This window comes from Saccostrea cucullata, unplaced genomic scaffold, assembly GCF_032062105.1.
Source record: "Saccostrea cucullata isolate Sc308-1 unplaced genomic scaffold, CSIRO_AGI_Scuc_v1 ctg269, whole genome shotgun sequence".
In the NCBI taxonomy this organism is placed as follows: Eukaryota; Metazoa; Mollusca; class Bivalvia; order Ostreida; family Ostreidae; genus Saccostrea; species Saccostrea cuccullata.
In genome coordinates this window covers 361,192-505,370 of record NW_026935187.1, presented here as the reverse complement: position 1 = coordinate 505,370, position 144,179 = coordinate 361,192, and the positions used below count along the sequence as shown (strand labels likewise).

The 144,179-nt window shown below is 33.4% G+C and overlaps 6 protein-coding genes across 15 annotated transcripts; all 6 read left to right on the top strand.

Annotated features, from left to right (window-relative positions):
* The first annotated feature begins 1,445 nt into the window (after positions 1 to 1,445).
* On the top strand, positions 1,446 to 3,069 carry LOC134242134 (uncharacterized). The gene is made up of 2 exons (XM_062724167.1): positions 1,446 to 2,050; positions 2,211 to 3,069. Exons 1-2 carry the CDS (start codon positions 1,446 to 1,448, stop codon positions 3,067 to 3,069), a joined length of 1,464 nt encoding a protein of 487 aa, XP_062580151.1.
* A 26,186-nt stretch (positions 3,070 to 29,255) lies between these two features.
* Positions 29,256 to 30,564, top strand: LOC134242128 (E3 ubiquitin-protein ligase TRIM45-like). Its single transcript, XM_062724160.1, has one exon. The coding sequence runs from the start codon at positions 29,294 to 29,296 to the stop codon at positions 30,386 to 30,388; it is 1,095 nt and encodes a 364-aa protein (XP_062580144.1). The 5' UTR covers positions 29,256 to 29,293; the 3' UTR covers positions 30,389 to 30,564.
* Positions 30,565 to 32,670: 2,106 nt separating this feature from the next.
* Positions 32,671 to 34,332, top strand: LOC134242133 (uncharacterized). The gene has a single exon (XM_062724166.1). The coding sequence runs from the start codon at positions 32,671 to 32,673 to the stop codon at positions 34,330 to 34,332; it is 1,662 nt and encodes a 553-aa protein (XP_062580150.1).
* Positions 34,333 to 39,347: 5,015 nt separating this feature from the next.
* Positions 39,348 to 46,308, top strand: LOC134242115 (uncharacterized). Its single transcript, XM_062724149.1, has 2 exons — positions 39,348 to 39,438; positions 44,138 to 46,308. Exon 2 carries the CDS (start codon positions 44,160 to 44,162, stop codon positions 45,030 to 45,032), a length of 873 nt encoding a protein of 290 aa, XP_062580133.1. The 5' UTR covers positions 39,348 to 39,438; positions 44,138 to 44,159; the 3' UTR covers positions 45,033 to 46,308.
* A 6,209-nt stretch (positions 46,309 to 52,517) lies between these two features.
* LOC134242113 (IQ motif and SEC7 domain-containing protein 2-like) lies at positions 52,518 to 116,294 on the top strand. 10 transcript variants are annotated; one of them, XM_062724146.1, is made up of 13 exons: positions 52,518 to 52,971; positions 95,301 to 96,809; positions 100,434 to 100,595; positions 104,496 to 104,577; positions 106,021 to 106,053; positions 106,648 to 106,822; positions 109,609 to 109,748; positions 110,162 to 110,287; positions 110,516 to 110,615; positions 112,030 to 112,151; positions 112,946 to 113,049; positions 114,222 to 114,271; positions 114,603 to 114,743. In XM_062724146.1, the coding sequence occupies exons 1-12, from the start codon at positions 52,775 to 52,777 to the stop codon at positions 114,241 to 114,243; spliced, it is 2,772 nt and encodes a 923-aa protein (XP_062580130.1). In that variant the 5' UTR covers positions 52,518 to 52,774; the 3' UTR covers positions 114,244 to 114,271; positions 114,603 to 114,743. The 10 variants fall into 10 exon arrangements, with proteins under 10 accessions (XP_062580130.1, XP_062580122.1, XP_062580129.1 ...); XM_062724138.1 differs by having other exon boundaries at positions 52,519 to 52,971; positions 112,946 to 113,159; positions 114,603 to 116,294; XM_062724145.1 differs by lacking the exon at positions 52,518 to 52,971 and adding an exon at positions 65,892 to 66,027 and having other exon boundaries at positions 112,946 to 113,159; positions 114,603 to 116,294.
* A 19,150-nt stretch (positions 116,295 to 135,444) lies between these two features.
* Positions 135,445 to 138,755, top strand: LOC134242112 (uncharacterized). Its single transcript, XM_062724137.1, has 7 exons — positions 135,445 to 135,541; positions 135,814 to 136,369; positions 136,478 to 136,840; positions 137,122 to 137,525; positions 138,162 to 138,261; positions 138,351 to 138,436; positions 138,541 to 138,755. The coding sequence occupies exons 2-7, from the start codon at positions 135,817 to 135,819 to the stop codon at positions 138,601 to 138,603; spliced, it is 1,569 nt and encodes a 522-aa protein (XP_062580121.1). The 5' UTR covers positions 135,445 to 135,541; positions 135,814 to 135,816; the 3' UTR covers positions 138,604 to 138,755.
* The last annotated feature ends 5,424 nt before the right edge of the window (positions 138,756 to 144,179 follow it).

Genomic DNA, 144,179 nt, shown 5'->3' with positions numbered 1-144,179 from the left:
CTCAATGTTGAATTTAATGAATAATGTTGCTGAGCTCTCTATGATGAGATATCTGAGTCACTGCGCTCATTGTTCTCAAGCTGAAAACGTGCAAAAATAGAGCAGAGGGCTATTGAAACCGGTTACAGTCGCCTATGTGGTGCAGTGGTTAGAGCGTCTGCTCTAGAGTACGAAGTAAGGGGCTAATCCTTACGTCGGAGGTCCGAATCCCACTATGGGACGTGGAGACCGGTCCTTCGGATGAGACCGTTTAAACCGAGGTCCCGTGTCGCAGTAGGTGTTGGCACGAAAAAGATCCCTCACTGCTGATTCGTTTTCAAATGTCATAAAGCCAGATTCACCTTTTGTACTACATGTACTTTCAAAACCTACAATATGCGCACATTCCATCTTAAAGACGAGTCATTTCTGTTTACAAAAGCGTTTTTTCTGACTGGTTTAAGTCCCTGATCGAGAACACATGAAAAAATAGTTTGCTAGCCCAACTTTCAAATATCGACTTAATTCAAGAGCTTGGATAGAGAAATATTATCACAAAAACTTGATATTGTGATAAAAAAGAGACTTTTCTATTATCCTCAAATAACCTAGAACTCATTAAAATTGTCATTTTTTACTGTCTGAAATGACTACCTTACATATTATCATGTATTTTAATGAAATGAAATGAAATGCAAATGAATATAAATCCACACCACCATTAAAACGAACTGCATTACAGACATATAGCCACCTAAATTATTTTTAGCCGGGCTTTGCTGAAAGCAAAGTCCTGGCTTTAGGCATCATGATCGACTGTCTTACCATACATAGCACTGTAAACAAGGAACCAAACAGCGCCAAAGCAGACACTACTGATAAACAAAAAAGTCCCATTGCGAGACGATATTCAGAAAAATATTTTTAACATCCCAAACGTTGCAAAAGTTAATGATCAATATTTTTGCTTGAGAATTAAACTTAGATATTTGAGAAACTTGAAAAATTAGATGTTTGCTCTATTGGGATAATCGCGATATAACAATTTGTGCACATACGCTGCTAAATGCATATTGTAAGCGAACTATTTTCAATGGCGAGGGCTTTTCGAAAAGTTGAAATTGATGAAGAGTATCATGTTTCATATCGTTTTCGTCGATGTTATGATAGTGGTTATATTCTGATTTGTTTTTTAGCAAATGAGTAGTATTTATTTATTAAATTCTAAAATCATACCATGTCTTGGGGTCTGGACTGTTAATTTTAATTACTGGTATATGAGATATTGTTTTACATCATAATCATAAAAACTCTACCTGTTTTAAAAAAATCAATGGCCAAAAGGAAAAACATAAATGTGTACTAATTTTGGATGAGACAATATACTCGAGCAATTAAAGCCCGGCTTTCAGTTCTTTCAATACTTTGATTATATATGTTTTTTTTCTTACTTGTAGTCTACTAAGATGGATTGCGAAGTTTGTGACAGTCCGGCTGAGTTCACATGCAAGAATTGTTCAGTTAAGCTTTGCACATTATGTGTAGGACTACACATGCTTTCCGAATCAGAAAATGGTCACGATGTAGTGAAATTTTCCGAACAAAATGAATCCGAGGAAAATAAATGCCAGGACCACCCCCAGCAAGAGAGCAGCGCATTTTGCAAGACTTGCCACATATCTATCTGTGTCTTATGTCTATCGGAGAAGCAAAATGCGCATGAAATTGGCGAGTTATCGGAGAAAGTTGACACATTATCCGACATTATCGCCAAAGAAAATGAACAGCTTCAGTCCTTACAATCTGATATGGAAAAAATTCTGGTCCATATCAACAGAAGATCTGCAGAACTTCCACTTGCCTACAAACAGACAAAAAATAATGTTACCTCCCATATCAGGGAAAGGCATCAGGTGATTGATAGAGCAGAAACGGCATTGCACAAAGATCTAGACAAAATGGAAGAAAAGCATCAGGGAAAACTACTGAAGCAAAAGAGAGAATTTGAAGAAATATTGAAGAAATTAAAAAGCTTAGATCAAGAATCTTTAGCTTGGCAAAATCCAAAGACGTTTCGAAATTAATGAAATTTAAGCTTGAACTTGAAAATTTACAAGTGCCAACTTTCATAGAAGAAACAAAACCAGCATTCTTTCAACCTTCCGAGACCAATGAAAGTCAAATATCATCGTATTTCGGTTACATATAGAGACACTGCAATCGTTCAAAAGACCCACAGACAACCTTACACAAGAAGCTGAAGATGAAATCTCCTTATTTCCGAAAGCTCTATATGTACCTTCAGTTCTTACCACCCTTGATGCACAGTTTCCAACTTCTAAAGAAAACAACAACAGGTTGTATTCCATTGTTCCCCTCGGTGACGGCAGGGTGTGGGTAGGTGGACACAGTGATATCCTGAGGCTTTTTTATCAGGAACGTCTTATAGCCACTGTCAATAAAAAGAGTATTGGTTTGTTCCTGACTCTGCATGAGGGACATATAGTTTATCCCGATACTGACAAAACCCTGAAGAAGGTTATAAACGGTAAAATAGATACATTGTTCAGTACTGGCGAGTGGATCCCTGACGGTATCACCTGTACCGCGGCACGTGACTTCCTTGTCTGTCTCCGATCAACAGATGATTCACAGTCAAAGGTCGTAAGATATAGCAGTTCTGGTGACGTCCTGCAGGAAATCCAGTACGACTCCCTGCACCAACCTCTGTTTAAGTGGGCAATTTACGTGGTGGAGGATTGTAACGGCGACATTTGTGTAGTTGATTGGAATAAAAATGCCGTCACAGTCGTTGACAAGTTCGGAATATTCAGGTACTCTTACACAGGGAACAAAGCATCCAAATTCAAACCATGCTCTCTTACCAAAGACAGCATGCATCGTATCATCACCACTGACTTTCTTTACCACAAGATTCACATGCTGGACAGGGACGGTCGATTCCTGAGGTACATCATTCCTGATCAGGGGATACAGAGACCCCGGGCCGTGTGTGTGGTTAGGGAGGGGGAGTTAATGGTGGGGGAGTGTATAACGGGAATGATTAAGAGAATAAAGTACCTAGCCTAAGAATGAAAATTAAAGGCAAAATAGGTTTTATGATTCGATTTTGATATGCCAATACCGTGAATTAATTTTGTTTGTAATGATTTAATAATACATATTTGTATATAGGCTTACATAATAAATACCACATGGACTACTGTAAACCAGCTTTTATTCGCGGCGACTTCATTTCGCGGGGATAAACTACTTCCCGGCGATTACTTTTCGCTATCAAGCCTTTTTGGATCTGTTGTTTTAAAATAGAAAGAGATATTAAGAACCAATTCGCGACGAGAAATATTCGCGATGATGATGCTCTAGCTCGCGAACCTCGCGAAAATTTCTCGCATTCGAATAAAAGCTGGTTTACAGTATTAAGTATTAAGAAATCTTTACTTATGAAAAGAAATAAAATTTGCACTTGCATTGGATTAGGAAACAAAATTTACCTGATTCTAGATAAATGATGTTTCATAGATGTAGATCAGTAAGTCTAATTGTATGTATGTTCAATGTGATTTATAGATTCTGAAATGCATATATCGACCTGATGTTTCTAAAAATGAAAAAAATCTTCCATAAAACATCAATAGTAATGACATCACAATAGCTAATATGACTTGATGGTTCTGAAAAAGTATAATTTACTTCTCTTGTAATAACTGGTAAGATGTAAAAATATCTTGCATAAGGATCTACTTTAAGGCCCTTTCACAATTGGCGCACGAGCAGAAGCGACAAAATATTCGTGCGACCGAATAATTCTGATTAGGATTGTAAACTGTTGCCGAAATAATCGCATATGAAAATGTATTCGTACGACTGTTGTGTATTGAATATTGCAATATATCTTGCGTCTATTCGCGACTGTTGTACAATGAAAACGAGTGTCTTAAGATAATGCGATAAGATCGCGTGAGTAATCAGGTAATCAGACGATTGAACGTGCGCCAATGCAATTGGACATGCGGTGCTCGTGCGCTTATGCATTCCATAGTACATATACGAATGTTCTTGCGAGTCAGAGGGCTGGGTAATTATACCGCCCGTTTCCGACGGTCTTCAGTTGGCATAGACTAAGTGTATGCGAGAGAAGACGCTTATAAATTATACAGGGTATATATCACCCATTCTCAATATAAGGGCTCAAATAATGTCGCCTCATTTTCATTTAGAAGAAATACCACTGATGTAATTTTTAAATCAACATTATAAATAGTCATAAAACAATGAATAAGAATTCATATAATTATCGATTTGAAAGGGTATTTAAGGAGTTCCAAATTCAAATATAGTGCCTATTTGAAATGTACGTTACTGTCGCCGAGGCAAATATGATGCTGAATTCCCTCTGTGTAATGTATAGTTTTGATTCTCAAGGAAAAATTTTCTGATAAGTTAAACCTTGTATCATATATATTTCTTTTCATAACAATAAATACATTTTCTTTGTGATAATAAATAATCTTTATTGTGCAATGTCCCTGTCGCTTAATTCTATTTCAACCACATCACAAGCAAACACATAGATTATACACCTGAAAGTTTTGTTCTCCTTTATTTATTGATGGGCTAAATTTGAAATTTCAAAGTATTAATTACTCCTACTTAGATAATGTAACATGAAATTGAACAATTTGAGCAACTTTTATAAATATGTTTACGGAATGAAAAACATTTTCAATCGTAGAGATAAGAAAGAAATGTACGTTACCTATATTCTTCCATTAAGAATATATATTAAGTAGAAAATATGAGACGACTCTGAATAAGCAACCCCTTGTATCCTGTAAACTGGCAAAGACGTTTTGCTTAACACAATTAAAAATTATTTTTTACATGAAAAGTGATCATTTGAAATGTACGTTACTGAAATGTACGTTACCATGAAATTCGAATTAAGTGAATCTCGCACGAATTTTCACGTATTCTCATACTTTCACACACTCGAATGTGTACACAAAGGAAAGTTTCAAAGGTTGGAGGTCGGCTAAATCCCAAAATTAATGAAAAGAAACGTTTCTGCTGAGGAAAAAAATATATTAAGGTCAATTATATGTAACATAATTTTGATACCTGGTATATATTTCTGAATACGAAACCTGTATGATGCATTTCTTATGATATGCAAGTTCAAATAGTATCAATAAATTGCGTGTCTAACGTACGCTTGTGGAAGAGAATTGATTCTTATATTTGAAATGTACGTTATGTATGGTAACGTACATTTTGCGTATTTCTAACTGACATTTTTTTTTATTGTAGTCAATGAATTGCGTTTACACGAGCGCAACAAAATTATCGTTACAACCCATTTGACAACTGACCACATAAATCCATCTAAATGCACCCCCAATCCTCGTAAATGTGGTAGACTGTTACCACATGCTAGAAAATTTATTTCTAAGTGTCTTAAATTCATCTTTGGCAACCTTTTTGCAGTTTGTTTACTTTTACTTTTCGTCAATATTAATTTAATTGTTGTTGATAATTTAAAACAAGGTATGCATAGGCTTATAATTGGTTAAAAAAACAAACAAACAAAACAAAACAAAACAAAAAAGAAAAAGAAACAAAACAAATAAACCCAGAACACAAGACGGTCACGTACATATCAAATACTGAAAGGCACACAATACTCCGTTTTGTTTGAATCATTGCATTTTGGGTTATATTTTTCCAGATCTGCTGAAAAGCAAGTATGTTTGTGATTTGAAAAACGATGTTGCAACATACTAAATGAAATTGTTAACAAGACTGTCGATGGATATATTCGGAATATAGATTTATGTTAAGTTTCAATGGCCAAACACGAGCATTTGTTAGATCATATAGCAAAATACGTCTGACTCTTATTTTTTTTTGTCTGTACCCTTGCACACACTGACAGGTAGAAGTAACTAGGCTACGACCGGTGTCAATTTCAGCGAAACAGCACAAAAGAACGGTTGAACTGAGGTGGAGGGGACTCCCCAATAATATGTGAAATGAACGTTACCGAAGTGACGTGACATTCATGTAGTTGATGACAAATAACCTCGTTTGTTCCATTATGATTTCTTATATTACTGCCTTAAAGATGTTTATACTAATATTCGTGCTTTGAATTGCGATAATTTGGATCGCATTTGGTCGTGTCTGAATAGAGCTCGTGCGAAGCTAAAATTTTCCGATTGCAAAGTGTTGTAAAGTGCTCGTGCGCCTATTGTGAAAGGGCCTTTATAATATTACATATAAGATGTTTTTCATAAATTAATAAAATGTAATACATGTACTAGGAATGTTGCCTTTTAGATAGTCCTTTTACTAATCACGTCATCAGTATAAAGGAAACGCAACATTAATCAATAATTTGATGTCTGAAAGGACAAGAGAGAAAACCTGTGGCTTCTTTCTATTAATATTTTCAAATTTTGCTTTGTCCATCTCTTTAAAAAAAAATTAACAAGCTAATTCAGTGAATTTTGTCCACCGCTTAGAGAAAAGGTAAACCATGCGCAGTTCGGGGGGAAGGGGGGGGGGGGAGTCGGATCCCCCTGACTGAATTTGTAGAATTATTAAATGTATACATGTATACTGAAACAAGTAAAAATATGCCAATATTATGGATATAAAGATTTGATTGCTTATTCTTTATTGTGTGTATAGAAGATTCTTTTTATATGGAATATTTATCAAACTGTAGTGATGATTTTATGAGTTTGTACAAGCCAGCCCTCATAAATTTTTCCTTTCACATACTGAACACTATCATTTAGTAAAAAAAAAGTATTTTGAAAAAAAAATGAAGCGTCCGGGATTCGAACCGGGGTCCTCTCACATGTTAAGCGAGAGACATATCACTACACCATGGGACCTCTTTAAACTGGCAAAAATTATATGCAAAGATGAAGTCACATACATGTATATATTCACGTTCAATATCATCAAAATTTTTACACAATGCATGGTGTCTAATTTAACCTTTATTAAACAGTGTTGCCGGATGATTAGGCGTCTAACTCCATTCTACCAGAATATGCAATAAAACAAAAGTCAAAAGGTTTCGAATGTATATTCCGTTATAAAAGTGACAACAATTCACTGGACTCGTAGTGTTCCTTGTTCCACACACTCCCTCTCTCGGGATGGGACCTACTCATAAAGAAACAATACACAATATTAAGTTGCAAGTTATTACACGAATTATTACACAAATGGTTAACCATACATGACACATAGCATAGATCTTTTAGCATATAGCTTTTAGTATACATGTATAGCTTCTAGCATTTAGCTTTTAGCATACAGCAGTACTGCGTTTTTACACACACCTGCACTTAATTACTCGTTACACTTATTTATGCAACACTACACATATACAAGTAGAGCTATACTCATTTATACACTAGATAATTTTATGAAACGTTACACAAACGGAACACCATACTAGAAAACCAGCGAACGTTTACTACAAACACAACTATTTATAGAAACGAAAACTATACAGACACGATTAACATAATGAACAATTTCAACATTCACAAAATATTAAACACAATTAAAAGCATGCCATTTTAACAAAGTTATCCAAGACCTTGAAATTTACAAAAACTGAATAAAACTTAAAAGAATAAATAAAACTCGTACTCACCTCAGAAGCTGAGTGTTTGTATCAAATGTAGTTGTACTTATAAACTATTGTAGAAATGAACTCAAATTTAACTGGCTATGGATGAAATTCACATAATTATGCGTGCATGTTTTAGCGTAGCACGGCAGGAAAAGAGAGTGATTTACTCAACCGTGCCCATTAAATAGCCTTGCAGAACTGAGGCTCCATAAAGGATAAAATAAAAGAGGTCCCCTACAGGATAACTGAATATAATACAAAAGTATATAGATAAAAACATACGTACAGAGTAAATCTGACAAACAGTTCTAATAGATGTAATAAAAATATAAAGTCCGCCGGGAACCTGTTTTATACGTAATAACTCTCCTCATGCCCCTGTGCTAAAAATTACGACATGTAATACAAATAAATACTAATAAAACAAACGGGGCGGGACACTTTGAGAGGGGTGAGAGAGGTCCTAGGGAGTTTTGTTATTAGATTACATTGCAAAACTCAAAATCCTCTTGAAATATCGCCAGGAAAGGATAGTGTTACACACAGGGAGTATGTATAAATTTACGACCTTGAACTTTGACCTTTTGAGGTCTATAGGGGTCTTTCTTAGGCCACAGGGATGTGTTATGTAAAATTTCATTGCAAAAGCTCAAAGGGTTCTTGAGATATCGCGCGGAAACGAAAGTGTTATAAAAGACAGAATTTGCTAATTTTATTACCTTGACCTTTGACCTTTTGACCTCAAATTTGATAGGGTTCTTCCTTAGTCCATAGGGAGTAGCTATGCAAAATTTCAGTGCGACAGCTCTAAGGGTTCTTGAGATATCAATATGCTTTTCTGTGAAGTCGGAATATCTAAAGATTTACTTCATGAAAAGGGCTATATTTGTAAAATTTTTATAATGGACGAAACATATTTCATAGCTACGAGGTCATTAAAAACGTTGACAATATCGCTCATCATCATTTATTTGTATAGCACATTTTCAAATGGAAAAAAAATGTCATCTTGTAAGGTTCCCTTCCATTTGATTGAAGAATCAATACTTTGCACGATTCAGAACATTGTAATATCAAAAGCAACCTTTCTCAAGCGGTCTATAGCACCTTGACCACTCAGTTAATATAATCTCTAACGGAATATACTCACAATCAATAGAAACGCAACACCCAAGTTTAGGATGAAAATAATATACGAGTTATGACTATGTACCAAAACAGTTAGGACATCTTTTACTTTGCCAATTCAGTTATTAAACGGTTAAATGCTTTTCATTCCATTACCGGAAGTTGATTTTAAGGCTTCTTAACAGATAACAGATAACTTTTAAAACACCCCCTTCAGACCATTAATTAAAACGTGCTAGTCCGCCAGGTACAACATACGCAGTCCGATTTCTACCATGCATTAGGTTTATCAATGTCTTTATCTGAGCAAAATAAATATTGTTGGGCACTTTAATGCCTGTTTTTCAGGTACAGAGTCGAATTTTCTCTAACTTGGCGCAGTGTAGTACGTAACCCTTGGACTTCCGGTCAAGGAACTGTCATTCATGCTTTTGAAACACAAAAGTCGTTATGCAGTGTATATTTGCATCTGTAGCTCTCCTTTTTCTTTATTTTGAGAATTTTCAGCATTAGCATTGAAAATGCGTGCCTTCAGTCATTTTGAGGAAATACAGGTATCACATCCGGAAGAGCAAAAAATGATATTTTTTCCGGGATTTTATTACAATACTTATGATTAATAGGTACAAAACCTTGAAAACATAAAATATAGTCAATAATTTTATTGAAAATGGTAATTTCTGATTTCTGTTAAGAGGGCTAAAAATCAACTGCTGGTAATGGAATGAAAATCATTCAACCGTTAAATAACTGATTTGGCAAAGTAAAAGATGTCCTAACTCTTTTGATACATAGTTATATCCCGTATTTAATTTTCACCCTAACATTGGGGTGTTGTGTTTTTATTGATTTTGAGTATATTTTCTCGCATAATCTCCGGTGTTAGATAGATCTGTCCAGTGTGAGACTGCAGTGTGAGATATTTTCCCGCGCTTTCACTGAAAGTGGGATATTAATTTGAGTCTGTCCATCCGTCCGTCCATCTTTCTGTCTGTCTGTAACGCTTTCGTTTCCGCACGATATCTCGACAAACCTTTAAGCTTTCGCAATGAAACTTTGCAAAGCAACTCCCTGTGGCCTAAGGAAGAATTTTATTGATTTTGAGGTCAAAAGGTCAAAGTTTAAGGTCAGAAATTCATAAAGTCTGTCTGTTTAAACACTTTCGTTTCCACACGATATCTCGAGAATCCGTTGAGCTTTTGCAATGAAATTTTACATAACAACTCCCTGTGGCCTAAGGAAGACCCCTATTGATTTTGAGATCAAAAGGTCAAAGTTCAAGGTAGTAAATTTATACATTCCGTCTGTGTATAACACTTTCAATTCCGGGCGATATCTCGAGAAGATTTTGACCTTGTGCAATAAAATTTTATACCAAAACTTACTAAAGTGTCCCGCCCCGTTTGTTTTTTTAGTGTTTATTGTATTACAGGTTGTCGGTGGACTTTTTATTCTTCTTAGAACCATTTTACACAGAGTTTGGACTTTCAGTAAGGCGTGGCATTCTCGACGTTACATAATAAGCTTCTGAAATTTACACAGCTTTCCTTTACAGTTGAAATATACATGGGATAGACATCTGGGCAAATGCCAATGAGTGTATCGAATAACCAATTACTAGTACATTGTCTCATCCTGCACAGAGGTGGAGCTTAAGTCGGTGGAGCTTAAGTCGTCTCATCATTGTGAACAACAATTTAAAGTTCCTGATGTTATTAATTTCTTAACCAATGAATACAAATTCGCCCTTTGGCAGGCAGTAAACATGTAGCGCCGAGAATGCCACGCCTTACTGAAAGTCCAAACTCTGTGTGAAATGGTCCTACATCTATTAAAATTATTATACCTCTACTGATTTTTCACTATATAAAAGTAAATCGATATTTTTTGCTGATTTCCTGGAAATCACCGTGAATAAACCGATTCCCTGCAAAACAGACGGATTCCCTGCAAAAAAAGTACGTTTTTTATGAACTGATACACATCTATTCGGAACACTTTTCATTTTCTTTCAACTTACGACAAACTTAGAAATGTTCCCAAAAAAACTCAAGAATATTCATTTATGAATCATCGCGAGTCAACTGGTCCCATATCAATAAAAAAGAACCAGTTTACTGGTAGCAAACGGCAACAGAAATGGCGATCTCAAGATTTGCGTAATGTTACTTTCCATTTTACTATGTAAAAACTCGGACAATGAACTGATTTATTGATGAAATGGAATTCTATTCATGTCTGCATTCTGTTTTGTTGTTATTTTTTGTTTATTCCTGTTGGAAATAAACATTGTTACAGAAAAAAGTATTGAATATAACTTTTTCAAATGTCTTGTTTGTATCGGTATAACAAAACAGTTAAAGTATATCATCAAGGGAGTCAACAAGATTCCAGTTCCCCTCGAGCAAGCCTATTTCCCTCGGCGCAAGCGCCTCGGGAAATAGACTTGCTCTTGGGGAACTGGAATCTTGCTGACTCCCTTGATGATATACTTTAACTGTATACTGTTTAATAAAGGCTGAATTAGACACCGTGCATTGTGTAAAATTTTGACAATATCGAAAGTGAATATATTACATGTATGTGACCTACTGTTTGCATATAAATTTAGAAAAGAAAGAAGAAAGCGGCTCCGTGGGGTAGGGGTATCTAAACATTAAAAACTGTCTTTTCCATTTTTTTACTATATGTAAATGAATGGATCATTTTTTTTTTTATGCATTTCATTTTGCTCCTGCATTTTCAGAGTTTACTGTACACGTTTCATGAGTGAAAAACAATTATTTTTCATGTGACTCTTTTTTCAAATAAAAATTCGATTTTTTTAATTGAAGCAATATTTTAAATAATAATTATATAAGAGTACTCATGTTTACATTTCAGCTTTATTTTGTTTAACAAAAGACACAATAAAGTGTTATAGTGAAGCGTTCAATTTTGACAATGCCTCGTGACCCATTTTTGCAGTTTTGAATTTGAGACAATATTCATAAATATCTGATATATTTGATTTTTTTTAAATTCAAATTATGAGGACGAATTGTTAAAGTATGTCTGGTTCGTTCGGATATAATATAACGTTAAATTAATGTGTTATGATAAAATTCTACGTAGTTTTAATGACATTCACAGTACATTTAAAGCTAACATGAACTCTTAAAAAGGCATCAGTTTTCATCTTTGTACGACTTACTACATTCCTGTACGCCCTTGTCCGCCATATTTCTTCGATTCCGCCATATTTAATCGAAGATTTTTGGCCACCTGTACCTGTTATATATATATAGCGTTGTAGAATTGTTTTACTTGAGTGATTTTCTAGCCTGGCTGTCGACATGTACACATCTCCGATAGCATAGTTTTTAGAAGTACATAAACTGAATAAACTGACCAAATACATGTTTGAAAAGTAAGAATTTAACAAAAAAATAGAACTATACCGAGAATTAAATTATTTTTGAATGCATTTGCTGCAATATAGAAAATACACTATTACGGAATATATTCATGTACAGCAAAAATCCATGCAGGTCGAGAAAACGCGTCAAACGCAGTGATAAAACATTTACCTGAATATACTGCTATCGTTACAGGGATGTGCACATGTCGAAAGAATAATCCTATTTTACTTTTATTGAAAAATGCATCTCAGAAGTCATGTAATCCATTGCTAACTCAACAGTAAAAGATGCTTGGACACACGTGGCCCATGCCGATAATTTTATTTGGTCAGGGAAAATATCAAAAATTGAAAGCTCAGTGGGGTTGATTGAAAAAAAATGAAAGTAATTTATTCAAAACTAAACATTACTCTTGTCTGTAAATGTTGCAAATAGAATTTATGATTACATGGTTTAAATTCATTAAATTTATAATAAAGCATGCATTATTACGAATCATTCACCTTTTGAAGATATTTTCCTGTGATAGGAAGGGGGGAGTGTAATAAAACATGCATATTAACACTGTCATAAAAATAATTTAAGAAAAACGTCGGAAACAGATTGGATTTCTTTATGATCAATTATTATCAAATAAATACTGTGTATTGGCTTTATTAGACCTAATATACATTAATTTGATTTAAAGTTATTTATAATTTTATGCACAATGAATGAAAACATACCCCACGCTCCCCCAAAAGTTGAACTGCTGAAATTCCCAGAAAAAAATAAAGGAATCGTAATTTCCTTGTTACAAGCACATCTATGCACATTGTGTCCTAAATATCTGCAAAGTTTGACGAAATTGTGTGCAGCGGTTTATGAAGAACTGCGCTGACAAACTGCTCATCTTTATATTCAAGATATTGCCAAAATCTAAATGTAAAGGTGCGGAAATTCCCGAAAAAATAAAGAATTCGGAATTTCCTGGTGTTGTGCAAATCTAGACACACATTGACTCCTATAAATATCTCGAAAGTTCGACAAAACTCTGTGCATTGGTTTATAAGAAGTTGCGCTGACCAAAAAAAAGGGCTGACTGATGGGTCCAAAACATTATACCTCACGCAACTTGTTGCAAGGGGTATAATAAACGAGTTTGATTCTGTGGTACAATGATAATGAAAATAGAATTTAATGTGAATTAAATTTCTAGACATAAATAATTAATGATTACTAGAAAAAGCAGATAGAAAGAGAGAGGAAACCCCCCTTGAGGATTTCCGCATTCTACCTACAATTACCTTTATAAAAATTCAATTGTCTGTTGTCCAGGTCCAGGTTCGACTCGTACGTTTGAGCATAGGTGTCGGAATCGGGGGGGGGGGGGGGGTTTACAAATATATACTTAGTATAGACATTGAACATTGCTGCGTAGGTTTAGCCTCCCCCCCCCCACACACACACACTTTCCACAGACAAGTCGCAGTATAGGTTAGAAAAGAGGAAAGTGTTGGTGTTTGGAGAAAAATTTTGTTACTGAAGTTCGAACCTACCCCCCCCCCCCTTTCCCCCACACGAAATAGGATATTCGTGTTTTGGAAAAGGACATTTCCCCCTTTTTTAAGCTTGTCAGATTTTTTGAATGTATAAAAAAATTTCTTTGCACTTAGCATCCCCCTCCCCACTTTCACTTTGCTCCCGACGCCAATGCGTTTGAGAAGGTATTTGAGAAAGTTCCTAATGTACCCATTCCTGTGATGTATATTTCACGTTTATTATATCCCCCGCTTGAAAAGTGGGAGGGTATATAGTAATAGTTATGTCCGTCCGTCGGTCTGTTACGCTTTGGAGTACCCATCTCTTATCCGCAAATCCTCTTATACCACTTAGTGAAATTTAATAAAACTTTCACAGAATCTTAGGTTTATTACATATTACCATTGTGCACCTCCTATTTTACTTTTTGATCAGACACGTATTTTGGGTTTAGCGACAACAGCAAAATATGGACTTTGCCATTATAACCATATGGGAGGCGGGGATATCATTTAGTGAGCTCTTTCAATTTGGCCGTTTGGGTTAACTTCTCGTCCAAATTAAAATTATTATTCAATTTTTGAAGTTTCGACATCCCGCCTGAAAAAAAAAATCCTTGATCTGTCCTAAGACTTAATAAGTGGACAGCACAAAGTGCGTAGGATCTTATACCTATTATTGCCCTAAGGGATGGCTACAGAGTGAGAGAGAGAGGGAGAGAGAGAGAGAGTTAGTTCAATATACAAAAGAGTAAATAAAAATTATCCGTATTCAACCAGTGTCAAGAATCCCTACCCTAGCTTTTAAAATTATCTCCCAAATACTCCTACAGAAATTATTTTTTTTTTACAAAAAAAAAAATAGCTAGACTATCAGGCAGGGACACTGAAATCTCGAAAGACTCTCTATAACAACATAATTATAAAACATTTATACATTCCTCAAAATGCACATACTTTGTGGTCGGAGTGACACATTTAAAATTTTTTTTTTCAAAATTGAATTCGGCAGAGATGTCTGTCTTCCAAGAATATTTAGATAACGGTCAAGTCAATTATTTTTGCACCCCCCCCCCCCCGCCTAAAAAATCAAATGCCTAAATGTCAGTCTGAACAGGGGATGGCATTTCTTCGTGTGTTTGAGTGTTAAAGAACATATATCTATGTACACATAAAAAATTGTATTCTGGTTAATTGCTTTTAAGATTTGAAGTAAATAATTAGCGTACATCAAATTACTTGGTTAAGATTTGAGATTAGTACTAAAATAATCAGTTATTATTGACAATTGAATTTTGCGACGCAAACCAACTGCAGACTCTAAACATGACTTTATATAGAATGTATATTAGAACTACATGTAGATAGACAATTCACAATTATAGCTTATGAACAGCAGTTATAATACCCCCCCCCCTTCAGCCGCGCAAATACCAAATAACTTCTCTTTCCACTTGTGATATTTTCCCTGACCAAAATCTGATCAGCATGGACTAAGTGTATCGACGTGCTAGTCTGTACGGAGTAATGACAGTGTGTTTACTATTGAGCTTTTACGGAGTTTATTTCTTTTTTGTGATGCATATTTCAATAAATGGAATTCAGGGTGTATTTCACTTGACTTGTGCACATCTTCGAACCGATGCAGTAACCTTATTACCAGGTATGGGTACGTTTACAGCGTTCGAGGCGTTTTTAGCTCACCTGAGCCGAAGGCTCAAGTGAGCTTTTCTGATCACATTTTGTCCGTCGTCCGTCTGTCCGTCCGTCCGTCTGTAAACTTTTCACATTTTCGACTTCTTCTCAAGAACCAATGGACCAAATTTAACCAAATTTGGTACAAAGCATCCTTGGGTATAAGGGGGAGTTTAAATTGTTAAAATGAAGGGCCAGGTCCCCTTCAAAGGGGAGATAATCAAGAAAAGACAAAAATAGGGTGGGGTCATTAAAAAATCTTCTTCTCAAGAACCACTGGGCCAGGAAAGCTGAAACTTATGTGAAAGCATCCTTGGGTAGTGTAGATATTAAATTGTTAAAATCATGACCCCCAGGGATAGGGCGGGGCCACAGTAGGGAATGCAAGTTTTACATAGAAATATATAGAAGAAATCTTTAAAAATCTTCTTCTCAAGAACCACTGGGCAAGGAAAGCTGAAACTTACAGTGTATGCGGAAGCATCCTTGGGTAGTGTAGATATATAATTGTAAAAATTATGACCCCCGGGGGTAGGGCGGGGCCACAATAGGGAATGCAAGTTTTACATAGAAATGTATAGAAGAAATCTTTAAAAATCTTCTTCTCAAGAACCACTGGACCAGGAAAGCTGAAACTTATGTGGAAGCATCCTTGGGTAGTGTAGATATTAAATTGTTAAAATCATGACCCCCGGGGGTAGGGCGGGGCCACAGTAGGGAATGCAAGTTTTGCATAGAAATGTATAGAAGAAATCTTTAAAAATCTTCTTCTCAAGAACCACTGGGCCAGGAAAGCTGAAACTTATGTGGAAGCATCCTTGGGTAGTGTAGATATGAAATTGTTAAAATCATGACCCCCAGGGATAGGGCGGGGCCACAGTAGGGAATGCAAGTTTTACATAGAAATGTTTAGAAGAAATCTTTAAAAATCTTCTTCTCAAGAACCACTGGGCCAGGAAAGCTGAAACTTATGTGGAAGCATTCTTGGGTAGTGTAGATATTAAATTGTTAAAATCATGACCCCCGGGGGTAGGGCGGGGCCACAATAGGGAATGCAAGTTTTACATAGAAATATATAGAACAAATCTTTAAAAATCTTCTTCTCAAGAACCACTGGGCCAGGAAAGCTGAAACTTACAGTGTATGTGGAAGCATCCTTGGGTAGTGTAGATATATAATTGTAGAAATCATGACCCCCGGGGGTAGGGCGGGGCCACAATAGGGAATGCAAGTTTTACATAGAAATGTATAGAAGAAATCTTTAAAAATCTTCTTCTCAAGAACCACTGGGCCAGGAAAGCTGAAACTTATGTGGAAGCATCCTTGGGTAGTGTAGATGTTAAATTGTTAAAATCATGACCCCCAGGGGTAGGGCGGGGCCACAATAGGGACTGCAAGTTTTGCATAGAAATGTATAGAAGAAATCTTTAAAAATCTTCTTCTCAAGAACCACTGGGCCAGAAAAGCTGAAACTTATGTGGAAGCATCCTTGGGTAGTGTAGATATGAAATTGTTCAAATCATGACCCCCGGGGGTAGGGCGGGGCCATAATAGGGACTGCAAGTTTTACATAGAAATGTATAGAAGAAATTTTTAAAAATCTTCTTCTCAAGAACCACTGGGCCAGGAAAGCTGAAACTTATGTGGAAGCATCCTTGGGTAGTGTAGATTCTAAACTATTAAAATCATGTAAGGGGAGGGAGTGGGGGGGGGGGGGCACGATAGGTATAGCAAGAGGGGAAATCTGTTAAAGAACTGTATCACCCAAGTCACTCAGGTGAGCGATGTGGCCCATGGGCCTCTTGTCTCGATATGCACCAATTGCATAGGGGCTGCAAATCAAAGACGTTGGTTGTTTTGTTCAATTCAAATGATATAATTTCAAAATGTGTTTGCAGATTTTACTGTTTTTTATTTCAAGTTTATTCTGCATAAATTGGCGCACTGTAAAAATACGTACTCGTGCATCTAAATTTCTCACCAAACTTGCATTTTTTTCTTCGATTCAAATCAATAATTATTCAGAAATATGATTATTATGTTGTTTATTGTGGTTTTGAAATGTCTTGATCTCCTTATGTGTTCTCATATGCTTTACCATCGGAGATGTGCACAAGTCGATACCCAAACCAAAAATCATTCAACTGTAACGAGCGCATTGGGGTATATATCGTTACAATGAGACAAGGTATCTGAAAGAAATATTGCGGAATACGGCTATAGTTGGTATGAAACAAGTCGTACATGTACATAGATGAAAATGTTGCGTTTTTAAGAATTCATGTCAGCTTTAACTACTGTACCCGAATTTAGACAGAGGTCCTCTTTTTTAGTAGATATTATAGGTAGTTCTGAGGGGGGGGGGGGGGGGGATAGTATCATACTTTCGGTTCTGTAACCGCCGGTTTTTGTAACTCAACCTCTGCAAGTCTACTGACATTTATTTTGTCTTCTTTTTCTGGTTTATCAATGATTGTCACCAAGGAGAGAACAATTTCCCGGAAAAAGTGACATTTAAAAATTAATCTTTATTTGTTGTTTTCTACCGTATATATGTCTAATTTTTTCAAATTTGTATTTAATACCTAAAATTTATTATTTACAACTTTACAATAAACCTCCAAAGTTGGTCGAAACATCATTTTGTCCGTTAAAGCGTTGATTTTTGCATGTATTTTGGCCTAGAAGTCCTTCAGGGCAGGCCTGCCCCTAAATAAAACTGTGATATTTTGATAGGTTGGGATGAAAAGATTAATTTTAGATAGGATTTTTTTTAGGGGCACCCCTGCCCCAGGGTCGAAATTCACAAAAAACCTATAAAAAAATAAGGAAACCTCATTTTGATAATCTGCTTAAAATTTATGCAAATTTATTTCATAGTCAGACTAGCTCAGTTGATATGTGCGCAGACTTTGACAATGAAGAAACTCTTTTTTAAAGTCGCGGGTTCGAATCCACCTGGTACCACACGTTTTAAGTTTTAATTTTTCGCCTTTACAAAGACTATTTATTTCTTTTGATAGACTTGTGCATTTTCTTTCAATTATCTATCCTTTATGCATGTCCTTTCTTGATATAAGAAACACTAAAGAGAGATCAAATCGTAACAATCCAATGTACGTTGTCAGTCAGGCGGAACAATATAAGCACACTTTCTCCGAGGACAAGAATAACTCGCTCTGTGTTACTCAATACAGGAATTCTTGGCAGCATTGAGCTGCGAAAAATGTCAATTGTAATTTATTGTATATATTCCTTAGAATTTAATAGCATTGATTTTGGCTACATATATCAGTAACTGTACTTCCTGGGATTTGATTTAGGCCTATATAATTTGCACATATTAATGGCATGTTTTATTATATTCACGGATAAAATAGCCTAGAGATAAAGAATAAAATTTCAGAGGCAGTAAACATTACCATTATGCACATTGAGAAGTTAAAACAAATATCAATTATTACATTTTGAGATAACAAACTCAGAAAATCAATGAAAGAGTTCCTCCTACCTAAACTCGCTGAAAAAAAAATTAGGAAAAACAAATTTTTATATGTATTCAGCCTAATGCCATCAATCAGAACGGAAATCGACGAGGTTTTTGCAGAGAAAAAACCAAGCCCGGTCCTATAGGTCAAATCCTTATTTATAATGAAGTGATCCTTTCATCAAACATTTTTGAGATGAATTGAATACAGGCACGTAGCAACGGGGGGGGGGGGGGGGGGGGGGGGGCCTGCCCCCCCCCCCCCCCCCCCACTTTTTTCCCCAACATTACCTTTACTATAGAAAATGTCCATTGAGAAGATGGTTGGCCCCCCACTTTGTACCACAGTATATACATAGCAAGGAAATATAGGAAAAAAACTGGAAGTTGGCCTTGAAAAAAGTGGGCTACCACCCCCCCCCCCCCCCCCCCCCCCCCCCCCCCCCCCCCCCCCCCCCCCCCCCCCCCCCCCCCCCCCACCCCCACGAAATAGGATTTTCGAGTTTGGGCAATTAATTTTCGAGTTTTTTTTTTTTTTTTTTTTTTTTTTTTAAATTTCTCATCTTGGCCTCCCCACTTTCAAAAACGATGCAACGTGCCTGGAATAAATGATCTTTCTCACAAATTAAGTAGTTCAGTCTTTTATGGGGAAATGAGCTTTGACTCATCATCTGAATCATATGGGTTTGGTGGTTTTAAAATGGGGGAAAAATTAGGGTGACAAAATATATTGTAAATATAAACAATTAATTTTAGAAATTACCTTTGAAATGAGATATTATTGCTATAGTAAAATAACCATTGTGAATAACTATTAATAGTTATACCTAAATGCTGTCATAAGACAGTAACACCCGCACAAAAGTTTTTATCTCTTTTTATCCCTTCTACCTAGATAATGAACCTACAATATAAGACCATACCCAACATAAAATACATTCATGCATGAAATTGAGCAAAAAATACACAGGACGACATCTGGCTGATAGGCCTCTTGTGTAAGTATTTAAATAATGAATTTATTAAATTTACCAGTCTGAATTTTAAGAATTTTTGGGGAATAATTCTCTGTTTTAAAAATTGGTTTATGTTTAGAATTCGATAAATATAGACAGGTTGTTGCAAAACAAATACTCCAGTAATACTTATTAGTATGTTATAAATTTGATAAAATTGAAAATTTATGATGCTAATACACTTTTTTGACGATTTTAAAAATTCACTACTTCATATATTAAGGGAGGATGTTACTTTCTCAACCCACCTAGGTGACCAAAATTGACTTTGTCCAAACACACATTCCAGATTCCTTTGATTTGTGTCGTATTTGCCTTGACGACCTCTCTGGAAAATTTCTAGGTGGAATTTTTGCAACGTCCTGAAGTTACAAAAACCACCCTTTCCGAATAACAGCAGTGATACTTGTATCAGTAACGGATCCAGGCATCTTGAAAGGGGGCGACCAGTTTTGGGTCGGGGTAGGGGCCCACAGCCACATTAAAAAAAGATTCATTTTGAAAATCTTATGTATATTTTGGTCACAAAAGGGGGCCCAGCCCCCCCTTTCTCTCTCTCAGTGTGTATTATCATGCTCTTTGATTTCCATGCACGTTTTTTGTGATGGACTGATATATAGGCAAGCTATTTTGCGTTGTTAAGTAATAATTTTAATTATGTTTAAAGTGGATTTGAATGGAGTTATGAACTAAATAACAACAAAAAGCCATGCATGCGCCACAATCAGCTGTATGCCTGAAACAGAAATGAATAATAACTCTGCATGAGAGACTGAATACAGGCAAGTATCTCAAATGAAATCCCTATACCAGATTACATAGTCTTGTGTCATGACACATAAAGTGTTATGTAAATCATGAACCCTGGAGGTCATTCCCACCTGCTGAAACTGGAAATGGAAAAATATCTAAAAAAAAAAATTAAAGCTTTACTCTTAACCCATAAAGGCCAGTATTCTTGTTCTTTGTGTAATGACACATAATGCAGACTATGGCCCATGATGGTCAAAATGCAACCAATCCCCAACTGAAAATGGCCAAACAACTAAAAAAAAATATTTGAAAGCTTTACCCCGAAACAGTTAGAAATACAATATTATACATTTATGAGGAAATAACAAATTTATGGTTCCACGAGGGAGGAAATTATTTCCCGAGGCGGCGAAGGACTGATCATTGTAGACTTACTGCAATAAAAAACCATGTAGGGTTCTTATGTTTATTATGATTTTTGTCTAGATCAATTTTGTTGTAAGTAATGTATTGCCTTGAGGTCAGCCCCATCTTTTTTTTTTAATCATGATTTGGAAAATAATTCGTCTTTTGTATAATTCTTCTCCCATTATAATAATAATAATAATAATAATAATAAAATTTGTATAGCGCCCTATTTAAAATAATTTACTCTAAGGCGCTGAACAGACACTATTTCAGATATACAAGTAGTTAAATACAACACAATAATCATAAAAACAATAATCATAAAAACATAAAACCTATAATCATTCTAAGAGATCGTAACTAACATAAGAGTAAGCTAAAATTATATTTTGCTAGACTAAGATCAAATTGAGATCACATTAAAACTTTCAAACAATACAGGTTGTGCCCAAAATAAATAGTCTGAGGACAATGGAACTTGATAACTTGTTCAAAAAATAAAAAAATTATACGTCGTATGCTATCTTAAAAAGATGAGTCTTAAGATCTCGTTTAAAAGCTAAAAGTGACGTCTGGAAGCGGAGAGCATCAGGTAAACCATTCCACAAAGTTGCCGCTGCATGGTCAAAACGACGCGTTCTGTATGTCTCCGTGCGAACACGAGGTTTCACAAGATGTTTGGAGTCATACGAGCGTAGAGTTCTTGACGGTTGATAGACTGTTATGAGTTCCTTTAGGTATGATGGTGATGTCCCCTGGAGTACTTTGAACGTGTATAAAAGGATCTTATAATATGTTCTAAATTTAACTGGAAGCCAGTGAAGAGATATCAGGACTTCGGAGATATGATCATGCTTCCTAGTTCGGGTGACAATCCTTGCTGCCGTATTTTGTACTCTCTGTAGCCGTGATATATTTGTCTCTGTAATTCCATAGAGTAGTGCATTTCCATAATCAAGTCTTGATGTAACTAGAGCGACAACTAGAGTCTTACAAGCATCTTCTGTTATGAATGGACGAATTCGACTAATATTTCGCAGGTGGTAAAAACAGGATTTGGACACTGCGCTAATCTGAGTGTCCATGGTAAGTGATTTGTTGAAAAACACTCCCAGATTCTTCACACAATCTGATTCACAGATGACAGAACCATCAAAATCAAGTTGGTGTGTGAAAGATCTTTTAAGCTGACTCTTTGGTGAAAAGACGATAAACTCAGTTTTATCCTGGTTCAATTTTAGTAGTCGACATTTTAGATCTGGCCATGTTTCGTTCGGTTTTATAACAAGGTATATTTGTGTGTCATCTGCATAACAGTGGAACAGCATGCCATGATCACGACAAATTTTACCGATAGGTTTCGAGAAAAGGCAATACAAGACTGGTCCAAGCACTGAGCCTTGTGGTACTCCGAACCGCAAAACAAGATCTTCGGAAGCACTCCCACCAATGACTACTCTTTGTGTGCGCTGTGTCAAGTAGGATTCGATCCATTCCAGAGCTGCCCCAGAAATTCCAAAGGAGAACCTGAGACGTCTGAGTAAGATGGTATGGTCGATCACGTCAAACGCAGCAGACAAGTCCAGCATCACTAGGGCCATACAGGAATTTTTATCAAGCGCTGATACAATGTCATGATGGACTCGGAGGAGTGCCGTCTCTGTAGAGTGGCATGCTCGATATGCTGACTGCAGTGGTTCCTGTAGATTGTTCACTTCCAGATGATGCTTGAGTCTTTTTGATACTACCTTTTCGAGTATTTTTGAAATAAATGGTAAGTTGGAAACTGGTCTATAATTTTTCAGTTCATTAAAGTCAAATTCCGGTTTCTATAGAATAGGGCGAATTATAGCCTCTTTGAAGGTTGTCGGTACTGAAGATCCAGATAATGATTTGTTTATTATCACTGTTATTAAGGGAAGCAACTCTTCAATGCATGGTTTAAGTAAAGATGTCGGGATTGGGTCACTCTCACAAGACTTCGTTGGTGCTCCCATGATGATATCATAGATCTCCTTGTTTGTAGCCTTGACCCTACCTGGTCCAGACTTTACCCATGGGCAGGGGGTGATCAGGGACCTTGAACCAATATCCAAGCAAAGGTCAAGGTAAAAATAATCCTCTATGTAGAATCCTTGTTTGGGGCATATTTTCTCTCTCCATTGAGAAAAAAAATGAAATTATCTTCACTTTTCGGCACAGATCTGTATATGGCCAGTTGTAATAGGAAACTACAGCAAAGCATGGTATGTTGAATAAGAACTATCAATTCTAAATATAGCCAATGCTGCAATACTAGTACATGTATTTTATTCATCGAAATTGTCACTTCTCTTTAGTTTTGTTCGCTCTCCTTTGTTTTTAATAATTCCTTTTCTTTAAATATTTTTCTCATTTGTGCTGACTAGCACACGCGTATATGTTATCCAAAAGCGAAGAGTAATGTAAATGACAAGAAAGATGTCAGAAAGAAAACCTTTCAAGAAGTTTTAAAAGGTTTATTAAATGAATGAAAACAAATTTTAATTTCAATGTGAAATAAGTTCATAAAAAGCCGTGTGCTCTTAGTTTTCTTAGTGTGATGTCAAATATATAAATAAGCATATGAATACATGTAGAATATTTTTTATTTCCTTTTGTAAAATGGAATATTGTTTTATGTATATGCTTTTTTATTTACTTATAAGCATTTATTACTGTTTCCCAGGATGAAAGCTGTTACTTTTCTTATGGTTTTTGTTTGCCTTGCTGTTGTCACTTCTGGAGGTTTTCCGTTGCAGTTCATCACGTGTTTGAACGATTGTTCTGACGAACAAGGAACATGCGACAAGAATTGCGATACAGCTAGAAACATGCAGCGTTGTCTTACATATTGTCGTATTGAATTTGGAAGGTGCTATCAAAGATGTAAAACATCATACCAGTAGTCCAAAAAGTCCATGGCATGGAAATCCATTGATTTCAGTATTGTATGCAAATGAATAATCTTGCATGAGTAAAAACGATTCAAACATAGTTTTTATAGTTTATTACAATACAATTCTCTTTATTACAAAAGAGAACATGTATATGTTTTTGAATGAATTACTAGATGCTGAACTATAACTCTCTGCTTGAGAAAATTCGGACAGATATAGCAGAGAGCTACATATCCAAGCGTTGTAAAAACTTTCGATTTACGCCGACAATTTTTTGGTCGCTAACTTCGGATATCATTTCTTTTATTTTATACTTTAAGAATGATATTTACTAATAAATCATGCATTTAACTCCAATTTCTGATAATTTACTTACCTTACAACGCTTAGAAAAGGCCGTTTGTGTTACGGACGTCGAAATGGGACTCTTTTAACAGACATTACGACACTATAGACAGGACTGTGTCGGACCTTTGAAAGGTAAATGAAGTATCCAAAATAAGAGCTAAAAATATGTTTTTATTAATAGATAGCATTCCAAAAGCCAGAAAAAGCATGAAATACAAGAAATAATACCTAAAGTAGCAACAAAAAGTTGGTGGCGAAAATCGAAGGTTTTTACAACGCTTGGATACGTAGCTATCTGTTTTAACTGTCCGAATTTTCTCAAGCTGAGAGCTACAGTTCTCCAGCTTTTTGAATTACTAGAAATAAACTTTTATTGTAACCTAAGAAACCTAAGAAAAAAATCATGATAAACTTGTACGTGATTACTATATCTTTTCTGGAGGTTTGTCACGAATGAGCTTATATAATTATGTTCTTGAATCGTGACATTGGTGCTTTCTATTCAGAAACTTTTTCAATATATAACTTTTGTAAAATTGTCCGGAGATACATCGACCTTGTTGGTTATTCATATTGTTTTTAATTGCTATTGTTAAACATCTAACTTCAATCCTTTTTGAAAAAATGAAGTCTTTTTTAATTCAATGTTTATTAGAACGTTATACACAAAATTTAATTTTGGTCTCAATCGTAAGTTCTTTTAAAAATGGACCCTTGTGCATCTAGAATTAAAGAAAAAAGCATACAAAAAATTTCTATGACAGGACGCTTTTTTTTTACTTTTTTAATACACGTCATATTGTTAATTATTTCCTATGTGCTTAAACAGGTCAGCAACTTTCTCCTGTAACAGATTTATAGATTTTAAAGTTTTCTGGCAAATTTTAAACGCGTTGACTTTTGTTCTGGTGTCAATTGTGCAAACGTAATTTACATAGGTTGAGGTGATTTGTCAACTTTTCGCGTACCTTTGCTGATAAGATCCCAGAAACACTAGAGTATATGTTTTAAAGTATATTTATCATCCCTCTCTAACATTTTCTTAACTGCAGTCACGTTTCAATCAGTAACAGCTGTCTTTGGTCGCCCTGGCCTTGAGCAATTTTTAACGTCTCAAGCGTCATTCTTAAGCTTTTTCAACCCACGACAATCTGTTCTTACGGAAGCAGCAGAATCTCTATACATCTGACTAATTTCATTCAAATTGACTTTTGTAGGTTTATCAAGAACGCCTTTTGCACGTTTATAATTATGCTAGGTTCTTATTTCAGCCTTCACTGTTCATGTAGATTTCATATCACTGGGAGAAAATGGCCAGTGTGTATGACTACCCCTACTTTTTGTATACACATATTGTTTATTGTATCTCCAGTACACATATTGTTTATTGCAGCTTTCCATTAAAAAAAAAAGATATTATGTCTTCATTTATTAACTGCATTAAATGGTTGTTGCACAGCATATCTGTTGATACATGAATGTGAACAGTTGTTTCATATTGCATTTTGTAGCAACTTTTGCCCATGTGATAATATAAATTAATCTGTATGGATGGACATAGAGCATCACACATCCCATGTCTTTAAATATGAAGATAAGTATTTAGAACTTAATTACAAATCAATTCATTTGCAGCAGACCCTCAAGTTTCTGAAGTAAAACAAATTCTAGGTTGAAACATATATATCGGCCTCATTCTTCGAGCCTCGTCCTTCTCTAATAATACATATTTGCTTCCTTGACCTTGAAAGTGATATTACAATAGGTTTTGAGCCAACATCAGTTTTCTGAATAAATTTTCCTCTTTTTGTCAACTTGTGAATAAATGTTGAAGATTTCTCGCAGAAATATATGTTTTTATCTTCATCACGAATGATACCCGTTGGGCACTTCATTTCCTTATTGTTGTATGTAAACCGACTCTTCCCATCTCCCATAGTACTAAAAACATTTTTATCCACATCTGTGAAAAAAATAAGATTGTTGTCGTATGCACATACGTATCGTGCATTCTTCTGAGTTAGTGTAATTGTTCTGTGTATTTGAAAATTAATGTCAAAAAGCGCCACGCGCTCGTTCCCAGCAACGATAATTCCTTTTGTCCAGTGACAAACACCGTAGCAATTAAAGGCAACATTGATGTCGTTATTTTTTTTAAGAGTGTCTAAATCATAAACTAAGATTTTTTTCTCCTTAGGGCATGTGACAGCGCACATTTTCTTTGAGCAAACAGTTATATCAAATGGTTGATAGTCTAAATGAACTTTGTTTGTAAGTGCTCCATTCTGCGTATTGTAAATTCTGAATTCCCTTTCTTCCAGATTTGCATCCACGACAACAATTTCGTTCTCTGATTTCCAGGCACATCCTGTGATGTGAGATTTTTCTGCTCCTTCTACTTCAATCGTTTTGGAAAGTGAAAATGTGTTAGATCCAAACTTAAATGATCTTACAATACATGGCAAAGGTTTGTGATTAACGCAACTGCCCTGACGTAAGGTGTTATAGCTTTGGGGGGAAAGTACATTAGAAGATCCTAAAGTGCCCATCACCTTATTGTCTCTAACATTTTCTTCTTCTTTCTTGAGCGTTTGTACCTTTCTGCATGATCCAAAACTATCAAGTTCAAGAACTTTTATTAGAGAGCTGTCTAGAGTAATAGCAGGATTTTTAAAATTTTCTTTGACGATGATTTCAGTATCTTTTTTGACGTCTTTGATAATATTCTCTACCTTTTTCTTTTCTAAAAAATATCTTACGTCCGACCCTGACCTTGAGGCTATGATAACATCCCGGGCATTCTCTAAAATAAGTTTCTTCTGTTTAAGGGTTGTTATCTTTGAATCTATTTCTGTCAATTTAAGGTTCGTGACTTTGTAAGATTCTGCAAGCAACTGGTCAACTTTTTCTAGAAACGTTTGTTTGAAATTCTCGCTAGTTTTACTTGATAGATGAAGCCAGTCTTTGAATGACTTTTCAGTGTTTACTTCAACTCTGCAAACGTCTTTTAAAAGAGTTGTTGTTTCGTCAATTAACACTTTAATCCCCATTTTTAAGACAGGTAGCTTTGTATCGACAAAACAAGAACTTTGTTCTGTACCCACATGATCGCCTTTACATTGGTTAATATGACTACTCAAAATGCACTTATCACAACAAGCACTTTCATCTGCCTTACAAACGAAAGATAGACGCAACCCATGTGTACAGCAGATTTCGCGTGCCATTGCAAATAGAAAGGGATCTTCTACTACTTCCTCTTTTTTATAAGTTTTGTGTTTTGCAAGAAAAGGTAGAGATTTATGAAAAAGAAAGCATTCATCACAAAGATAAGCAATGCAGACAAAACACCAATATGATGCATGGCTCGTTTTGTTTCGATTTCTGCAAGGCAAACACGTAGGATTGTCTTCCCTTTGGTAATCTTTCAGAGTTAATATAATTATATTTTTCAAAAGAGCTGAAGAATAATTGAGATCCAATTCTTTTCTTGAAGTAGGCTGGATTGGAGTTTCATATTCACAAGATGGGCATTCCACAAAAGGTTTTTCATGCTTTGGACTGTCCCTAAACTGTATCTTCAATTTTTGAAAACACTCTTTGCATACTGAATGCAAACATTCCAATGTTACAGGATCACTTAGGTTATCTTTACATTGCTTGCATGTTAAAATTCCACAAGTAGTCTTTCCATCAATGGTACCCTTGTCTTGTTTGGTGACCATCTTTGGCTGTGTTGACAAGTTTTTCATGGTTTCCATAGCTGTAAATAGAAAAAAGAATTTAAAATTTTAAAGTATAAAGAATATATTACTGTAGAATTGTATACTAACAATAAAAACATACATGTTTTAAATATGATGTTATTTGAAAAGACTTTTAGGGTCAAACAGTAGAAAAGTTTCCTACCTATCTCATCTGTGAAACAATTTAAACAGGTCTTTATTTTTTTCATGCGAAGATTAATGCAATTTTTAACAGAATATTTTCTGCTTTTCTGCTTTTCTGCAAGTTTCCTTCTCAAAAGATATGATGCTAAAATAAGGAGCAGAATTCTAGTATAGCAAGATCATTATTTTTGACATAGTTCTAATTTCGTAGAATTGAGAGCATCCATTGTTTTCTAAGGGACAAATAAATTATAATTTTAAAAACTTTATTATTTGAATGTCAATTTATATGAAAGAAATTTCTATTCGCTCTTTCAAGAAATAAGCTCAATTGATTAAATAACAAATCTGTATTTGTGTGCTTAATTGTTTTGTCTTTAAATTAATTCCTCTTGGCCATAAATTGAGAAAAAATGTTATTTATCATACCCCTTAAAACCTGTAAAACTATTAGTTTAATTTTCTATTGAACTTGATGCTTCATAGAAATCATGCAACCTTTGTAAACAAAGGGTGTTTATATGCCCATCTTTATAATTAGAGATAACCTGAATACTAATGGCGTGTAGTCAATATACTGAACGAACTATTGATATTTTTATTTCTGCACCTGCATTTCAAATGAAAACATCATAACAATAAGAATAAGAATAAAAATCAAATATTTATTTTATATGATATTTAAATTAACATCGTAATTTTAATTACCTGTTCTGATGCATGTCACTTTTATCTGCAGATCAACATACCCTCGTGTCACTTTTGTGCTAAAAACAGACCTTTTACCTCAACTGACGTGGCAACCAAGACATGTAAACCTAAAATATGAAATATAATGTTCCGGATTGCTAAAACTTAACACCACTCTGTTTAATTAACGAATGTTAGAGGAAAAACATCAGATTTTGCTCTTTTAATTTTTACTTAACTGTTATATTTAAAGTTCTTATCAATCCTTCAAATATTAGGTAAAGTAAGTGACTTTTTTCGAATCGATTTTCAGTTAGATATTACAATTTATCTAGCCTTCTAGCCTTCTTTCGTTTTAGCGGATTGACATAAACATAGAACCATGAGTTACGAGGAGATGATTACGTGTCCTATATGTCTGGAAAACTTCAAAAAACCTCGCTATCTCCCCTGTCTACATACCTATTGTGAAGTATGTCTTTCAGATTACATTTCCACGGTATACTCAAAGGAGAAAGATGGATTTGCTTGCCCAACGTGCCGTGCGTTTTACCAATTTCACATCTCGGAAGACAAATCTTTGAAGCAGGCTGCTGCAGAATTTCCAGTTAACCATTTAATCATGACGCTGCTTGATAAAAAGGACATAGAACAGAAAAAAATCGTGTGTTATTCCTGTTTAAAACGTGGTAAGAACGAACCTGGACAATTCTGGTGTTACTCGTGCAGTGCTGCTCTATGCACGGCATGTGGTGAATTCCATACATCATTCCCTGCTTTAACTGATCATAGAATGGCCCCACTTGATGATACTAAGGATGCGACATCTCTTCTTTCAACTGCACATCAGATCTGTGAAATTCATCCCGACAAGAAACTGGAAATGTTCTGCGAAGATCACGATGTGGCTTGCTGTGCTACTTGTACAATGGTGAACCACAGGAAATGTGAAACAGTTTTAACTCTTCAAGATGCCGCAAAAGGATGTAAGGAAACAAAAGATGCAAACCATATCGACAATGAAATAAAGATGCTTATTGAAAATATTGACTCTAAAATCGACTTCTTTACAAAGGATTATGAAAAACTAGAGAAGAGCAGCAACAATCTTAGTGAACATTTACAATACTATAGTGAAAATTTGATAAAGCATATAGACAAACTAAAATCAGAGTTTGATCAAAAATTATTAAAAGAACAAAGTAAGGACACGAAAGCAATTCAGAAACGAAAGCGAACTCTTCTCAATATGCAAAGTATGCTGTCTAACTGCGAAAATATTTTAGAAGCTGCTGAAAAGAAATGCTCTAAAGTACAACTACTTACCTTGATACCGAAACTTTCCAAGCTTTCTGGAGAATGTAGAAGCAAAGTTGATGAGATGAAGAAAAATCCCATTTCCCTAGATAGGGAAGTCTTAATTGATAAAGCAGTTGAAGAGTGCATGAAAATAGATAAAGTTGGAAAACTTACATGATATATTTTTGATGTACATGATGTATATGTAATTAAGTCAAATATTGAATGAAAAAATTATGTTATTTGCAGGAATGGGTTATCATTATTAGTAACAGTAATCAGGTGTAATCAAATAAAATTTGTAGTTTAATCATGCATTTTTCTGATTATAAGTACACTGTACATATACATGAAGTTGTAATTTAATCGATAAATCTGGAAAAAATGTCTTGTGGTCATTATTTCATTTTAATTACTGTATTAAAACAATGATAATAAAATGATGATCAAAGATCCTGTGTTCTTTGATGAATGGTGAATAATTATATCATAAATCAAATAATATTCCATTCATGTGGTTATTTCGAACAAATGTGAATTTACAATACCTCAGGGTGTTTCTGTGTATACAGTTGGTGAATTATCTAAGGGGGTACTTACTTCTCCATTGCCCCTGATACCACCTCTGATCCTTTTAGACGTTTGTTTGCTCTGCTCAAAATGTGTACAGTTTAAATGGATTTTTTTTTAAGTTTAACGAAAAGATTGCTACAGGTGTATTTCTATATATTTTATTCCAAGGTTTTTGAATTGTCATGTTGAATTTGTTTTGGTAGCTTTGCAAATCACCAAAATGGGTTACGTACACTAAAGAACATTACTACATGTTTATTCTTTTGTTTCAAAATGCATGCTACAAAACATTTTGTTTTTCCTGAACACCTTTAACTATGCTAGTAATATCTATTAAATGCACCTTGTGACGTGACCTTTTTTGAAAATCTTGCATTACTTTTTGATTAAATTTACAAAAAAGGTAAAATACCAGTAAAACACAAATATGCTTTATATTCTGACATCTTGGGCAAGTTGTCAATACTGAACTATTGACTCTCGCCCAGTCAAAGTCATATCTCTGTTTCTTTTGCAATCATTAAACAAAACAAAAAAAACAAGAAAAAGGGCGTTTTGAAATTATTGTAATCTAGAGTAATAACAAGAGATGGAAAAATTAATAAGATGTCATCAATTACATGTACTTTAAATTATGACTCAGTAATCATAAGTACAGGGATCAGGGCTAAATTTACATGACTTTGAATTTTATTAGAAAAATCTTTATTTGCAACAAAAACCATTAATAGTTATTTCACAGATCTCAAAAGAAATATTGAAATTTCAAACTGTCACAAAAAGTTATTGAACTCCTGACAATTTTAGCATCATTTTGGGGTTAAAAATAAAAAAAAATAAAAAGAGGTCAACGCTAGTCCTGGTCTTTATTCGTACAATTTTAATGGACTTTTGAGCTTTATTATTGTTCGTTGTGTTTATCTTTCATATATCAACCATAGCTCAATAATTGTTTTAAAGAGAGTGAAGAGCATTAATAAAATATTAGTAATATAAAAAAAAATCAAAAATCTAAACGGTACAGTGTATGAAGGATGAAGAATTATCACTAAGCACCATGGGAAACATGGTAACTTCTCCTTTTTGTGAAATTGTATTTTTTATAAGATACATAAGCTTTCGTTAGAATAGGACCTGAAGGGAACAGTATGAATTAAAGAGCCACAAATGGTTTTTTATAAAAGCCGAAAAATATCCATATGTTAATAGGTTAGATTCTGTCAAATGATATTAGATGTCCACTTAAAGAACGAGCTATGTATTGCTCAACTGCATGCGTGTTAATTGCAGTACTTTAATTTCCTGAGACACGTAGTTAAAGAAATCAATATACATGTACCATGCGGAGAAATCACGTGCTTTCATGCGGCATAATTTTCACCTACCTGATTAGTTTCCTTATGAAGGAGAATTATAAATTGCTACTTTTGAAACTATTCAAGTAATCCGCAAAATTCATTTTATTTTTCTTCCCTTTATTCAGAAGGAAGTACTTATATACGCTTGTTCATTCGAAATATCTTTTTACGTCAGGAGGATTTTAAAAAATCAGGTAAAAATCAGATAAATGTATTTGTTATTCCATTTTTTTCTTAAAGTAACGTTTTATTGATCCAATTCTAAAACTTTTATCCATGCAGTTAGAGATAATCCAATGTGATTATAATTATATTTCAGCTAATAAAATTACAGTGTATCAAAAAATTTTCTCCATTATAATTCTTTGCGGCTTTCATCAATTCTTTGAATGTTGTAGATTAAAAACAAAATCAAGAATTCTCACAGGACTCATTTTTCAATATCCTTAACTATTTTTGTTTCTTTAGCGAGACAACCATGATGGATAGTTGCAGAGTCCTAACCGGCATAGAATGTAATAACTGCACTATGGACAGTGAGTTCTACTGCAATCCGTGCCACAAGCAATTATGTAGAGGATGCAAAGAAGAACATTTAAAATCTCTGGATTTTATTCACCATGATATTGTGTCCCTTCTGCAACACCAACCAACGTATCTCGCAGAAAACTGCACAATCCATACCACAAGTGCCATCATTTCGTTTTGCGACAACTGTTTAGTTCCTTTATGTTTCAAATGCGCAGCCAGTTCTGAACATAAAGGACATAACTTTGTGAATCTGAGAACAACTTACGCCGAAAAATTTGACATCTGTTCGAAGAGAATTTCGAACATAAAGGACCACTTGCTACCCAGTTCAAGAGCACGGCAAAATGAAATAGCCACTGGTTTCGCAGAGGTGAAGAATTCGATAGCTAGTCTTAGAATGTCTGTCGTTGTTGAAGCTTCGGAACTGAAAGAAATTGTCAATAAAATTGTGTTGGAAAACATGGGAAAGTTGGACAACGTGGAAGAAAAGTTATTGAAAGACCAAGAAACACAAAGTACTGACGTAGAAGATTATATTTCGAATTTGGAGGATCTCGTAGATAGGTATGATGTTAATCTTGCAGATAAAACATTGCTGGAACTCGTCGCTTTAGACAAAAACACAATGGGTGTTAAGGATTTTCCACATTTACCGTCACTACCAATTCTGGAATTTGTCCCAGGCCAAGTCAACAGAACAGAGATCTCAGCCATACTGGGATCAATCCGCATCACCGAGAATGATAACTGTAAAGTCGCAACAGGGAGAGATAAACCACGCAAGCCTTCTATATTTTCGTTTCCATCGCTTCATAACATAATGAACCACAGGGTGGAGAACAATTTTAGATTGCCCAATGTAGTTGGTTCTATATATCAATTCAGTCTTGTCAAAACAATCGTAGTATCAGATGTGGAGAATATTCTGCATATATCCCTGGACAAACTGAACAAGCTCTGGGTAAGCGACCTTTGGGGATCTCTAGAGCAAATTGACATAAATGGAAAAGTTCATAAAAACCTCATAGCAAATATTGGAGAACATGGCTTCCATGCAGTCACAGATGATGACGATTTCCTGTACACTGATCAATCAAAGAGGGTTGTGAATAAGGTTAGAAATGAAAAGACAACTCAACTGATCAGCACTGAAAGATGGACACCTCTCAGCATCTGCTTCTCTCGAATTAACGGAGACGTTCTTGTTGGAATGGTGAAAGACCATCAAGGGAAGATTACTAGATTCACAGGAGCAGGAATAAAAGTGAACAGCATTCAATTTAAGTCCTATCTACAGAACAGCTTGTACGAGTATCCGAATTACATCACAGAAAGTGTCAACGGGGACATATGCGCCTCAGACAGCGGAAAAGAAGCCGTCGTTGTTGTGAACAAATCAGGAAAGCATCATTTTAGCTACAAAGGCCAGAAACCGAAGTTCATTCCATATGGAATATGCACAGACATTCACGGGTATATAATGGTCTGTGATGGTCACCGCAAGAATGTCCACCTCTTGGACCCGGACGGACAGTTCCTTTTCCTTATCCTTACAACACAAGAACATTGTCCACAGGGACTGTGTGTTGATGATCAGTATAACCTGTATGTAGGACAAGGTTCCACAAACGAGATCACGGTCTACCGATATAACCGATAAAGTCTACTGATGTAATCGAAAAACTTGTGTCGTCTAGATGTCCCGATACTAACTAATATAATATAACAATAAAACGATGATACTGTTTTAAGAGATTTTGCTTATTTATATGAATTTACTGCGTAACTGACGGTGAGATTATAGTGTTTGGAGAGATTATTATGAAAACCAACAAAAAGAGGGGGTACAAAACTTTTTAAAACTTTAAAATGTTTCTATAAGGTTCCAGCAACATCTTGCACCGTATAACATGAAGAAGATATCCATAAATAAAAACTTTATGAAATGTGTCATGATCTATTCAATGACTTTTTGTGGTGTTTTGTTTTCAATTTTGTTTTGTTATGAACAGTTTTAAAATTGTCATAAATTTTAGAATCTTTTCAACAAGTTATTGAAATTGTTTTTCGTTTCCTTGATCAAACAAAGGTAACAGAATTTAATATTGTCGATTTGGACAGGAGTTTCTAAAACAGGAACCTCTATCAAAATGTTTAGCAGTCATACAATATCCTTGTGGGTTTCTACAAGGTAAGCTTTTATCTCTTTGTAAAGGTTAATTCTTTGAACAATGGAAGACTTTAACGCGAGGAAGTAATAATTCAGAAAATGTAAAATTTATTTCCTTTATATTGTTTACTAATGACATTAATTTGGCCATTTTTATTTCATTGTGTTAAAAATGTTAACAAAAATTGAGGAAAATCGTTTTTGTATGAATTCTTTGAATACATAATTTGTTAATCTGACGACCTTGCATGCAATCAATAAAAAATTTTAAAAAAAACATTTCTTTGTAAATTCCAAGCATACTTACCTGGTCTTCCTTGTTCGAAATCTTCCGTCAGTGGCAATAGTATATGAGAAAGGTAAAAAAGAAACGAGAGATTTGTCGCAAAATTTAAAAATTTTAGATACTACATTCTACATTTGTTACCTGATTTAAAATTGGTGGTCGTTCTTTATCTTTTTCTTCCCTTTTCGGTCAATAGGAAATCATTAATTTTACCGGAACACTGATTCCTGTCAAATACATATAACATTCCCCGTAAAAGGGATATTATACCTTCGTCTCGGCACAGTCAGAGGAAATATTTTTATTATATATTTAAAGAAGTTCGAACCTGAGCTTTTCAGCAGACTTTGGTCTGGACCTTTATTTCTAAAATTCTGCATCATTTTCTAGGTCTAACATTAAATCTGGTTTCTACAATGCAAATTAGAATATATTCATTTGTTTTGTGATAAAATGTTTTATACTGGTCCTGAAATATTTTTTAGATTATTTCTTATGAATTCTTTCATTATATTCTGAATATATAAACTGAAAATCCATGAAAAATTGAGCCAATTTTAACATAAAATTGACACTTTTTAGTAATATCTGAAAATTTACTTAACAGACCCCAAATTTGTTTTTCTTTTATTTGCGAAAATTTATGTTAAAAATAATTACTTATGCAGGTAAACGCGGAATATTATAGGTTACATCTATTTATAAGGAAGGTTGACAATGGCAAAATTGAAGGTATCTCGTTTGCCATACAGTTAAGTTGTTAGTTAACCATTATGGCCCTTAACATGACCGTACAGGAACGGGTTGGGGGCACGGGGGAGGGGTACATATGTAATCGTTCAAGCGATTTAATAAAAATCGTAAAAGCGTATTTAAACCCCCCCCCCATAAAAGCATAGCTAATTTATGCTTGTGAGCATCAACAATTAACTCGATCTGATTACTAGTACTGTTTTTCTTCTTCTTCTTTTTTTTTTTTTTTTTTGCTTGTCAAAAATATTTGGTAGTTGAGTTGTTAGTGCCCCCAAACGGAAATTGTATGATTGTAACACCTCCACCCCCAACTGAAATTGCTTCCTACGGGTCTTCAAAGTCAGTAAAACATCCAAATATGATACAGCAAGGGGGTAGAAGACTCTGTTGTGTGTTTAATTAATTTCAAGTTCATTGGGATTATAATAACCATTCTTTTTCATTTTAAGTAAAAGTTTTTAAAATTATAAATAATTTCGCTTCACACGAGCATAGTAACATCGAATATCCACTGCTTAAGGCCAAGTGCAGGATACTGATTTTTGCATAGTATCTTTCTTTGCAATGATTTTTGTGAAGTTTAGAAATCCAGAAAATCATTTAAAAAATAAACAAATAAATAAATTCCTTTTTTTTTTTTACTTGAAAAGAAAATTAAAAAAAAAAGCATTTCTAGAGCGGTCATCTTCCAAGAATTTTCATTCTTTTGGAGACAGACTTTATTCAAAATCTTCTACATAAAAAAAAGAAGTGTCCAGATGTGGCATTTCACATTTTGATTTGTTATTTCCTTAAAAATATCTTAATAGGCCTGTATATATTTGTTACTAATTACCTATTATTCGTAACTACTTATTACTAATAAAAAGTCCAACAAAAGAAATGTTTATTATATCGGTCCAACAATTTCACTGTTATTGTATTGGGCTTGTATGTCTTGAAAACATTTAAAATTATAAAATTACTTTTAGTGTTTTAATTTTGAGGAAAAACATGTATTTCTGTCTGTCATTTGCTTTGGTAAGGGTAATATATGTGTCTACGAAACAAAGGAATTCAGTGGAAGATGATACATTAAAATGCAAAAAAAGATTTCGGTAAGAAAGACATGCATACGGTCCACGTATTGCAGTCCTTTTTTTAAGCGCTAAGCGCAGCGCACAGCGCTTTCTGTCAGCGTAAATCTACTTCCGTTCTGGATCCAGCGCCACTATAAGCAAGTTAGATAACTCCACTTGTTATTCTAAAAATCCCTGACTCTCTTTCTGCTATTTTAGTGTAATGCTGCGTTACGTGCATTTCTAATAATAGAAGGTAATTAGTGAGGTTTAAGGATGTTCCACAATTAGAAGATAAGAGCAGTTCTTATCATGCTCTTCTGTATACATTGTAGTTCATTTAAATCATGTCGGCACACATTAATTTGGTACCTTGTAGCTTACAATTGCTGCCTCTATGGTGCAATTACTTAATTTTAGAACCTGTATATTATTTATTATGTACATTGAATATTCATACGTACCCGGTACATGATTTAAAACTCAGATAGGATTTTGATAAAGTTTTAAATCTCAAACTGGAAGTGAGTTGTTCAATAAAAGAAATCACATAAAATTGATTTACAATGTACTACTTACATAATATGGTACGTGCTATATATCCATTTGTGTCATGGTGCGGTATTTTTTCTTTTGATGTTGGCCATGCTTTAAATCATATAGAAAACCTTTGGCTGAATTCCAACGTACTATAACTTCTAGGGGGCGGAGCTTCGCCGTACAATAACTTCCAATTTACCGTACAATAACTTCCGACAGAATTCGATGGTTTTTAAATATTCTTTTCTTCAATTTCTGTAAGCTTATACATGTTATACACAATATCTAGAGCTAGGAAACATGAGAAATCCCACAGAATCGAACCCCCCCCCCCCACTTCACTTTATAAATGCATACGTGACAGGGATGGGGTAATTGAACAAAAAAGTAATTGTACTTGACTGTAATTAATTAATTACAGTTTTTGTAAAGTAATTATAAAGCAATTAATTACATGATTTATAAAGCATGTAATTTAATTGAAGAGAAAGTAATTGTAATTTGATTAATTACTTTTTAATGTAATCGACTCCATCCCTGAATTACGTGAAAAACATTTTCAAGAGAAATACTAGTACATGTAAACTCATTAGTTAACTGCTTTAAACAAAAAAAGAATTTCAAGTAAAACATGTATATTCAAATGAAAACAAGATAATTTAAATCTGACAATATTGAAAAAACGCGCAGTTAGATGATATTCTTTAAAGTACCTGTTTCCCGGGTTACTTGAGTTACATGCACACTGATACATGTTCGTATAATATACAAGTAATGCATTCGGACTTTTTCACAATGCATTCCATAATTTTGACACCTGTGGCTACCGTACTCCATTCGGATTTCCTCCGGACATGCAACCATATCCGTAGTAACAGTAATGAAGCGGATCATTTTGCGGACGGATACAGGTTTCCAGTACCTTATGGTTTTTTGAAATATTCATACTGCTTAAATTAATCCATCAAATACAATTGCACACTCTATTAACATCGCTTGACTTTCCAATGCAGCCATCTCCTTCGAACTTTCTGATTTGTTTGAACCGTCTACGATGGACCTAGGCCTGTGACGTAATGTCGCGTGCAGTTTGATGTCGAGGGAGTGACTATGTAAATGACCATGACACAAGACATTTACAGACACTTTCTTTCGTTTGTAAGGAATTTATTATACAGAGAGGCGTGGCTGTCTCGTCGCTGCGCGACTCGACTGCCACGCCTCTCTGTACAATAAATTCCTTACAAACGAAAGAAAGTACTGTAAATATAACTTACCATCTCGAAAGAAAATAATTTTACACGCAAAAATATTTTCTTGCAATTTCTTGTACAGTACTGTAAGTAAAATAGATTGATCTTTTGACATACGAAGATAATGTATGATGTTTGAAAAAAAAGCATGAGGCAATGCTGAATTTCCTATCCCAATGGGGTTCACATATTCAGGACTCACATACTTTTTGACAACTGTGCTCGACCTAGCGCTATCGCACTGTCAAAATATCGCTTAGAATTCAATACAACAGGACATTTTAAATTAAGATAATTCTGACGAATTCCAAATCAATATGCTTAGCGCTTCCCAGTACTTTCAGTACTTTGATTAAAAGGACAGCATTGAACTTTTTTTTTTTTTTGCATGTCCTTTTTTTATCCAGAAAAAATGTAAGAGGACTTTATAATAAAGAAAAACCGCTTTAACTTACTCAGTTGGGGAATATACATGCAAATAAGATTTTCACCTACTCTATCTTGGTATAATATTATGTTTAAGTAACAAGAATTATTTTGAGCGTTACTCCGAGTGCTGTTTTTTCTCCGTTTCATCCGGTTTTAAAAGTCTTGAACGTTTGAGACCACCAAATCCCTCAAGCGTGACGGATGTTTCAGAATCTTAGGGAAAATGGCCGTGTGAGGATGGGATGTCAGTTGCGTCTTATGCAATTCATGTTTACAGGTTAATATCAAAAGACATTTCTTAAAGAACAGATCACGTTTAAGCAAATATGTATGTCAGTTGTTACGCATGGCTAATTTGCAGACAAAACAGAGAGCTCGTGTCTGCCGTGCGGCGCCGTCTGTCATGACCACTGTTTTGTCGTGTGTAACGTTAAATCTAAATGGCACAGTGGACAAAGGACATTCAAAATCATATCTCTCATATTAAAACAGGAAGTATATAGCTTCAAAAATAATAACTAATCCTCTGTTATAGCCTTAAATCATCACTGTCACTGATTAGACTCCGGCGACTGAGTATGATGTGACTTGGTGAACATAATTTATTATGTTGACAACATTGTTTGGACAACCTACGATGCACATGATTTTATTTTATTATTATTTTGTTGTTGTTGTTGTAATAGGCAATCAATATAAAAAAAAACACAGGCAAAAAAGCTAGTTGAAAATAAATTCAAGCAAATCCAAGTCTTAAGTCACACAAAAATAGATGAAACAAACAGAAATTGGATCTGCATGTTAATAAATTTACTATGCTAAAATAAACTGTAACATGAAAAGAGAAAACTATGGCTGGGCAGGCTGGAATGGGAATAGAACCTGGGACCCCAACCGCGAGGAAGCCTTAAAAACATAGCTAACAAGACCAAGATCCAAAGCTAACACAACTGCCCCTCCCTGAATTAAAGTGCATAGCCAGGCATACGTTTGTACGCACAAACATCCTCATCATTTGTAAAAAGAAGTATAAAAATCTCTTTAAGTGGGTTCTTCATACAACAATATTGGAAAGATCCTCTCTCATTTTTTGGTGTTTGTCCGCATTCAAATCATACTTGCCAACCTCCAGCATGTAAAAATCTGGTCATGACCAGATTTGGAAAGTAAAAAATCTGGTCATAACGCGTAACGACATTCACGACATATTTACCATGATTAAATTTTATACATATATACAAATTAAGTATTTGCATGTGTATTTAGAATTCTTTTATTGAAAAATTATTTAATTAAAAATACTATGACAAAAAATTAATACATAATTTGCTTTAATTTACATGTTAAAAATGAAAATTGAAGGTTTCATATTTCAGTATTGACCTGATGTAAATGTGCATTTTTTTTTTTAAAAAAAAGCCTATTCAGTTTCTGCTAAATTTGAAAGTATACCAATTTCAGTTTTGAAGTTGTTTTTCCTCTCTCTTAATTAATTAACTACTGCAACATGTTTTAAATTTGAAGTTAGGCCTAAACTGTCTTTGATCACTTTATTTTATCTAAAATGAAAGTTTTTTCCCCAAGATTCCTTGATATGTACATAAATATCGTTTCTCTTTTTCTTGGTTCAATCAGAGACTTGTGTTTGGTTCAATTTGTTCCTGTTGGCCCTGATAACGATCTAGTTCTATCGGAAGCCATTTTAATTGACTTCAAACATTGATTTGTCAAAACAACACCCAGTTAATTGTTTACACCTGCACAGATAATTAATCCATCGGCATTGTTTACGTAGATCTAAGCTTGGGTTGTAACTGGAAGTTAAAAGTGCAACCTAATTTACGAACCAAATCCGGTAATCTGGAGATTTTCGGGTTGTTCGGCAAAAATCGGGTGATAAGCATGACCCGCCGGGTCATAAAAAATAATCGGGTTACGGGTTGAAAAATCGGGTGTGACCCGACGAAATCGGGTGAGTTGGCAACTATGATTCAAATATTGCTGTGTAACAAACTTAGAAAGTGTTGGAAAATTCGATCAGGATGGTAGAATATGCATCTAAATGGTCTTAAAACTCTTGCTTCTAAAGGGCTTTGCCACCTTGGCCCAACCTGGACCCATTGAAGGTGGCCTTCAAATACCTTGTCTACAGGGGCATCCACATCAGAGGTACCCTGGCCATGCCCCTGGAATTATTATTTATACCAAGGAAGACCCATATCCGAAGTTCTTAATTTGTCCCGGCAAGACTTTCACTTCAATCAAAACCAGGGGTGTATGCAGGGGTTCAAAATTTTTTTTGTCATGGTCAAGTCCAGGACTAAGAGTAAATTTTAGGCAAGTCCGGGAAGAAATTTCAGAGTCCATATTTACCTATACATCATTAAATTTATGTAACTTATAATTGATTTTCATTAGTTGCATTGAATGAATAAAGACTATATGTATTAATATATGTTTTATTTTTCCTCCATAAACTGTCATATAGTCATACACGAGTATTTCAACACAATACCAGACTGATAGATTACTGGTACATTACAATAACTTTTACAAATACTCACTACTGAATAAACCATCTTTTACAATAAATAGAAATTAAAATGTGCTGTAAGTCACAGCTAAAACCGAAATTTAACAAACTCATTGCCATTTGTCATATAGGAGGAAACATGCGGAATTGCGTAAAAGCAAGAATAATTAAAAAGACGGATTGTAATTTAAACGTTCGTAATGTTTTATGGGTATGTTAACGCCCACAAACCCACATTTTTACTTAATACATTTGAGAATTTGCTTTATTTTTAGCTTTAAAAATTTTTTTAACTTATAAAAAAAGATAAACAAGAAACATAGCCAAGTCCCAGGACTTTTCGTGAAATGCCGATATCTGGAAGTTTTTAATTTCCCCCGACAAGACTCACTTCAAGACCCCTGTGTATGTGTGTGTATCATTACCACTACTTTTTCAAAATTGTTGTTACTGCTACATACTCATTGTTGCAAAAAAAGGTTACATTACTGCTTCATTTAAAAGTATATATTACTGCTCTATTGCCTGTACTTGTCAGGGGCTTATGAATAAACAGGTTGATGAAAAATACAAAATAATACAAGCATCAGAGATGTTAAAACAATTTAGAAAGTTTTAAATCAAGTATTTTTCATGGACAAAATACAGTCTTTACATAATTGGTAGAGCTTTGAAGGCCATTTACTTGGCATACTGCTGTCTGTAAATCTCAGATAATGAATCTTTCTGAATTGAACTTTTATTTTAGTGGCATTGCAAACTGATTCAATATTTAGTGTAATAACTTGCAATCAGCTAAAGCCTTAGAATTGTTGATAAAATGTAGCGGTAATGATCACCCAAATTTTCTAAGAAATGTAGCGATTTTGAGTTGAAATTTTTTGCAACACAGTGGTAATGTTGACATCTTAGGTTCTTCGTCAATGTAAATAGAGGATATTCAATGTTTTGTACAATATGTTTATTTCACGGTGAATTTTCACGATTGCGAAGCAACGAGTGAAAATATCAAAAAATCCTATCTCACGAGTGAAATAAATTTCATATTCATCTACAAAACTGAATTTTCTGTTTATTACATTTTTTGAAAATATTCTTTGATTTTTCCTTTGCATCTGTCTTTTTGTAATACAGTCATAGGCTCATGACGTCATAGTTGAGCTGTTGAGATGTCATAGCTAAGTGAGGTGAAAACACTGTATACATGGATTTAGATTTAGCCACATATTTTTGGTAATTTTGACAGTTTTATTCGCTGTCAGAATTGGCTCAAGAAAGATTTTTTTACAGTAATCTTCGTTATGGGAAGGGAAATCGAGAATTTTCCCCCACTTCTGATATTCGTCACACCGTGAAAGGATATCATTTTGATATCCTTTCACACCGTGACAGGGTATCATTTTTATTCAATGAATAAATTACAGTATTTCACGAGTAAAAATGTAATAATACTTGATATTGTGATTACTTGACTTAGCAGAACTCTTTCCAGATGGAGGTAGGAAACGATGGGGACAAATGTGCTATTGAATACAATGCAAGATCGGTCATAATTGTAGAGTTTATAAGGATAGTTAAGTAAAAAATTCTGGTGGAATACCTTGCTAAAAAATCGCTGAACCAGCCTAATTATTTTTGAGACGAGCTAATCCTAAAATGTTACATATTTAAAAATATTTTTAACTAAGCAGACTTCTCATTAAATTTTCTTTGAAAATCGTCATATTTTAAAGCTGATAAAATATTCTAAACTTTCCTTATTTGACAGTCTACTATTTGGAGTCCAATTCTTGACAATACGTTGTACTTTCGGCATTAAATTGTTCTTATCATTTGATTGTTACTACTGTAAACAATGTCATGTGCCCCCAAAATCTAGAGCTTTCTTGACTCCCCCGCAAAACAGCGGTAGTTAGATAGATAACTTCAAGGTACTTGCGATATTACGCATTGGAAAGATGTAAATCACAATGTAAATTCCCAACATGATGGGTCACCTGGTGTATATGCTGTTGTGCATGGGTTATATGTGGGCAATGATTTTATCTAGAGAAGGAATTAGATAAGACTTTTTTTTATTAGTCCTTTATTAAACCTGAGAGTATAAATGTATAGGCATGATGTCACAATATAGGGTTTCATTAACATACTGTAAAAGCACAAATATTAGAGGGGGATTAAATTTCGTTTATTTCGTCATTAACAATTATCAACGAAATTAAAACCCACATGAAATTTAATATGACTAATTATGTATTGAATAGGGTTACTTTCAAATCAACGAAATTAAATAACAAATTGACAAATCAACGAAATTTTATCCACATGAAAATTTGTGCTTCTACAGTACACAAGCATGATAAGAGGTCCTATTAGCCAAATCCCTTTTATTTCTCTGTTAAAGCTTTAGAATATTGGGTTACAAATTTACATATCTTTTTAGATTAATGTAGTATTGATTAAAGATGTCACAGAAATCCAAACGCAAAGCTGCCATGATGACAGCGGAGGTAGTCCCAGGTTCGTCGACACAAGTCGCAAAGGAAGTAGCCAAATCTGAGCTTCTAGGTTCTCCAGAGAAAAAGCAGAAAATAACCGAAAAGGGTGACTCAAGTTCCTCTAATGAACAAACGGACGAGGAAATTCACAAGTTCATGGACGAAACTTTTGAAACCAGGCGTGCGTTTGTGACGGAGGAAATGCCAGCAGTTATCATTCTGAAAGAGCACTTTCCACAGCTCTTCAAAGGGAGACAAATGCTGGCCGAATTTCAGAGAATAACGGGTTTGGACATTGATCACCTGATCCAGGAGTATTGTGTGAAGTACGCTTCCACTGTCATAGACATAGGGAGGCAGACGCCTGGATCGGGGAGCATTCTAAAGCAGGCGGAGACCGCAAAGCAGCAGAACCTGGCGTTAAAACAGTACTGGGACATGGTGACCGCATTATGCATGCTGCCGCTGTTACTGAAAGAAAACCTTGTGGAAATGGTGAGGGAAGTTGGAAATAATGATGAGATTGACCCCAAAGGAAAAATTGTTCCGATTCTCATCTCTAAAGGGTCCATATTCAAGAGCGATGAATTCATTTTGGTTGTGGAAGAAGAGGTGGTCCAAGAATTTGAGGAGTTTACTATTGCCCTCGGAACATTGTTCTCTGCCTACTGGGTGTTCAATATGCAGTACCCGAGGACTCTGAACAATACCTACAACTTCATCCAGAAAGCCATATTACACCTTAGGGATGGTACACCTTTCCCCCCGCTGTGTCGACAACTGGTGCAGCGGATTCAGAAGATGTGTACCCAAGGGAAACGGGGCAGCAGTGCTTCATGACAGTGTAGAAAATAATCATCTACTGTGAAAAGTCCCAAACTTAGCATGTTGTTCAAATATATTCTGAGTGTGAAAGTTTACAAATGTTGTACGAAATAATTTAACCAATTCACCAAATTGGATGAGAGTCAATACCCAGCTTGCCCCCTATGTGGCTGCCCTTAGTAAAATTTATATTTTTGCTCCTCATATTAGAGTGGTTTATTGTACATTTAAAAAAAAAATGGTTGGATGGGTGCAACATCTCAACTGCATTCAGATGGGACAGTAATAGTTAAACTCATGAAAAGGCATGTATCATAATATAAATACCTGCTTAACACTTTACTTGTGTATTTCAAAATTAGCTTTACCCATGAACAAATTGGTTTTTAGTATAAATATGATTAACAGTCCTTAATATTTAAGAAACCACATATTTCTACATTTGTATAAAATATCCTGTTTTTTGTACTATGTTCAACTATACAATTATTTGCAATACTGAAAATGGCTTAGTTTTGTGTATTCCACATCCCTTATATGATTTTACATTGAAAGGTGCTTGCATTATTTTTTAATCAGAGTTATCTTTCTTCCTATACAAAACAGTGCAATGATTGAAGCCAAAAAAACCCAAAACCAAAAAAAAAACATTAAAAAGGAGGTTATATCATATAATTAGATAACTGTCTCAGCTGTTATTGCTGTTAGTTACTTTTAAAAAAACTTGAATTTGAAGCAATCTTGTCTTCCTGAGTTTCATGATTTGAAATCAACATTCTTTTTTTTTTTTTTTAGAAAGGAGGCAGAAACATATTTTTCATTTTTTTTTTTTAAATAAGTAGAAATCTGTGCTATATAATGTAAATTTACAATAATGTGCCATATATTGTGTATGCTATAAAACTGCATGAAAATGCAAAATAGAAATCAAGGAAACTAGTCATTTATTTCTTTGTGTTCATATAGTTCACCCTTCACACTTACAAAAACCAACATGTAGCATTTATGTTTTACTTATTGTCATGATTGAAAATCCTGTCTGTGTAATTGTATGTAACTTTATTAAAAAATGATAAAATTCCTGTCACATATTGTTATAAAATGATTATATGTCTGATCAAGTAAAGTTGCTTGCATGGGTGTTTTTTTTAACACCCCCCCCAACAAAAAAAATAAAATTCTGTGTTTATCAATTCATAACCATGCAGGTTTTGTATGTACATATTTGTAATATTGTATTGAGATAGAAATGGATGAAACCATGATATTTCAGTGCATGAATGTAAACAAATACAATTGAATATCATTAAAAATTTTGCATGTGCATGAGCATCCTTATACACCTTATTTCATTATTTTTGTATCTTACTTGGGTTTATTTGTTCAAGATAACAATTTTGTTTGACAATGTTCAAATATGAGATTTTATCTTGCATGAACTGTACATCATATTTTCTTTCAATCTCTCATTTTTCACTGGAACAAATGCAATGCAATCAAGAAAGACCGCAAGGTTTTCTCAATGAGATTTTATAATTAAAAAATCAATGAATCATTTAAAAAATCCATTATTGCTGTTTTTCAGTCAATATCATGATTTTTGCAACTCTTGTACACAAATGACCTAATTTGATCTAATCTGGCTCGGCGAATATGTTACTCTTCTGTTGGCTAAATTAACGAATTGATATGAAAAATGCACACCAATACATGTAGCTGTAAATTTCCGGTAGTTTATACCTATCATGCAATTTTTATCCTTTATAAATAATTTTAATAACTTTTTCCCATTTTGTCATCGCTCATGCAGATCAATCTTCATAAACTGCATTATGCTTTATCATTCTTGCCAAAACCATTTATTGAAGTTGTTATGATTTTATAGAAAAGTACAAGACAAGAAAGTATTATTACATGAACATGTTCTTTGAAATTGATTATAAGGAGATAAGAATATGTATTGTTCTGTATATTACCAAAAAATTATTCATTTGGAGAAACTCACTGCAGGAGTTAAAGATTTTGCAAATTTATTGAGCAGAATATACAACTTAGCTTTATATTTAATCATGTGGCATATTTTGTGATGTACATTGTATATACTTTTGACTTATTTTAACATAAGGCCTTTAGAAAATTTTAAATGTATCAATTGCCAGGGTTTAAGAAAGCTTTGTGAATGTGATGCAGAACTTGGTGCAGAATTTTTTTTTCTTGGTTTTACATTGTGATTGCAAAATGTTATACAATATACAATGTACATGTAAGTATACTTGAAAGTTGACTTGAATATTGGATTGCTTTCTTGAAATAAGGCATTTATAAACATTTTCATTGAATTTTGTATTTCAAATGTTTTGACAATCTTAAATTTTCCTCTTTTTTTTAACAGATTGGAACAGTTGTAAAATGAAGTGATGATTTTTTTTTTCAATCAACTTACAATGATAGTGAATTAATTTTCATAATGTTGATGAAGAACTTAGTACAATTTTAAAACCACTTTTGAATCTGATAAAATGTTTTGTTATGCTTGTGATTACATAGATACTAGTAATTGTTGTAGAGATTATGTAGATATGAAGTAAGTGTTCATTTAGATTTTCTTATTTTTGGCATTTTTTATTTAATTTGTTGAGTTTTATTTATTTTTTTTTTCACTTAGTAGAAGGAATCTCGACATTTTTGTTTTGTTTCCTAGTTGTTTGTAATACTGTTTTTGTTTTTAATAATTAAAAAAGTAAAATAAATCTGTGTTATTTTGTACAGAGTATTTTTCTTTCCCAAGGGAAATTCAATGTGAAGTTAAAATAATTTAAAAAGTTTAAGATATGAAATACAGTAACACATGCTTCAGACAAAGCATCAGGGATGAACAATTTTCCTGAATTTGGCTTTATTATAAATATAATTTGTTACACATGTATCCATTGAGTTATGATTTGTTTTAGGGTCATTGGGAATGAAAACCACTTCACTGTTGGCATTAATTCATAAATGTTATTTTTAAGTAAAAAGGAAAACTCAAGGTCAAAAATGTTGATGCAGTTAAAAAGCTTACTTCAGCATAAATCTACTTATGAAGTTTGAGTAAACTATCTTGAGTGGTTTGTTTAAAACAGAGCTAAATATTTATTTTAAAAAGTGAGGTCAAGGTCAAAAGAAAGGTCAAGGTAACAAAAAATGTTGAAGCAGTTTAATAGCTCTCATCAATAGCTATCAACATAGGAAGGAAGTTTGATGAAAATATCTTGAATACCGGTAGTTTCTTTGAAATGAGCTTTGAACTCAGCTAAACGCAAGACGGGACTGGACGGAAGACGACCATATTTCCTCAGGTCAAGGTCTAAAGGAAAACCCAAGGTCAAAAATGTTGATGCAGTTGAAAAGCTTACATCAGCATAAATCTACTTATGAAGTTTGATTAAACTATCTTGAATAGTTTGTTTAAAACAGCTAAATACTAATTTAAGAAAGTGGGGTCAAGGTCAAAAGAAAGGTCAGGGTAAACAAAATGTTGAGGCAGTTCAAAAGCTCCTATCAATATCTATAAACATAGAAAGTTTGATGAAATAAAAATATGAATACCGGTAATTTTTATGAAACTGAGTTTTGAACTCAACTAAATGCAAGGCGGGCCGGAATTCGAAGACGGCCATTTTCCCTCAAAATATAGAGGGGCGCATAGGAAAACAAAACTTCTGAGAGTCACAAAATGAATTCAAATTTTCTTTTCAGAGGAAATTTATATGGTTTATTAAATTACAGTAATAGCAAAATGTGTTTTTGAAACACGGATGCCCACCTATGACAGCTTTTGGTTGAAATTTCTCCAATGCAAGTCAAACGCCCGGGTCAAGGGAAGAAAATTGGTGCTACTCAAAAGAATAATCTGGTTCTCAATGTACCCGTGAAATATAAAAGCCGAACCATTTACCATTAAAAGACTATGGCCAAGATTAAAGTTTTTAAAATGTTGGTCAAACTCAAAGGTCATGGTCAAAATGTCAAATTAAAGATGCTCAGAAGGTTTTGTCATAAGAAATGCTCATTAATATATAAATATTGCATGTAGTTGAGTGTAACTTTGAAAATTTTCACCCCAAGAAAATCATTGTCAACCGAGGCGCAGCCGAGGTTGACAATGGTTTTCGAGGGGTGAAAATTTTTAATGTTACACTCAACTACATGCTATATTTATTATATTATACTGAATGTTTTATACAAATACATATAACAGTGAACCGTGCGCGCATAAATTCTGCGCAGTCGCTATTTTTTGGAATACCACCCGTCGATAAGCAATGTTGACTGTTGCTACGCTGGAGGGCGTGGCTTCATTATTCAGCGGGTAGTAGTGTTTTTTTTAACAAATGTTACTCGACCAATTAGATTCAACTAATTTACATGAAAGTATAATATTGTGAAATATTGATAAAATCCCTAACAACAACTCTAAATCTTCAAAAGACCGTTCACGGTAGCTAAGTCAGTAGAGCGCTCGCTCCGTGATCGGGAGGTCCTGAGTTTGAATCTCGCGGCCGCGACCTACCTAAGTCGCCATGCGCTCGGCACTTTGAAGTGAAAGTTGCAGGTCCTTCGGGTCAGACCTTAAAAACTGAGACCCCGTGTCACGGCAGATGTTGGCATGTTAAAGATCCCTCACTGCTCAATGACCCTGGGTGCCGAGTAAAGGTCAAAATTTGAAGCTCTTCACCAGCATACGGTGACGTCTCCATATGAGTGAAAAATTCTCGAGAGAAACATTAAACAATATACAATCAATCAATCAATCAGTCAATCAATCAATCAAAAATCTATTGCCAAGGTCCTCGAAGGGTACGGACAAATGATCGAAATTGTTGGTATCCAAAGGAAGGCCTTACTAGTATCTAATGTAATAATCTTAATATTGTGAAATATGGAGGCCATCGTTCTAATTGTTTAAATTTTTAGTTATTTGCTGGGTTAGACTTTTTGAAATGTGGGTCAAACTCAAATGTCAAAGTCAAACATGGTGTGTTTGTGAAAACACTATGAAACACAAAGTTCGAAAAAGCTATTTAGTTTGACCTACTTTAAAAATTAAAAATACTTTAAATTGGTCATAACTTTTGAAAGAGAAAAGATGGGGTTATCATTTTACACAATTACATGTAGTTACCTTTGACAAGGTCTTTCTTACATGTACATGTACGACGATTTTTGACTTCGTGACCTTGACTTTGAAGTTTGACCTACATGTACTTTTCAACTTTTCAGAAATGCTACCTTTCGTTATAACTTTTGATTGAGGAGAGAAATAGTGCTTTCATATTTGACAAGTGCATTACCTGTTACAAGAAGTTTCCGAGCATTCTCTAGTTTTTGACCACCTATAAACCATTATATTTGCTCTATTAAAAAAAAAAAAAAAAAAAAAAAAAAAAACAACAACAACAAAAAAACAAGAAAACAAAAAACGCTTGAATGACGTACGATAGGCCATTCATATTTGACACAATATGTCATAAATAATGAAATCCTATCTACTTTAAGATGCCCAAAGTGGGAAACCATAATTCTTTGAATCATAAATATGGCACGCCAAATTCACAAAAATGAGATAATCATAGTTTCACGATTGATAAACTAGCTTTATCGACTGTAAACTATAGTTTACACACCGTAAACTATAGTTAACGATTCGTTAAGTATAGTTTTCATCTGTAAAACTATATTTAACGGTTGTTAACTATAGTTTACGAATGTTAATTTAAGTTTATCTGTCTGTAATAAAGCGTTAACAATAGATTTTGTTGATAAACATAGATTCACGTTTGTAAACTATAGTTTACAATCGTAAACTATAGTTATGAGTTGTTAATCATAGTTTCACAAATTGTGAAACTATATTTATCAGATCGCTAACTATAGTTAACGGTTTGTAAACTATAGTTTACAAATCGTGAAACTGTATTTATCAGATAATCTATGTTTTGCAATCGCAAATGATTGTTTCCGGTGTTAAGTATAGGTTACTGTTGTGAAACATAGATTATCGCGTTAACGATGGTTTATACAGATGTGAAATATAGATTAACGTTGTTAACTATAGTTTACGGTTTGTAAACTATAGTTTACAACCAATAAACCTAGTTTATCGATTGTGAAACTATGATTATCTTATTTTTGTGAATTTGGCGTGCCATACATAAAAGCCACTCCTAGGCTTTTTGAAGGGAAGGGGGGCAGGATGTGATTTGTGCGACGTGTCACTGTGAGGACAGGTGCTTTTAATTAAAACACAAAACATCACATAATTCAAACTAATTTCTTTACAAAACCTTTTCATGAAATTAAGAAGTTTGGTTCAAATTTTATTATAATATAAAAGACGTACGTAAAATGGTACTGTACTATATAGTGTATAATTTAATAGTGTATAGTGACACTTTCTGGACAATTTACACGATAATAAAACAAAAACTTAAAAATTCAAAATTCCTGTAAATCGTTTTTTAAACTAAATTTGAATATTCAGGGTAAAAAAATGCATTTTTGTACAAGTTTAGATTTGAAAGTGTAGGTTTTTTTTTTAACTTAATCGGAGATATGCATCTGACTAAATATATATTACAACATTCAAATTATATGAAATCGGTTCGATTTTTTAAAATTTAGATATCCTCACAAGCCAGGGGTCCTGAGTCAATTCTAACGACAACGTGTTGCATGACTCAGGACCCCTGGCTTGTGAGGATGAAATTTAGAATTCGATTGAATAAATCAGTGTAAAATTCTAAAACTGTAAATCAACTGAAAATTCAAGTTCCTCTCAGATCAAAATATTGAAATAAAATGAAATATGTTTGAATTTTTTGAAATTAAGATTTGAATAAATGTAATGAATTTCTAAAACTGTAAATCAACTGAAAATTAAAGATCCGCCCAGATCAAAATATTCAAATAACCTAACATGACCACCTGGATCCGGGCCACAATTAAAGGGTGAAGGTCAAATGGCTAAAACGTAGCACATGTAGGAAATTCATATGCCTCCCTTTCAATGATAAAAATAAAAATAGCTCACATGTTTTAGATACTTTTGGGGTATAGAATAAAAGTAGAGTGTCTAAAGTTTACAATGATATGCAGCAAGGTGCATTTCAAGCAAAAATTATGCCTAGAAATATGAAAAAAGAGCATTCATTTGGTTTGTTTACACTTTTTTTGCCAAGCGAGAGCTATCCCGAGGTCATGACGAAGTTTATTAATAACCAGGGAATTCCACATTCAACACCCCTATTTCTGGATGTGAATTTTTATCTGACACATTGCTCTATCATGTGGTCAAAGATATTTTGGAAATGAAGATTTTTAAAAAAGTTACAAAGAAAATAAAACACATGTTTTTACTATATAAGTCTATATGTCAGCTAATTGTGGTCCGGGTCCACCTGACGTCACAAGGTATCAACTTCCGGACATCGAAAGATAAACTTGCGAGACGTGAAGGTACAACATTAAAGGCATAAAAACTCGCATTTTCTGTTTTATCGCAATAAACAGATGTGGGAAAATATTTCCTGAGTAGTTCGGATCTAGAACTGAGTGTAAAACTCTCTAGAATTTGTGTCATCGATTTTTTTTCATCCTGTTATTGGAGTTGGATAAGATTTGACACCAAAGGAAACACGAGGATTTTAACATGGCTGTCAATATTTTGGTAGCCAGAACGAACTTCTCCTTAGTCTGTGAATAACATTTATTCTACGATGGAGACCAGCGATCCTGTCGTTTTGTACGGGCACCTGCCTCAGAATGCGCTCATAGCGTTATTAGAGGAGAGGGATCTAGAAATTATCAAACAGAAGATACAACTTCAGGTTTTGTTCCAAGAAGTTGAGGAACTTAAGAAAGAGAAAGATGATCTACTCCGAAAAGCCAGTCTTTCACTTTCGGGGGAGGACAGGTAAGTTCGTCTGTCTGTCTGTCTGTCTGAAAAAATGTGGGATGTTTGATACATGACTTCAGGGCATTTATCAGTTTATAGGTCTACATGTAAATGACATTGCAATGACACATAAGGGATTCCCTTTCTTTCAATTTTATTCAGTCATTTTTGCTACATGAAATTCCATAAAAATATATGGCAAGAACAGGTAAATTTGTCTGTTTGTCTACCTGTTAAAAAAAGTGGGATGTTTGATACGCACAATACATATTACTTCAGGGCATCTAGAGGCCTACATGTACATGACATTGCAATGACACATAGGGGATTCCCTCTCCTACAATTTTATTCAGTCATTTTTGCTTCGTTAAATTCCTTTAAAAAATGTATTTATATCTTTTGCTTCAGGCTCTGAATGGGTTTTTTTTCCCTCAAGGATGTTTAATTTGATAAGCTGGCTTATAGAAATAAAATTGCAGCAGCAATTCTTGAAGGGTGTATTGCATAGAAAGCATGATAATACTTTATAAATAATGTCAACTTATTTCATTTTTTTGGTTTAATAATTCCTCAGTGATGATACAATATATCCAAACAGATATTTATCTCGGTCCAAACTAACAATACTTCGTGATAAAAGGGCATATGTTCAATTAATGTTTTCCTCCCTTTTTATCAGGACATGCAATCTTTTTTTTCATTAGTGTATAAACAGAAGGCCCCTATCATCTAAACTTATGTAGGTCTTTGTAGCAAAAGAGATAAACCAATTTTCCACTACATAAAATTTTTCTGAAGTTTGTTGGTGCCGTAATGACAGATGTATACATTGCGTACTGGTGCTCTTAATTACCTTGTCACATGGGGACAGACGATTAATTAATTGACCTGGACTGCTGGAGAGTTTTACGTAGTTCATTTCCAAAGTGTATGGAACATTGCATGTTTAAAAAAACAAACAGAAGCTATAAACTGTCTGAAAAGTTTTTGATGAGGAAAGTTTTATTTTTACCAACTTGAAGGTTAATGTGTCTTAATATTTCATGATGCATAAATGTATTGGTATAAAAATGACTCTTTTTATTTAAATGAAATAATTTCTTATTTAGCTTGAGTTCAGTTGACTTATTTTTACAACCTCTTTTTCAATTCGTCTTGTTGGTACCTCACTGGACTTCCTAAAATCAAACATTCACGTACACAGTTCAGTAGAAGGATACATATTGTAACATCATAGTTTGAGTCAGTGACATCGCTTGTACAATAATAAAATCATACTACTGACTTTGGAGTTTACACCCAATCAGCATGATCAGTTACTGTATCTTCCTGTCACAGTAACAAATGCAGTACGGTCATGTACATGGTATATATTGGACAGGAAATGTATGAATTACTGCACAGCGAAGATAAGATTCCGAAAAATATTTTCGCAAATAGATTATGAAGTACAGTAAAACTCAGATATGATTTTAAAACTTCGGTTACTTATAATAAGGAATTTAATGAATGCTTAAGAGGACTTTTCTTTCCATAAGTTAATATCAAAGGATCTAAACATAAAATGTCAAAGACACAGTCTGTGTCTTGACCTTATAACACATACATGTACATCAATGAAAGGTCGATTCATATATATAAGTAAATTAACTTTATCATATGTGAAGAAGCATAATTGGACATATAAACAAATAAAGCAAAGGCAGCATCTTGTTTCTTTCTCTCTCTTTCTAGCAATGGCAACATTTTTGTTTTTACTTTCTCTCTTTCTAGCATTGGTAACATTTTCATCTCAATTATTCTCTCCCTTATATTCCCCTTGTGTTTGTTCAAAACATATAAATTAAGGGATGTTATACATAATTATGTACACATTAATCCTATGATCCAATCACTGGGCAGAGGTCCGTATGTTTGATGTCAGAGTAAATTCCTAGTGATCAGCTGGTGATGTCAATTTCCTTGACCATTGACGTACATGTAAATGTTCATGTGCAGTATGAAATCCTGTCCTTCACTGACAATTACAATAAAGTCATTTTTAATTACATCTTTATTTTTAAGTAATTGCAAGCTTTATAATCAAATTTCAGAGATATTCTCAGTTAAGAACCATACTAAATTCTAGTGTTGTAAAATCAGACAAATTTTACTATCGATTATCAAATTGAATCGGAAGAACACAATCGATTATATAATCGATAATTTGAACTATTAAAAAAGGTTAAATTTATTCATCCTGAGAAGTATTTTAAATAGGATATGGATATAATTTTTCGTCAACCTCTTCACCATGCACATTCGCCATTTTGTTTACCGCCGACTTGAGTGACGTCCCTTTGGTGAATATAAAAGTTAAACCTGCTCGGCTTGAAAAATACGGCTTGAAAAATACAGCGATTTATCGATGATAATATTTACAATCGATTGTCGCTGATCTGGGCCTTTAAACGACGATTTTTCGATAGTCGGTGACTATCGTAACAATTTAACACTACTAAATTCAGTGGGATTTATGAATAGCATATGATTTCAAAACTTTAGCTTTGCTGCCACATCTAAGTGCAATCATCATGTTGCACATATGTTTAATCTTAGGTTTTGAAAATTTAATATGGGGCCTGTTATTCATGATAATGTGCACTGAACTTGAAGTCTGTTTGTTACCTCAATACCTGCAACTTTTAAACAGTTTGAACCTGCTAAATCTTCAGTAATTTGCAGCTCAGATGAGAATTTTTTGATTTGCAGAATGAGATATAGTTGTCAGGTCTGAATACTTACAAGTCAGCTATCAACCCTACTTTTTTTAAAAGAAATTTCCATGAATTATGTAGATGGTCGCCTATAATTAGTGCCTAATGAATTAGCACTGATTGTCTTCTCCTTCATGAGTTCTGTGTGAAATCTTTATTTTTGGTGGTTCATGTAATCTTGAGGTAACAGTTTATCAAATAGTTAAAAAAAATATGGGTGCTCAAATTTGTATGTTTTGTTTGTTGTTTTAATGTCCCTCTTAAGAATTTTTTATTCATATTGAGATGCCATCACTTGCGAGTGGGAGGGTGATGGGGATGCAAATTTATACCTATACTTGGCACTGACAGGGCCGTTGAGCATTGCATGAGGGAATAGATCTTTTTTGTGCTAACATTTACTTTGACATGGGACCTAAGTCACCTTATATACAGTCTCATCCAAAGGACGGGTCTTATGTCCTAACCGCTGCGCCATGCAAGTAAATTTTGTGGAATATACCCAAATTGGCAGAGTGAGAGTCTCAGTGATGGATGATTTTGCTTCTTTGCAGAATAGCTGTGAATCTTCTGATGCAATTTTTTTTGTGACATTGGTCACCCACCGGGCACAGTGAATATAGCGCTTGCCTTACAGTTATGAGTAAAAAGTTGATTCTTATGTTGCGGGTTTGAATCCTGCTGGTGGAAACTTCGGATGAGATCATAGAAACTGCTGAGGTCGATTGATCGATTCTGGTACCAGAAATAAAATTCTGCTTGATGGCCCAAAAAATCTATGTAATATTTTGAGCATGCAATTCAAACTTATACTTTTTAAGTCAGTACAGTTTAGATATATATACAGTGTGTTTGGCAGAAACACTCAAAACCACCTTGATCACTTGACCATGGACCATGCATTGACATTGGGTTTGCATGATTTATAAGGGGCTAAAGATATTGTTGGTCATTGAATAACCTTGGTAAATGTTATTGTATCTTTTTACCACTGTAGTGTATGGTCATATTCAATGTAAATTGTTTCTTTTAGATAATGAAATACAAAGGGTTTTTCAAGTCATATGGCAAATGTCATGTTAAAGTTCTCATTCAATCTCAACATTCTTTAAAATGTCAAGAGATGGGGATCCCAAAAGCCAGTAATTTAATTATGAGAACTTTGTTCTTTGGGCCGACATTGAATTCAATTCCTGTTTTAACTTTAATCCCTAAATCTAAACACACACCAGAGATTGGGGGAGATTAAATGTTCATTTTATACAAAAGTAAACAAACAGTAGCAGTGTTATACTAGAAGTTTTTGTCCAAGTTTATTTTGCTGTTTCGCAAGCAGTGAAGTTTTTTTTGATTGGCAAATTTGACATAATGTCACCAGAGCTATTTTTTGATTGGCAAATTTGACATTGTCACCTGCTTGTCTCATTTCATGCATATTATTTGACAATGTTTGATGTGTTGAAATTCAACCTCGTTTTGGCATACTCTTTGCACATGGCCATACCCACACAAAACGTGGATCAAAGCAAATATATGTCTGCAATGCATGCATAATGCATTTAATTTTGAAATTTTGAGAGAAGTGCACTTTTAAAATTATTTTTACATGCCCTTTGATGTAAATGTTTTAAATTTAAATTTTATTTGCACCAAAATAAATTTACATGTCATAAAGATTTTTGAATTGTTTTATTCCATGTCAAAATGATGCTTGGTTGAGTTAATGAGCTCGAAAATGAGATGTTTTGTTGTTTTCTCTACAAATAGGAAAGCTCAGAGCCTACATCAAAAGAGAGAACATGCAGACAATGCCTGGTCATTGGACCTCAAAACTTTAATTACCAAATATGTTAGGCTAATTAGTGCTCTGTCAATGGTCCCTTGTGGTGTTAGGTAAACTGAGTTAGCGGTACTATGGAGACAATAACAGGATGTTGATACCAGGTGATAAGTAAATGCATCTTCATAATACATATGTTTGGGCATCTAAAATATCATGGTGAACAAATCAAATTACTAGTCTCTACATGTATAACTTAGATACCATTGACACAGTTTATAAGGGGATGTTACAATCAAGAAAAACATCATCGTTTGGAAGATAGCTTAGGATGAAATTTTGTAAGGACACTTAAACATTTAGTTGTACAATTTGTGAATCACATAAATCAATACATGGATTAAATTGCATTAACAAATGAAATACTTCCATATATACTTAAACAAAAATTTTCATGTCCTCTTTGATTAAACCTCAGGTCCTTATTCCTTCAGTTGAGTTCATCAGAGCTGCAATAATTCATAAGAAAAAAATTCTGCTGACTCGATATTACAGCAGCTTGGATTTATTTTTCAAGGATTCCAAGATCTTCAGCTCCTAGCTTTATTTGATATTGATTTCCTGTCAGTTTGTCTGTCTGTTTAGACTCTTAGTGTTGTCTTCAATCTAAGCTTCTCTTTGGCAATATATAATGTGTTGCTTTCTCTGTCTTTGGTGCCTTTCTCTTATAAACTCTGCAAGATCAATAAATTGTTCATTTGAGATTGTATATTGTAATTTTGATGCAATGTTTGCAGTTATATCCAGAGAAAAAAGATAGTGTTGCCGAGGGATGGGCTTTGGCGTAGCCGTTATATATTTGTTTCATCAATCATGCATCATTAATGATCGAGATACAAATACAAAGGACACTGTTTTAATAAAGAGTCTTTAATATCAAGCTAGCTAAATCAAAGGCAAAATAATAATACCGGTATCTGGATAAATATGAATTCTTTAGGTTAGTGTGCCGCAGTTTTAAGGGATAGATACATTTGCATTACATGTACATAGTAAGCATCTTTTTTATGGTATACATGTTTTGAACAATTACCTAAGCTTGGTAGCAGTTAATCATGATGTTTAAGTTTCATCATGGTCATCATGATCATCATGATCATCATTAATAGTGATTTTATGTGTTGGTAAGGATTGATTGTCAAGGGATCCCAGCTCTGCCCCCACACCTGCTTTCAGTTTTTAGCCGGGCTCATTTCTCGTAGAGAAATGCCCGGCTATTGCGACGGTGAGCAACAGAAAATGCTGCTTCTTCACCGCCAAATTAAATTTACGAGTTAGAATATAGTACGTCTGCGCAATCACCTTTGAGGCAATACAAACACTGAATTAAACTTTCATAAATTGTCAAAAAATAATTATAATAAAATACTTTATATCGTTTTCGATGATTAATCATTTGGTTAAAATATGCGAAAGGTTTTCATCAGGGATCCCTGTCTGCGTCATATTCTATAAATAAAGGGTGTACTAATACAAATGCGGGGGACACCATTAATGACTTGATGTACGCTTTGATGCAAAACTCCCCGCTGAGGACCCATCTGTGCATAATTGTTTGACCTTAAATAATCTTGCTGAACCAGTGTTCATTTACTTCTGTTGGTATGTAAAACCCCGAAATGATACATGTGACACATATTTTACGCTGTTAAATTATAGCTACATTTTGATTAATTTTAAAGCTTTTTAATGCTATATATGACATATATAGATATATATAATCATCTTTTCAATGTCTGAATCAGCTTGTTTTTAAACTGTCATTGCGGTCTTTGTTCATTACCCTGTAAATGAGCCCGGCTTTCAGTACTTCTGAGTACTTTGATTTTTTTTCAGCACTGTATTTGGATGATCAAAATCTAAGAATTCCTCAGTTGACGATATAATGTGAACAATTCATGGACAATATTGTTTGTGGAACTGTCACAGTATGACTGTGTGTGGATGCGTTTAAGACTGAGAGGTTTAAATTCTTGTGTTTATCAGATGTAACAAACTAACACATAAAGGCCCTGTGACAAGAAATGATTGGAAGACTGCATGAAGATAAAAACAGGCAATATGTTATCATGTGTTATGTATTGGACTTTTAAATATATGTACATGTATATATTACTTAATATATACATAATCATATTAATTAAAACAACATTTTTTAGAGAGAAATATAAAATAGATTCTAGTTATTAAATGAGTAAAATTGGTTGAGAAAAAAAAATAAATTAAGAAATTTTTGTTGTTGACATTTTTTAGAAAGTTTTACTTTTAAAATTAAATAATTTAAGTTTTTATTAAAACACAGCCATATATACAGTACTGTAACATTTTAATTTTGAAGCCTTGAAATGTTACAGATCATTGAGTCTCCATGGATGATCTTTTAAGATTTTTAAAGCACCTTCATGTATATAATCCCATTTTAACACAGCTTACTGGAGATTTGAGGACAATTTTATGTTGAATATTTAAACTGGTCATTCAGGGCAGGTAGACTACACACACAACACGTACAGTAAATAGCTGATGGCAAGAAACAATATCGGATAACAAGGGGTTTACACAAGTTTTGACAAAAATCCCCATTGTTACATTTGTAAACAAACATTACTGAAATATTTTGTGTATTAGAATAGAAAACATTTCTTTTATCTATATAGATAGGCTGGGATTTTAAGTTTAGGTCAAGTTTAAGGACATGTAGATATTTGATCTTTGTATACATACATCAGAGATAGGGTTTTGCACATGTATGTGAGAATATTAGGTGAACATCAATTGTATGCATGGTTTTAGATTTAAATAAACACAGATTGGGCAATAACGAATTTGATTATTAAAACACAGGTATTTATCCATATATAACATATTGCTTTGCTGACATTTTAATTTTGAAGTTGTACATACTGATATGAAATTTGTTACAGATATATCACATGAATATCTAGGTCTCCATTTTTGGATGACCCCTCTTTTCAATTATTTGCATTTTTAAAGCACTGAAATGAAATTTGGTATACAGATATATCACATGTATATAATCCCAATTTTAACCCCCTGACAGAAAAATTTCAATTATTTGCAGTTTCCATTTTTCCTTTGCAACCGTTGCACAATTTTTATGTTTATCAGAAATATTTAAATTTTGGTCATTGCATCATTTTTGATAGAGTTATACCTAGGTAGACTACACACACAACACGATACGACCTATCTCGATATTATGTCAAATTAAAAAACTATTCCGAAAAATTAGTAATTTATTTGTCTTGAAATTAAATCAGCAAATTATTCTATATCAAATCATGTTTTCTTTGAAATTAATACTTTAAGTTTATCAATTTCATTGACTAAAACTTTTACAAAAACAACAGTATATGTACATACTAATATTACCAAATTATTATTCAGAAGTTGTTTACATTTTACAAATAGTTGTATAGTTCACAAACATTAAAATTTCATTTAAAAGAAATATTTTGTGTATTAGATTACAACAAAAAAGTAGAAAACAATTTAATATCTGTTTGGAAACGACACTTTCTATATATACTGAACTTTTCTTGTCCAGGCTGCTTAAAAGTGAAAACGTTATACCCCTAACCAACGACTTCTAGGTCTAAAGTGTGTTTTCAATATCAACATCATCTCTTCGGACATGTAGATATTTGATCTTTGTATACATATTTGATGCTTGTAGAGATCTTGGAGGAAAATATCGGTAGTATCGGTGTTTTGCACATGTATGTGAGATATTAGGTGAACATCAATTGTATGCATGGTTTTAGATAATCTAGCAATTATTTGGTTTCCTTACATTTCTGGAGATAATCTAGAACAATCTGAATCTTTGCAGGGCAATAAAAATGAAATTTGTTGATGTTGTTATCTTGGTCAATGTTTTGGGTACACCACAATGGTATTTATCACAAAGATTATTTTTATTTTTATTAAGAAATACATTTTTAAAAAAATTAAAATTGAAAAACAAAAACATGTTAATAATTATTAAAAGTTAGCAAATTGAGGAGGATTAAGATTAGTTTCGGAATTTAATAGGGACATTAAACTTCACAAATACAAAATTTTATTGTTAATGAATAGCAGTTCAGAAACTAATTTTAATCAAGGAGAACTCTCAAATGAAAATAAATAGGATGTATGTATTTATTAAAAAAAAATTATGAATTTTTTTTTTTTATTTTCAGCTAAATATATATTAAGTCCATGCGTGTAATTTATCACAAAAGAATGAAAAATATGAGGTCGATATAGCTGACACAAGTTAATATCAGTGATAAAACATGCAGACCAGACTGTTCATGGGGGTGTAGGAGTTTTTCCTGCTATGGATTGCATGTAAATAAAACAACAGGAATTTGATGTATCAATTTTCCTTATAAGGCATTGACTTGGGAAAATTTAGAATATAGTGGGAGTTGCCTCCCTTAGCACACTGATTGTACTGCTTACTTCTTATGAAAGTTGGATTTAAACCAATATGCTAATTAGACTTTTAATCAATACAAAAAAAAAAGTTGGCACTTGCTGATGACTACTTGTGATAAAAGTTGTTTTTGTCTTTGTTTTTATACAATTTCTCCCTATCTTTATTGGAAATCTGAAGTCACTATTATTTATAAGCTAGGGCATTATGTTTTATTTCCAATACATTTTATGCATATTGAGGTCTTTGAATTAATGTGGACAATTATTGGGACACTGTTATTCATTGATACGGAGTCAGTACACATCATAATGATGAGGAATTACAATTGATCTCTTATTTTCTCTAGATATAATCCTCTGTAAAATAATTGGTGGTATGTATGTTATGCTTTAAATCAATAAAAATGATAAAAAAAAACTTTACAAAACAATTGCTTTAGATTTAATATTTCTTTAAAATTAAAGCTTAATTTGCATAAATAAATAATTTTTACAAGAAAAATCTCTAAAATCAATTCAATTTTGCATTTATAATGTAAAAAAAATTAATCTTATTATTTTAAGGCTTATAATTAATGATCTACAGTTCTTTCACAAAGCTTCCAAAAATTTTCAGACAGAGTTGAGGTTGTTAAATTCATTAATGTTAAATCGTGACATTTATGTCCAAATATCACATTTTATTGCTGCCCACTTTTCATTGATTTCTTCATATTTTACTTTCTTAATCTGGTTTTTGCATGGTTAAAAAATTGTGTGCTTATAAGTATGGGAAAAGTATTGAAATTTAAAGGCAAATCCATTTGCTTCATTAAAAATGCCTAATATAATTATAACCTGCTTTTAATTCAGTGCCAAAAAATGATTAAATATATACTTAGAAAGGACAAATTGCCAATAAATGTCATTTACATTCCAGTGCAGAAATTAGTGCAGAGATATTTTTCAGCTTTTGTTGTGGATCAATGAAAAATTCTTGAGCATCTAATCAAGGCCCCCTAGAAGAGAGACACCACTGTTTTTTTCCCTAATGACGAAGCAATTTCTGGGAGCAGGCATCACTGGGTGTTGAATCACTGCATGTTGATTTACAGAGAAAACAAGAGTTTAAATGGGTAGAAATATACATACGTACATGTACCCCGGAGGTGATATATAGCTCTCGTGAAATCAATCGCGAAGTTTTTAGAAATGTGTACTTAAGCCAAAGATGACATAAGACATTTGCCGAATGCAAGTGTTTTGATGACTTGCCAGTTTTTGGATGTTCAATTCAGGTAGACAAGATTTAAAAAAAATCTTGTATCAAATTTTGAATTTTGTATGTGGAGTGGATTTCATTAATTTTATGGATTAGCTATTCTGAAGGAAGATGATGTGCAATTAGCATGTAAATGAAGTGAACAATTCAGATAGGTGGAATTAAATAAGGGCTATGGTGTGAATTCTATGGGTGTTAAAATTTCTGGATCCAATTTGCGGAATAATAAGATTCAGGAACTTTATGGTGCATAATTATAGGTTGTTAGAGGCTACCTGTTTTTATAGGGAGAATTTATTCCTCAGGAAAGGTGGCACTTTATGAGTTTAAAAACATAAATTATGCTAGAACAAGTTATCAGTTAACTTGGTGTGACAGCTAGATAGAATGTGCAGGCTATGTTGAAAGTGATGCATCTCATCAGCTGTTTCTAGTTCAAAGTTCAAACTGACCTCTTAACCAGCTGTTTCATGACTGGACACACAGAGTAGCTAAGTATAATTGCCAGAGTCTCCAACTTTTATGTGTTGGTCATTAAATGTTGTTATTGGAACAATCATTAAAACTGGACCCAAAGAGAGATGCTAGATAACATTGTGACAGAGTCGTTAACAAGGCCGTAAAAACTGGTCAGAGTTGATTTGGAGGAGGGAAAATTGATGTGTTCCAAAGAGTTTGACTTGATGAAGATCTTGACATGTGTCGACATGAATTTTGCAGACTTTTACTGGAGAAATATTTAAAAGAATTGGACAGATGCTTATGAAGGATATAGCTACGGCAAATTCATAAACTGGTCATCTCTTTTGTTGGGGGAAATAAATCTCCAAAATTGTTGATGTCTGAGGGGTGACATATGAGTTTCTCTTTCATTTCTTGTTTACATTGAGCATACAGTTGTGTAAACTAGAAGGGGTCATAGCCATAAACTTAGGCCTAGGAGAAAGTGTCGTATTTATCCCTTGAAGTGTCAGCTGATTCAGTTTTTACTTTTGAGGGAGAAAATTTCCGAAATCTATGTGTGAGCAGGCAGCATCAAATTCCCCATCCAGGTGGTAGGACAATAAACAAAGAGCCCCCCTGAACCTTTGACTGATAAGACGAAGGGGAACTTATTGACATCCATCACTAGGGACATGGCAGACTCTGGATTCCTAGAATAGACAGGCTGTAGCCATTTCTTATTTATCACTGCCCCCTTTGAAGTCCACACAAAGAAAAGGGGTGGAATATATGTATTCTTACCATTTGTTAAACTTTCACCCTTTTGTGTGAGCTAACTGTGTATTGGGGGAGTTGTGAGAAGGATGTGTTTAGAAGGTAACAATTGGTGGACAAAGGGATCATTGTATGGCCAGTAGTGATTGTTAGAGTTTGCAGTGTAATTGCTAATAATTGTAGTCAGTGGCATTTCTCAGTTGAGTAAAGATCATATGTCTCTGCAGTGTTTACCTTTTTGACAAAACAATCGTGAAATTTATGGCAGGTGTGAGGCAGACTACTGGATAATACAGGGATGACAGATGTTTCATAAATTGGGAGAGAGGGAAAAAACAAACATAAGATGACTGGAGTAATAAGTTAATAAAGGGAAAGAAATCAATTTTGGGTGTCCATTTGGATTTCATCACTCAAAACAGGAGGACTGGAAAATATAAATATATCCCAGACAGTGTGATAGACAGATGGATTAACAAAGATAGAGAGATAAACAAAGGAGGAATTATTGATAGTGTCACCCTCAATCTTTGGGAATACCTCCAAGGCCAGTATTTGCATTTGGTCAAAGGTGATCAATTTGTAGACATGATTTGTGATTTATCTAAAGAGGACAATGAAGATAGAGTTATCTGAAACCTTTGTGTGGCTCAAACTGATAAAAACATTATCTATAAAAAATTATGCTGTGTCAGAGATGCTTGTGTATTGTGTTTTTTGTTAGAAAATAGGTTTGCTTTGGATCAAGGAAGACACAGTGCTGGAAGTATCTTATCAAGGGAGCTAACTTGTCACAGCTAGACACAGAAGTAATTAATTTTTCAGGATATATATAGGTGAAGTCATTCTCGTTTTTTTTCCCCTAATGAATGATGTTTTGACTTTCCATTTATTTATGAGCTTGGAGATAACTTTTTCCCTTGAGGATCAGCTTGAAAGCTTTCTGTACACACTGCAGTCTCCACTTGATTAACTGACCCAGCCTGTGTGTTTATTCTGGGCCCTGGGGGCAGATCAGATTACATAGTTGTCTCCCTTGTGTAAGACTGCTGTAACAGAGGAACTCTTTGGTACAGGGAGGCTGCATTTGTTGATTTATTGGAATGGATTGAATGTGAGTGCTTTTTGATGGGGAGAATTTTAGCTTTCCTCCCTTATCTGCCTATACAAATAACTATTTGCCAATTTATTCTATATTGGAAGCCTATTTTTACTAACCTGTGTTAGCTAAAATAAGCACTGTAAAAAAGTTTGAGTCAAGCCTGATCTATAAGATTTTTTTGAGCTTCAAATTTTCAGAACAAATTGAACTTGAATCCTAGAGAAACAATCTTGGGATATGATCTAAGGCCAGGAATTGATTTGCACACAGCAGATTGATTCAGTACGAATTATATTTTACTTGTGTCAACTAAATCAATATTTCTAGTGAAGACCATGTGATGCATTGTCGGTTAACAGTGGAGAAATTACTTCCCAATTCCAATGGATAGAATAATCTGATCCCAGGGAAATCACAGAAAACCAGGAATCATGTATATCTGCATTACTGGGTAAGTCGTTAAGATAGATTAAATTATAATTAAGGATTATATCTAAAGGTGAAGGTTGTGTGGTATTAATTGGGGTCTGTCTGACATGAGTTGATTTCAGATGTGTCATATGGCTTGAAGTTAAGACACATCTGTATGCACATATCATGATGCTAATTACTTACACATACATATTAACTTATAATGTAAATCTATGCATATTAAATGCATATAGTGAGATAAGCCAAAATTTATATGCTAAGTTGTAAAAATGCTTCAGCATAAAGATTTGAATTTTTAGAATAAAAAAAAAATTATATGATTATAACAATGTTAATAGAATTAAAATTCATTGTGTAATAAGATTGTGCTAAACTAATTCAAATACCTTTATTTATAACTTTATCTTTTTTGTGACACATACTGCAGATCCCCCCCCCCCAAAAAAAATAATAATTCAAAGTTGAAATATGTTCAATGTCAGGAAAAGAATAAGGGAATTTGCCTTGAAGAATGTTTGAAGATAACCTACAGAGTGTACTTATAAATACATCATATTTTGTTTGATTTCAGGGGATTGATATAAGTGTACTTCAAAGGATTCATACATTGAATGAGAAAAACTGTTTTAAAACCATGATGATAATATGCCTATTGTATTTATAATGAAAGACAAAACTTAAGAATGTTTCAGGGAGGTTTTCTTAAAAAACTTCTACACGAAACCCTGTTTACTTTTTCAGTTAACAACCTGTTCAAAAAAATATTTCTTCACTGTGAGTGATTATATATCTTTTGAACACAGAGGGAGGTCTGTTTGAAATCTGTATATATCCCGAATTTCAACACAGGTTTTTGTAAGTTATGGGAACAATGGATTTCTCGATCAAGCCAAACCTACAATGAAGTTTTGAAGTGTAAAATTTCACACCAATTCATTGTCAATAGGGTTAAAATATGATTGATATGTGTGTATCAGATATATCTGTGCCTTTGTGTTGCTTTGGGGTAGAATTCTTCATTTGTGTTCAGTATTTGTTTGCTTGTTTACACTTGTTTGCCAGTATTTCTGTTTGATAGGTCAATGAATTTGAGTTTTCTGATGGCTATTTTGAAGGGAATGGTCAAGTTGAAGAGGAATAATGAACATTGATAATAACAAGGTTTTATTAAATGATCTTTAGATCAGATCTAATATACTGACCATTAAACTTTCATGAAATACCTTTAATACACATAAACAAAATTACGTTCTTGTTCACCATTAATATACATCAAACGAACCTCTGAGCCTTGATGTATGTAAGTAAACTGGCCTTCCTAATTAAGCGGCCAGACTTTAAGGAGACTCCTACAGGGGTTTGATGAGAAGTTGGTGGTCAGTTTGAAATTTCCAGATCAAAGTGGACGTTGTAGTTTTATAAGACACTGATCCTATCTTGTTCTCAGAAATTATGACCATGTACTCAGCAGTATCTAACAATGTATCAGAGAACCAGATCTTACAATGTAGCAGTTAAAAACTTGACCCAAGGAAAAATGGCCTAAATAGGAAATCTTTTACCAAAGGACTGTATCTGTAAATTTGTCAAGTCTCCTTCCAAATTTTGGATTATATAATCCAGTTATGTCAACAAATTATGACTCTTTATCAGTTGGTTGGGTATATTTGCTGTCTGTGCTCAAGTGTTTTATTGCTCTTTAATGGGGTTTTCAGTGAGAACTCATTATGCGATCATTTGGATAAATACTTTTGAAATATACTCTCCATATAAATATGTGTGCACTTATTTTTTTTTTCATATTTTAAGTACAAAAATAATATCACCTTTTCAGGCTGCCTTTCAATTCAATTTTTTTTCAGTAATGTATAATGTTGAAAAAGAACATTTTTCATGACTTCCATAATCTTTTGGGAAAATATAGATAAAAATATGGCTATAATGACTCAGCATTGATTGTGTGGTTACAATCAATTTTATGTACATTAGAAATATGATAATTTAAAGCAGTACTTTTTCTGCATTTATTAATTACATTGTGTTACAGTGTTAAAAATAACTGCAAATTTAAGTCAGATTGCATGCAGACAAAACCACATTGAAGATATGGTACCATGATGATGGAGTTGTTACGCCATAGTTATAACAGGGTGCAACCGCCTTAGATCATTGTATCTAACTCTGTCTAACAGACTGTCTTCTTCTATCTGATAAATGCTGGGAGTTGCATGACTGTAACAAATGGAAATTTAACATGTTCAAAGGAAGGAGGTGATTTTAATCTTCCATGGAAAAAGATGTTCAAGTAATCATGAAAATACAATGAAAACCTCCCATCAAAATTAATAGCAGTCTACATGCATACAATTTTGTGGGAAATAGAATTTAAATTCTTTTTTGTGCATTATTTTCCAATTATTTAAGGGCGTGGAGCTTAATATATTCTTACTTTATTGAAAATTGTGGTAAAAAGCATCAAAATATAAAAAAATTACTACAGTCTTTCAAAAATAAAATTTTGAAAATTTTCTAATTTTTAAAACAATAGTCAGGATCATTATTATCAATGTATGAATGTCCAATCTGACAGTTAAAAGCTGAAACTCTCAGGAGTTGCCTCCCTTTCTCCATTTAGACCATAGACAGATTTTCCATTATCAATCATTCTCTCTCTTCCTTTCTTTCTCTCTCTCTCTCTCTCCCTCTCTCTCTGACACTCAAAAACACACAATCTATCACAATAAATTTTTATCATTATTTATTGACCGCAAAACTTATACTCTTTTTGCACATGCAGTGAAAATACATAATTCATTGTACAGAATTACCAATACCAGGTAATTGTTTTACCTACATTATATGTGAGCTAGTACATAAAAGGTTCTGATTTCCCTGACTGTTAAGATCAGACCTCTAGGACAAATCCCTATGGTCAATGATGATTACCTTCATCAGACTTGACGGCCTGATCGGATTTTCCAGGTTTGGAAACCGTGTGTTGAGGAGCGTGATAGCCTCCCCAGCATGGTTTGACAGGTGTAAAGCAGACTCTGGCAGGGAAAGAAAAAACACTGTAGATTGGATAGCTATTCATGGAACCAAAGCTGAAGGGCTGCTGAAAGACAATCGGCATTTGTACCTTTTTGAACTGAGGAAGATATTCTGGAAATTGAAAAAAGACCTTTCTTTATACTGATTGTATAGGAGATATTGGCCAGATGCAGCATTAATAGGAGGCTGGGGGATTTTTTTCTCTGTCATATCTTCTTAATTGTGGGGGTATTTAGTGCAACAGATTGTTTGAAGAGATGACTTTGAAGAAAAGTTTTCAAGACAAAAGATGTGACTTTTGGATTGATGCTATAGTGAGTTAATTGGAAGAAGAATTGACAATTTGTCAATTCTTATAATGATGGATAGTCATTCAAAGCTTTGACAAGAGATTTGGCACTCAAACAGCAGTTTTAAACAATTACTTGAACAAAAACTGTCAAGTTTATATCTCTTCTGTTTGCATTATTGAAAAAAAAATGAATATCTCTGGTGCCATTTCTTTTTTGGTGGAAACAAATAGCAGGTGGTAAAAGTTTTGCCTTGTCTTCCTGGGCAGATGGAATTCTGGAACACCATTCTGATTCCTCCCTATCCGTGCTATCATTCCCTGGTGTCTTTGCCAGTGGCTTCTGCTGATGATAAATGTGAGCAAAATTCAATGGAAGCTTAATTAGCAGCTAGATTCATTAGAGAAATGTTATGCAACAAACTCAGTCTTGAAGCCTAAGGAAACACAATCACTAAGGTCACTGGAGCAGAGTGATGAAGCTAGGGCTTATCAATGCTAAACTTTGATTAGAGGCAACATCTTGTACAATTAAAATTGTTAACAGTGATTATTTGGATTTTTTTGGTGATTTGGAGGAACTTTTTTTGTGTGGAGATATGGGATTTGGTTGGCTTCCGAGTTTCATTTTGAGATGCTTTTGTGGAAGAAGGCGCCCAAGAAAATTACAGAATTCAGAGGGGTGTGGTGAAAAAACCAACTCGTATGTTGTTGAGCCTGAGTCTGAAATCACAGACTTGAGTCCAGTGGGCTCACCTGTCAAAAGTCCTGCTTTAAATTCCAGTAATAGTCCAGTGGAGGAAGAATTGGAAATTGAGGAAAAGCAAGATATACCTTGTAGCTCAGAGGAGAGAGTCCCTTCTGAAGCAGAGGACAAGGATTTGGGGTATGAATTAATCAATGCACATTAGATAATTAAATGCAATGTGAGATTTGCATGCAGTAATGATCATAAAAATAACATTTGTTTTGCTCATATTGTGTACAACAGCCCTTCATTGTATATGTGTGTTTTACAGAATGATAATTCTTATGAATATATAGAGGCTCTTTCTCATTGGCATTGAATAATGTGTAGGTGTCAGTGTCTTTATAAGGTTAACTTCCCTTTTTACACCTTTATATTTAGCAGCCTAAAGGCATATTCACTGTACTTAAGGGGAAGCAACTCTTGGCCACCCATGCATGATTTCATACTATTCAGCAATTTTTTTTCAGCAACGTTATTTTTGAAGCTAATCTTATTATCTTGAAGGTTTTTGAATAAAAATGTGTGACAAGTACGCATCATAACTTACCTACATGTAGTAATTATTTATTTAATCATGTTAATTGATCTCCCTGCTTTGATTTTGATTAATTGTGTAAAGCTATCTTTCTTCATTCATTTTAAATTCATTTACTACATGTACTTACACTTTCAATCCTGTACATATAAATATGACTGGTGCAACCACACAAATAGAACCTAAATCAAGAACAGATTAAGAAAAAAAAACCCTGAAAATGATTGATGGTAAAGCTGATGAATATATAATAGAGATATGATGAAAAATTAAATTTATAGTCAAACTTAGTTATCTCAAAACTCCATGAGACTAGAAAACTTTAAGATATCCAAGGGTTTGATGATGATTTTGAGGTTAAATACTGAAAGAAATAGTGGTTAAATAAGATGTTCAACTCACTTAGAAATAAACTAGTTTTTTTATTTTAGGGATTTGAGGTTTAAAATGCAGAAAATGAACTGATTTTACTTGTTTAAGCCAATTATTGAAAGTAGTTGCCAAAAACAGCATAATTTCTATTCTGTATCCCTATATGACAAGTTCATTTATAATTATATATAATTATATGTCTTTTCAAACCTGGTATATTTTCTACTCTTTTGAGATATGTTTATTCACCAATCAAGGGCCCTTGGGGGGCATGCATACATGCCAACTTTTGAAAATTCCCATGGGGGATTTTGCGCGTGACGACAATTTTCAAAGCTTTAAATTCGCGACATTTTGTCGTGAACCTGAATCTAATTGTGTTTTCACTGATATCTATATTATTATTTATAATACATAATACATGTTCCTCATTTGAACATTTTTCTTCTGATTTCTTTCATATCATTCAATGCACCTACCAACATAAGTCTGAATCTGATTCAGCAACCAAAACAATGTATAGTTTCAACAATTTAATAACAAATTTAAGAAAAATACAGTGGCGCATGAAACATGAAAACAATACTGCATTTTTAAAACCTGGTTACTAAAATAGCTACTATTATAATTCAAATAAATAAAATGTTACAAACTAAAAAACATCATGTAGTTATTACTATTAAAATTCAGGTAATATGGTAAAAAGAAGTTTCAATCACAGTCAAGATACAAACAATAAAACACTTGTTAATCACCACTAAGAAACACAGTCTTTGTTATAAGACAAGCAGGCCTTTTTTGCTTGACAAATTAGCAATTCTTTGGAAGGTTTCACAAGATTACAATGCTGAATGTTGTTAACTTTGGTGGTAAGCAGAGCACAGATGGTTTTGTTATCCAAATTAGCACGGGTCTCTGCCTGTATTTTCTTTACCATTGAGAATACTCTCTCACATTCAGCATTGGAGTTGGGCACAGTAAATGGTTTTCACTACTTTCCCCATAACTGGGAACCTTGGAGTCTTGGTAATTTATTTCTCATTTCTAGGATCCTACCCCAGTAGAAATGCGACAAGAGAAGGAGGTTATGCTGTGCCACAAAATTGGCAAACAAAACCTCGGCACGTATCACATCTACAACATTGAACAAAGAATTTAGATTTATTTTAGAATATAAAATTAATTCAAAGTTAATGCATGTAAACTGTTCATTATCACAGAGATAATATATCTGTCAACTTACCCTCATCTTGGTCGAGTTTTGAACTGGTGAAGAAGTTTTATTGACAAAAGGTGTCGAATTCTTTTATTTAATCAATTTTTTTTTTACGAGTTCAAACTATTTTGGTGCAGGGCAGTGTTCATATGCTTTGTCACGTCATTCAGTCCACCATGGTCAACCTTGAAGTCTCTGTTGCACACTCCAAAATAAAATAATGCATGAGCCTGTCCTTGTTTTGACTTCGTCAACCATCCGGTTTTTTAAGGAGCCTCCCATTTTTTCAGGTATTTCGATCCTAATCTACTCTTTTTTCGTGGTGGAGTTGCACCCATGGTGAATCGATATGCGAGATTACATGATACGTGCTCATAATTGACTGAGTAATCGTCACAGTACACACAGGTAGGTATCCTCGATAGGTAAATTACATGCGACGTAAGCGTGACGAATTCGGGAAATTTCATTGGTTAATAATACGAGAGTTTTGCATATTTCACGATTGTTCCGATTTCAAACTCGGGTCAAGTCGGAAAATCGGAAATTTTGGTCGAAAAATGGTCAAATCGGGATTTAGGGGTAATTTTGCTTTCACGATCGGGATAGCGGGATGGCATGGTAAAATCGGGAGAATCCCGCCTAAATCGGGAAAGTTGGCATGTATGGGCATGAACAAATTATTACAATATGATTACACTGATTACAATTGCATATTATAGATGTATAATGTAATATGACTAGTTATTAAGTTTGACATTGAGAAGTGCAATACCACAAGATGTATCATCATGAAAATGTAGGATTTGTTACATATTCACAGTACAGTCTCACACTGGATCAAAAGTATAGAAAACCATAGGATGATAAAAAAAAAAACAAGTATTAAATAAAAATAATAAATTTTAAAGATTAAAAAAAAAAATCTTGTAATAATGGCAGTACTCTAATATATGTGACTTTTGGTTTATTTGGGAAAGTCTGAGATACCATGACTTGTACAGTATTATTAATATAAAAAGAACTTGCAATTATGAATTTAATAATTATTAGAATCATCATCTCTTCACTCAAATTTTACTGAATATGGCTGCATGTTTTCAATAATGTAAGCCTGAGCCTTGTACAGATGTGCTTTATGCATCTTATTATTTTAAAAATATCTTTGAATATCCATCTCCTCAATCTTTTCCTATGTATAATGAAGGCTAATTATTTGAAGATGGAAAAGAAAAGATCTTGAACTATTGCTTATCATAAAAGTAGCTCGATTGAGTACTGTTACAAGGGGAATAACTCCTATAAAGTTGTTGGCTAAATGTCAACAGACTTGGTGATAATGGCTTATCTAGCTGGTAACACGTTCACCGTTCACCTGCCAGTAATCAAGACAAATACTAAATAATCCAGGTCTGCAGGCTCATTATTGTCTGTATACTACCTTGACACACCTATAGTACATGCAGAGAGATAGGTACACCCTACACCTACTGTCGTATGTATAATGTTGAGAAAGTACATTGAGGTAGATCTAATCTTTCTCAGCTATGCCGTAATTCTGGATAATTATCTGGGGAGAAAATGATGCAGTGGATGAACGGATAAATGGGGTGTTCCTTAAAACTTGTCTCCATATTTTGACTTGTATATAAAGTTTTTTGGGATGTGAAAGAGTAAAACATAAGTAAATCCATTTTTCTTTCATTATGTGATAAATCATGATATGACGACTTTTGGGTCTACCCAAGGGTTTTTTTAATGACAGTGTCCCAACGGACATTGCAAATTATAATCTAGCACTGATGTGTGTTGGACAAAGGCTAAATGGTTAAAGTTTTTTTTTGTGATGGGAAAAAAATATATCTGAAAATAGTGAATTAATTGAACCGAGATCTACCTGGGATAAGATGTGTACCTGGTATACCTGGGGACACTGATTGATCTGTAATGTCAGTCTGGTCCAGGTGTATAATGAATTTCACCAGCCTTACTCATTTCATTAAATGGACTTGTGATGGATAGCCAGCAATTTTACCCTCTCAAGGATTTCTCTCTCAGATCTAGGATGTTTTAAGAGAGAAATGTAAACTAGTGGATAATTGTGTGAATTATCAAGATCTACATGTGAGCTGTTTTCAGTATCAGCTATATAGACATGGCTTTTCTGTTTTGGTCGCCTCATTTGAGAAACAAGGAGAAACGTCGGTAAGCAGCTATTTACAGTAATGGTTATTTTTTTATAAGATGATGTTAGAGTTATCTCCCTTAGGATGCTTTGTCAAATGAATGCATACATACTCCAGGGGAAAAAAAATGATTTGGTATTCCTTTAAATATTTGTGATCTCAGGTGCTTACCCAATGGACTTACGATGCGGCTTGCCGATGTTGGAAAATGATTCAAAGGGTGAACTTTTTTCTGCCTTCAGCTGATACCCTTTTAATCATGAATGATTTCATAAGACTTAATAAATATAATTTGCATATTTTAATAAAAGGGACTTTTCCTGCATAAAAAAGTACATCGGTTAGTTCGATCTAAGTTTGGAACTCTGTCAGCATGTATCAAATGTTAGACACACAATTTACACACAATAAGTAAACATTTAAGCCTATAATTTCCTGAGAGCAATAGCTTGTGTAGGATATATTTGATCATTATAATCAAATAATCTTCCTTATATTAAAAGAGCATTCAGGGATTGTGTAACCACAACAAAATGCACCATTTCATTGAAAAAAAATTCTATAACAATAGCAATGCAAGAGGCATCACAGGAAATGAATGATTTAATCCCTATTGTCTTAAAGGGCTTTTGAATTTTTAAATATTTTCAGTGCTGAGTTCATTGTCCTTTTAACTGTCTGTGAGAACGCCTGATAGAATTTTGACTGATACCCGGAAATCGCAATCAAACAACACCCACTATTCTGTCTCCGTCTTGTCCGTGGTGAGAGTGACTCACTACTGTAAGGGGGGGGTATCTACCCTTCCCAATGGAAACATTTTTTGTGTTTGATCAAGATGAGGGAACTCCCTTGAAATTGATTGAGTTTACCAAGTTTTTTCTAAGGTGCAACAACGTTCATTTGAGGTTCATGCACTTGTAAAAAATATCTCAGAGTAAATAAATAGAAGTGATTCAGTATATGATTTTAATTTCAGACTAAAGGTGTGGTGCCCAATCTTTTCTAAAGTTCAAACAATTGTTGCAGTTTAATTAATGATTGTGCATGAGGCTAAGTGAAATCTACATGTGTAGATAAAATTTCTAAAAATAACATCTCTCTCTGTTTCTATTTATAAAGATACTGCCTATTTTACTTCAGATTTTAGTAAGCTTCTGTAATAAAAGTCACATTACATGTCAGTCCGCGCTGGGCGTACAGGACATTGCATGCCCTGTATCTATTTGTTACTATAAATAGCACAGGGGTCACTGTATTTTGATCTTTATCAATAATGTTTTAAATCAATCAATCATTTGGTGTGTGGACAGATGATTAACCTCATGTAAACACCTCACACCTATAGAGAGATTTTATGGGTTCAATATTATACAGGTAAATAAATATTGATATCGATCAGGTCATATAGGTAGGTACCATGTATCACTGTCAGCTGATTTTTGTTTTGGATCAGCTGGGAATATTCATGAAAGTAATACAGTGAGCTTGTACCTGCATGTGTTTAAATTCAATGGGACAATTTGATCAATAGTCAATACAGCTTGTCTTCAATATTCTGAGGTAAAATATTGGTGTTCAAAATCTGGATTTAAGAGATTAAAGAATGTTTAATTCCTGGGAGTAATTAAGGTAAAAAATTGTTTATAATGGTGGCTAAGGTGTTAAATTGATTTATAGTCTTTGATCTGTTGACACCTGTATGTGACAATGTTTCTCACCTAGTTGAGCAGCAGTGGGGAGTAAGGTATGTCCATTCAGGGGGAGGAAATAATTTCAGTTGTGGTCCCACACTCTGTCACTAAAAAAATCTAATGGGTGTGAACATGAGAGCTGACTGTGGTTAGAATGTACCCGCTATGTTATTTAACACCTCATTGCATTACCTTTGTAGAAGCTCATCCAAAATCTCTCTACAGACCACTAATCAAATAACAGTTAAAAAATAGGGTGGGTATAAAAAAAGTGTGGGTTAATTAAAGGATCACAGCCCAGCAGGACCTATATTTGTCTAGAATTGTCATTCTTTACCTGGAGGGAGGGACACTCCCCCCTTTTTTTAGCCCCACTGGTGACAGAAGTATTGGGAATTCCTATCAAAATGTTTGAAGTGGTCTGACTGCTCATTCTAGCATTTGATTAAAGTCTATGGTATTGGATGGATTGAACATTTTAAGTTATCAAAGGTAATGTAAGATTTATTCCTAAATGAAAAGAATGCTACTTCTTTTTTTTTTGCAAAAAATAAAAAAAAAATCTTTTTTCAGTTCCCTCAGATTATCCATTTTTTTTTTTCTGTAGCATCCAGCTAAGATGTTCTGAATTCTAGTTTTTTCTTTTAAAAAATTCAACTTTTTTTCTAGAACTGTCATAATTAATTTTTTTTTTTCTAAAAAAAAAAAAATTAGTGTGTGCCATTTATGAAACCTAGTTATTATCATGCAGATGAACAGATTCTGAACTTAATGAGGTTGAAGATCTTCAAATAGCAGAATTAAATTTAAAGTTGAAAAAAAAATTGAATTCTTACATTTGTAAGTATAAAATCAAAACAACTAACTCTCCAATTAGAGAAACTATAGATGAATATTGAGCAAGATTTGTATGAGGAACTCAAGGTGTTCTGGCAGAAATCCTGCCTGCCTTCTGCCTCTGCTGTCAGAAAATATTCGTAGAAGTCTTGGTAGAATGCTAACAATAGAGGATTGATTGTAAAGAATCGGCATGTATATACACCTACATAGTTAGTTATCCACACTGGCTTCATCTGCACACGAAGAAGTGCAGGGAGGCAGGTAGAGAGGCAGACAGAGGCAGGCGGGGAGAGACAGCACTGTGTCAGTAGTAGTCAGGGGAACACCGGCCCCATTAGGGACATTGTTTGCTGCTTTAAAGGGTAGGCAACTCTTGTCTTAAATTTTTTTTTTTTTTGAGTTTGAACTTGCTTTGCAAGTATTTTTGAAAAAAATATTTTGAATTTAGAAATTGCCAGGTATTGTTATTCCATGTGTGATTTAGAATTTGTTGTTTTAGTTTAATTTTTGCATTGCAAAAAATATAATATGATTAATTTAAATGAATTATGGCCAATAGGACATCAAAGAATTTTTTTGTCACATTTGATTTGTTAGAAGAGAAATGAGTTTAAGTCTCCTCTGTTTTAACAGCTATTGTCATAAATTAAATGTTTATCAGAGGCAATTTTACTATCAAAAAATGAAATAAAAATTATCTAATGCAGGAAAAAAACCAATTGCATTGTTAAATAATAAATAATATTTCAAACAAAATTTGTTGAAATTGACCTTTGCATTTTGGAAAATGTTAAGGAAGTAATGTTGAGGCAACACACAGCACTTGAGTCATTCATCCCAGAGTTGAGAGCCCTTCATAGGACTCTATGTTTATGTGTTAAACTAATGATGAACACTTACACCCAACAATAATTGTTACATTGCGGTAAAGTCTAACAGACTTTGATTTCGTGTCATACGTCATGTTTTGGTGTTGACTTGATTCTTTTTTTGTGGTGATTCTGGAGAATATGATAATGAATGCTTTCTTCCAAAAGCTTGGATTTAAGAAGAAGTATGTATAAACTTGTAGCTGATGGTTTAATATGTACTGTTTGAATTTTGATTGAAGAAAAAGGGTGCCTGATTGCATGACTTATATAAGAACATTTTACAAAACTTTAAAATTGAGTTTCAGATATGTATTCAATTTTTTTTTTGGTGAATATGGCAATATTTCATTTTAAGTGTTGCATAATTTGATTAATGGTGGTGAAATAATATGGTTATAAACCTATTCACTTGTAAAGGGGTTACATAAACAATATACAGTGGACCCTCAGATATCTGGACGCCAGGTATCCGGATACTTCAGTGTCCGGACAACTTTTCTTCGGAACAGAATTTTTTACTGTTATGTTGTCTTGTTTAACTCCGGTGATTCAGATATCCGGACACTTCACATATCTGGACAAATTGACTGGGAACCAAAGCGTCCGGATAAATGAGGCTCCAGTGTATTTCACATCATGGCATTTAATGGAAGTAAAATTTTAATTATGATCTAGATTCTCTCTGATCAAGGGTTGAAAAAAAGGGGGGCATTGAGGCATCTTCTTTTTTCCACATCATATGTTGAATTCAAACTTTGTTTTAGGAAGCAATCACACGGTCAAAATGTCATGATTTGGGTTTCAAGCAGGACAGAATTTTTAGCTCAATATGGATTCCTGTAGTGCAGATTTTAGCTCAATAAGGAAGGCACAAAATTTATTTCTAGACACATGCATTTTTGTAAAAAATGTTATGTAATAGCAAATATATTTTCCCTTTCTGATAATGTGTGATTCTGTGAACCATGAAACCAAAGTTAAGCGTACATAATTTAACCACAATGTTCACCAAGTAACTTAAAAGAACCAAAGTCAGAAGAGCTTGCATATTGGTTTAATTCTAACAGAACAAACAACTGACTAACAAATTGAAGAAATGAGACATTAAACAAAATTGTAAATGCCTTCACTTTCAATTAAAATGTAAACGTGATAAATCTAGCTGATATAAGGTTCACTTAATTTAAGTTAAATTTTGTTTAATTTAATTGAGTGTTTTATACATATAAATGTATCTGTATGGGCACTTGAGAGAGATCAGAAAGCTTTGATTTTATTATTAATTAGACCTGTAATGCCAATGTTGGCTTGTTTTAAAAGATAAGATATAAATAAATAACCGACTGCAAATGAAACTGGTAATCAGTAAAGAAAAAGAGAAAATTGTGTGTTAATGAAAAACTGGTTTGAAAGAGAAACTTCAACAGATAACCAGAATGGAACAAAAACAGCACCTCAGTATGATTGCAGTCAGCCTGCAAAACACATCCTTGTCTAATTTTCCTCCCAGTGGAGTTCCAGTTAACGCTGAAATAGAAAAAATTATAAAGATCACTAAAAACTAAACTTTTTACATCTGTAAAATTCAAAGAAGGGAGAACACTGTACACTCCCTTGTTTTATAGGAATGGTCTTAGGAAGATAGGCAGAATGTAAAATTTTTAGGGTAAAATTGTGTTTTGTGGTTCGATCACTGACTGCTGAAGGAAGCAATTGGTTTTTGTTAAGAATACCTAACTTATTACATGCATCATGGTATATGCTTATTGTTCTGATGCTGAAATTAGTCCAGTGTCTGGTTTTGTTTCTGAGTTGATGAAGTTTTTACGATTCCCTTCTGTGGATTGTTTTGAAGTCAAGTTCCATGTTGCCATTTTGATTGATGGGGTCCATTGTATTACTTAATTACTAGTTGTATAATGTTTTTGACCCGTCAGTCAGTCAGTCCTCTTTTTTTTGTCAAACTCCTGTAAACCGCTGCACAGAATTTCGTCAAACTTTGCAGGTATTTAGGACACAATGTGTAAATGTGCATATTTATTTTCATTTTATTTTTTCCAATTTCCGCAAACTTAGGCATTTGGCCATACCTTGAATATAGAGATGAACAGTTTGTCAGCGCAACTGCATAAACCGCTGCACTGAATTTTGTCAAACTTTTCAGATATTTAGGACACAATGTGTAGATGTGCAGACTTCCAGAAAATTCCAACTCCTTAATTTTTTCCAGGAATTTCCGCACTTTTTAACTTAGGCATTTGGCCATACCTTGAATATAGAGATGAACAGTTTGTCAGCGCAACTCCTCATAAACCGCTACACAGAATTTCGTCAAACTTTGCAGGTATTTAGGACACAATGTGTAGATATGCATATTACCAGGAAATTCTGAATCCATTATTTTTTTCCGAGAATTTCCGCACTTTTTAACTTAGGCATTTGGCCATGCCTTGAATATAGAGATGAACAGTTTGTCAGCGCAACTCCTCATAAACCGCTGCACAGAATTTCGTCAAACTTTGCAGATATTTAGGACACAATGTGTAGATGTGCATATTACCAGGAAATTCCGATTCCTTTATTTTTTTTGGGACATCCTGCACTAAAAACTTAGGTTTCTGGCCATACCTTGAATATAGAGATGAACAGTTTGTCAGTGCAACTGCTCATAAACCACTACACAGAATGCAGATGTGCATATTACCAGGAAATTTCCAGTTCCTTTATTTTTCCGGGAATTTCCACACTTTCCAACTTAGACTTTTTTGCCATATTTTGACTATAGAGATGAACAGTTTGTCAGCACCACTCCTCTTAAATGGTTGTACATAGTTTTGTCAACCTATGCAGATATTTAGGACATATTCCATTATTTTATCCCAAAGAGTTTTGCCTATTATTCAAGAAAATTTCTCCCCCCCCCCAACCACTTCAAATTAATGTTTGGATTTGTATAATGCCAAGAAATTTTGATTCAATTATATATCTAGAAACTTCATTCCACATTTAAATGTCCTCATGTGCAAGACATTTTGATGTGAAGATTTATTTTTTTTGCAATTATTGCCCTTTTTGATCTATACTATGTATTTAAAGTGCGCTGTGCCTTTCATTATGTGTTTCACCGTCAAGTTTTGGGGGAGCTAGCTCACTTTTTCCTTCATTACTGGTAGTACTTTTAGTGAAACTTGTCAATGACTATAATTTTAATTATTCCAAAATTTTATTTATTTCATTTATTACCATGATAAATTCATCTGATATATAATAAATACCTAAATGCACCTATTGTAAAGTTAAGGATCTGTGTTTACAGTGGGATGACCTTCCATGAGGACTGCATGGACTCATTAGTTCTGCCCATTTATAAAGGTCCCTGAAGCACTCCTCTTATTTCATCAGCTTCAGTCATATGTGTGAAAGACCTATTGATTATACTAAAGAGAATGCTAATGGGTTCCCAAACTACATCAAGTATTGCAGAAATTGACCTCTCTTCAGAAACTGGCACCAAAGAATTGGTTGGAAAGTCCGCAAATAGGTTTTTGTTTCATCACTTGTTATAGCTTAGATCTGTCATTCTTCTCCCATATCAATGAGAATGAGAGCAAATAAAGCATTTGCAGATTAATATGTTTTTATGAAAATCCTTGACCATTGCTGCTGATGGTCATAAGGGGAAAAATAGCTCTAGATCGAGTTCAATGCCTCCTTCATGGTTGCAAGGTTTGCAATATATTATGGCTGCCCATCATGGTATTGATGTTTCTGATAAATGATTGATGATATGGATTTCTCTCATCAGTAGATCTTCTGAGACCACAAATTTCTTTTAAAGCACTTAGGCACTATATAGTCATGCATGTGGCACAGTGGTTAAAGTTAGAGTTGGGGAGTAAGGAGCTGATCGTTACATTGTGGGTTCAAATCCATTGTGGAACATGGAAGTCGGGCCATCAGATTATTTAATATGTTTAAACCAAGGTCAGGTGTCCCAGTAGGTGTTATATAAAGCAATCACCTCAATGGCCCTTGTTGAGTATATAGGTAATAAATTTGCAGCCCTCCACCACAAGTGGCACGTGGCATCTTTATAGGAGTGAAAAATTCTTAAGAGGGATGTGCACAACAAACAAACAAACATACACACTACTGGGCACTTAATATTGTTCTGTTGTCTTTTTAAGCCTGTTAATATCAGAAGAACTGAAACTAGACTAAGAGTGTGTTTGTAAATATAGGTTTCAACTGTCATTTAATGTACTAGCAGTTGAGGTACTTTTTAATTCATAAATTTTCTTCAATATCTCTATTTCTTGGATATCCTAAAGTTTTTATTCACTTCTTCAATGAATCAAAACATTGATTGAGATTTGACTGTTTTATCATTACATTTATAAAACAGATGTAATTTCATGATGAATATATATCGATGAAGATGAGTCCATTTGGGCAGTAAATTTTTACAGGAAGTGAATAAGTAAATAAAAAACAGATGTTCAGCTGTAAAATGATTCATTGATGAATGATATTCATTGTTCACTCTCGTTTTTCTTGTGAAAATTTATACTTTGTTTATGTTCGTCTATAGGGATCTCAAGATTATTTATTACAGAAAGCCAAACTGGAAGACAAATCAACGTTCTTCAGGTGAAGAAATCTATTTTGAGAACAGGACGTTCTTTTTATATAACATACTTTCACCAAATGCTATAATTAAAAATCTTTTCTTGTTCATCAATTTGTAACCCTATAATTCTTCAAACATCTCCTTTGATCTGGAATTAAGATTTTGATGATTTCACTCAATTAATCCATCAAATCATAGGGTTCAGCAATTTTACCCTTACTGAGTGTGCTAACAGTTAAAAAAGTCAGCGAACTGATACAAGTAACATCTGCTGGTTGCCAGAGCTCAGTGCTCGGGATTCTGAATGCCAAATTTCCAGAGATTTCTGAGTTTGAGTTTCTTGCTTTCATCAGGACAAATTGCAGGAGAAGTGTTTGATCAGAAGTTGTAAGGCTCCAGTATTAGGCTTCATGCATTCTGATGTCAAAGATAAATGTACTAGTGTATACTCATTAATTAAAAGGGAGTCTAAGAACCAGAAGATCTTTGGGGAGTGCAAGGAATATGTTGTCTTTTATTTTACTATATCCCAAAATGAACTCTCTTTTTTTTTTTTTTTTTTTTTAAGCAAAACAGATTTAGAAGTGAGTGCATGTTTCACTCTATCAATACCTCAATTTTGTTGCACATTTCTTTACATTCAGCCTGATTGAAATATAGGTATTGCACTGACCTGTTCCATGAAAACAAACCTATTCAGAAGGATTTATACAGTTATTGTAAAACGTCATGCTAATGGATATTCCGATTACAGTGCTATAGGGATCACTTTACTGTATGAAAGTTTCAATTCACTATACGTGTGTTCACTATAAGCTTATTTTACTGTATTTCCATAAGTTCAATCAACCTCCTCATCAGTGACTTAATAAAGTAAGTTGATCCCTCATCATTATACTGTTGAACAGTTCTCTTATTGAAGTCTTATAATCAAGCAATAAAAAATATAGTGCTTGAAATGTTCACTTTTTCTCCTGCTTATACATCATATTACTCTAGAGTTGACAGCTAGTAGTTAAGCAAAAAAGTTAACGTAGGTTGACAAACATGGTTGTTTTGATTTGGTTAATTGTTGTCTGGTATAGGTAGTTTTTGTTGAATAACAGTAGAAATATAAGTGTTATGAACAAGTTTTCAGATTGTCATTTCTTTAAGTAAGTATATATTTTCCTTCCCCATGTAACTCTCATATAACATGGATACTTTTCCTTAAGTTGGTAGATAAATATGCTTAAACATTTCCTTAATATGATGGCAAGTTGGCAACAGTTTCATGACCATATTTGAAGTTTAAGCATTATAATAATCTTTGTCAGCCACCAAGACCTTAAATGGACAAGGGTAATTTGAAACAATTTCAGATATGCCTTGTATATAATTCACAATTTTTTGAGAGATAAAAAAGATTAAAGATAAACATTTGAAGGGTTGGATGACAGTGGTAAATAAAAATGCAGTCTGTCGCAAAGGGTGTAAGAAGAGACCTTAGGATTATATTCGCTGGGTAATACCCCGTTTTTTTGTGTTTGCTTTTCTTTGTATTGTTTAGTGGTGAAAAAGAGGTCCTGGTCCTTGTTTTCTCCAACACTCAAGATTTTGAAACTGCCATTTTGGAGTGACATCAAATGGATAAAGACATTTTGACCGATATTTCCATTTTGGTGGAAAAATATGGAACAGTTATATCCATAGGCGCTGTAAATGGGTAATTTTATTAAGCTCTTTCCCCATTGAAAACAGGTGTAACAGTACAATTGTACTGGTGTATATAAACTTCTATGTTATAGTTTGTTATGTATTCGTAACTATTCGGATAACTCTCCGTTAGTCACTTGTCGCGGGAGGAAATTTGGGAAGGAAGTCGCTCAGGATGAACTTCATTTTCACGACAGCTATAGGAGAGAGATTTTTTTGTGTGTCAGCTTAAATGTTAGTTACGTAGAGAAATAACATGGAGACGGAGAAAAGAGGAAGAACAAGAAGATCTCCGAGTTGGTAAGGGTACTTCAGTTTTGTGAGAGTTAATGATGTCGTTATTGATTGATTGGATAACACTGGGCTCAGGGCTTTTCTGTGTGATTTAAGTCCTCATTAAGTCAACCTAAATGTCGAGTGACCCAGTATGTACCACTGAGCTTTGTAAGGATGATTGGGCCATAATGTTAATTCATTTGCCCACATTCTTGTTTGGGCTTTACTCAGTACTTGAAAGGAAAAATGCTGGTACTTAGACAAATTTATTGATGCCAATAATTTATAGCAATCGACATATATAATGATTTTTATTTAACATGACAATACTGAACAGGATAATGTAAACCAAAAATAGATTTACAAATGACGAAATATTTTGCCTATATTGATAGTCCGATTTGGTCAGCTGACCAATACATCACGTTTTAGGCAACTATGATATATTTATTTTGTATCGACTTGAATATCAAATCAGTAATTGCTAGAGGCTTGGACCAATGCAGGTTAACCAAGCAGTCATGAATATTTAGGATGGTTAAACATCAGGACTTCGTGATTGTACAATACATACACTATAAGCCTGTATAAATGTGTGAATGATATAAGAACGGACCTCAGCATCATGAACCATGTGTACTGGAGAGACAATGATATTATGTCCATTTAAATATAATATTCTTGTAGATTATTTTAAAATGACTTCCTTGAAAGCAGATATTTTATACCATATTGCATTAGAATAAGATGTGTACATAAGTTTTACAATTCGATGTACAAGTTCAGTGGGTGGTAATGGAAATTTTGTGCAAGAATTTACAAGTATGCTTATGATGCAAGTGCATGCTTTGTACCTCTTTAATTAAAACAAAAAAAAAATAAATTTGTTACAAATTTATTTGAATTTAATTAAAGGTACATGTAATTACTGTCAGTCAAGTGGTATTCCAGCTAGAATATGATAAATTTTGAAGATGCATTCAACATTTCGGCATATACTGTTAGTCTGTTACTAACCATAAAAATTATGATTTTACACAAAGCAGGGCTATCATTATCTGATAATATGGATCTGATGTCCTTTAAGTCTATAAATCAGCTGATGTGTTATTTCCTTAATCCCATTGTTGCTCTAACCACCTGTTGAAAGGGCCCTGAGTAGCTTAGTGACTGGTCCTAATGCTATCACTTTGCAGATCTCACCATTAAAATTACCATCATGTACAATGATTGACCCCTGGCTAAGGGTGGGCTATTAGGACCTATACACCTTATCTGATTTTGACAGTATATGGTCGCATGATAGTGGTTCAGGTTTGGAAGAATTGTATAATGGAAGTTGTTGACCATCTGTGATTTTAGTTACATGTCAAGATGAAATCTGTAATATTTTGTGTGTCATTTAAGGTGAGGTTTGTAAATTTAAGCAAAGAAAGAATTGGATTGCTGTTTCAGATGATGAAGCTTATTTGCAGAGCTTTGTTGAACATTGATGCATCTGGATTATGTTGATACTTGTATATTCAGAAAATTTGTAATATATATAATAGCAGAATTTTTTTTCTGTAGGATTAGAAGGTGATGTAGACAGGTATGTGCAATATTTGTTTACTCGGGGAGTTGTATACCTCTGCTCGATTTCAACTGCAGGCTGGAAAGTAATTGGCATGTTGTACTAGGAAACAAAATATAAATTCACCCCTGCAAGATGAAATTCATAATTTCAGAACCTTTAATTTATGAATGGTTCATGAAAATTCACAATCATATTCATGAATGTTTCAAAGATGGTACATGAATGTTATTCATGAATATATTCATAAAATGTTGTTTATGAACATGAACAAATGATTTTATATTTACTTCATTTCTAGGAAAGGTGATTGAGCTCCCCAAAACAGGGTGTAGGCAAGCTGAATTTGTTTCTGTTTATAAAACAAACAAACTTGGTCAGTGGTCAAATTGACGTACACAATTTGGAGACAAAGGGGTAGTAATTGACGCACAAAGCCTCATTCATTGTAACAATGGAGTGGTATACCTGTGTGTTCAGACTGGAGTTTTATGACATACTGTTTGTCTTTGGTTAGCTATCACAAGATATTGAAGACTATTTGGTTTACGATCTATGGGTGTCTGGTTTAGTACAATCTCTGGGTATCTGACAATGTCAGAGGGGTGTGAAAAGTTGTTGAAGTATTCTCCTTGAACTATATGTGTATACTGACTTTGCAGTCGGAGGTCCTCAAAATAAGTTCAAGTCTTAGGCATAGAATAAATCTCTGTTACTCTATAGGATGATTTTTATTTAATTTTTATTTTTTTTATTTTCCTTCAATAAAGGGAGGGCATAATATAATTTGCTTTGCTGCTGTCTGTCAGTCGGTCATTGGGTCGGGATCTGTCTGTCGGTCTACCATCAGTTTCCGTTCATTTTTTTTGTAGAGGTTGCACATATTGAAATGAAATTTAATTGGTATACAGATTTATCATAAGAATTATAGGTCAAGTACTGTTTTGGGTATTGCTATTTTTGACAGAGTTTTACTGCCCATTATTTGGGGGTGGAGGGCATAAGTGTTTTGCAGATATCTCTTATTGAAACGTAATTTTTATGGTAATAATTTAAACTGTAGAAATTCACTGAAAAGCAGATTGCCATTTGTGGATGCTTAATCAAGAAATCAAATACAAGAAAATTTCCTGCTAGAATCTTTATCACTGGGACTATACTGATGTTAAATTCATTAGCTAGATGCTATTTGCAGCAGGATGCAGACTGCAATGTTTATAAAATTGTTAATTTATTTTGAGAGAAAATCCATGCATATATTTTAATTACAGCATTTTTATCTTTATTTACGTCATAGGATGTTACCATTATGTTAGCTTCCCTATTCTTCGCTGTTTGTACAATGCACAAAATTGTTTGTTTAAAATGATAAGTCCCTTTATTTTCATATTTATATTATGAGTTTGTTTATATGGGTGGGACTTGCAGGAGTCGATGACTTTTCTTCAAACCATTTTGTAGGTCTTTGTCTGTAAATGACGCATTGGATAATTAATATTTCAAATGAATTGATGCAGATCCAGTAGTTTTTTCCTCCCCCATTTTCTCCTAGACACTTTCTCAGATTTTAATCAATAGATCCACCTATTGATACATTAAATACTGTACAGTCAAACCATTTAACAGATTTAAAACTGCAGTGTAAGAGATATTTGATCGTGAAGGCTTTTCATTGCCTTTTTCACATTGATCACTTGTAGAACACAGATAATCTCAAGCAGAGAGACAAAATCTGTGAGAGATTTGAGTCACAATTTGCAGTGTCTCTTGTCATTTTTTTTTCACATAATGTCAGGAAATCGATTTCCGTGTTGTTTCTCCGTGCACCGAAAAAATGTGGGTGACAATGTCGTGATGCAATATTGTCGGTTCACGGTTATACGTCGAAAAAAGAAATCTGTTGTATAAGGTTGAAATTTACATTTGCATGTTTCTGAAGGACAAACAATTTATTACTGGGTCTCTCAGTGTTTGCTGTGTATTGACTATAGGATTTTTTATTGATTGGAATTAACTTTAGTGTGTTAGTCATCCTCTTGCAAAGTGTGCTGATAGACCGGACAGCCCACTGTGTGCTGCAGACTATGTGTGCAGTTGCTATAATCTAAGCACGGAATTATTATATCGTCCCTCACATGATATTTGTTGTGGATGTGCAAGCGAGAGGAAAAACAAATATAGGTTGACATAATGACTATGTGTGGATTTTTACACGGAAGTTTTGCTGTTCGCTGGTCTCAATTTGAGTAGATTTTCACTCAGCGAACATCGAAAGATAACATTGATCGTCAAGTATATTCCATTTTCGGAGATCTCATTTGTTAATGGCTTCAAATATGTTGTGGTAAGTTTTTCGTAGCATTCCATTGATTACACAGTTGATTCATGCAGGTTCACAAAAATCAGCTTAATGTTTAAAATAGTGATTGAGAAATATTCAGGGAATCTGAGTTTAAAGTATTTCTGCTGAGCATTGAATGCTCATTTAAGATATGTGATATTTTTGATGCACTTAGATCTTCATCCTAACCAAATAGCTAAAGCAGTGGAGAGTTAATCTAAGTATATTTACAGAGGTATATAATTGCCAAAGAGTTCCATTAGTACATTTATCTCAAACTGTAAGGTTGGATAATTATCTGAATGTCGCTATATACAATGTAATTAATATCAAGTTGATAAGTGGTTATTTTAAATCTTTAGTTTTCTTTGATCATGCAATGTTAAAATACTTGTAAAATTAATTTTCTTGAATCAAATTTGAAATTTAAAAACCCTGACATCCTTTAGGAAGTGGGTTTCAGTACAGAGGACTTTGAGTTGTGTTGACATGTGGTTTATATACAAATGTTAAGAGCTTTATAATTACATGTGCTCCAGATTTCTTTTTATCCCTGTATACATAGACACTCTTCCAGGATTTCCTCTACTACTTAAATTCTCAATTCAAGAAGGATTAAAATTGGCCAAAAAGTGAGGGGAAATTTTTATTGTTTGGACATGACTTGTGTTTGTTTGTAGAATCTTTTCAGAAGTTACTATAATATGGTATTTTGGAAGACTTTAATCACTTGGTTTAATACCCATTGGCATACTTTTTATATCAGCCCCAGATCATGTATTAAGTATAAGTTTTCATCAATAAAGGTTAAAAAATCACCTGTACTGTTCAGCTATATAGGGTGTGAGTACTGTATCTATAGCTTATAATCAGGTGTTGTATTGATTTTCTGCATTCCTTCTGCATACCTGGATACTTTTTCAGGCCAGAATCAATGTAATTACTTGATGTTTTATTCATCATTGCAGCACACCCTGGATTCTGGTCCAATTTCCCAGCTTCTGTAATTATTGGTAACAGCTAGAATGTTCTGAAACGATTTCTTTTAGTGTTGAAATTCCTATCCTTGTAATGAATTGGCACAATTGAATAAATCGATCAAATCAGTGCAAAACTGACCGGAGTGTATGCACCTTTAAAACAACTACCAGATATATCATGAAATTTAATTATATTATCCCTTCATTGTCTTTCCTTAAAGCCTGAGGTATATAGACCTTTTAAACCGAAGATTTAAGCTGGGAACAAATTAGTGTACTTGCTGACATGTAAATATTGGCTGCCGACTGACCTGAAAGGGCACCAGACATTATTACCTGTCTTAAGGGAGTGTAATTTACTTGTCAATCTTTGTGTACGACACAAGTCACAGATTTCTTTATACGAAAAAACACAAAGAGAGGGATCTTTACATTTTGTAAATAAAACCAGAATTCCTGCCAGTTTGCAGTGATTTGAAATAATTAGGGCAGAAAAGGGTCTTTGTACTGTACTGTTGTGCACTTTGCTTTATAGGTGTGTGAATAATGTATTTTGAAAAGTGCAAATTGAAAGGTCAGATTAGATAATGCTTTCAAAATCGAATTGTTGCAGCCATCATAAAAGTTTGTTTTATCAATCACCCAAGCTGTTGTCATGGATTGATATTAAGCTGTCAAATGTTGGATTGGTACACATATATATATTTATAAAGAAAAACAAACAGTAATCAAGTTCAAAGTCCACTAAAACAATCAAAATAGTTGTGAGTCAGCTAGAGCAAACAAAAATTAGGTGGGATCAGGTGCCATGGAGGAGTAAGCTTTCCCTATTGACCAGTCACAGCCTCTATGCAAATTGTGCCCCTTGTCACGATTGAGTGAATGAAGAAATCTGTAGGCAATTCAATTTATTTAACATCTGTGTTCCTGATTTACTTTTTCCACACAATTTTTGAATCATTCATTACAAAAATTGAAGAGATACATGAAACTGATAAAAAAGTATCACAGCTGCTTTTAATGGGGTGCAATTTCATCCATTTTAGAGAGAGAGAGAGAGAGAGAGAGAGAGCTAATTAACAACCTGTTTATCAATTAATTGTTTGCTTATAAATAAATTCTACACATGGCATTTATCTTCCCTGATGTTAATCAAAAGCCCCAAACTGTGCAGATTCTCTTGATTTCTTTTATCCCGTTATTTATCAGAATGTTATGGTCAATTTGTCATACAATTTCTTGACCACTCACCAACTAATGACCGTTTAATGCAGACAGATCTTCCTACAATAAATATTCTTCAGTAGAACAGGTTCATGTTCACCCTGCATGGAGTTGCCCTGTTCCTTCCTTGAAGCCAGGAATTTTTCAAAAAGATACTGGTCTTGTATCCACCAGGTGTTCGGTGGTGTTCGGTTGAGACCACATGGTGCTCACTTCTCTAATTCTTTTGGAGGATTTTATTTTTGAAGGTTATCAGAATCAACAGGCAGTTATGTAGGAAATATTTCGTATTAATAAAAATGAGGTTGGGATGGATGGATATTTTTTGTGGAGGTAATTTAAGTGGACTAGAATTCTGAAGTGAAACTTTGACAATATGATTGGGATTTTAGACCTGTTTTCAAACTGGTAAGAACACTCATAAGTATAAATGATAGAGTCAATACCCTAATTTTCCTTTACATGTAATTTATGTAAAATATATTACATTATAATTCAGTCATATATTAAATTGTTTTGTTGATTATAAACAACATGTATTGTGTAGGAGGTGAGAATTAATAGAGGTTTTTGCCCATACATGTATTGGTTTTCATGGGATTGGTGCATCTGCATAATCATTGACTAAATTTCAATAAAAAAAAATCAGTTATATTGGAAAGGAAGAGGAGGAAGGATAAATGATAATTATATATAAAAATATGCTTAAATCTTGGGTTAAATTGATAGTTTTTGAGGGTGCTTTATATGCTAAGCACTTAATTTATTTATTGAGCTAACTTTATAATGAAGGTAAAAACGAAAGTACAGTTTGCAATCGTCAGCACTAAAAAATATGGAACTGATCTTCATAAACAGTGTCATTTTTTAGTTATTTGTTTCTTGTAATTCTGATGCTTGTTCTTACAAGCACAACAATATTATAATGCTTGCATACATGCAGTAAAAACACTTTCATTAGCTTGGTTTTCTTAGGAGCGTTACTACTTTTTGTTCAGACAATGATTATGTAATACATACAATTCTTTTCTAGCATGGCATTAAGTAGCTGTATATATATACAATCTTAGGAGCTGTCAGCTAGTAGTCTATAATCTGAAAATCAGATTTAACTACTTTTCTGCTCATTAAATATATATGATCCTCTTTCTACTCTATAAACCCAAGTCTCAGTAGGCCACCAATAGGATTATAATTAGCAGTTTACCCTTTTCTATTAAAGTACCCTGATACATGACAAGGACGATTTCACCGCTGTCTAAGCCTGGTAGCCCGAAATTCTATCTGTCACGCAAACCCACAGCTATCACCGAAAAATAATAATATAAATCCACTTAAAGGCCTAAAGCTTTGATTGACATTGACTGATCCCAAATACCCAGTACTCTACTCGAATCTGACCACCTGTGCACTATTTCCGAGGGGGAGAGTTTAAATTGTGATCTGAATACTTGAGTCCATTTTCTTGTAGACAGACCAATATACATACAATGGAGATATACATTTAATTGTGTGTTTTATTGTTTTCCTATTGGTACTAGGAGCATTGCTGTGTTAATACGCTGGTGTTTGGAATATATGTGTGAGAATCAATAATATAATTATATATACAGGTATACAGTGAGCTTTTTTGACACTTTATATTGTAAATTGAGGAATTCAGGATATACCTGGATGTGGAATATATTTTCATTTAATTAAGGTAAAACATTTACTTGCTAGCACTTGTATGTTATTTTCTAATGTTTTGATGTATCATGATTGATGCTATAAATAAAGTCAATTAATATTTTCTTTGATTTTTAAGAAATCAAAATTGATATACAGTAAAACTCGGTTATAACGAAGTCACTGGGACCTATGAAATTACTTTGCTATATCTCGCAGTACAGTTAAGGTGCGCAATGGAAATATCGAATAATTTTTGTATTTAAAAATGTATTCGTAATCGGGATGGCGATTATTTTTAGTACATTATTTATATAGGATAATTGCAACTATTATTGATAACTACATGTCGAGGGCGATTAAATTTTATATTTAGACTAGTCACGTGATGCGGCAGTCACGCGATTCTAGCACATTAACTTGAAGTATTGATGTTACATATAAATATCACTAGTGCAAGGGCATAACCAAGTTAAATTTCCAAGTTTAGTATATAAATATTTTCAACACGCATTGTATTTTCTAAAAAGTGCTGCGATCCTGTATAAATTCTGCAATTTCAATGTTAAAATTATACTTGTTTGACCGAATGCTATATTTTTTGCTGGTCAGCGGCATGAATTATTGATATAATTAAATTGTTTTTAAGATTTCATCAGGATCGCAACACTTTTCAGATACCTTAATAGTTCTAGAGTTGAAATGTAAAAGCTTACTTGGATCCATAGAGTGTATGTCCTTGCACTAGATCGATTTATTAAGACCCCCCACATTATCCTCCGATGTACTTGCATACAGATATACGGCAGTGTCAATTAAATACGTAATGTACAGAAAATATATAAATAAAATAGTGAAGAAGACATTAAATTCAAGTTATTGGCCCATAGAATATCTGTAAATGATATTTTATTTAATTAGAGAATACATATTTTGTTGAGAAAATATTACTTGATCTGTCTCTCAGGGCATACAAACTACGTCACGTTGTAAGAAATGACGTCATATTGACAAGTGTATTGCGATAGGTGACTTGTTTATAACTTGTTATGTGGGATTTAACTAACGACAAAACAACACACTGTAGTAAGTTTTTATGTAGTTTGATGATTTCTTACTGGTTAAATTAGCAGATAAACTCATTTTATGGTATTTTAAAGAAATGTTGTATGACGTATATTGTGTATGATGTCATAGTCAAGTTTTCCCGTACAAATTAGGCTCCGCCTCCTTTTTGTAACCTTAACTGTGCTGTGCTGTAACTGACCTTATATCCGTATAAGGAGTCCATTTAAACTTTATGTAGATGGGGATCAAAGATAACTTTGATGATAATTTATATCCATGAATTCGAAAAATCCGCGTTCTTACTAAATGAGTTTAACTATATTTATAGAACTGTAATTAAATTTTTTACATATAGTTTCTCAGTGTAAGATCTGATGAGTAACTTTTAAAGGGTTGCCTTTTTAAAAAAATAAATGCATCCTTCTTAAATATGAATCAGCATCGATCCTTTGATCTGTGACTTAAAGTAAAGGGATCCATTATGCTTAACACAGAATTAATGAGCTGACAAAACATGGCTCATTGAAATTATGATAAATGTGTCTGAACACTTGAAGTACTAATTGTATTAAACAATAGATTGTGCAATGATCTTTTATTAGTCCTACTAAATTCAAGTGACTTTCTCATTATAACGTGTTTCCTTCTATCAGAAACAGATGGATATCCTTCTTTTTCTGATAAGAAAAAAAAATCTCTATTCAGATTCAGAACTTTCTTTATGTTCAAGTCCTTGACCTCTTAAGTATCACATGACCCTTGAAACTCTCCTCCAGAATTTGCTCCGACATCATGCCACTAATTATCAGGCTGTCAAACACTCAGCAGGCATTCATTTAAACTTATGTGATTATGTTTAGATTGGAATATATATTTCTACACTCTCAAGGATTTTACCGAGAGCACAAGTGTGGCTAATTTGTAATACAGAATACACTGTTTGTTTAAAATAGGTCCATGCCTACTCCTGATGAAATCTGAGGTACAAATGTCTTGTCAAGACCTGCTATGATGCTTCCAATTTCCCCTGGTGAAATCTTATGAACAGGGACCTGCAGAGCTTTTAATTTCTTAATGCAAATATACCCGGGACACAATGTTTTTTTAATACTGACAGAACTGTGCTATGACTTAGCTAATAATCCTCTGTATCTTCTTTGAAAATGATGCTTCCTTGAATAATAAAAGCAGACTGAATAATTAAGTTACCGCATTATAGCTTATCAAACAAGGCCACATAATTAAAACCTTCAGATGTCTGTTTTTTTATGAACCCCAGGCATGGCTTGTTTTCTTTCTTCCATCTGATTTCATAAGCGATGGCAATATAACTCCCTTTTATGCAGGTCTTTGTCCTTGGATATCATTATAGCCTGTAACTGGTGTGACAGAGTGAGGGCTAATGGACCCAATGCTTAATGCCTGGGGCTCATCAGTTAGACTTCTATTGATCGCTGTATCATCCTTTGATGACCTTCGCTAATTAGACCTTGTGGTCCATACATAGTGTAACTGAATGTTCCGCATCCAGCAGCATCCATTAATTTCTAGATCTGTTATTGATTGGGATGGCTATCAGGGATTTCTCTGTTCTGTTTACTAACTGAATTATTTGTAAGGACAGTTGGCTTTTTTTTTTTAAACAAAGGGCAATAAAAAAAACATTGTTCTTTGTTGTGTTAGAGTTTGTAAGGAGAGGGTATACCTTTTTGCTGCAGTTTCAGGTATCTCTCTTTGCTTCGTCTTAATTGATTTATCATGTTATTGTACAGAAAACTTGCTATTAATGTTTGAAGATGATTTGTTTTGAAAGAGAAAAATAATGTTTCTAGTGCTGTGTAGAGGGTTTAGTTCCATTAATCTTCTTATTTTTATGTTCTTGTGTAAGAAATGGTGCATATTTTTTTTGTATATTTAGATTTTTTCAGACAGACATTGGAGTGTAATCTTAGTATTATAGATATGTCTATTCAAAACATCATATGTTCTTCCAGGAGATTGGATCTAATTTGTGTTTTCTCTGTTTTACAGTGTCACTAGCTCCCACAGCGGAGAAGAATTTCTGCGGAACAAGAATCGTTCTCGTTCTGTCGGAGGATCGCCACTCGAGTCGCCGCGAAGCAGCAGACTCCTCAACCAGACCAGTCTCCACAGCAACCGCTGTCAACGACAAAGGTCATTTCGAAGAAATGAAGACGAAATAAAACGCTCAAGGTCACAGTCCGTGGCTTACGAACTCTCACAAGACTTGCAGGACAAACAGGTGGAAATGTTGGAAAGAAAGTACGGTGGATCTATACGATCACGGCGGGCCGCCAAAATTATACAGAGGGCATTTCGCCAGTATACCATGAACAGAAACTTTGAAAAATTACGAATAGCTGTTGGTGAACGTCGATTATCGAAACGTTTATCTGAATTAGGAAGAAGTAATACTGTAAGTGCTGATGCTTATTTTATGAATTCATCACCGATTTTACCAGGTAATGGTGATTTACAAAGACACTCGGATGTGGTCGGGAAACGGATGGACAGTGATAAGCTTCGATTCGGTGAAAACCGACTACGACAGCAAATGTCTTTGGACCAAAATACACGATTTGACTCCCAATTACCTTACAAAAGAATAACAGATAAGAGAAAACTAGAACGACACAAGGAGATAGATCTTACAGAAATTCCGAAAGATACAAAATCTGTCTCCAACGAAACCAATAATAACCGAAACTCTTGTCCTGAAATGAATGAAAGCAGTGCTAGTGACTCTCCTCAGCCTACGCCTGCAGAAAGTGCAATCGATCCGCATAGTCTCGACTTTGAAACTTTACTGGAAAATAAAGACACAGGAATAGTGCTAGCAGAAAGTTTTCATAGTGATCAGAGTAATCAGGATGGATCAATGTATTGTGGTGGCTATAATCACAAGAAAATGTCCGCCTCATCACTCTATTCCAATGCAAGTACAGACACATTAGAAAATAAAAGTGAATGTTACGATTCTTACAAGTCAAACTTCTCAGATTCTGGCTCCTATGGTAGCCAAGGAGATTTACAAATTAAAATAGACTCTGTCCAGCCATTAGAAACAATGAGATCGCCTGAACAAAAACAAATGGCAGACCAAACTCACAAATACTACATGCAACAGGGAATTAAAATGCGTAAAAATGACAGTTCGGGTTCATTATCGGGTAAAAAGCCACCTCAGGTACCTGTTCGAGGTCCAGAGGCCTCGCCTATTTGGAAACGTAAAGGTGCTAATACAAACGGAACACCTCCTGCACCCATTTCCAACAAACTTCAGGAACCGAAACGCATGAGCAACATATCAGAACTCAGTGAAGCCGACTCACTACTGGATGTTCCTTGTTCGAGTTCTCCGAGTTCGGAAACTATTAGTATAGGAAGTGAGTCTAGTTTAGTGTACCAGCGTAAAATAAGGATAAGTGGGGCGCCAGAACATGGTGGACATAGTGGTGTGCATAAATCAGACAAGTCACGGAAACGCACATATCGTATAGGCCTCAATATGTTCAACAAGTAAGTATTCAATTGTAGATCTGACAATTAATTTTGATGAACATAACTGGTTTGTTTCCAAATTTCTGTTAGAAGGACTAAAAAAATGATATTTGATCCATTCTCACAAACTCAGATAGATGTTTGTGCCTCACACATCATGCACATACCATTGGTATGCTGGATTGAGTTAAATATTTTAAATATCTTGTTAACCCCAGTGAGTTACAGATAATAAGGTTTGACTTAAGGTAGGATTCTTCTCCGGTTTTTGACTAGATGAAATATTCAAAGTACATTTCTTGATATGTCATATATTTAGATGTAAGAAGTTTAAAAGACCATTTTTTTCTTTCCTCATCATTATACAACTTTAAATAGAAACGGTAAACTGCGTCTGAAAACTAGCAGGGAACATATTTTTGGCGGAATGGTGGCGTATGAAAATATCTACTTTTCTGCCTCTCAAAATTATTAAAGATCATTGAATTTAGTTATATTTTTTACACAATCAAAGACTAGACGAAATTTTCAAATGTAAGTTAAGTTAATAATAAGGGACACACGTTTCAAAATATATCAAATAAATAAGATTTTTCATACATATTAGAACTATGTTGGCTTTTAAATGCTTCACATCTAAGTACAAATTTGAGCCAAAAATCCTTCAAAAGTGTTTTTTCTCTCTTAGTGATCAAAACTTTCAGTTTTTGTACCATTTTGTACCTTAATCTGACAACTTTACTATATGTGAAAACTGGAAAAAGTTAAATATAGGAAGCATATAAAAATAACTAATAAATCCTAAAAATTTAAGAAAAGTAGTTCGGATTAGCAAATATATTTCATTTAAATAATCCATGTCAGTTTGGTAATATCATTTTATAGGCCCAATATGGTGGTATCTTTTTATGCAAAAAGAATAACATTCAATCTTTTGAATTACAAGTAGGGATCACATGACTGAAAACAGTATTTTTTTATTCTTTATGTCCATGGAAAAGGTAATGACCTTGACCTGACCTTGTCTCTAATATTAAACGGTCAAATTTAATCTCACTGATACCATCACTTAGTGATATTGTCCTCTTGATTCTGTGAAAATTTAAATAATTTTTAAATACAAGAAATGTGAGAAGAATCCTACCTTAAGGAATAACTGTCTTATTTTTCAATTTATGAAGTGATCAATTGATTGGCTTGCATGATAATTTGCATAAACGCCGAAAGCGTTTATGCATAAAATTATCACGCAAGCCAATCGATTGATCATCTTCATGAAATTGAAAAATCTGACAGTTATTCCTTATATTTACATGCTTTGAATCCGCCAAGGCCAAAATAAAATTATAGTTTGTTTGGAATTGCCTCCCGCCTTATTGAAATGCCCCCTCCTGAAAAAATTTTATTGACCAAAAGTAGGAAGATTTTTTTTTATTTATAATCAATTTTTTTTGCCCATTAAATGTATCACATACACCATACATAACACTGAAATATAATATCAGATCTATGTAAAATTAGTCTTTTTGTTGATGGTAGATACTTTTTCTAAAAGCCAGAAAATGTATTTACTGTTTACTGAGATTTTTATCAAAAATTTGAAATTTATCTTCAATTTAAAAAAAAAAAAATAATTTCCCTCCCTCCCTCCTGACTGTCAGAAACCCTTCGGGCGGCAATTCCAAACAAACAATTTTTTAAGGATGGCCCAATCCACGCGCTCAAAGCCCTGCGTCAGTTTAGCTGTTTGTCCCACCCTGCATGTGGTTTTTTTTGGAACCGTGCCAATACATTGTTGGGGAAATAATGTACACTTTAATGTTTGGTAATTTTATCTCAGACAAAGACATTGGAAATGTAAATATTGTGGGATAAGTCCAATATATAATACAAATTCATCATTACTTTGGATTATTGGTAGGAGAAAGTAATTCAATTCTATTTCACAGTCAAACCTTATTATCTCAAACTTGATGGAAGTGAAAAAAACTTGGTACATATAGATTAATTCAGGTATTGACGCTAAAATTCTGTAAGAAAATAAAAAGGTTGAGACTATCTGAATCACTATGACATAATTCCTAAATGTGAATGAGATATTGGTGTTTGAGATCCTAAAGTTTATAACTACATGTATATAAAGGAAGAATTGTTTTCTCCATTTCATTAATTAATTAGAATTAAATGAATTATGCCAGCAAAGAAATGCATCACATGGCACAGTACATGCAGGACCCACTTATGAGCTTGATTTGTACCATTTATGGAGTTTGTACAATAAATAAATTGAACACCAACATCAAACATTGACCATTCAAGGAAGAAATTGATTTTGAAAATTGCTCACAGCTCTTGAAACAACAGTGGATGTTTTGCTTTACTGTAAATCAATATCATGCAAGTGGGGATGTTTGTTACTGTTTAGGGTATTGATTATGACTCATACATGAAACAGTTTCCAACAGCAGTTATAACACATTCTGTATTTGTTATTATAGTCAAATCTGTTTTGATACAAAACTGTACACCAGCTGTTTCATCCCTGTGGATTAGGCCAAGCAAACAAATGTTACTCAAGAGTTACACTGTAGGCCCTTAGCAATTAAATAGAATTCTTTGCAACAAGTCTTGGGAATGGCAGAACATCTGTTCCTTAAATTAAAATGAGGCTTTGGGAAGCATTGATGAAAATAGAAAATAATTAACTCAGCACAATGTTAAACTCAACAAGGGAATGACTATGAGTCCAGTGTTTTTTAAAGAGAACAGAAACTGAAATAAGCTTTCAGTATGGCATATATCTATCAGATTGTATACTTTTTACATGTTTAATATCTAAATTTTTTTTATTATCTTTTTCTCAAGTTGAATCTCGATGCCTGGCAATTTCAACCAAACTAGCAAAAAAGCTTCCTTGAGCAAAGAGAACTTGAATTTGGTCAACATTGCAGGGCTCTACTCTTTTTCCAAGAGGAGATAATTGAGAGATAATGAAAATTCAATGGCATGTTAAATTTCAAACTTCTTCTTCTATAGAACACGTAGAACCACTGGACCAGCTAAGAAGTTGAATAAAGCTTCATATCAGGATGTATAAATTCTAAAACACTGTTAACAGTTAACAAAAAATGGCATGAAAAATCACCTGAGACTCTTATTTGGAACTAGTCAGAATATATACCTGTCATTAACATTTGGTTTCTTGACATGGGGTTACCCAATAGTGTGGAGAACTCTGGCACTTGGCAGCTTAGAGACTGAAAATCATTAATTAGTTAGATGGGTTAATTACCACTATGAATATCACCGTCAGATCCCTGGCATCCGTATGCTGTTTACAATATTTGATGTGTTGTGGCAATTCTATTTTAAAGAAAATATATCTATGACATGTGGCATTACCTAAATATGTTTTGAATTGTTTATATTTCTTGCACTTGGAATTAGTCAGTACAACTTCTGCAGACTTTTTGTTTTAATTTGAAAATGTTGATGCTCATCCCCCATGGCCACCCACCCACCTCCAAAAAATGAACAATTTTATTTGAATTGAAGCAAATTTTTTGATTAGTTACATGGAAAGTGTTTTCAACTAAAAACTCTCATGCTCTGAATATATAATTATGTATTCCTGTCTTGTAGAAAGCCAGAGAAGGGGATCTTGTTCCTGTCAGAGCAGGGCTTCATTGGGGAAACCCCAGGAGAAGTGGCCCATTTTCTGATCACCAGGAAAGGTCTCAGTAAGCAGATGATTGGGGAATACCTAGGAAACCTACAGAAACCATTCAATCAGCAAGTCTTAGAGTGAGTATCCAAAAAACATACAAAGCACCAAGTATTAGCCTTCAAAGGAATGATCTATTTGAGTTGGACTGACAAAAAAATAGAATGCAGACAAACAGACTATTTTTTACCAGACAGATAATTGAACTAGAGGGTCTGTAAGGTAGAATTTGTAGAAAGTAGTTCTAAGTAGTTACTGGACCTCAGGTACAGTTTTTGCTTTTAGAGACAAACTTATTACGGTACTTGTAATATTGTTCAGAAAATTTTACCCCTGTCCCCTTTCAAATTCTTTTCTACCATTGGGTTACCAACATGAAGTCGAAACTTCATACATTTCTTGTGACCCAAGGTGGTTGCATTTGTGACAATTTGAAAGACAGCATCACATGTAATCTGGCATGTATAATACATATCATTGGAGCAAAATTACATCAGAGGAAATCCCACATTTATATCCTGAATTATTATGCTTCCTGTCAGTTTGTCTCTATATAACCCATACCCTACTATTCTCGCATAGTGGTCTAAGGATTTATATAGCGTAAGCATACTATGCCGAAATAGTGCACGGCCTTATTTTCTGAATAAAATTCTTCAATGCACTCTCCGGGAATCGAACTCACGACCATGAGGTTGCCAGTCCGATGCCTTATCGATTACGCCACGGAGACGATCACTAATTGGGTGAATTTTATTAGATATATAAACTTAATTTATACAATTGACACGAGAAGGAGAAAATAGACAAATATTATTTGAAAACAGTTATATTTATTCTAAGGAATCTTAGATAAATGTGTACAACAAAGTTTCAAACTAATTACATACAGATCGTTAGATGAATTGATTTCATGGGGTCATTAAAACGCTTTTTTATATAGCGCCTGATTGAAGGATGTAAAAGAAAATTTAATGAGAATCTACGTCAGCTCTGTAAACAAATCAGTCTTACTAACAAAACAGAAAATAAAGATGAGTATCTTTGGGACAGAAAATTCTGACTTATTAAGAGAAAATACTAGTAACCAAAATAACTAAGCATGCAACTAATTTTAGCATGAAGATTTTGAATGAGTTTTTGCAAGTGCGCTGTGTTACCACCATTATTTTCAGGAAAAAATAAAATGGATTGCCGCATAAATAATAACAACAGTCAGCATAATAATAACAATAGTGTTGCATTATGCATGTACTATGCCTAAATAGTAGCTTTTTTTTTTTTTTTTTTTTTTTTTTTTTTTTTTTTTTTTTTTTTTTTTTTTTTTTTTTTTTTTTTTTTTTCAGGGTTTGACACATAGTGCACTCGCCTCCGGCTCGTGCACCATGTGTATATCCTGCCTAATTTAGGCATAGTACATGCATAATGCAACACTATTATATAAATAGAACTGATAATGGTTAGACCAATTTTAGACAAGTTAGCTGATTTTTATTTGTGATCAGAAATAGATTGGACTTTCTTCATTTAACACAGAGAGTCTGAAACCTGCAGCTGACATATGGCATTGTGTTATTTTGGTCTCTTGAGCTGTGCTTAATTTCCAGTTCTCTTATTGATCTGGAAATAAAATTGCGGTTCTGATGTACTTTCTTAGATGAATATTGGCTTTTGGGTTTTGGTATAGAACCATGCAGAGAATGCCCAACTTGTTTAGGGGTTTAAACATAGTCACAAATCCAAAATCTTTTTTAGCTCATTGGTTATTTTCATTATTTGAAAAAAACTTTTTGGAGCATGATTGATTGGCATGAGAAAAAATATTAAACTCTAGAATCATTGAAAATGTAAAAAATTGTATTAGAAAATTGATTTTAAACCATATTAGAAATTTAAAGATTTAATCAGTGACAATAAGATTTAAGATATAATTAATTACAAAATGAACCCATACATGATAGAAGTACCTGTCTGAATGTGAAATATTAGAGGAAGAGGCATAAAGATTATGAGTTATTAACTGAAAACATTTTTTATCTAATGTGGTATATTACTTTTATATTTTTATTGTTTCCTTTGGAATGTTTCCAGGAGCCAGCAATACTGATTATACCCAACCCCCAGGGGACTTTTGAACCTAATTACGTCTGAAAAACGCAGAACCTTACCCAAGTTTACATATTACGTCTGTTTACATCAAGGATTAGAGATGCAAAGTTAATATGTTTTGAACATCAGATAGAAAGATAAAAATATTATATCATCAGAGGAATCTAATGGAAAGTCTCCAGCTAAACCTCTCTTCTTTATTGAATTTATCTCCTCTGCACAGCTGCACTGATCAAATTTTATTGAAAGAAGTGAATTTTAGAGCCCTCATGATAAACATTCATTTCCTGAGGATTTTTTTTTCTTATTTGTTTTTAAATTGCAAAGTTTGATTGGAGGTTAAACACTTGAAGAAAGAAAAAAAGAAAAATTTTATTGAAGGCAGTTTTCCCCCCATTGAGCATCTTTGCAAGACTGATGCAGACATTGAGTCAATATGACATGCCCATCTTCTATAGTTCCTATCCCTCTCTCGCCAATTTGTCTGTTGAATCTGCTTTGATTTCCATACCTTTGATTTATGATATATTGTGGTCGATAAAAGGTTAATTAGGGATATGCCTTCATAGTATGCTCATGTTGATAGAACTCATATTGCTGCACTCCTAATACATCTTGTAAGGGCCACCCAGCTTGGGGAGAGAGCATGTATTGTGGTTACTGCAAGATCATGACAGTCAGACTGGGACATTTCATGACTGGAGTAACTAATTACCCCTTGATGCATCAGTTGTTTAGGTTGGGGGAATGAGGGAGGGGACTGCTAATTTGCTATATTCTGAATGCAAGATCAGGTGTTTTGATAAGAAAAACCAGGTGTTAGTGTCAGGTGAAAAAATTGACATCCGTGACATTTGAATAACCAGTGAGCATGTAAAGAGGGGATTTAAGTGGAGTAATGATGAGTAAAATGTGAAGTGAAGGCCCTTTTTTTAGCTAAAGTTTTTTTAAAACTGTGTCACGGAAGGGGCAACAATGTAACACTTTATTGTACAGTCAGACATGCTTATAATGAACTGAATTAAGCTTACAGCTAAGTGCTTTCCCCTGCCTTTAAAACATATTGTGTTTATATATAACAAGCTAAAATGTTTTTCCTTGATCTATAAAAGTATGTTTGACAAAGTAAAGTGACAGTAAGAGAATTTCACATCTTAATAACAGAAGAGTTTCAGTCAGTAGTAAAAGTTAGAGTCAGCTGCAATCAGATAAAAGGTGGTTTTATCATCAAAATTTTGTTTAAGGGAAAACACCACCTTCTCTATTGAAACATCGTCATAAGATAATTTTTTTGTCTGCCATTTTCTGTGCGCCTATCTGCAGAATGATATTGTTGCACCTCAGATTTATAAGCTGTACGTGGTGCGGTACTAGATACCTCCGCTGTCTGATATTGATAAAGACTGCTTGATGTATCACGAGATTCAGGGATTGTGGGCAATCAAATCCCTTTTTGATGGAATGGAGTGGTGTTTTAGAATGTGTTAATCTGCTGCTAATCCTCTTAATGTTTTCATTGGCAGAAGAATTCCAGATTATAGATATATGATTTCTAATATGCAGAAAAATTTTCTTTAAGTTTGTCATGTGCAAACTGCAGGAGTAGAAATCATGAACATAATATTTTTTTTGAATTCAATATTAATTAAGATGTTACTGCAGTACCATATTAATATAATGATAACTTTGTATCTTGGACATTGATTTTGCAAGTCCCGACAACTTATTCTTAAAGAAATTTACACTCTTTAATCGGTATCTTGAATCTTTGGATATCTTGAAGATTTTTCTTGGTCCATTGTGTTCTAGATAATGAGAATCAACTGTACATTCTTATATTTATTCAAGATGTTTTTTTTTTCTTTTTTCAGATGTTTTGCTCAAGAAATTGACCTGTCAGGTCTTCAGATAGACATGGCTCTCAGGAAATTCCAGTCTTACTTCAGAATGCCCGTAAGTCTGTCTGTGGATAATATTAAATCCACTGGAAATTCCATATGTTCAATCACTAATTGTTTTCTACATCCAAGTGATAAAGTATTGATTGTTGTGCTAATTTGAAATTAAAATGCAGCTAATGTGTGTGTAGGAGGAATATAAAGTTCAAAGTTTTCAGCTGGTTCCTGAAAATTGTTTCCTGCTATAAGACAGAGATAACATTCTGATTAAAATAAAACCTTTGCTAGCTCCCTTTTATTTAGACCATCAAAATAAAAAAGAGCTTATAGTGAAGGATGCAGATTTTCATAATGCAATGAGAAACTTTGCATTAACCTTTTTAGAATACAAAATTTTATAAATTTAATTATTAATTAGATATGTTAACCCCCATCCCTCCCCCCTCCCCTCCCCCCCCCCCCCCAAAAAAAATGAAAAAAAATTAAGATGAGCATTAATTAGGAAGAAAGAGAGAGTTCAAAGAGATTGGATAGAACATTCATCAGTGTAATGATAAAATACAAGCTATCTCCCCTGCCATCTTATGGTAATTCTGTCAGTAAATCAAACACATGAAAGGCAGTCTGATTATGATCTAGATATTTCTCAAAGTTACATAGCTCTTCTTTTATGTTTACAATATATGTTTTCCCCTATTTTATGACTTATGAGGGTGAAAATTAAGTGTTGAGATATCGACTGGTTAGTACCCTCATATTGAAGAAAGAATTCTGTAAGATATACGTTTTTCCCTTTTTTTATAGGGGTGATCAGTGATTAAATATTGACTGATAGTACCTCATATTGGGGAAGGAATTCCCTTAAGATAAGATTAGAACAAGTGGATTCTGATACAGTGATTGGTCAAAGGGTCAGTCAGGTTCATTGTCTGATAAAACTCCTCTCAGATTAGATACTATATATACTTTATTATATACTGCACCCTCAAAATCTTCAATCTTCCTCTAATACATCATTGTATCAAAGGATTGTCTCTAAAAAAGCTTTATTTGTTTCAGTCTCTAAAACAGCTTTTTTACCCATATATCACCATCTTTGACAAAAGTAGGACCAATTTATACCATGAAGTCTAGCATTGATGCTCCTTAGTTGGAGTCAAAGTCCTTTACTTTAAGCACTGTGCATCATATTTTTTATAGGAAAATCAGACTTATTATTTTTCTAGAGGAAGTTGAATGTTTAAGCTGCTTTTAAAAAGAAGCTTGTTACATAATATCTATACAAGTTAAAGCAAACATTGAAGAGACCAGAAACCCCTGAGTGGAAAAAACATTACTCAGCTAAAAAACCATCTGCCCTTAAAATAAATTTCTGGAACCAGATGGAACAATGTCGAAACAAGATGAATGTACTTTCCCTATCAATTTTAAGGGTGAATTTTATCTGTGTTTTTTTTTTTCTGTGATAGTGATTAATGAGTCGTTCTTGTGATTTCAGGGTGAAGCACAGAAGATTGAGAGGCTAATGGAGGTAAAGTTAACGAGGTCCAAGTCTAACGAGAATATATTCCCCCTTGCATCGTGCATTCTCAAGATGTGACCAATAAAAGTACAGAATTAGAGAGATTAAGATAGAGATGCTAGGAGAAAAAAGTCCACTGACAAGATAAAATGATTAAAAAACAGAAACACTCTGTTTAACATTGTAAAAACCTCTTTAATGTAGTTTTTTTTAACGCAAGGTTGAATTTCACACTTGCATTCCGTAGGAGATAATGTAACCTGTAACTTGCAACCATGCATATCAGCTACAATTGCGATCAGTTGTTTCATTTCTGTTTCAAGGAAAATAACATTGTTCTAGATTCAGAGTATGAGAATTCAATTCTGCATTTAGATCTACATTGTAAGCAAAATGAGTACTGTACTACAATTTTATTCATTATTAGAACATACCTATATGTCATACATGTATTCATGAACATATATACATGATATTGTAATATGGTTGTTCCTCTCTAATATTGGACAAATTCTATACAGCAGTGTAAGTTAAAATTGATATAATGTACAAATAATGGAAAAAAAATCCAGTACATGTATTTATTTTTCTTTGTTTTCACAGGCATTTGCTGATCGTTACTGCACATGCAACCCAGACCAAATCAAGAACTTCCGAAACCTTGACACAATTTTCTTACTAGCATTTGCTATTATTATGTTGAATACCGATGCCCACAATTCCAGCATTAAGGCGGAACGCAAAATGAAAGTAGAAGATTTCATCCGAAATATGAGAGGTAATTTAATTGCACAGTGTTCAAGAAAGTAATTCCAATGTTCAGATATTTTTTGTCCCCTTGTTGGCAATGATTTTGGTGTCAGACCTAATTTATGAATTAAGCTATATAAGTGTGTAAAAACTTACAGACAGTCAAAAGTACATTGTACTTAACATATAAAAACAAATACTGAACTGCTTATATTAGTGAATCAAATTTCAATGAAGAAATTCTGTTCAAAAGTATTAGTGTCACAATTTAAATTTATAAAAAATAAGAGCACATGTACAACAAATAAGCACTTTTGAAAGAAAGTGAACCTTTCCATTATGTACTTTATTGGATGCCAGCTAGGTAAAAGTGAAAGGGATAAATTATTATTTAGAGGATGAAATTGTCCCTGTTAAGACTTCAGAGTTTTGAATGAGGACTTTAAAACTGGTTAATAACTAAAACATTGAAATATAATTTTATGATATAAAGCAATATTCAGTTTTGTTGACTGAAATCAAATTTTTTAGGGATCAAAATGTATGTCACAGCAGGAAATTAATGTGATGACTAAATTAATACAATGTACTAATTAATTGTCAGCATTGTTAAAAAAATTATCAGTGTAGATTTAGGAAGTAGATGTCATTTATAAATATGTACTGTGGACAATCTGTACAGGGAAATCCCATGTACAATGTACACTACTTATGTATGGATATGTGTCAGTGAAATTGAAATATTTATACCCAATCTTGTAAAATTATTAGTCCCTTTAAGGTTCTGTGGGTTTCTCTCTCTTGCTCTCAGGCAACAAGGTGATATATCCCGCTTTTTTAGGAGGGGGCTTTCTAAAGCTTTAGGAATTTGGTTTGTAAGTCTATTTTGATAACTGTACATGCAAGTTAAATGCAGATCAACTTTACGTTTCTTATTTGCTAAAATGATTTTTGTTAGGTCACCTGATAAAATGATTTTTGTTAGAATTTGTGTCCAACATGGAACATTTTCAGTATGTTCACTTTGGTATGCTTATGTAGTTATGGTCCCCATGAACAAACATAAAATTATTGCAATCTTTAAAAATATCCGTGCCAAACTGTTAGCAAAAAACTTCAGTGAAATTCATGGCCCCAGGGTCATTCTAAGTATTTATATAGAAAAATACATAATTTCTTTGAAAATCTTCTTCTCTGCTCCTGGGTATTAAATAAACTAACTGAGCAATAACTGTCAGATTTGTGAATTTGATAGCCCCAGGGTCAGACATTTTAAATATAGACATTGTCTTTTGCCAGTGCTGATTTGTGGGCCCCAGGGTATTTTTAACCATTAATTCTTTGAAAATATTTTCCTTTGCTTCTGGGTTTTATCCCAATATCCAAGTATATATATATATATATATATTTATGATTAAGAAAGGTGCATCTAGCAAAGTGTTTTTTTTTTATGCATTAATCATGCAAAAAAATTAAATGCTTTGATCTGCTCTTTGGTATTAATCAACCATTTCATGATAAAATTTGCAAAATTTTGAAATATGTGGCCCATGGGTCAGTGGTTCCTTTAGGGTGAGGTGCACAACTGGGTATAAAGTGGAAGTGCATTTTCTTTGTTACTGATCTACCTCTGGGAATTAAGTAGAGTAAGCATGCTAAGTTAATAATTATGATAAGCAATGGTGCCTCTTTCAAAATTGTAAATTGTGAATTTCATGGCCTCTGGTTTAAAACAACAACCAAATTTAATTGTTTGAAAGTTGTTACACAATACTCAGGTGACCTATAAGGCCCATGGGCCTCTTGTTAGAATTTCCAACTGGAAACTCAGTATGTTCACTTCTTATGTAGTAATGAACAAACATAAGTCAATATCCATGCCTGCAAAAAACTTCAGAATTAAGTTTAAAGAAAGCTTTATCTGTACCCTTCAGAATAACTGTCAGACTGACATTTTAAAGACATCGTCTTTTGCCAGTGCTGAGTGGGTATTTTTAACCTTCTTTTTCTGAATTGTGTGGAACAAGTCATTAATCACGCAGGTCTCTGTAGAACAAGGGAGACAGTTTGATTAGGGATTGTTAATTAGGCTTTTAATTACCAGAATCTGCCCAGACTTAATTCTGAAACACTACACAGATCACGTAGTTTGACATAAAATGTCCTTGCTGTTTTTAGTCGGGCATATTGCCTGTTCACAATTGCAGATCAGCACCTAATAGTACTAATGAGAGCAAATTGTGGCGAAAACAGGAATCTTTAAAAAAATTCTTGAATAAAAATTGATTTATTAAATTTTATGTATATTTTGGACAGAAAAAGGGGAGATGGGGGTGCTGGGCCCCCTCTAGATCCACCAGTGCAAATTACAAACTGTTATACATTCTCAACATTTCAACAAGTAGTTTTGGTCATGCAGCTAAATTCCTATGCATACCAGACTGCATTAACTATATTTTGTTTGTAAAATATGAAGATAAAAATAAATTATCAAGCTCAAAAGGTTAATGGAACAATATGAATTCATAGCAGAGAAAACATAGAACTCTTAAAACATCAGAAATGGAATCAGTTGCCATGAACAAGTAAGCATCCTTTGTTAAACAATCACATCCGCCATGTGCTCCTTGTCATGATCTGGCAATCGGAAATGTCTGTGCAGACAATTTAGTGTGAATGTATTGGCCTAGCTAACAATTCACATTAAGAAAAATGTAAGTCAACAGTTGAATACAAGAGATGGCATTTGCTGACATGATCCTTGTATGCACTTTATAAATCATTAAAGTTTACTATTTTTTTCCTTTAACACAGACATAGATGATGGTCAGGACGTAGACAGAGACATGTTGATCGGCATCTACAACCGAATCCAGACACAAGAGTTTAAACCTGGAGTTGATCATGTGACACAGGTCATGAAGGTCGAACAAACAGTGGTGGGGAAAAAGCCAGTAAGTTGTTTATACCTAGAATACTTTCATATCAGAAAATTCTATCTGAAATTGTTCATCCTTTGTTTGATTTAGATTGGTTAATTATTTATCTAAGTTGACAATGTATGTACTGTAGTGGCTTTAGTTCTTATTTAAATAAATCGATGCAAAGTTCATAATTATGTAATACATGTACATACACTGTAGATAACCATGAGCAGTTATCAATGTTTAATATTATGACAGTGTAGCTCTTGTTATCAAAAAAAAATGTTTGCATACAATACATTGTTTGTGGATTTATCAAATAGTATATTTGTACATTCATTTTGAACTATATAATTTAAAGCAATAATTGCAGCTTTTAAAATTCTTATTTATAAATATATTCATGGAAGAAGTTGCATGCTTATCTTTTATGCTTTTTTTAGCAACTGGCTCTTCCCCATCGGCGATTGGTGTGTTACTGTCGTTTATATGAAGTCCACGATCCAAATAAAAAAGAAAAAATTGGTCTCCATCAGCGCGAAGTCTTCCTCTTTAATGACTTACTTCTGGTTAGTATGAAAAGAAAGATAACTCTTACTGCATGTCATTAATTTTAAAATATTTTAAAAGTCAGAAGCATATGCTTATTTGTCATTAAACAGCGATAATTGAGGCAATTTGTTAAGACAAAGCAGCGAGCATAAATTTTGATGGGAATTATACAATTTTCAGTGCTCACAAGTGAGAATGAAATATTCATCCATTTCATAATTTAATGATCTTAATTATTTTTTCAGATTACGAAGATATTCAGTAAGAAGAAGTCGGGCATTACTTACTCCTACAAACAGTCTTTCCCACTCAGCAGCATGCAGGTCTTTCTGTTTGAAACCTCACGTAAGTTGACATAGATCCTTGAACAGCCTAACCAAACACAAGTTGACGAAAGTTGTTTCTGTAAATAATTTAATTTCACTCATAACACGTCATTTGACTGGTTAAACGGTTTTATCCATTTTGTATAACATAACTTGCCTACGTCACAATGAGTTACATCAAAAAACGTATTACTCCGCTTGACGTTAACTTTTAAAATATGCGATGTTTGAAGCCTTTTTCCGAAGGAAAAAAATGGAAAAATTGTATCATTGTCTTCATTGAAATTAAATCATAAGGAATGAAGCATATTTCAACTTATGTTATACGATATAACATAACTTGGGGCAGTTTACGCTTTTTTATAAACCGCTTCGCGGTTTATAAAGTGTAAACTGCCCCAAGTTATGTTATATCGTATAACATAAGTTTAAATAAGCTTCATTCCTTAAAAAAAAAAATCCTGGCCAAAAAATTTTTCTGTTCAAATTTTTTATAAAAGTTCTAGCCAAAAAAGTTCTTTCTTTGAAATATTTTTTTTTGAAATTATATACGGACAACTTTTTTTTAATGTTATTACCCTTGTGGTCTTCCAGTCAATTCCTTACCTGTTTACATGGAGTGTTTTATATGAATTAAACATAACTAAGTCATGCCAAATTGAATTTAAACTGCATTCAATCAGTTAAATTCAAATTAACTTACTGCACATTACATGTAATTTGCCTCACATTAATTGACAATGATTGCTAACTGGAGCTAATTCAAATTTAATAATTTTTAAGTTATTTAAATTAAATTAATTTTACTTCTCATTAATTGACTGTGAATATTAAATATTGAGAGCACATTCGCATGAACAGGGCAAAAAACTCATGGTTATAATGTCAGCAAAGGACATGCACCTCAAAGATATATGTATCTGATGGTATACATGTTAAAAATGTAAAGCAAAATGACTTTGTTTAGACATGTTTTTGAAAATTTTAAGATTTTTATATATATATTCATTATTTCACAGTTCATTGTGTGGGTTGAATCCAATAATTGTCGATCTTTTTATTAGCATAACATTTAAGAAATTATCATGTATGGCAAAATACCTTGTATGGTAATTGCTTTATAATTACAGTATTGGTGGGTTTTCCCACTTCATAAAGATAAGAAGATTAATTAATGAAAATTTTGTCTAATATTTTGTTTTTCAAACCAAATCTTTTCGTTATTAATAAAAAATTGGCATTTGTTTAACCTAAAGACATTTGGGAGATTAAGCCATGATAACTGTACAGTAAATCTCAGTCAAAAGATTTCTGATCAGATGAGTTGATGGCTATCCCCCCCACCTCCGACGAAAGAAATATTCTATATCGTGTGGAAGAAAAACTTGTTAATATTTCGTACATCCTATTTTGAGTTTCTATTAATATTTCAGATTACCAGTATGGTGTGCGGCTAGTGGGAGGTGTGAACCATAAAGTGCTGATCACGCTAAACGCCAGAAACGACCATGACCGACAGAAGTTTGTGGAAGATCTAAGGGAGGCAATCTTAGAGGTAAAAATTAGAGAATTATTAAAGCTTAATTAATTGTCTGGTGGGTGTTTTGATAAGAATGTCAGGATAAATTGTGTAGTTTTTGATTTGCATATGATATAAAGTATTGATATGAAAATTTTAAATCAGCTATAGACTTTAAGGTCAAGATCTAGTAAATGAAAGGTGCCTACAGATTTATCAAACTTGAGAAATAAATTCCTTTATTGATGCTTTACAACTTTAGCTTGGTCAAATAAGGTGTTTCGGGGCATAATTTGTAGGTAAATAAGATGAAAAACTGTATTTTAAACTGTCATTTTCAATGAAAAATTAAGAAAACCAGTCATGAATATGGGAGTTTTTTGCTTATTAAGCAAAGGAAATGTATCCAGATTGCCTATAGTCTATCAGAAAACGGTAATTAGTATGTTCATGGCCTTTCTTTATCAATATCAAATTCAATATAGGTATCACTTTTCATATGATTTCAAATTGAATGACATGAAAATACCCTATTTTCTACATAATTCTGCTTAAGCCGTAAAGTACGGGAAAAAGAAAGTTGAAATTGATTATGACGTCATAATGGATCTAGCACCAAAAAATTAGTCTCAAGTTATTTACTAGATCTTGACCTTAAGTTGGTAAAAGTAAATCTATTGGAAAGAAATGTTGTACCCCAAAAATATTTTTGTACAAAAACAAATTTGTTTTTATTTAAGAATTAAAAGAAAGACTTGAATTTTCATATTCTTATGGTAAGAAATTTAATAAAACCATTTTAAAACTTTTCCATTATTTTCTCTTTACAGACCAATGGAATGGAGACGTTACGTATAGAAGAAGTCCAGAAACACACGGCCAATCACAACACTCTAGACCGACATTATGCAAACGACGACTCTCGCGTATTAATGTACGATCTCATGAAGCCATCAGACCCGTCTATAAATAGACTGTCGGCCCCCGACTGCCCCGCTCTACAGAAACTCCCCCTCTCCAACTCTCTCACTGATCTTTGTCAAGGTACGCATGCGCATGACTGTCTTTTGTTGCATTTTTGAGTTTGCAAACTCCATCGCATGGGTTCATTCACTCTTAGACTACTAATCAAATATCATGGGACTTTGGAATGGCAGATGGAGAATATTATGGTTTGCATGTATGCATTCTGTATATATTGAGTGACTAAAGCTATATAAATCTCAAAGGAAATTTATAATATATACACTATTGTTTCTTTACTGTGTATGAAAATGAGCATGGTTTCAGAATTAGAATAATGCAATCACAAAGGCAATGGGTTAAGGGTTATGATTTTATCTCTTGATAATTTAGACAATTAAAGCATGACTTTATAAAAGTTATGGAAAAAGTTTGTTATGCATTTAAAATTATCAAGAAAGTTTGAATTACATTACTATTTATCTTGGGATAACTGGAGTTTGCCTTTTACCTTTTTATATTTGATTTTATATTTACATTATTTGCAAGCAATTTTATATTAAAACATTATAAGACTGTAAGTATGTACATGTGCTTTTCTTTGCTTTTTTTAAATCTTAATTTATAGTGGACCATTGTGACATTTTATTTCATCACCAAATATATAGACCAGTCAACAAAATATTGGAAGTTTATTTATAATTATTTGTATAAAAGTTGAAAATTATAATGCTAGATATTATATGTGGGTTTGCTGTACTGATGCATGTTTATGATAAAAACAAATTGTCAGTATACACACTTGAATGAATCATTCATGAAAGTATGTGCAGTAAAGTAATTAGAACACATAGTTCTATTGATGCATGGTTCAGTATAAGGGACATAACTCTTGCTCATACATGTGACAAAGACACACACTCAGCACACCTCGGTTGATTACATCATTTGATATAGAGTAATGTAGTCAGCTGAGGTGTTCCAAATGAAAGACACTGGGCCCAGTTCCCCTCACAGCTGTGGAAACATCACACAATATCTGTATTTAATTCATCAATAATTATGTCATAAACTGTTTTTTTTTCAATGAATATGATGAAGCAAATACATGACTGTTGCTAATGGAAACCATTTGATTGACAGGTCAAGGGATGAGGAGAGGTAGCAGTGGTGGATCTCTAGACAGCGGGGTGGTGAGTTCCTTTAATATACAATGTCTAAAATGAATAGGAGCACTGTATTAGCTAGTGCTTATGTTCATTTGTAAACAAAACTGGAATATGTTTATTGCAATAACAAAAGGGAATAGATTTGTGTTTATGGAAATTAAAAACGTACATATACATGTATAAATGTGTTTCATTGTAATTAAGCCACATTGATAATACCCTTTTATTTGGTACTTTAAAGTGAAAATTTGATGAGTAATTAGATAAGAGAATTAGCTATTTTTTGCATAATTACAGATAAATTTTGAAATATATTGAGGAAGTAATAGTTATCTAATCACAATTTGATTGACAGGCCTCTGGGGGTTCAGGAGGAGTAATGGTGTGTGGGGACAGAGTGTCGCAGAACAGCCAGACCAGTTTACATTCCCGGGGGTCACCAGCCACCCCCAAAACCAGTCAAACTAGCCTACAGTCTCTGGGTTCACCTGCACTACAGCCAGGGGTCAAAGGTTATAGGAAGCAAGCAGTGTCACTTAGGAAGGGGTTACCAGTGGGGACAGACGTTTGAAAAAATAAGAGCAGAAAATGTCTGGGTCATTACTTTATGACAGCTCGGGGGCACCTGTTAGGAAGGGTGCCATGCTGTTCTTGCCGGGTCGAATAAAATTGTTCTGTGAAATAAAGAGAACTTAGATGCAGGCATCATCTACACAGAATACTGTATGGGGGCAACCTGTACATCGGGGTTTAAAGGACAAGGCTCGCTGAGGGGTTCCTATAGTTCCCTAGTTTGAGACATATGCGGGTCATAGTGGCGAAATGAACTTGATTTCACAGGAAGTTAAAATCCATTTCCTGTGATAGGGAAATACCAGATCAATGTGTTGAATAGTGCAATGCTGTAACAATCATGTCAAGTATATAAATCAAACTGTTATGTTTTTAGAATATTATATATTCTTCAGTTTTTAACACAATCGAACTGGAATTTGGGACAGATGGTTATAATATCATGTGCATTTTGGCTTGTCTGGACTTTGTTCACAATGCCAAATAATTATAGTCTTCTCTGATTTGTTGATATATTGTTGACCTATTGTGATATGGAAGAAAAAATCTCACCTTATGAAAATGACATTTATAATTATTTATTGAAATCATTGATGTAAGATTTTCTATACATGTGTGTGTTTTTGTGTGCATATATTTCAATGTACATTAAGATAGATGTGGTTGAATTACATCTGCTTACTTTTATTTATTTGAAGAAAATGTTTATTATGTGTTTTATTTTCTAGTAGCAAACGGAATCTGAAATTTTATTATATATATATTTTTAGAGTACTTCATGTAAATTCAGCTTACTAAATGACAAAAATATATGTATGCTCACATGGTCAAGAATTTCTTTAAAAATTTGAAAGCAATTTATAGATATTGGTTATGTACTTGTACTATCATTTGTTAAAATCTGTTATAAATCAGCTGTAAAATTTGTATATTTATTACAAATTTCCTTATAACTTTTGATATTGCATAATTTGAAATATTCTGAATTTCATAATTTAAACATTATGCCAAAATCATATTGCATAACTTAAGTACCATATTTGATGCTGAAACTTAAAAAGAAATGTCTCAAATATACATGAAAAATATACACATATGCTTGAAGCAATTATTTCATAAATTTGTATTAATGAAGTATTTCTAAATGGAAAAAATATGTAATATTTTAATTAAACATCATGAAAATGCATGTATCTACAAATTAAGACAAATCGATTCTTCTGGATTCAGAGAAATTTGAAATTTTGTTTAATTATTATATTTGAAATAGAGGAATTAAATGGTTTTTGCTAGTTCATTAATTAAATGATCCACATAATTACTGTAATTATGTAGAGATCTGAGATGCTGATTAGTTTAGTCATTACATTGTCAAACTCTGCAATACTTGTTTTCCATGTTTGATGAATGGAGAAATATTTGTTCTTATTTAAAGAACAAACAGAGAAAATAAATATAGCATGTAAAATCAAAACGCCTTTACTTATATTTTTTTAAAAGAATGGTAATAATTGATTTTAGATCCTTCATTATAAAAATAATTTATTTTTGAGTTCTCAAAAATGTAGAAATTCTGACAATGTAATATTTTGAGACTCCGGATGTTGATTTATCAGGTATTGAATGACCTGCTATCCATAAAGACACAAAACATAGTGAAAAAGTTCTTACTTAATCAGTTTGAAATGAAATGTATGGAGATAACCAACATAATTCTAGTTCAAAAGTCCATTAAACAATACAGATTTTGGAGCAGGGCAAACACTTAGAGCAGAGCAAACACGGACCTCTAAAACATCAGAGGGAGGATCAGGTGCAATGGAGGAGTGAGCATCCCTTTTGTTATCTTGCTGTAAGGGAGGAGTGAGCATCTGGTGAAAAAGTCCTTTTTCCTGTTATGTGTCTTGCTGTAAGATTCAAAGTTTCATAAATTTCATTCACAATTAAAAGCGCATACCAATTTGGCTGAGAGGAAACTAAAACATCCACAATTGGGAATAGTATATACATGTACTAGACTGATCAAACCATATTTACAACCTATGTATCCGAATGCAATATCAATATTCACCGGACAAAATGCATCCACTTTCTTTTAACTTTGTCCACAAACCAGTGACATTGAATGGAATGAAATCTCCCTACCACTAGATATATGGATTGAAACCACTTAAGGTACATATTCTATTTGTATTCATAATCTGAGAAAAAAGTGGTGGAAGGAAATTTTGATATAAGTAGACTAATGTATACATCAACTGATTCCATTTCAAAATAAGATCATTGCTACTTTCTTTTGTAAACGGTTAACATATTCTTCACTTTCATTGAAATCTTACAAAACCATAGATTAGAATTTTTTGCGGGAGCAGAAAGCCTAAATAAAAAAATTACCCAGTCTCCCCTGGCAATTTTAAACATACAATACAATAAAATATAAACCTAATGACTCAGGACTATACTAACAAGGAGATCAGTAAGAGATCTTTGGGCGATTTGAAATTCAGGCAATTTCTCAGAGATCTCTGTAGCCTCGAAATGTAAGATTATGTGTGAAAGTACACGATCTCATTGATCTCTCTTTGATCTGTCATAAATCTCCGATGTAGTCTCAAGTTTTCTTAGCTAATCTCCCTGTAACCTCTCAAAAAAACTCCTTGTCTATTTTTTCGGCGTGCAGAATACAGGCATTTTTCATTCTTTGGAATGTGCTCTGTAAACTTGATTAATACATAGGGCTGACAGCGGCTGTGATCGGTTAACACGGGATGTTTTACTCATCCTTGACACCTGGCCTGGGGATCATAAAACTTAGATGAGCTCACCTTTGATCTCAGTCTCCCTTTCCCACTATTAATTCATTTGAAAAAAGTGAGACTGCATGACAAAAAAGTGATCCCGTCTAAGATTATAGCTGCCGGCGTGGCGCAGTGGATGGAGTGTCTGCTTTATGGAGTCGCGAAATAAGGATATGTTCCTACGTCGCGGGTTCGAATCCCACTGTGGGACGTCGAGACCGGTCCTTCGGATGAGACCGTATGAACCGAGGTCCCGTATCGCAGTAGGTGCTGGCAAGAAAAAGATCCCTCCCTGCTCAATGGCTCTAAGTGCCTAGTATAGGACAAAAGTTGCAGCTCTCCACTGGCAAGTGGTGGCGTCTCCATATGAGTGAACAATTCTCGAGAGGGATGTTAAACAATATACAATCAGTCAATCTAAGTTTATAGCCCCCAGGCCGGATCCCACCTTTGAAATTTGCGGGAACCTGCATTTGTGCATTTAAGACATATTTATATTGTTTTCAGCGCTAGCTTTTTAATTTGAGATCGATCACAGTTTTACTTTTTACCTTCACCTCAAAAACCTCCTGACTCTGAGATATCGCTCGATAACCAAAGATATTGACTTTTTAACAATCTTCCTGCTTTCTTTTGGCGACCTTTTGGTGAACTTTGAAAGACTTATGAAACCTGGGATTTTACCTAATTAAGCTGATTTTTGTTGGCAATACAAGTAGCTGGACAAGAATATTTTGCAGAGTTCAGCAATCACGGTCGTGGCGATTGTTTGTACACATGGATTTTAAATATTCTGCCTTGCTAAATTAATGTTTGAAAAATCCGTCCAAAACATCAATTAAAATAAATTAATATTGACTTGAACATATTAAAACAAACATAACACCGAAATAAGAAATGCTTTCAAGTGTATTCATGTAATCAAAAACGTCTGGAAAAGTACCCATACTCAAGCTTGTGCTGTGTACTTTTCTTCCACAAAAGAATCTGAAGTCTGGTCGAAGATTCTGACCACATGATCATTTATAATGGCGCCCCTTATATGGATGTCATTATTTTTGTCTGGATGCATTGCCAGTGAGACATCTATACGCCAGCTTTCAGCAAAAGCCACAAATGAAAACGCCACATACGATTCTTGTGAGAAAGTTCACAACACGAAGAGTTCCAGACGATGTTTCACGGCTTGTTTATCAAGATTTACGTACTTCTACTTATTCGGCATTAGCAGGGATACCGGGCACTGTTACTGCTGCCAAAACGTACCAGAAGGTGTCGCTGTTTCAGACGTCAATTTGATCAACTTCCAATTATGTAAGTTTCGTTATTTGATTTTCTGATAGCTATTGGAAAAAGGGTATACATTGAATAAAAGCCTCGTGGTTTTATGTTTTATGCTTTATGCTCTAAAACATATTTTGGGAGTTTCTTTTCTTTGGGTAAACCGCCGAAATATGGCTGAAATATTGCCGACTCGTCGTAAAACAACACAAATCAATCAATCAATCTTTTGGGTACATGTGAGTGAACGCTCAAGAGAAGAGCTAAACTGCAAATTAAATGAATTATTTTATTTTCCTTGTAGTTAGTTGTGACAAGAACTACACCCATATAGTACTGTCCAGTTCACGACACTGTTGGCGGTTTGTTAGAGAGGAGATCAACTACTCCTCAGCGAGGTCCTTCTGTGTTGGAGAAGGGGGCAATATCATCAGGGTAGACTCGGCGGAAAAACAGAACAAATTCCAAGAGTTTGTTGGTAAGGAACACATGTACTGTAACAAGTTATATTAGGAAGTGTCCTGATATTGCCAAAATGGGAAATATTGTTAAGAAATAGCTCTCCTGAGTCATCATGGTCATATGCTCAAGTGAGTTAAATGATCTCAGTGATACATGTAGTTCACCTTTTTGTTTTTTTCTTGTTTTTAGGTTTTTTTTTGATTCCCTCATATTTCGACATCACCGCTTGTCATTTGAGGGCAGCAAATTTTATCTGTACTTGGTTATTTGCACTTACGGTTTTTGATCAGTGAGGAATCTCTGTAATACACCCTTAACAAAGTGTCTTTTAAAGTTGGTAGTAGTGTTGGACCTCGGTTTATATAAAGAAAGTGTCTTTTAAAGTTGGTAGTAGTATGTTGGCCCAACGTTGGCCTAATGTTTGTAATACACCCTTAAAGAAAGTGACCTTTAAAGTTGGTAGTAGTATGTTGGCCCAACGTTGGCCCGATGTTTGTTATACATAAAGAATGCGTCTTATCAAGCTGAAAGTAGTATGTTGGCCTAACGTTTGCCAAATGTTTGTAATACATCCCTAATAAAGTGTCTTATCAAATGTATGTTGTTGGCCCAACGCCCCTCTCTTGTTTTTCACCCTTTTGTCTTATCAAATGGGTAGTAGTATATTGGCCCAATGTTTGTATATATACTCAAAAAATGTCTTATCAATTTGGTAGTACATTGTAGTATGTTGGCCCGATGTTACACGGGACCTTTTGTGTAGGTGTTTCAAAGACCGCGGTCTCCACGTTGGACCAACGCTGGCCCAATTATTATACTGCCAACTAAAGATGGTGTCAATTTTAGCTGCTGAGCTGACATTCTATGTCTATGCTTTTAATTGGATGACTGTTTTTGTTTAGATCTGATATATTCATCATTATAAATTTTAACTTAAGTGATCACAGCACCAAAGAGTGTTTTATTATATTTTTTGAATTGTGCACATGCATGATTATTTATTTGAAATAAAACCCTTGAAATTATGAATTTTTCATGAGTGTTGTATTCATGAGAATTTAGAGAAGACTGAATACGTTCTCAGGAACAGGATGTGAATGAAGCCTACATATACATAAATCAAAATGACACAGCTTTATACCCTAATTAAATTGAAACAAAAGTTAGGCGTTCGCTATCACGTGACCAAACTGTGTTTTTTTCTTGTTTTTTGTTTTTTTTTTGATTCCCTCATATTTCGACATCACCGCTTGTCATTTGAGGGCAGCAAATTTTATCTGTACTTGGTTATTTGCACTTACGGTTTTTGATCAGTGAGGAATCTCTTTCATTCCAGCACCGACTGCGACATGGGACCTCGGTTTATATATGAAGGATCTGTCTCCATGTCCGCAGTGGGATTCGAACCTGCGACGTCAGAATCTCGACCCTTGTAAATACATGTAGGTTTATACATGTATGACTATCAGTATAATATTGATTGACTGTATGTTATTAACCGTCCCTCTCTAGAATTTTTCACCCTTTTGTCAGCGGAGAGCTACAATTTTTTTTACCTATACTCGGCACTTAGGGCCATTGAGCAGTGAGGGATCTTTTTCATGCCAGCACCTACTGCGACACGGGGCCTCGATTTAAACGGTCTCATCCGAAGGACCGCGGTCTCCACGTCCCACAGTGGGATTCGAACCCGCAATGTAAGGATTGACTCCTTACTTCACGACTCTAGAGCAGACGCTCTAACCTCTGCGCCACGCGGTCGATTTATAATATAAATATAATGAAAGTAATACTATATATTAAAAGCATTTATCTTTTCAGTGTCTCATCAGAGTAGCGAAAGGGGCGTATGGATACAAGCCGAACGTCATAACGGGAAATGGATTTACGACGATGGAACTGTTCTCTCGTATTCTAATTTTGCCCCACCCCCTAACGGTGACAATGGAGATCCTGTCTCAAACAGAGCCAGGTCGCAGGCAAAACATGGATATAAATGGAGTGACGTTAAAGGGATTGCTTCGTTCTCTTTTGTCTGCGAAATGACTCTTTAATTTTAATATTTCATGACCACTGGATTTTTTAAAATAAAATATATGTAAAAACTGTAAACAATAATATTTTCATCTGATATTTTTTTTTTCTGAAAGGACTTGGTCTTATTCTACAAGAATGTAATTTTATGATAATACATATGTATGATACATATACATGTACATATGAATGCAAAACTATTCGTGTGAAAGTTGTATTTTGACTCATTTTATCGAACCCAACGACATAATTTAGCAATCTATTACAAAGAAGAGAGAATGGGCAACACAGCTCACACGAATTCTTTGGCGTTGCTGTTCGTGGAATCCCTTCCCGTGAACAATTTTGCACCTATATTGTGGTTCCACCATTCCCCTAAAGAACTGAACTTGAATCATCGCATCTTCACATGGAAATGCCTCAATATCAATAAATCTAAGATAGCCTTGCTATTCTGAAAAAAAAATTATTTGAAAAGTCCATTGAGCTTTTGGCTTAGCTGTGAATGAAATGTTGAATGTGAATTGCCTTCTAAAATATATTTGTGGAAATGAACAGTCTAGAATCGATGGAGACTGGCCAAGTATTTTACTGCAATTTCTGTATCGTTTTTATTGCATGAGAAAGATTTAGATAGCAAACAGTGATCCGTAAAGAGCCCCATTCATGAACAAGGCAAAACACAGAAACCTGGAAACACCAAGAGGCAAATCAGGTGTCAAGAAGGACTAGGTATCTCCTTCAATTACTATAAGATCTGTATTGGTCAAAACAACCTTTTCATCATATGCACAGTGAAGCTGATGGTATCCTTTATTTTATTTCTTGCTCCGTTGGATAAATCGAGACTGAATGAAATCAAACATTTGGATGATTGAAAATCTTCAAATTGAAAAGACTGTTAAATCGAAAATGTTCAGTGAAGTCTCTCCAGTCTTCAACAATCTTTGGTAAAACGATAGACACTTAATCCATTGTTTTACCAAATTAAAAGATTGTTAAAGATTGAAGAGACTCCAGTATTTTCGATATAACAGTTTTTTCTTCTAAAATCAAATTCGAAAGACAATTCACAAATTAAGGAAAATCTATTTTTAATTAATATTGCTGTTAAGAGTGAATAGAAACATGTTGACCATGGATTGCCAAACTTTGACCAAAGAATAAACATGTATATGGACTGAAATGATTCAAAGAAAAGTTACTCTTCCTTTCTTCTTCTTTAGAGTGAGAAGGGATATTGTTTCTTGTGTTTAGATCACCTTATTTTTTTATAGAATGAAGCACTATTAATACAAAGTACATATTAAACTATCTCTATCAAATTTCTTAAATTTTTACGATGAATCAAGGATTTGAAATGCAAAAATAAACGTAATGCTTACACAATAGCCAGATTTCTCTAACCCTGTTGTAAAAGGCAAAGATAAGGAACAATGATCGATGTCAAAGAATCTATGATAAAAAAAAATGTTAAGAGGGCATATCAATCTGACCTCTGGAATTCTTGAGGTGGGATCAAGTGCCTAGGAGGAGTAAGCATCCTGTATTGACCGGTAACACCCACCGTGAGTCCTCTGCATTGATAAATTAGACGGAACTTGCCATAGTAACATTCAGTACAATTATTACTATTCAGCCAAAATTTGATCCAATGATAAGGTATATTTGCTACAATGTAATAAAATTGTGAAAACGACCATCGAATTTACAATACGATGACTTTTAACGAGATTTTTTATATCCCTGTAACACCAACTTACTTATCAGTGAGTAGCATGGCTCACTTTATGATTGATTGTATATTGTTTAACGTCCCTCTCAAGAATTTTTCACTCATTATGGAGACGCTAGCACTTGCCTGTGGAGAGCTTCAATTTGTTTCCTATATTCGGCATTCACGGCCATTGAACAGGGAGGAATAGTTCTCGTGACAGCATCTACTGCGACATGGGACATCGGTTTATACGGTCACATCCGAAGTACCGGTCTTCACGTCCCACAGTGGGATTCCAATTTGCAACCCACGACGTAAGGATTTACTCCTTACTTCGCGAGTCCAGAGCAGACGCTCTAACCACTGCGTCACTCGGGCAACGCCTCGCTTCAAAAATTGATCGTACTTAGAGAAAGACCTTGAGAAAAGCGAATTGGTTTGGAGACAAGACCACCATGAGCAGGTGATGGTTGATTGAAACAAATGGAGATAACGAACATTATTCAAGCTCAAAAGTCCATTAAACAGTTTAAAATAGGATTAGAGCAAACACGGAAGTCCTTCCGAAACAAAAGAGGTGGGATCAGGTGCGATGAATGAGTGAGCATCCCCTATCGTCCTGCCACATCCGCCAAGTGCTCCTTATAATGATTGGAAAAGAGCGGAAAAAATCAGTCGACAATTTTGTGTGTAAATAATGGCCTACCAATAAGTTTAAAACCGTCAGTCAGCATTTTATTTAATGATAAATTATATTTGTTGACAAGGTCATTGTATCGACCATAGAAATAACAAAATTATGATTTTAAAGGAGACTGCTGATATTCTTGTTTCAGTAACCTTCTTTCAGATGATTGCCTCGTTTTGAAAATTGTTCATACGTAGAGCAAGCTCTTGCGTATCGACTCAACTGAGAGATTTAAACTCCGTATGCAGGTGGTGAGGGTACAGTATATTGCTGCATAAGCAAGGGAAGTTGATATGTAAATGTTAAAGTCATCTCATTTGTCATAAAACTTGGTTGTTAGATTGCCAATAACGTCTTTTTCAAGTAAAAAATAGAGATGACTGTGTCAGACTCTATGGTATCTTTCATTTCAAGCTTATCGGGATATGTCGTATCGACATAAGAGTTGAAATAACCATGTTAATTGACAATACGTCGTCGATATATCTTAATGTCGAGTTGAAGGTCACAGCAAGTGTTTTCTTCTTTTCACGTATAAGATTTTGGACAAATTCTGCTTCATATGAATACAAAAATAAGTCTGCTAATAACTGGGTGCAGTTGGTACCCTGGAAATTCCAAAAGACTGTTGGAAAACCGGGTCTCCAAAAAATACAAATATACTGTCAATCAGAAACTCAAGGATTTTGTTTTTATATCAACTTCAGAGTACTTGTGTTTACAATGAGAATGTTTTTTAACAAAATAAATTTTGCAAATGACCACTGACAAAGTGAGTAAATTCGCGAGTTTCATTTTCATTGAAAAAGCAGCTGTCAAAGATATAGAAAGGCATGAACTTTCATTTACCGTTGGGAATGTTGTATATAAACTAAAAGCTAAAAGATGTACCCGGTATATTTGTATTTGTATATAAAGTATATAAAGTCGTAAATTTTAATGCTGTTGATTTTGGAAAAAAAATTGTGATATCTAATTTTTGAAAAGTTCCTTGGACATTTTAAGTATCCACATCTGACTTACACCACCTCTCGAATATATTGTTGCACAGTAATCCTGAAGTTTCCCACTCACTACTGTTAATATTTTAATGAGGAATAAAGAAAAGGGCTTGGTAGAACATTTTCAGGAACCCGCTATGTGTCTTTGTACGTAGGGATTTTTATGGGATGTACATAAATGAGGAAGGTTTACGATGGACACACTGAAAAAACCTCTTTTTCATACAATTTAATTGTTAGCTGGCCCTTTTGCTTTTGTCTATATATAGTCAATAAAACATCCAAATATAAAACAAACGTTGCAGTCTATGTGGTGTTTTTAATATCAATTTATGTTCATGGAGATGATTCAAGTCTACATATGAACGAAAATAACCACAAATGTATTGTTTATTGATAAAACATCGGGAATTAATGGCAAAAACAACTGTTTTTTTTCATTCTCATGTATAGAAGTTATTGAATAAATTCTGCTTCATAATAAAATTTTCTTATATTGAATTCAGGTGAATATGTATGCTAACGTCTCCAATACGTTATTGCACATCAGTAATGAGTACTAAAGTTTACATTCTTACGCGCTGTTCTAATATTTTTTGAGGAGCTAAGAAAGAGTGTAGTGAAATCGTTTGTAAATCCCACAATGCTTCAATGCTTCTTTGTTAAGATTTTCTTTGGAATTCCCTTTTCACCTTTATCTATTCTAAGATTATGCATATTTCAGCTTTTAACATAATTTTATTTACAAATAAACTTTATAAATATTATAATAGTTTATCTTCATACTATTTATTGTCTAACATTTCCCATCGACGGATCCTTAAATTGTTCTTAACGAATAATAAATGACGTGTTATAATTTTTCGAGGGTGTGTCTTCGGCCTTTTGATTCGAAACTTGACACTGTGCTATTTTGACTTCGGTTTCCATTTGCTATATGGTAACATTTTCGGTCACTTGTTGTTTTTCTAAGTTCATGCAGTTGCTTCCTTTTTATTTGCATAATATTGGGTGTAACTCCAAAAGTTTCCAGCAGATGAAGAAATTGGTTAATTGCAACTTAAGTGACCCGAACCTGAAATTTGGGTGTAACCTAGGCTATATTGAATTAAAAACGTTTGACCTTTTGTTTCTGGAGGAAAAAATGGAATTTAAAAGATATAATATTCAAACTAAAATTGCATATACTTGTTTTATTTAATGTATGAAATAGGCTACTTAAATATGACAGTTATTTAAGGTGAAATTTGCAATAGATTGACCTGGTATTTTTCGTATTAATAAAAGTTAATTATAATCTTTTTCTTTATATCTCTGCTTCCTTCTTACATTTTGATTTTTCCCAAGTCAATTAATGTCTGCAAACTTAAAGAAAAAAAAATAGAAATAAGCAAAACGCTAGGAACACTGAAAAATGTGGCAAATTCTGTCCGTTTTCTCTTCCAGAATCTATCTCATTTTCCTATAACACATAATATTTCTCATTGAATGCAAATATGTTACAGCATTGCTTTGTTAAGAAAATAAAAAAAAAAAAAAACAACTTATGAGTTTGAAAAGAAATATATGAAGATAACAGACAGTATCCATGCTCAAAAATCCATAAAACAATACAAAACAGGAGCAGAGCAAACACGGACGTCAAAAACATCAGAGGTACATGTAGAATCAGGTATCATGAAAATAATTCAAAGTTAAAAAAAAAACTGAGCAATATTTTTGTGGATCTTGAATTCCCCACCTTTCATAAAAGAAGAAAAACACGTAAGACAACGACGAAATAAATTATAACAAAAAAAAAAAGCTTTTAAGAAATGTTAATCAACACATTGAAAAAAAAAGACACCTATTATGCTGAAAGTTGCTAAGCAGGTATTATTGGTTTTGATGTATTATTTTTACAGAAAACTGGAAAATCCTTTCAATCTTAAGTTTTATCATCATGAATGATTGGATTCAAATTAAGAAATTAAATCTTTTAGGAGTATTTCAATATGCACGTATGCATTTATAGCAATACATCAAAATGATCATGTGAAACTTAATAAAATCATTGGTAGTTATAAAGTTCAGTGTGACTAATTTTTCTGAAATGTAGCAATAACTCTTAAATATATCACGATTGAATTAGGAAATAAGTTTTGTAAAGAAGATGAATTGTGAAAAATAATGATTCAGGTGTGTTTCCCTATCTGATAAATTATCAAATAATAGGATAAAAATCACTCCCTTATTTTTTATTAAACATTTTTCGATCAGATGTACGTGTATCTACTACAATCATAGAAATATTTATAGTTTAAATCCAAAGAAATGATATTCAAGCTGAACACATAACAATGGAATATGAAGACAAGGAGCAGTATTTAAGCATAAAAGTCCATTGAAACAAATAAATTTGGAGCAGGACAAACATGGACCTCTAAAACATACTTGAAATCAGATGAAATATACTTTAAGCATCTCCTGTCGATCGGTGATGCGTGCATGCAAACGATGGTCAGGCAAACGAACTATCATAATTTGACTAAAGATAAAAAAAGTTGCTTTTAAAAGTCCTGTCGATATTCTTGTATCGGCATCCTTTTAGAAATTGTTTAAACTTGGCAGCTTGGAGCATGATCTTGCGTATCTTGCGCATCGAATCAACTCGGATATATTAACTTCATATACACTTGGTAATGGGACAATTGCTACACAAATAAGGGAAATTCAATTGCTACACAAATAAGGGAAATTCAATTGCTACACAAATAAGGGAAATTCATTAACTAAAACAATCAAAGTGATAATGTCCTTTTACTAGTAATGTTGGAAAAACTCATATCAACGATAATTCAACGAATGAAATATGGATATAACAAGCAATATTCAAGTTCAATGTACATTTAAATAATACAAATTTGGATTAGAGGCAAACACGGACCATCAAAAATATCACGGACAGGATCAGGTGCCATGGAGAAGTATGCATCCCTTGTCGAAATGTCGGTAATAAACAATGATTACACAATTTTAATTTGCTGCATGCTGTTAAATTTATGTTTGTCGTGACCTTGGCAAATTTGAAATTCATAAGTGTTAATTTTTAGCTCTACTGGTCAGAGACCAGAAGAGCTTATGCGATAGTAATGCGTCCGTCGTCCGTCCGTCCGTCTGTCTGTCTGTCTGTCGGTCTGTAAACAATTTTTCAAAATGCTACTCCTCCTACAGTTTTGGTCTGATTTCAATATAACTTGGCACACAAGTAGACTACACTAAGATACATAATTCTATGTATCGCTTTTTAATTTCGATGAACGGCGTTGCCGTTGTTACTAAAAATAGAATTTTTTGTGAAAATCATTCAAAATGCTACTCCTCCTACAGTTTTGGTCAGATTTCAATATAACTTGGCACACAACTAGACTACACTAAGATACATAATTCTGTGTATCGCTTTTTGATTTTGATGAACGATGTTGCAGTTGTTACTAAAAATAGAAAAATTTGTGAAAATCATTCAAAATGCTACTCCTCCTACAGTTTTAATCTGATTTCAATATAACTTGGCATACAAGTAGACTACACTAAGATACATAATTCTGTGTATCGCTTTTTGATTTCGATGAACGGTGTTACCGTTGTTACTAAAAATAGAAAAAATTGTGAAAATCATTCAAAATGCTACTGCTCCTACAGTTGTAATCTGATTTCAATATAACTTTTTTTGATTTCGATGAACGTTGTTGCCGTTGTTACTAAAAATAGAAAAAATTGTGAAAATCATTCAAAATGCTACTCCTCCTACAGTTTTGATCTGATTTCAATATAACTTAGCACACAAGTAGACTACAGAAAGATACATAATTCTGTTTGTTGGTTTTTGATTTTGATTAATGGTGTTGCCGTTGTTACTAAAAATAGAAAAATTTGTGAAAATCATTCAAAATGATACTCCTCCTACAGTTTTAATCTGATTTCAATATAACTTGGCATACAAGTAGACTACACTAAGATACATAATTCTGTATATCAGTTTTTGATTTCGATGAACGGTGTTGCCGTTGTTACTAAAAATAGAAAAATTTGTGAAAATCATTCAAAATGCTACTTCTCCTACAATTTTATTCTGATTTCAATATAACTTGGCATAGAAGTAGACTATACAAAGATACATAATTTTATATATCGGTTTTTGATTTCGATGAACGTGTTGCAGTTGTTACTAAAAATAGATTTTTTGGTGAAAATCATTCAAAATGCTACTCTTCCTACAGTTTTGGTCTGATTTCAATATAACTTGGCACACAAGTAGACTACACTAAGATACATAATTCTTTATATTGGTTTTTGATTTTAAAGAACGGTGTTGCTGTTGTTACTAAAAGTAGAAATTTCTGTGAAAAACATTCAAAATGCTACTCCTCGTACAGTTTTGGTCTGATTTCAATATAACTTGGCACACAAGTAGACTACACTAAGATACATAATTCTGTATATAGGTTTTTGTTTCAATGAACGGTGTTGCTGTTGTTACTTAAAAAAGAAATTTCTTTGAAATACATTTAAAATGCTACTCCTCCTACAGTTTTGGTCTGATTTCAATATATAAACTTGGCACACAAGTAGACTACACTAAGATACATAATTCTGTGTATCGTTATTTGTCATTATTCTATTTATTGCTTTTGTAAAGTTTTATATCCCAACTGCTACTTTTCTCTTTCTTTATTATAAGTACAAACCAGTAGAGCTTCAGTCTCGACAGAGACTTCTGGTTTAAAGTGTGTTATATAAATGGTGCCTGTTTTGGAGGGTAACATTTGAAATTGACACCCCAAGGAAAACCATTGTCAACCGACGCGTCAGCGGAGGTTGACAATGGTTTTCCGAGGGGTGTCAATTTCAAATGTTACCCTCCAAAACAGGCACCATTTATTTTATTATACTAAATGTCTTTAAGTTATTGATTTAGGACGTCAGCAAAAAAAAAACGTCGATCGTCTTTACGTTCATGTATAGAAAGCTTTCACACTCACCGATTCACTATCTCCTTACTGTTTGTTTGATACTCGAATTAGAGTCATTTATCATATAAAGTTTCGTTATTTCTGGCTCGCAAGCATGTTTCCTACACTTGCAAGCATGTATCGTCTGTCGTTTGTTGTTTTCAAGTACGCTATATCGGACGCAAGCTTTTATTGACGTCAAGTTAATTCCGGTTCTTTCAAACGCGCAACTGACGTTTTGAGAATTCTACGGTGAACCGTACGCGCATAATATCCACGCATGTGGCATTACCGTTGTGTTACCCGTTGTCACGTGTGTTGCTACGGCTCAGGGTAATCGAACGGATTGTTAACTGCGTCTAAACCAATCAGATTTTAGTATTTAACATGAAAGTATAATAATATTATTTGTTACAAGCAAACAATCAACAGTTGTTGATCAGATCTAACACTTTTCTTCAAAATTAGAAAAAAAATCAATGAAAAATATTCTCTTTATAATCTTAAAATTTATTTTTACCATTTGTATTCAAAGAATCAAGGTAAAAAGTTAAATTTTGGAAAGGTATTTTGTTTCATGGAACAATTATTTCGGTGAAGCTCAAACTGATATGAAAGAATTTGGAGCGAAAAATTTACAACTGTATTCCCATATTAAAAAAATAACCATCTGTATATCATATTTCTACACCTTGTTGACCTATTATACAACCGAGATTCTATCAGATGTGAAGCTTTGGATGATAAATTACACCTTGAAGGTTAATAGGGATTGACACTATTAATTAATGATTATTTTTTTCTCCATTTTCTAGAGGGAGACTTTTCAAAGAGAACAGCAGTTTGTAGTCTTGCGGCGATGCCAGATGGTATGGATGCATCTACGTATAATTTAAACGTTATCCAGAACTTTTGCCTTAAAATTACAAATTCTAAACAGCTTCTTCTGTTTCATGACACAATTATAGATTTGTTGGAGTGTTGAAAAAGATTTATGGAGATTTCAACTCGATCATTTTGTTCATAAGGTACACGTGTTTACCATTTCTTTTTTTTCCGAAGCAATTCACTTTTATGAGTGAATCGTAAGCATCTATGCATCCTAAGATTTAGCCAAAATAATTTCTTTTCATTTTTTTTTCGGGGTGTGTGGGGTGTTGGGAAATGCATGATTGTTTTGTCTAGGGCAGATTATTTCGTTTTCTACATTTGTTAATCTCCAAGTCTTGCATTTTTTATCGAATGATATGCTTATCTCTCTAGTTTGTAAAATTGAATGATAACGTGATTCACTGAAGCCAGTTGTTGTTATTCAATCAAAAGATATAGTTGAGTCTCGCTAAATACTTGTAACATACTATGAGATTTAAACTTGGCAAATCGTTTAATTTGCATTTGAATGCCAAATTACAACGAATTCGTGCAAATGAATTGCATGACCAACACCAAGTTTACATAAATGTTTTCTCAGTTATTATAGCAAGACACTCTTTTTCGGCAAAACTATACTGTTTTAGAATTTTTATTATCTTGTATCACTTATGTTAGAATGTTATGAGCCATTCTTTGTAATGACAAACTTATACAGGAGCTTTTGTACGCGAAAGCTCTGAATTTCTTTGAATTCTTTTTGATTTATTTATTTTCATTACTTTTACCTCATATCTTGCAAAATTAGTTGCGATTTGTACGTGTAATGATTACCATGGAAAAGGTGGCTTAAAGGGAAAAATAACATTTTAATGTTAAGAGTCTCGTCTCGCATTTGGAGCAAAGATGAAAAGTTACTATAACATTCAAAAGCTGAAGGCTTACAAGTATATACTTTTATATGCTTTATAAACATGCACGTATTATGGAAAGCAATATCGAACATACGTTACAAAGACCTTGGAAATCATGTATTCCAAAATAACAATATTTAATTTTTATCCAAAAATATTATAGCTAAGAATAAAAGCAACAATGCGCATTTATCTTCAAATGCAAACAAAAAGTAGATAATGGCCCTTGTTTCATATTCTAATATTTGTGATATTTATTATACTGGCCATGGTCGGCAACAATTTTAAATATTGCAAAAGGGATTTCATCTCAATCCTTTAAATAATTTGGTTCTATCTCTTAAACAAGCATAATTCTATATAACCGCGCGGAGAACTAATTCAACGGCAATGATGTGATTCTAGCAATGAGTCAAGATTGATGGGGCTGCTATATAAAAATTGTTGAAAAAAAAAACATACGAAATTACATGATCCTGTTTCAGAGAATACGAATTAACCAAAAACTTTATTTTTTTCAAACTCTGCTACCTGCTATCTTTATCCTTTGCAACCAAGACAAAGCAACCACACAATTGCTGTAATATTTGTTTCAAAATTAACAATTATCTCCCTCATGCATAGCTCTGATCCTTTGACGTATTTGGCTGCAGTTTTTGGCATCTTCTTCAGCTCCTCCAACTTTTTTAATTTAAATATTTCGGATTTCCAACGAAAGCAATAATTATGATCTGTAACTTTGATGTCGGATTTCTTTTGTTGCAAAATTGTAAATAACTATTTCAATGATAGAAAAATAGCGTTAATAAACTTCTTTTGTTCATATTTGCGATGGAAAAAACTATTTATAAATTTCGATTGAATCATAATTACATTATTGTCGTCCTGTGCAGTAATGTTTTCTTATAAAAAAAAATGTATATTGGATTGTATATAGAAGTCTTTCTTCGCTCTATTTAGTCTAATTGAACATAAAGGTTTAAACTACATACAAATTTATCACAATAACACATTTTATAGGGGCTGGGGGTTGTGACCATTTTCAGACTATTTTGATCTCTTTTAGAAGAAGAGCTCCATATAAAGATATACAAAATGATCAAATTTCAAAACTAAAATGTAGGAAATTTTTCTTTGCCAAATGATTGTTGACAGCTGAAGATATCATATCTAAAAATTTAAGTTAAATCTGGTGGTTAATTTGGTTGACCCCACAGCCTCCTTAAGAGCAAAATGAAATTTTCAAAAATTCAGCTCATATTGCCTGAAGAGACGCAATTTGTTGAAATGCGCATCTGGTGCATTAAAAAAAGGTAAAAAAGTAACGATCAAAATAGGTACTAAAATTATCTCAGGTTGTAAATAATTTGCAAAGTTTCGTCGAAATCTGTGTTTATGTGTGACATACAGTGGTTTACAGAGGATAACTCCTCACGTTAACACTTATCAGGTACCAGAATAAATCTGAATTATATAAAGCAACACTTTTTAATATACAATCCAAAAATACAATAGAAAGGGCGCAGTTTGTAATGTATTCATAAATAATGACATCATCACTAATAAGACTTATAATTCTTGATATTTTAATTGCTACTTTAACATCTCGTTGTCTCATTGAACAATTAAGTGGTTCATATGTCTGCTATAAAATGACAATGTATGCATATGACTATTCGTCATAATCACTCTCATTTCTATTTAAGATCATATAGAAAAATTATATCGTATAAAAACTCGTGCAGTCTGTTTATTGATATATATTAACGAATGAATCTAATTATACATGTATGCAATAAATTATTTTTTATTTCCATAATTGGCATCATATGTATAATTTGAATATTTTCGATCTTCCACAATACTCATTTTTATCTATGGCCACTGAAGTCATTTACAAAAATTTCAAGTCAGTTATTATATACTTCTTAATCTTAAATATATATTTCAAGTGAAATTTCTCTGCAAAATAAGAAAATACCCTGCGATTTTGACAGAATGGAACTCTTGCAAATAATTTTTTCTTACATGTATTTGTCAACTACTAAGGATTGGGAAAGTTCACGTTTCTATCAGATTAATGATCACTTTCTCTTAACACAGAAACGATAAAAAAAATCTGCAAAGAAGTTTAAATAGTCAATTTACAGCGATGCAAAAGAAAATCGAGACAATTAGACAACATTTAGGTCTTAAATGTCAATATACATTGTAAACCTGATATTCCTTTTATTTTATTTTGTTTGAAATTTCTTTCACTAAAAGTGTTATGTCTTCACCATACTTGAAAATTGTAATCATTATGAAACCTCATTTATATTTTCAAGATGTGTAATAAAACATATGCTTTGGAAACATTTAAAAATGTTTCAAAGAAACAACAATTATAATACATTTCAGAGGTGACATGGCTGACATCTACAACAATACAAGTAAAATAAAAATGTCAAGACCTGGTTAAATCTAATATTTAAAAAAAATATATATACATGTATGACTCTAAGTGTATATGTCCTATGAATTATTCATGCACTTCGTTATTCCAATGAGTTAATGAGTTAATAATAATAATACAAAAGACCACAATTTCGCCTCATACTTGTCATGAAACATGTGATACTGGGACCTTTTGACAAGGAGGTCTTATATACAGTATATCGCTGGTTAAATCTTTGTATAAATTTTGCTATTTTTAGTTTGAAGACTTGTTAAGATGATGTTTAACATGATAACAGAGCTAATGATTTCAATGTTAAATAGTTTGAGTAAATGACTTAATTTGAAATGTAACTTTTTAAAAGAATGATGAAATTAACGACTTTTAACTGTCTACACTAAATAAGCGTTTTATCATGAAATAATAATATAACAAACAGTAATCACCCCAAAAAGTTCATTACAAAAAGGTTAAAACAATTAAGATATATAATCACATAGGCAAGTGTAAAGGCATCTTAAAAATACAGATATAACATTAGAAAAAATGGACACTTTTTAGTGTGCAATAGGTTTACCCAGTATGAGTGCATATGACGTTGAAGTTTTGATCGTTCATTTGTCCATGTTTTATTGCCAAAACTCTTGCGGCAACGGGCATCACTTTATACGGCCTAACCCGAAGGATTGGTTTCCATCTTCCGTATTTGGATTCAAACCCTCAATTAAGGATCAATTCATTACTCCTCGACTCTAGAGCAGGTGCTCCTACTACTGAGATACAATGTTGATTTGTACATCGATAAAACAATATATAAAAAAATCAAATAAAAATTTGGATTAAAATCAAAATTTTAATTAAAATCGAAATTTTTAATAAAAACAAACGAAAACGTATTATGTTTTGTTCCAAAATTAATAAACGTTTTTGGAAAGTATGTTTTGCTTTCTGGATAAAGAAATATATCTACGTATGACGTATTATCAAATTCCATAACTGAAAATGTTTGCAATGGAAACACAGTAATTTGTATGTTTGCAGATTTTTATTTAGGATAAAAAATATATTCATATAATCTTTTGATTAATAGCAATGCACCCTACTGCTTTTTCAAAGTTGAAACTATCACCGTTCTTAAAAGTAAATTCGTGATTGTCTTTCCCAACATGATAAATTAAATGACCAAACCGTCAAGAGATTATTTTTTAGCTGTCCACAACATGTCAACATATAAATTATTAATCATGCAAAATGTGTTTTATTTTTGACATCTGTGACCAAAATAAGCATTTCATAGACAAGTAAACAATGCAAATCGTTGCTGAAATTGAGATCGTCACGCATCAGTTGGTATTAAATGAAGCGTAAAATAAAACCTTAAGCCGTCACAGCAGCCGTATATAAAGCCCTCATGACAGAATCTTGATGAACAAAAAAACTTATTTACAAGTTACATTATCAAAACTAAGGGAATCTTTTCATCTGTGTTTGTTGTCTACCTTTGTTCTCTTGGAATACCGAACCGAAGGTATGATATCATAGTCAACATTTTCTACATATACCTTGAAAGAAGCTGGGTTGACATTTAAAAGTCATATGTTAGTGTTGAAAATTTAAGCACGAAGACATTAGTAATAATTTTTGATTTATAGCTAGTTATGATATTTAAAACTTTTTAATGATATAAATCAAAATGGGTTTTTGATGTAATGCATTATACGATTTGCAAGACTATGATTCGAAAAAGTAAAGAATCTCAGCATGAAATATGTAATGTTTTGTTTATTGTTTTATTTGCAGAAAATGCTACTGTTGTTGCAACGAATAATATATTGTCAGCTTTGCGTGCTGATAGTCAATTCGGCACCATCACTCATTAAAGTGGAAGGTGATAAAACAGCTGTTAAATCTCCTGAGTACCTCGTCAACAACACGGAAGGCACCATCATCAAAGATATCGACGATGGCAAAACTTCTTTCCCTGTTAACGCCACGAAGAATATTGAAAATAATAGAAACTCGACAGCCTCTAACAACGATAACGATGGTAATTCTATGAAACGGGCAGACCCAACTATCAAAACGATAAAACCAACTGCTGAAAAAATGAAAGACATTAAAAAGAAACCAAAATCAATGAAATCTTTAAAAGGGAAGAAAGGCAGAAAGTCAGCATCCTCCGAGAGGACATTCACCCCTTCGATGTCCCCGGTCATAGGTACCAAAACACCGGATCCGTTTTACGATGGATTTGGATTTTTCGAAACAACAACACCATTATTTGTCGATATGACTTCTACCACTACTCCAGCACCTCTCACCCATGCACCCAAACAACCTACAACGACCTTTTCACGTTAGTAAAGACATTTAAATTGTACCGTATACATGTATCTCTTTATCAATCTTACGATTTCCAGAAATCTTTGTTAATATTAATTGCACAACATATTTCATATTGCAGCTTGTCCACCAAACATTCGAGCCAATCCTAATAACAAAAATGAGTATCACTACCTCACTGGTCCTTGGTCGGGATACTATATAAAATGTCCTGCAGGTTTAGAATTCCGTGAGGATAAATGTATTTGTGATTATCCACGTATAGAAGCGGTCAAAAATTGTCCTTGTTGCGAATCTGGTGTCATGAAACACGACATGCACAAAAATATGTTTAAGCGCCTGATAAATGGAGTGTGGGTTGACGATTCCTGTCAGTTCCATTCTATGGTCTGGGATGACAAAGAGTGCAAGTGTGTCTGGGACACCGAAATGTCTGACAGAGAAGATATGAAAACCGAGGAACATTTGAAGGCTTACAGTTTATGTAAGTAATTTTTTAAAAAATTAAATTTGTTTGACATTTTCTTATAGTGTAAAAATAATTCTTTCAGTTGGTTACCTAGAAATTTGAAATTAGAGATTTTCTCTTCAAAAGTGTGTGAGGGAATCTTAATTGATTTTGACATTGTATTAAATTTTTAAAGTTAAATATTATATAAAATTTCGGACATTTTTGTTCCCAATATATATAATGCTAATTATAGGTAGTTATGTGTTGCAAATACAATTTTTTAAGATTAATTACGGTGTTTAATTTTTTCACAGACAATGAAAGATGTGTTACTCTCCTGAACATGACCCTAGACAAAGAACTGAAAGATGAAGACGGAAAACACATAACCGGAATCAGAAAAATACACAGTCGGCGATTTAAGGCCATCAAAGGAGCCGTCAACAAGGCTATGTTGTTTGTGTATACCCCATTTGAAATGCAGTCTTTCAAAGGAAATAGCTTGGAAAGGAACATCTACATCAGCTTTAACTTTAAGCCTGTGGTACAGAATGCAAAGAAAGTCACGCTTTTTACAAATGGTTGTGAAACACAAACAGCTATTCGGGAGATGTTGGCACCTTCAATAGAGATTAATTTCTTACCACGTGATGAAACATTGGAGTTTATATTAAAAACTGAATCAAAATCAGTGGATATACATGCGAAGCCAGTACGGGTAAGTAAATATATTATTAAAATTTGATTAGTTTAGAAAGATGAATTATTAAACTTTTATTTTTTAAAATATTTGGTTTAATATTTGCAAAATTGAGTGCAATGGAATGACTAAAACAAATATGAAATTTTATTTTTAGCAATAAGGAGACTATATATATTTAAACATGATTAAGTGCTTACATAAACGTTTCACGACACACTGCAATGTCAGTAATTATGAATAAAATTTTAAAAATCCCACCTTTTTATTTGGATATGCTCCTTTTATTAATAGAGCCATTATAGATCATTTGCTGACATAAAAATTAATTTCGGAAAAAATTTAACTATCCTGTCATTTTTTCTATTTTTTTTAAAAACATGATGCCATTAATTGAACGAATAGATTCAACATGACTCTTAAAAAAGGCGTTCTGTTGTAATAACAGTAATTCTTTTCAATTGCCAAACCATCTTCGGTAATCGGATGTGCTAGTTGGATGTAAACATAATTTGAAATTGCCTGATACTTCTTGCGAAAGAAATCAAATAATATTCTCAAATTTAAAATTATATGACTAACAGTTATATAGGGAAAACGTGAAGAATGTTACGTTAAATATGAATGATAAATATTTCTTTTTTTTTCTTTTAGGACCCTTTTGATTGGTACAGAGTTAGAATGTATCTCCAAGACAACGAATTAACAATCATCGTCAACAATGATATTCTCTATCGTTCTAATGATTTAAATGGTAGGTTGCAACCTTTTAAAAAAAATGGATCCTGAAATTTTTTGTACTATAACCTGTTCCATAATTTACTACTTATTCCTCTATTGTAGGTAAAATTATCAGCACAAATTGTAACTTAATGATTGGAGGGTCACCTTTTAATAATGATCAGAAGTATATGGGATATATGGACGAGGTATATAATTGTGTGTTATATATAAAAAAAAATCTAACTGTTTTGAATCCTTTTTTTTGTTTGTCATTATCATCACAATATACACAATTTCTCTTCTTTTGTAGATATTGATAGTGAAGCAATGTCCGTACGCAAAAATACACAACATTGGACTACAAGCTGGCTGAACCAGACATAATCCACGAGGTGAATAATATCAAATCCCCATTTGATACAGTTTGACCTTGGTTTCCCAGAACTTTCAGTCTGGATTGATGGAAAGTTTTTGATTTGCCAAACTCTTGATTTCTTACTTTTAGAGGTGCTTCTGTTTCTCTGCAATGATAAACATGGACTTACCTTTAGAACAAAGACACATACACATGAAACATGAACGAAAGACACTATATATTTAAAGTGCAGTGAAAATTGTTACATTTACGAAATCCATCTTCTGTTTTGTACATAGCTTGTACAAACTGTATAATTTTATCTTTTTTCTTTGAAAGAAATCCAAGCCGTGTGTATAAATTATCTGTATATAATATAATTACTTGATTTAGAATACATCAGTGTTTTGTAAATAGCTCATAAATCATTCATTGTTAGATTGTTTTAAAACTTCGATTTTAAATCAGATATATTTTTTAATAAAAATATTTATTGGAATTTATATTATGTTGATTTGACTACTTACCATTCGGTATAATCATAGCCAGGTTCCATTTTTACCCAACTCTTCATAGTACCTTACATGTCTCTCCTGGCTTTGCTAGAAATGAAGTGGTTATTACGTGAAGTCATCTTTTACCAACATTAATCTAAACCTGGTGCATGAAAAATGCAAGTTCTTTAACATTTTAAGTTCAAAGCTTTATTCGTTTTGAACATGATGTTTCCCATGAACAAATGGAAATAATCCTATTATATGATGTGTGAAAACCGTATTTCCAATGGTTCATAAATGTCTGAGATTGTTTATAATTTTCTCATCTGTATGCTAAGAAATTTTGTTAAAGAAATTATTAGTTTCTTTTCTACATGAATTTGATATATCCCATTGAACTTGAAATTAAATTTAATATTAAGATGGTTTACTAGAGATTAGGCGTTAGACTTATTATGCATAATTATATTACAATTACATGGACCTGGAGAATTTGGGCATTAAATTATCATTACTCTTATTTCTTGTTCTAAGTTCTTATAAATTATATTTTCACGTACTTGCATTTACTACATTATAAAAAACTTGAATATATTTTATTAAAACAAGAAAAACTATTAATTTGCATTTTTCTATATTAAGTCGTTACCTTTTATATAAAACAGTAAAAAATGGCCCTCAGCCCCTCTCTAAATATAATAGACATTGCTTTGAGCCAATTCAAATCTTTATATATACAAAAATTGAACACATTGACAAGTAAAAAAAAAAGTTTTAGCGATGTGTGTTATATGTAGCAGTTCTTTTCTTTATCTCTTTTGCCAATTAAGAGAATTTTTACCGGTATCATAATGAAATTTCATCTAGAAAGAAAAAATCTTTCTACAGTTGAATCCACACTTTTCAAAAGTTATGTCCGTTGGCCGCTAATAAACCAACAGAATCCTCACACTGGCCTTTGTAGTTTTCAGGTTTGTAACTTTGTCATTTGATTGGGAAAAATCGTTACATAGTGTATACTGATTGTCCCATGTTGGGGCTACCCACACATCCAAAGAAAACAATTTAAACACAATGGATTCAACATAGCCCGCCCAAATGTTTGGTAGCATAAGGAGGAGAAATGTTGTTTCTTTCCCTTTGGACGTTTTGGTTGACCCCGCAAAGGGACATTACTTTCGTAAAGTATTGGACTATTAACAAAACCAGCCAGAGCCAGGAGAATGGAAATAGTGTTTTGTTTGGATTGCTACATAATTCTTATTAAATGTACTGTGTGTTTTGTTGATGGCCCTGAGTTTTACAATTAGTACAGAGACAAAAACCTAAGTGTACTGTTAATTCTGACGTATTTCTAAATGTATAAAGGGATCATGAAACCCAACCTGATATTCTTAATTAATTTTACACTAATTTGAAATAAAGGTGAAAATATGGACGTTTTGAATTTATCACTTTTTGGAAATAATCCTTTTAAGAATATTGCAAAACTTAAAGTTTATTAAAATTAAGTTAGCTTTTTTCCGAATAGTCAAAATTGTTAAGTCATTTTTTTCAAATTTTCTATATTTTACTAATTTCAAATTTTACTGAATGACTTCTCTGCATGTTTTACATGTTTTTAAATTTAAAATATTAAAATGAGTTTCTGCACAATTATGCATAATAATGCTGAATAATATAAGAATCGCCCTTATTTTCAGAAAATAATGTATTATATTATCATTAAATTAATGTAGATTTTTCTTCAATACATATGCTAGAATTGCTTTGATAAAGTAAGAAACTCGTCATTTATACAGCAAAATTCCATTATAACTTGCATTCAGACTTGCATATAATTTTTCTATCTCCAATTTAATTTGATTAATTTGATAAGTGTATACCTTAAGTTCAAACAATTTCATAAACGGGACGTGATTTTAACAAATAAGTTGATACTACGAGGATTTTCAAATTCTCCTTTCAAGTCGATGTTCTGCAAATTGTTTTTGTCTGTTTTTAATTAAATTGAGCTTGGTTCTTTTGTACAAATTCTTTGTCGGGGCATTTTATCAATACTGAACTTCTACGGTTTTCCAGTTTACCCGATCATTCCAAGGAGCAAACAGCGTGTGTTCGGTACAGAAGGGATGCTTGTTACTCAAGGGCACCTGATTCTAAAGAGATCCGTGTTGGCTCTGCTCATTATTTGTTATTGTTCATAGGACTTTTCCAAATAATTTTTACAACTTTGACCTTCATTTCAAGGTTTTACATCCATCAACATCCGAGCTTTAAGAACCTATCTAATGTAATCAACTATTAACAATATTCCAGTGCTTTATTATTCAATTATAAGAAGAAGAAATATTCAATAATTATGTTTATGTAAGTTTTGTACAATACCTGCTTTGACCAATTGACCTAAGTTCGATAGATATTTTATGACACTTCTATAACTTAAAGATGGGAGATCAAAGTCATTCAAATCAAGAGTTCTGGGGTTTTGACCAGGAAACGCATAAATTCATATGCCTTGACCTTTACTGTATGACTTATCACTATGAACCTGTAACTATATGTAGTATTGTAGCCAATAGAATGCCATGATCTTTTGAATATGACTTATCACATTTGAACCTGTTCCTATTATGTAGTATGATGTATTTTAATCAATCTTCTTCCTATGGAGAGGGCTTATATAGGATATTCCTTCTATCCAATTCATTTATGTATTTATTACGTAATAAAATATGTTGAAATCAAACAATATGACATTTAGTCTTCATATATACCATTTATTTGTGTTTGTAAGTATCTTACAACTTATTCGATACTCAAGACCATGCAACAGTCTGTAAAACGCAATTTATTGCTTTGTGTTTAATATGCCTTTTCAGCTTTGTAAAAATGTGAGGTATATACCGTATAAGTTGAAATTTTAGCGAGACGCAAATTTAGCCTTAAAAGTGGGTAGTTTATTTTTAGCGAGAAGTAATTTCAGCGATATCAAAAAGCTCACTATAGAAACTATTACAACTAAAACGCAATTAATTTTAGCGATCTCGGTACCCTCGCTAATAATGCCAAAATTAAATCCTCGCTAAAATTTCTGCTTATACGGTATATACATGTGTTTCATTCTTTAACTTTAGATATATTAATTATATGGAGATAACGAACAGTATTCAAGATTAAAAGTCCAAAAAACAATACAAAATAGAAGCAGAGCAAACACGGACCACCAACGGAGGTGGGATCAGATTCCATGGAGGAGTGAGCATCCCCTGCCGACCAGTCAAACCTGCCGTATTTAAGGATTCCGGGAATTTAATTGGGATACTTTCTCCTTGAAGAAAACAGTACTATCGAATATCTGTTTAAGAAAAAAAAGTTTCCAAAAAACCTTGAAAATTACCTTTACAAAAATGCAAATATAAAAGAAGTGAGTTAAGATCAGTGTATAATGATTTCTCTGAAAGAAAATTAAAAAAGACAATAATTATCGGTAGTTATGAATCTGAATATCATTTATTTAGATTAATTTATAATCAAAGATGTACATTGACTTCGGAAACATTCATCATTGTTTCGGAGAAAGAACAATCATCTTCCTGTGAATTCATTTCATGATTGACAATTAAGACAATAATTTTACATTCAAAAACCCAAAAGCTGTATAATTAAATAAACAAAACAGCTGAAATTGATGACCCTAAAGTGTATGCTCTATTTAATTATTCATGTGAATTATCGTTTAATTGTGATAAGTTAATAATTAACAAAAACCACAAATCTGCCATCTTGTACATAAAGAACACGTGGTAATAATGGTCTTTGACAATGCGGCTTGTTTGCAGATCGTGATTGCACTACCGGTAACATCTTTAAAGTGTAAATCGTCCGATATATATTTTTAGCTCCGTTTACTTTATTGGTAACATTACCATAATGCTTAGGCTATGCATTCAAATTTTTGCTCAAAGAGTAGTTTAACATGATGTGACTTTAATGTAATTTGAATTCGAAATGCAATACGTTTTATGGTGTTGTGATATGCTCCGACAGAACTTAATAGTTCTGACTGATTTTGATAGGTGGAATGAAGGCTCTGATAGTTTACAATGCTAATAAATGGACAAAACCTAACGAATAACTTTCATAGGTACAGAATAGATGCATGGAATACAAAAATAATCTTGTTTTTAGTATGGTTTGTTGAAAATTATATTTCAAAATTTATTCATTGTCAGATTTATGTTAAGGTAGTCCGATCCTCAGTTCATATATTTCAGGAGTTGGGTAATTGAAAATGCTCACAAATACATCATATCATGCTTATCATCCTTATAAACATGGGAGTGAAACAGGTCAAATTTTTACAAGAGCATTTCTAAGACTTCAAAGAATCTTTTTAGAGTCACCTTGATGCTACTAATTCTTTCTCTCTGATTCTTTATATAACCATGCTTTCATATCTTAAAAAATAAACCAAGATTGATTGGTAAAAATGTAATATCAATAAAATATGTGTACGTGATTTATTATAGAGTTAATATATTCACATTCCCTGATTTCTTTCAATTACGTCAAAATTTTTCGATGAATGATGGAAACAGAGTTGTGTGAGGCTGAACAGAGATAATCGTAGAATTGTGACGTCACGGATGTTCAAAGTTCAAAGATCTACTGATTGATTATGACCTTTCCCATTCTTATTTTAAAACGTCATTGTATTGATCAAAACACTCTTTATGCAATAGAGCTTTTTACCATTCCTTAAAATACTTCATTGCACCATGTATCTTTCTCGAATACGGTATTGGCCTTTTGTTGACATGTCTTCCAAAGCAACGTTAACAACCAAAGCCAAGTACAGAGGATTAAGAGAAAATAAGATGATGCTCATACAAATAAAATAATTGTTTAATAGATATATTTGTTTTTTTTTCAATTGTTGAAAAAAATATTTTGTTAAAAGGAAAGAAAATCTCGAAACATTAACTGGAACAGTTAACCTGAATGATAAATGTAAATTAAACGTTTCGTTTTAAGAATTTTAACATCTGTTGTGAAGTCAATTGCAATTTGTTGAATAGTTGAATAATTATTTGA

What these genes read in the sequence shown, in the direction of transcription:
- LOC134242134 (XM_062724167.1), top strand. Translation starts at nt 1,446, where the DNA reads ATGGATTGCGAAGTTTGTGACAGTCCGGCTGAGTTCACATGCAAGAAT. An exon ending in GCTTGGCAAAATCCAAAGAC is followed by an intron (nt 2,051 to 2,210) that starts GTTTCGAAATTA and finishes ATCGTTCAAAAG; the next exon opens with ACCCACAGACAACCTTACAC.
- LOC134242128 (XM_062724160.1), top strand. Translation starts at nt 29,294, where the DNA reads ATGAGTTACGAGGAGATGATTACGTGTCCTATATGTCTGGAAAACTTC.
- LOC134242133 (XM_062724166.1), top strand. Translation starts at nt 32,671, where the DNA reads ATGGACAGTGAGTTCTACTGCAATCCGTGCCACAAGCAATTATGTAGA.
- LOC134242115 (XM_062724149.1), top strand. Translation starts at nt 44,160, where the DNA reads ATGTCACAGAAATCCAAACGCAAAGCTGCCATGATGACAGCGGAGGTA.
- LOC134242113 (XM_062724138.1), top strand. Translation starts at nt 52,775, where the DNA reads ATGGAGACCAGCGATCCTGTCGTTTTGTACGGGCACCTGCCTCAGAAT. An exon ending in TCACTTTCGGGGGAGGACAG is followed by an intron (nt 52,972 to 95,300) that starts GTAAGTTCGTCT and finishes TCTGTTTTACAG; the next exon opens with TGTCACTAGCTCCCACAGCG. An exon ending in CTTTCTGTTTGAAACCTCAC is followed by an intron (nt 110,616 to 112,029) that starts GTAAGTTGACAT and finishes TTAATATTTCAG; the next exon opens with ATTACCAGTATGGTGTGCGG.
- LOC134242112 (XM_062724137.1), top strand. Translation starts at nt 135,817, where the DNA reads ATGCTACTGTTGTTGCAACGAATAATATATTGTCAGCTTTGCGTGCTG. An exon ending in ACCTACAACGACCTTTTCAC is followed by an intron (nt 136,370 to 136,477) that starts GTTAGTAAAGAC and finishes TTCATATTGCAG; the next exon opens with CTTGTCCACCAAACATTCGA. An exon ending in TTTGAAGGCTTACAGTTTAT is followed by an intron (nt 136,841 to 137,121) that starts GTAAGTAATTTT and finishes ATTTTTTCACAG; the next exon opens with ACAATGAAAGATGTGTTACT.